This window comes from Desmodus rotundus, chromosome 9 (genome assembly GCF_022682495.2).
Source record: "Desmodus rotundus isolate HL8 chromosome 9, HLdesRot8A.1, whole genome shotgun sequence".
NCBI classification, from domain to species: domain Eukaryota; kingdom Metazoa; phylum Chordata; class Mammalia; order Chiroptera; family Phyllostomidae; genus Desmodus; species Desmodus rotundus.
In genome coordinates this window covers 51,660,434-51,787,082 of record NC_071395.1, presented here as the reverse complement: position 1 = coordinate 51,787,082, position 126,649 = coordinate 51,660,434, and the positions used below count along the sequence as shown (strand labels likewise).

At 45.8% G+C, this 126,649-nt stretch overlaps 4 protein-coding genes and 1 pseudogene across 10 annotated transcripts in view; 2 read left to right on the top strand and 3 right to left on the bottom strand.

Annotated features, from left to right (window-relative positions):
- Window positions 1-8,573: 8,573 nt before the first annotated feature.
- On the bottom strand, window positions 8,574-92,328 carry PIWIL2 (piwi like RNA-mediated gene silencing 2). 4 transcript variants are annotated; one of them, XM_071219233.1, is made up of 25 exons: window positions 90,964-92,328; window positions 90,613-90,685; window positions 87,181-89,750; window positions 62,155-62,394; window positions 60,913-61,000; window positions 60,633-60,771; window positions 59,693-59,899; window positions 58,956-59,066; window positions 56,219-56,336; window positions 55,389-55,513; window positions 54,504-54,584; window positions 54,077-54,190; window positions 42,772-42,960; window positions 42,095-42,179; window positions 41,334-41,423; window positions 37,761-37,901; window positions 36,611-36,724; window positions 35,243-35,431; window positions 33,089-33,190; window positions 32,441-32,557; window positions 31,835-31,923; window positions 30,760-30,865; window positions 12,011-12,264; window positions 11,047-11,154; window positions 8,574-10,425 (listed from the first exon to the last, which is right to left on the bottom strand). In XM_071219233.1, exons 4-25 carry the CDS (start codon window positions 62,344-62,346, stop codon window positions 10,269-10,271), a joined length of 2,916 nt encoding a protein of 971 aa, XP_071075334.1. In that variant the 5' UTR covers window positions 62,347-62,394; window positions 87,181-89,750; window positions 90,613-90,685; window positions 90,964-92,328; the 3' UTR covers window positions 8,574-10,268. The 4 variants fall into 4 exon arrangements, with proteins under 4 accessions (XP_071075334.1, XP_071075335.1, XP_053766402.1 ...); XM_071219234.1 differs by having other exon boundaries at window positions 87,181-89,211; XM_053910427.1 differs by having other exon boundaries at window positions 87,181-90,807.
- Window positions 77,397-78,276, top strand: LOC112305011 (heterogeneous nuclear ribonucleoproteins C1/C2-like; annotated as a pseudogene).
- A 166-nt stretch (window positions 92,329-92,494) lies between the features above and the next one.
- Window positions 92,495-97,689, bottom strand: POLR3D (RNA polymerase III subunit D). Of its 2 annotated transcripts, none has more exons than XM_024560979.3 (9): window positions 97,561-97,689; window positions 97,159-97,328; window positions 95,968-96,011; window positions 95,241-95,392; window positions 94,954-95,078; window positions 94,354-94,522; window positions 93,725-93,990; window positions 93,123-93,275; window positions 92,495-92,951 (listed from the first exon to the last, which is right to left on the bottom strand). In XM_024560979.3, the coding sequence occupies exons 2-9, from the start codon at window positions 97,321-97,323 to the stop codon at window positions 92,829-92,831; spliced, it is 1,197 nt and encodes a 398-aa protein (XP_024416747.2). In that variant the 5' UTR covers window positions 97,324-97,328; window positions 97,561-97,689; the 3' UTR covers window positions 92,495-92,828. The 2 variants fall into 2 exon arrangements, with proteins under 2 accessions (XP_024416747.2, XP_024416748.1); XM_024560980.3 differs by having other exon boundaries at window positions 93,189-93,275.
- An 8,262-nt stretch (window positions 97,690-105,951) lies between these two features.
- Window positions 105,952-117,038, top strand: PHYHIP (phytanoyl-CoA 2-hydroxylase interacting protein). Of its 2 annotated transcripts, XM_045195829.3 has the most exons (6): window positions 105,952-106,543; window positions 109,180-109,325; window positions 109,980-110,173; window positions 111,309-111,483; window positions 113,226-113,343; window positions 114,932-117,038. In XM_045195829.3, the coding sequence occupies exons 3-6, from the start codon at window positions 110,009-110,011 to the stop codon at window positions 115,464-115,466; spliced, it is 993 nt and encodes a 330-aa protein (XP_045051764.1). In that variant the 5' UTR covers window positions 105,952-106,543; window positions 109,180-109,325; window positions 109,980-110,008; the 3' UTR covers window positions 115,467-117,038. The 2 variants fall into 2 exon arrangements, with proteins under 2 accessions (XP_045051764.1, XP_024416592.1); XM_024560824.4 differs by lacking the exon at window positions 109,180-109,325 and having other exon boundaries at window positions 105,955-106,543.
- A 5,021-nt stretch (window positions 117,039-122,059) lies between these two features.
- The window catches only part of BMP1 (bone morphogenetic protein 1), a 39,208-nt gene continuing 34,618 nt past the window's right edge, over window positions 122,060-126,649 (bottom strand). For both annotated transcript variants that reach the window (XM_053911140.2, XM_053911142.1), the window contains 3 exons: window positions 126,300-126,513; window positions 124,584-124,834; window positions 122,060-122,770 (listed from right to left, as the gene is read on the bottom strand). In XM_053911140.2, the coding sequence (XP_053767115.1) occupies window positions 122,636-122,770; window positions 124,584-124,834; window positions 126,300-126,513 (600 nt within the window). In that variant the 3' untranslated portion in view covers window positions 122,060-122,635. The remainder of the gene's footprint in view (window positions 122,771-124,583; window positions 124,835-126,299; window positions 126,514-126,649) is intronic.

Genomic DNA, 126,649 nt, shown 5'->3' with positions numbered 1-126,649 from the left:
CTGCTGCTCACCTGCCATGCATGTGTCTATTTTAACACATCTGATTAATATAAAAAGCCTCTCCCCCCTCCCCAACCCAATTCTGAAATACACCCTAGAAGGGGACGCACCCAGACGATGTTTCTTCTGTATTTTGCCACCCGCCAAAAGAACAAAAACTTCCTGCTCACGTGCCAAATAAACCATATTAACACTTTTCGAACTCCATGTTACACCACTGCCTCAAATGATCAGGCTCTTGAAGGAGACAGATTCTTAACCCAAAACTGAGAAAAGTTCGTTTTTGTGTGAGGGCTGTCTTAGGAATCTCCTCTACTTGGGAGAGTCCTGTTGCGATAGCTATCAGGCCTTGGAAATGCTAATTTCTTGGGAAAATAAGCCACCCATTAAACTCTCATTGTTCTGTTCTGCTGGACATCAGTATTATTTCCTCTACAGCTAAGGCAGCTGCCAACTGGGTCTAGGGGACCAAAACGAAGGGCCTATGGGCAGAGCTGTCGCTAGTTAAAACCTGTGGCCATGTTCTAGCTCAGTGACTGGTGCCGGGCTGGCCCTGGGTCTGCATTTGCAAGGGAACGGGCACCACAACCCACTCTGCAGATTCCAGGGAGAAACTGCCCGCGATGGCCAGACTCATGGAAAGGAAAGCAGACAATCTCTGGAGCAGGTGACAGGAAGAATCTAGGGCTGGATGGCAGCTTGCCCTACAGGGCTGGGTAGAGAGGGGAAAAGAATGCACTGTAGCAAAGCCAGAACTGGCAGGTTGTTTCTGCCACTCTTGAAGATACTACTAGCTGGGCCCTGGGTTTTTCTTAGTCTATTACCCTCACCCGGCAATTACAGTGCTCCAGGTGGGTTAGGGATGGGTGATGTTACTCTCATTTTCAAGTGATTTCAAAATAATATTACCTCTTGCAAGATTTCCTTCAGAGCCCTGTCACCTTTATAATAACCCTTTACATTTGTGTTTCGTGGTTAAACATGGAGCATTTTTCAGACTTTATGTCTGTCATCTGTTGGGGATTCCTAATCCCATCTCCAATGGGGCTGTCAGAATTGGTCCAGTCTTTACCACTCCTTCCTGTCCCTCAAGTTCCGGGAAAAGGAATGAGAAACTCACCAGAGATTAAGTAAAACAAGCATACTTCCAACACCCAGGGCTCTGAAAAGTATGAAGGCCAAAAGACACATTACAAAGGGCATGAAAACTGAGGTCCCAAAGCAACCCGATGGCACTCCCAGGTCGGGTGACAAATGCTCCATGGAGGGGAGTAAGGCACCTGTCAGAGCGATGGCGGAAGAGGCGGGACAAGACACCCACCACAGGACCTATCACAGGGCTCTTGTGTGTTTGCAGCCAGAGGAAGGGTACAGCTGCCAAAGTCCACCAAAGCTGATAAGCTATCAGTAACCCATTAGGGGAATATAATTAATTATTAACACAGCTTGAAATCAAAAGGTTTTAACTCTCCATACCCACCCCTGAGCAAAATTCCGTAGGTTTACTCCAAGACTATCCTTGTTGCTGAGGAGTTAGTACTTGTTTTTTCACACCTAGTACCCAGATGGGGGTCCTAATTCTATCTGTTTCTCTAATATGCCCCCTTTCCCTCTTATTACCCCATTTCCACTTGTCAAAATTCTAACTCTTCAACACCACCTCCCTTCAGAAAATTTCTTGATTTTTCCAAAGTATTATTTGGCCTGCCCTTTCAAATTTTTTACTGCAACCCACATTTAAAAATATTTTACGCTGTAACTCCAGTACAAATAGCAAACAAAAATCTTATAAAATTTCCTTAGTATGTGCAATATACTGATATTTTATATTCTATTTCAATTTTTTAAAAAGTGGTAACTCACTAAATTGATTTCATGACCCATTACTCGGTCATGATCCACATTATTGAAAAATTTTATATGGTTTATGCATTTTCCCCCCAAAATGATTTCATTTCTATCCCTAGCCTACTTATTAGACCTTAATCTGTCTCAATCACCAAACATTTGTGTATACCTGCATCCCCTAACATAACATCTTGCACATAACAGATTCTCAATCAATATTTGTTGAATGAATGAATAGGCCAGCTCACTGAGTTAGACATTAGGCAATGTTTAAGACAACAAAAACACAACTCTGACATTTTCAGGACTGCTACTTCCCTCTGGTAAGACACCACAGCTACCTGACAAAGGACATGCAGACAGGTTTCCTGTAGCTGAGGGGAGTGGACGGTCCTTGGGAAAGGAACCAGAGAAATGAGTCCCCCAGCCCTGAGTGTGTGCACGGTGGGACTGGGGACCCAGAACATTAAGCACTTCTGCAGTGGGTTATCGGCAAGGTAGGCAACTTGATCTGCAGGGGCTAGGGTAGAGCCACTCTGCAGCTATGAGGCCAGCTTGAGAGGGACTAAAGAGAGAAACCAACGACCAACCAGGTTTCTATGATACTTTAAAGGAGAAAAATGACTTTTCTGTGTTTTGGCATGACTTAACTAATTTAAGAGGATAAGAAGAAATGTGAAGGTTCTAGTTTACCCGAAATCACGTCAGAGGCCCGGCACCCACTCTCTGACAGCCAAAAGAGAACACCTCTAGAGGCCTGTCACTTCTGTTGTCATCTGACGGTTTTGGCAGGAAAAAGATAATTGGCAAGAGTAACGCTTGGTTCAGTAGCAAGTTACCTCTAGAAATGAGTTCATTTCATTTAAGATACCTAAATTGTTGCTATTTAATTGTTCACATAATTCCCATATACCCTTCTTCTTTCTAGATCAGTAGTCCTCTTTCATTCCTGGTTTTAGTAATTTGAGTGTTCTTCCTCCCATGGTGAATCTAGCTGCAGGCTTGCCCATTTGGCCCTCTTTCCAAAGAACCAACTTTTGATGTTGTTGATTTTTCTCTATTTCATTAATTTCTGCTCTGATCTTTATTTTAAAATATCATTACTTTCGTCCTCACCTTTGAATGACTGTTACACTGGAAACAGAATTCCAACTTGATATTGTAGTAAGTTCTTATTCTTTTCATTCTTAAGCAACTATTGGTGATGACGATAGCCTGCTGTTGAATACTTTTCTTTGTAAGCAATCTTTTCCGCATGTGCTTGTTTTTTAACTCTGTCGTTGGTGTTCTAGAGTTTCATTCCAGCAGACCTAGGCGTGAATGTCCTTTCATCCTCAATGAGTTTCTTCAGGTAGAAGATTCATATTTGTCTCTGTCTTCCATATTGTGTGGCTCATTCTTCCTATTTTAACTTGAAGAACTCCTATTAGAGAAATGCTGGACCTTCTTACTCTCTCCTCTCTCTACTCTTCCATCGTTCCCATGGATACCTCTCTGTGCTGCAATCCAAATGACTGAGCAATTGTTTGTACAGGGTTCAGGGTGCTCACCAGTCCTGGCCAGTCTTCGTGGTAATTTTTCAGCTTGTGGTCCTTGCACGTGCTAGTATACAAGTTCAGACTACATACACCTGTATGTAGCCGAGGCTTGGGGATTTTTCGTGAATGCCTTTTCACCTTTGAGTTTCCTTGCTGCAACCCCTGGATGGTTGGCAGGGACTCTCTACCCCCTTCCAGGTTCCAGCTCTCTTCATGTGCGTTTCACTCTAGCAATCATGCACCTTACAGGGATTGAGGCCGCATCTTCTATCCTTATCTGTAATGAAAAACCTGAGTGCCACACTTTATCCATAGCCCCGGGGGCTGGGTTGTTATCATCCATTTCCATCTGGCTGCCTGCTTTTATACCTTGATATGTTCCTTCCTGCCTACTTTCTTCCTTTCCTTCTTTTCCTTATTCCATTTACCCCCAATTCAGCTACTTAACAAAGCAGCTTTTTTTTTTCTATTTTGGCAAACATCTGTCAGTAGGGTCTGTTCATTATGCCATGTTGCCAGAAGTCTCCTTATTTACTCATTTAAATTTTTTCTTTTTTAAATTTTATTTATTGTGCTGTTACAGTTGTCCTAATTTTCCCCTTTTCTTCCCTCCACCCAGCACCCCCTCTCCCTTAGGCAATTCTCCCCATAGTTCATGTCTATGGGTCATGTGTGTAAGTTCTTTGGCTACTCCATTTCCTATAATGTGCTCTACATCACCATGGTATTCTGTAACGATCAATTTGTACTTTTTAAAAATTTACTTTTAACCTTTTTCCACATATTTTAATTGTTGAAGTACAGTTTATTTGTACTTCTTAATGCCCTCATCTCTTCACCCTTTCCCCGACACCCCCCACACATCTGCCAACCATCAGTCACTCTCCGTATCCATGATTCTCTCTTCTTGTTTGCTTAGTTTTTTGGATTCAATTATTGATAGATTTGTGTTCATTGCCATTTTATTGTTCATAGTTTTGATCTTTTTTCTTAAATAAGTCCCTTTAACATTTCATATAATAATGCATTGGTGGTGATGAACCCCTTTAGCTTTTTCTTGTCTGGAAAGCACTTTACCTGCCCTTCGATTCTAAATGATAGCTTTGCTGGGTCGAGCCATCTTGGCTGTAAATCCCTGCTTTTCATGACTTGGAATACTTCCTGCCAATCCCTTCTAGCCTGAAAAATTTCTTTTGAGAAATCAGCTGACAGTCTTATGCAAACTCCCTTAGAGGTAACTAACTGCTTTTCTCTTGAGGCTTTTAAGATTCTCTTTAACTTTGGCATTTTAATTATAATGTGGCTTGGAGTGGGCCTCTTTGCATCCATCTTGGTTGGGACTCGCTGTGCTTCCTGGACTTACATGTCTATCTCCTTCACCAAATTAGGGAAGTTTTCTTTTTCAAATAGATTTCCAATTTCTTGCTCTTTCTCATCTCTTCCTGATACCCCTATGATGTGAATGTTGGACCTCTTGAAGTTGTCCCAGGGGCTGCTTATACTATCCTCATTTTGGGGGGGATTCTTTTCTCTCCTTGTTCTGATTGGTTGTTCTTTGCTTCCTTATGTTCCATATCATTGATTTCATTCTCGGCTTCATCCACTCCACTGTTGTTTCCCTGTCAATTGCTCTTTATTTCAATTAGTGTATCCTTTGATTCTGCTTGGATCTTTTTTATGCTATTGAGACCCTCATTTAGTTCCTTGAGCATCCTTATAACCAGTGTTTTGACTCTGCATCTGACAGATTGCTTATCTCCATTTCATTTAGCTCTTTCTCTGGAGCTTTGATCTGTTCTTTCATTTGGGCCATGTTTCTTTGTCTTCTCATTCTGGCAGCCTCCCTGTGTTTGTTTCTATGTATTAGGTAGAGCTGCTTTGATTCTGGGTCTTGGTAGTGTGGCCTAATGTAGTAGGTGTGCCGTAGGGTTCAGTGGCACAGCCTCCCCTTTCACCCAACCTGGGTACTCGAGGTGCGCCCTTTATGTGGGCCGAGTACACCCTCTTCTTGTAGTTGAGCCTTGATTGCTATTGGCAGATGAATAGGAGGAAATTACGCAGTCAGTCAGCTGCAAGGATTGGCTGTGATCACTTATCACCAATCTCTGCCCTTCATGGAGGATCAGCTGTGCAGGGGCAGGGTGGTAGTGCTTGGACGTGGTCTATAGCTGTCCAATGGGTGTGCTGGCCCTGGGGTTTCCCGGTGGTGCAGGCCAAGGTCAGCCTCCACCTATGTTTTGCCCAGGGCCACCCTGCCTGAGCTATAAAGCAATCTAAAATGGCTGCTACTTGAGCTGCCTTGGAGATTTCCAGGTGAAGCCACGTTGTGACTCTACGATGGCTGCTGCTAGTGCTGGGCCTTGGACTCACAGAGGCAAGCTGTTGCTTGTTTGATAGGATTTAGGAAGATGTGAACTGGGGCCAAGACCAGCCATTCATATGGAAAAGCAGCTTGGGTGGGCCCATAAATTGGGTGGGGCAGCCTCTCTGGGGATCTGCAAGGTGAGTCAAACAGTGTTAGCCAGGTTGATAAGTCAAGATACGGCACCAGCTCGCCAGCTCTGCGGGGAAGGGTTTAAGAAAAGAGACATCTGCGAGCCTCTGCTTGCTTTGATGCCAAGCAGTTCAGCTTCTCCCTGTGTGCCACTGTGCCTGTCAAGCTGCTACCCCAGTGCTGGGGCTTAGAGGAATTGAGTCTGAATAGGCGAGTCCATGTGTGGGTTCTTTGAGGACCTGCTTGGGGCTCCAGAAGTTTCTTCCACCAACACGACCCTGTTGGTTTTTGCAGCCAGAAGTTGTGGGGATTTATCTTCCTGGCACTGGGACCCTGGGCTGGAAGGCCTACTGTGGGGCTGGGACTCCTCACTCCTGAGTTATCCCCCCTGATTTTTATCCACCACAAATGGGTGAGGGACCAGCCCATTCCATGTCTGCAGCCCTCCTACCAATCTGGATGGATGTGGTTTCTTTAATTCCATAGTTGTCAGACTTCCGTGCAACTTGATTTCTGATGGTCTGAGGGATGGTTGTTCTGTATTTTAGTTGTAATTTTGATGTGGCTGTGCTAAGAGGCTCCGTGTCTGCCTATGCCACCATCTTAACCAGAACTCTCTGTATTTTATTGTTTTTAAAGCAGTTTTAGGTTCACAGAAAAACTACATAGAAAGTAGAGATTTCCCATACACAGCCAGCCTCCCCCACTATCAACAACCCCCACCCAAGTGGTGTATTTGTTACAATTGTTGAAACACCATTGACATAGCATAATCACCCAATGTCCATAGTTTACATCAGGGTTTATGCTTAGTGTGTCACATTCTATGGCTTTGGGCAAATGTATGACAGGTATCCACTACTGGATCATACAGAATAGTTCCTTGCCCTAAAAATCCTCTGTGCCCTGCCGACCCTCTTCTCTTAACCCCTTTTTACCATCTCCACAGTTTTTGCCTTTTCCAGAACGTCATATAGTTGAAACCATACAGCACGTAACCTTTTCAGATTGGCTTCTTTCCCTTAGTAATATGCAATTAAGTTTCCTCCAGGTATTTTCGTGGCTTGCTAGCTCATTTCTTTTCAGCACTGAATATTTCATTGTCTGGATATACCAGTTTATTTTTCCATTCACCTACTGAAGGGCATCTTGGTTGCTCCCAAGTTTTGGCAATTATGAATAAAGCTGCTATAAACATTCATATGCAGGATTTTGTGTGGATGTAAGTTTTCAACTCATTCAAACAAAATTACAAGGATTGTGACCACTGGATCATAAGGCAAGAGTATGTTTAGTTGTAAGAAGCTGCCAAACTGTTCTTCAAAGTGGCTGTACCATTTTGCACTCCCGCCAGCAACGAGTTCCTGTTGCTCCACATCCTCACCAGCATTTGACATTGTCAGTGTTTGGACTTTGGCTATTCTGCGTGTAGTAGTATCTCATTTTAATTTGTAATTCTCTAATGACATATGATGATGTTGAGCATCTTTTCATGTATTTACTTGCCAACTGTGTATCTTCTTTGGTGTGAGATGTGTAGTTGGCAAAAAGGTCTGTCCGTTCAGGTCTTTTGCCCAGTTGTTAATCGGGTTGCTTTCCTGAGTGTTAAGAGTTCTTTGTATATTTTGGATAAGAATCCTTTATCAGATCTATCTTTTGCAAATATTTTCTCCCAGTCTTTGGCTTGTCTTTTCAGTGTCTTGATTTTCCTCATTTTTTTTAAAAAGAAAGAAAAATAAGTCCAAACAGGAAAAGTCACTAAGAAACTCAGATAGAGAGCCAGAGGGAGAGAGAGAGAGTCTTCTCCAATAATCCCAAATCACTGAGAAATTTCAGACACAAATTTTAACATTTTTAGTATAAACAGCTAGTCATTTGGAAAATGTCTTTTTTACACCATTCCACAAAATGCTGCCCAAGTTAAAAGGGCCCTTTGGCACTGTATAAAAATTAGGTCCTTTCTGGTGTGAGTTCAAAAGCACTGCATCATTTAAGAATGGAAGAAAGGGGTGTAGTAATGCAGCAAGCAACCAGGGTGCTTTGGGAAGGTACCGTGAAATACGTGCAAAACAGGGCAAGCATTAGAAAAAAGGGAGGGAAACTGGCTCTCACGTAAACTAGTAGAAATTGTCTCAGGAGAAAAAGAGGTTCAAAAAACATGACAAAACACACAGATACAAACAAGTGTTTCATTTGTTCCCTAAGTCAGACTGCTAGTGTCTTCTCTAAAAATCTTACTATCCTGGTCACAATGAAATCACTTGGCTACTAGTATTAGAGCTCCACCTTTATTACTTGCATGCCAAGTAATAAATTAATAATTCTAGCAAATGTTGTGGCTCTCTGAAGGAAAAAAAAACACCATCGATGAATTGACAACATTATTTCAAACACAACTACACATTTATACAAATTTGTTTTTATTTCCTACCTGGTGACCCAACCATTTTGCATTAGACTGAAAAACAGCCCTGACTGGTGTATCTCAGTGGGTTGAGCATTGTCCTGCAAGCCAAAAGGTCACCAGTTCAATTCCCAGTCAGAGCACATGCCTGGGTTGCGGGCCAGGTTCCAGGTTGGAGGCATGCGAGAGGCAACTGATCAATGTTTCTCACTCTCTCTCTCCCTCTAAAAATACATAAATAAAATATTTTTTAAAAAAAGACTGAAAAGCAAAGCAAGAAAACCACAAATAAAAAGTGAAGAAATTTTTGTATTATATTGAAGTATTTTTTATTATGTAAGAGAAAAATGAGTATTAAGAAATCCAACTTCCAAAGAGCAACTCCAAATGCTTCCAAAGAGAAAACTGACAGAGACCAATCTGTTTGATCTGATGGTTTTAAAATTCCAGGTCTTCCCCTGGCCTCATGTCCCCCACTCCAAACAAGACCAGGGTGCACTTGAGGGCCAGCAACACCCAGAGCTCCTCAACTGCGGCTGAGCTCTGCGACAAACTGACAGTTTGCTTGGTTTTCTTCTGAGGAGTTTTAAGTCGAAGTTTCTCTTCTTACACACTGTCATATAAAATGGGAATTTCTAACTTATCCCCTCCTGCCATCACACCACAAATTAAGTAAGTAAAAATTTGAAAAGGTTAAATAAAATTGGCTTTTAAAACCCAGTTAAAGCACAGTAAGAATGAAGTAACCCTGAAGGGACTGAAAGATTTTAAAACAGGGAAAATAAACACAAAAACCAGTGCTTCCCCCAAACGCTGAAACCCACAGGCACAGTGTCAACTTTCTCAACTAAAATGTCTGCACTTTGGCAGAAGTGTCATGCTTTCCAAAGCCAACTTCAACAAATCATAACCTGGATTCAGAAAATTTCCTAACAAAATGAGCCAACATCCAGGAAAGGTTATTGAGAGTTAGGAAAATGAATGATTCAATTTACAAACATATAGCAACAGAAAAGAAAGCCACACAACTGGGAGAAAGGTGCAAGAAAAGCTCACACCCCATCATAAACCTTCCTCACAGTTTAATTTCACCTGTTCTGATTCTTAATTTGAAAACTGAAATTTATGGCCTCCGCCGGGTAGCTCGGTTGGTTGGAGCACTGTCCCGATGCACCAAGGTTGCAGGTTCAACCCCCCCATCAGGGCACATACAGGAATCAACCAATGAATGCATGAATAAGTGAATCCAGTCAATGTTTCTCTCTCTCTCAAATAAAATTAAAAAATTAAAAACTGCAAAAATAAAAATCAGTTACAAAGAGCAAAGGTGCAGGGGGCAGAGGAAGAAATCGCCATGGTCTACTATGAAATAACTGAAATATACAGGAAAACATTACCTGGCCTCTTGAAGGAGAGACCTGAATAGCCTTTCAAGGCCTGCTCAGGTTACAGGTGCCACACACCCAATCCCCACAGATCAGTTCAGCAAGGGCCTGATTATACCACCAGCTGGTTTTCCTAGTGCCTTCACACCTGCCAGCAACAGCAGTATCTTGAAAAACTTTGCCTCATAGGCCTTGTTATTACTTTTCCAGTTGCCCAAATAAAGTAACTCTCTGCTTTAAGAAACTTGGCAGTGACTTCATTATCACTTCTGGTGCCAGAAACAGGACCTGCTTGCTCAGTGAGCGGAGCTAGGCCTAACTGCTGCTTCTGCAGGCTTCTACAGCTCCCGTTGGCTCTGCAGGTCCAGTAGCACTATCACCCCCATTTACTTTACAAAGGCAACCAGGCAATTTCCAGCTGATACTTAGAATGGAACTTGCTTTTTGGTGATACCAGGTTTAAAATAGAAAAAAAACAGGCAAAAAAGTATCTTATCCTACTAGGTTGGAGAAAGGGAAAACATCAACATGAAAACCCCTGGATCCTGCTGAGCTCAGAAGTCTAATCCCTCTAATCAGCCCATATCCGGGTGGCCCAGTCACAGGAAGAACAGGTTCTCGCACAGCTGGATGGCTGGCTCGTGATGCAAGATCTGTCCTGACAGGAAAGCCAGTTTGTGGGCATACTTGCAAGGAGCTGGAACTCTGATGGTGCCAGGCCAATTCCAGTACATGTGGCACAGTTTGAAAGTCAACCTGCAGGCCAAGAAGAAAATATGATCCTTATTACATCCCACCCTCATTCTGGGACGTGGTCCTTGTACTTATGGGTGTGGACTTTCCAGAAACTGGGGCACCAAGGAATACAAGATGTACCTTTTATTAATTTATTTTTTAAATGATGCAATTTTGGGAATCGTTATTTTTTAAGTGCAATTGTTTCTATTTCCACCATTTGTGAGTCTGGAAGACATGAGTAAATTCCCTCACTTTAGGTGCCCCCTGTTTTTATATCAAAAAAAGACAAATTATTTTTTTTGCTTCAAGAGGCTGCAGAAGGGTTAGTATCCCAGCAAATTATTTATATAGTCTGAGCTTAAGGGCTTTGGATCCCAGAGTAGGCTGGACCTCATAATCATCAAGAGCACTTTTAAAAATATAAATGCCTCAGACTGCTCAGGGGTGAAGCTTGGACATCAGTACATTTTTTTAAGCTCTTCCAGTAAATTTAATGTACAACAGGATTACCACCGACAACATTATTATGAGAGACAGTCAAGTGAAGAAAGTCAAGGGGTAACTACTACTGGGGGTGGGCAGTGACTCTGCCACAGCTAACTGGTCAGAGTGAGAAGGAGGGAAAACTGGTCAGCTCACCTCTGCATGTGATCAGGGCTCAGGTTCGCAGTGTTCAGAACACACACGTAGTGTGTAGGAATGCCACAGCCCTGACGTACATGGTGGGCAAGGAGGTAGAAGTCCACCCTGGAAAGGAGAAAGGACAAAGCAATGATGTGGAAAAGACCTTGGATATCATTGCAGCTCCTTCACCTAAGGCTCAGAGAGGTCAAATAACTGGCTCAAGAACACACAGGGACCAAACCATAATTAGAACTCAGGTCTACTGACTCAATGGGCTATTCAAGAATCATGGTAGAAAACTTCCATATCTGTCTGTAGAATGTTAAGCACAGATCTTAAGAATGTATGCTCAATATTTTACACCTAAGAGGTATAAAAACTTTTGTTTTTTTCTAATAGTTTTTAAAGCTTTATTTATTTATTCATTTATTTATTGAAAGAGGGGAAGGGAGGGAGAAAGAGAGGGAGAGAAAAATCAATGTGTGATTGCCTCTCACACGTGTCTGAACTGGAGACCAAACCTACAACCCAGGCATGTGCCCTGACTGGGAATCGAATTGGTGACCTTTTGCTTTGCAGGACAATGCCCAACCAACTGAGCCACACTAGTCAGGGCTAAAGCTTTATATGCTTTTTTAAGATTGAACCATCTTTTCAATTACAGTTTACATTCAGCATTATTTTGTATCAGTTTCAGGTGCACAGCACTGTGGTCAGACAATCATGTACTTTATAAAGTATTCCCCACTAGAAATAGTATTTCCAGTACCCACCTGGCACTATACATAGTTATTACAATATTACTGACTATATTTCCTATGCTGTACTTGACGTCCCCATTAAATCTTTATTTTTTAACAGTAAAATCTCTGAGGATTCCATTTCACATCTCTCCAGGCAACCTGCCCATGGCGATACCCAGGGAATGAATAACTTCTGCAACCTGCTCCTGCTAAAATGTCATGTCTTGTCTACTTACCAGTCACAGCTGGTGATGGTATGATCTACCACAGTCCCAGGGGAGGGAGTTGCAAAGTGCTCAGTAGCAGCCAGGTACAGATTGGTGCTGATTTTCTTCTGAACTACAAATACCACCATCTTGGGCTGGTAATTCTCAAAAGCTTCAAAACACGTCTGTAGCTGAGGAATCTCATAGTTCGCAACTGTCCTCAGCTGGCCGTCAGACACTCCATCGCGGTACACCACAATCTTCTCTGGGAGACAGTGGTTCACCTGAAATGACACCTCCTGAGGTGAGAGTGGAGGCCCAAGGCTAGCACCCATGGGCAGTGAGCGGCTTGCTCTGGGCAGCCTGGAGATGCGCAGAGGAGTGTCAGAGGGCAGGGGAAAGCTCTGGTCCTTCCTACACTTCCTCAGGGCAGTAAAACAGGCCTGGTACAGCAAAGGCATCAATAAAATACAAAAGCCAAATAAGCAAGTTGTTAGTCACATGATATGGCTCATCCTCAGTGTGAATAAAATTAGAAGGAAGGTAGGAAAATGATGAGCTGAATCAATCTCCTACTTGGATTTAACACTAATTACCATGTAGGCCAAGAACAAGGTGAGCTGTTAGAGAACTTCTAACGCAGACCACACTTCCCACAGATCCAACATCCTCACATTTTTAGGTATCAGCAACATCCAAAGTTGCTCACAAGCGAAAGGGTACTTTGCTAAATATCATCCTATAATCAAGTATAATGTGAAACAGTTTTACTATAACTAAGTAATTAATAGTCATGGTAAACTGTCCATGGGTTCAAATCACATTAAATGTTCTCATCGTGTTTGACTCCAGCAGTTCAAGAGAACAGGCTGTTCCACGTTACACTAGGAGTTCTCAGAAAAGTGCTTTCGTTTAATTCAGTTAGTAAGTTTGATTGTAAGTGTGGTTCCTCTAGGTTTTCGTTCACAGTTCCACTCAAAAACCCAAATTATCACTGAATTAAAGATGCACATGTTATATACTAACTATAGGTTACTCTGCATGAAAATTTAAGTTTTGTTTCAAAGAATCCTTTTTAAAAATAATCAGCCAGAACCTTTTTGGAGCCTAAGTTCAGATTTCAAATATTTTATGAATGTCCCTTTTTTCCGAGCCACTCAAGTACAACATTTGCAAACATGCAATTCATCTTCACGTTCCAAGACTGGAACTACTGCCCCGGTCTGCAGCACATTTTTTGTGTTGTTTTGGCCATCTAGGTCTATTCCACCTTTTGGGGAAAAGGCTTTGGTTTCCTCCTGCCTCCAATGAGAGTCTAGCAGGACTACTAATCAAGCTGCCTCCCCCTAAGGAAACCCAGGCTTTCTCAACCTCAGCACTGCTGACATGTGGGGCCGGTTAGTTCTTTGTTATTGGGGGCTGATGCAATAGGGCATTTAGCAGTGTTCCTAGCCTCTACCCACCAGATGCCAGTCAGTAGCAGTCTCCCCGTTATAACCCAAAATATCTCCAGATAGTGCCCACTGGGAGGACAAAACTGCCCCAGCTGGGAAACACTGCACTAACCTAAGGACACAGAAGTGACTCAAGCCGTGCCAACAGACCGCTTCTCCCTCGCCCTGAATCTTGAGCAGAGAATAAAAGTCACTTCGAGTTTGGTCTCTGTGGCAGTGCCTCTTTATCAGGTGTCTGCTTCTGGCAACCTGGCTCCCATCCATTGCCCAGCTAGATGCTCAACCTTCTCACCAGCCCTCTGAGACTCTCCAGGACCTTACCAGTGAATTCCCATTATGTGAAAGCACATTTCTGTGGCTCCCCAGAAGCTCCTAACTGGTGCGCTATGTTAACAGGTGGCTACCACAGACACTTAGATCTGGAAGAAGCCCTGACATCACAGAGGAGGAGACAGACAGGAAGGACACAGGATCTGGAGCCAGGAGAGCCGGACTGACTCCGACTCTCTTGCTTTTCAGCTACGACCTTGAAGACTCAGTTTCCTCAGTTGAAAAATGGAGATAAATGACTACCTTACCTTCTTTTGGGGGTTGTTAAGAGGGATAAAGTAAAAAGTAAAAGTAAAATAAATATATGCAGGGTGGGGCAAAAGCAGGTTTACAGTTGTCCATGTGGAAAACAATACAATAACTAGTAAATAAATAAATAATAAACAAGAACAAACTCCGTGTTTTTGTGTACTCACAACTGAAACCTGCCTTTGCCCTCCCTGTATATATGTAAGTATATATATTCAAAGCTGTACACACAAGTTGAGAATGAGCGAGATCAAGGAAATACAGATATTCCTAAGCACAGACAAGGGACAAAACAAGGTTAATGGAGTGAAAAAATAGAATCAAATTCATTTCAAGTATTTACTGATATCAACTCTCTCTTTAAAATTTGCTAACCGACCACTGAGTGCAAAACACTATACTTTGCCCTATGTAAGCTTCCAGGAGACGTGAAAGACAGGACTGCTGTTATCAAGGAGCTTAAAACCTATTGATAGTCAACAATGGTAAGTTTTCTAGCCATCTGGTCCATTCTCCTCATTTCATAAATGATAAAATTATGTTCTAAGGAGGGTCAGGATATACGACAAATCACAATATGGACACACAGATGTTAAATGCACTGTATGTTATTAAACCAGTACACAAAACAGTAAATCACTGAGTGCCTTAAAGGCAGGAGTGTGCTTGTTGGGCTTGGCACCCTTAGAGCTGACGGCAAGGGTCAAGCAGAAAACAAGTATCTGCTGGAAGTCAGAGATGGTCTCTGGTGGGTGGCTCCATTCATTCACAGCAGACACGCTTAACACGCAGTAATTATGAGCCACTGTTCCAGTCTTATAAAATTAGAAAATTACTTCAGTACCATCCAAATATTCATGGAACTCAAATTAGAACCAGGAGACAGACACCTGAAGCAAATGCCTTCAATACACTCTAAGTAACATAATTAAGGTTTAAGTAAAAATGCTGTGAGAACAGAGAAATATGAGACATTTGTTCTCTGCAGGGAGAAGTAAATATTACACCTCAGGAAAAGGAATGATGAAGGAATTAGCAGTCAACTCAGCCAGCAAGGAAGGATGAAAGGTCCCAGGTAGAGCATGAGCAGAGGCCTACATTGTGGCTGGACAAGGGTTAAGTAAATGACGGAGGTGCAACCTGTGTGTCAGTCCCAAATTTAGAAGATTACTCTGGCAATGATCAACAAAACAGACTGAAGATGGTTAAGAATGCATGAATGAATGATCACCTCCAGTTCAGGATATCAAAAGATACAGAAAACCTCCATTTCCAGGGTAACACCAGAAAATCCAAAACAATATAAAAAGCACACATTTGGGACTGTCAAAGACCAGCAGATACAAAGGCCTTGATGGCCACATGTCCAAAGAGGGGAGCCTTCACAGGTGAGCAGTGAATTTCTGAAGCTTTCAAGGGACAAATGCCAGGTGTGAGTGTGGGCAGCAGGAAGAGAAGGCCTGAGGTCTGGGAAAGTTCACCAGGTCAATAAGAGGCCGGACAGAAAGGACTCTGGGGACACAGCTGAGTAGGAGGCTGCAGGAACCTGTCTGCCCACCTAGACAACAAGTACACTGACAGAATCTGTCTGGTGTAACTATTCTGGAACTCTGGAGTCTGTCTGTTGAAGGTTTGAGACTTCCAAGGGAAGACACAGAGGATAAACTGCAGTTAGTATCTGCAATTAGCACAGTGGCAGCCCCCCATCCCCTACCGTCAGCCACACTGCCGGACCCTGTCTTACCAATATCAGGACCTGTGCTCCAATTGTTGACTGCTGCATCAGATCCCAGAAGAGCAGACAAAGAGGCTGCCACCCCTGGCTGCTGCACTTCCCTGCCAGCTGCAGGGACTTCCAGGGGATTTCACAGATAGAGGCCACTCCTCCCTGCCCTCATTCATTCGGTCCTTTTCCTCTCTTAGGGGTCAGACATTGAAGACTAGGACATTACAAACCAATTGCATCTATGGGAGAAAACTGAAGAGTGACCACACGTACTTGGGGAAAGGTTCCGAAGGGACCCGGGAAGATCTCACACACACACGCTGCTGGCTGAGCCCCAGCACAGACACGCTAGAGCAATTTTTTAAAAACCCAGCAAACACTGGGAAAGGCCAGTCTGATTTCCAGAGTTACCACATTAAATATCCAGTTTTCAACAAAAAGTCACAAGGCATTAAAAAATAGGGAAGTATGGCCCATTCAAAGGAAAAATTAAATCGACAGATATTGTTACTGAAAAAGATCTGATGGCAGGTATATTAGCCAAAGATTTGAAGACAACTATCTTAAAGACGCTAAAAGAACTGAAAACCCTCTCTGTAGAGAACCAAGACGGCGGCACAGGTAGACACACTGCGCCTCCTCGCACAACCAGAACTGACAGAAAATCGAATAGCAAGGAAGACTGACACCAAGTAGATAAAAAAGAAACATACATCCAGACCGGTAGGAGGGGTGGAGATGGGAACCGGGGTGGAGAGGACTCGCGTGGCCGTGGCGGGACTGAGACTGGCAGAGTATGGGACGAATGGGGTGGGCAGTCTGACCACTAGCAGACCCTGCGGCCCCACATTTGCGCACAGATAATCCAAGAGGGCGGGACTCAGAGTGGTGGAGAATGGGGCAGGCAGAGCGGCGGGGTAGTACCCCGCAGCCCCATACTCGCGCACAGATAGACCAGGAGGAACGGCGGGGAGTGAAGCAGACCACGCAACCCAGGGCTCCATTGCGGGGAAATAAAGCCTCAGACCTCTGACTGAAAGCACCCGTGGGGGTTGGGGCGGCAGCAGGAGAGACTCCCAGCCTCCAGGGAGAGGCCCCTGGAGAGACCCACAGGGGCCTAGAGCGTGCACAAGCCCACCCACTCGGGAACCAGCACCAGAGGGGCCCAGTTTGATTGTGAGTAGCGGAGGGAGTGACTGGCTTCCAGTGGAGAGTGGAGCGGGCGCCATTGCTCCCTCTCGGCCCCTCCCCCACGTACAGCGTTACAGGGCAGCAACCAGCGTTACCCCGCCCCTGTGAACACCTAAGGCTCCGCCCCTTTAAGTAACAGACGCGCCAAGACAAAACAGACAAAAAAAATGGCCCAAATGACAGAACACTTCAAAGCTCCAGAAAAAATACAACTAAGCGTGGAAGAGATAGCCAACCTATCAGATACACAGTTCAAAACACAGGTTATTAAGATGCTCACAGAATTGGTTGAATTTGTTCGAAAACTAGATGAAAAAATGAAGCCTATGCTAAGAGAAACAAAGGAAAATGTACAGGGAACCAATAGTGACAGGAAGGAAACTGGGACTCAAATCAACGGTGTGGACCAGAAGGAAGAAAGAAACATCCCACCAGAAAAGAATGAAGAAACAAGAATTCAGAAAAATGAGGAGAGGTTTAGGAACCTCCAGGACATCTTGAAACGTTCCAACATTCGAATTATAGGGGTGCCAGAAGGAGAAGATGAAGAACAAAAAATTGAAAACTTATTTGAACAAATAATGAAGAACTTCCCCAGTCTGGCAAAGGAAATAGACTTCCAGGAAGTCCAGGAAGCTCAGAGAGTCCCAAAGAAGCTGGACCCAGGGAAGAACACACCAAGGCACATCATAATTACATTACCCAAGATGAAACAGAAGGAGAGAATCTTAGAAGCAGCAAGAGAAAAGGACACAGTTACCTACAAAGGGGTTCCCATAAGACTGTCAGCTGATTTCTCCAAAGAGACCTTGCAGGCAAGGAGGGACTGGCAAGAGGTATTCCAAGTCATGAAAGGCAAGGACCTACATCCAAGATTGCTCTATCCAGCAAAGCTATTATTTAGAATGGAAGGGCAGATAAAGTGCTTCTCAGATAAGGTCAAGTTAAAGAAGTTCATCATCACCAAGCCATTGTTGTATGAAATGTTAAAGGGACTTATCTAAGAAGAAGAAGATAGAAAATATGAACAGTAAAAATGACAGCAAACTCACAGTTATTAACAACTATACCTAAAACAAAAACAGAAGAAAACTAAGCAAACGACTAGAACAGGAACAGAACCACAGAAATGGAGATCACATGGAGGGTTATCAATAGGGGAGTGGGAGGGGGAGATGGGGGGAAAGGTACAGAGAATAAATAGCATAAATGATAGGTGGAAAATAGACAGGGGGAGGGTAAGAATAGTGTAGGAAATGTAGAAGCCAAAGAACTTATAAGTATGACCCATGGACATGAACTATAGGGGGGGAATGTGGGAGGGAGGGGGAGGGCAGTATGGAGTGGAGTGAAGGGGTGGAAATGGGACAACTGTAATAGCATAATCAATAAATATATCAAAAAAAACATGAACAACTTATAAAATCAGTATGATTGCAACAATGGCTTGTAACTCTACTTTGTGCTTTTTACTTCATTTAAAAGACTGCAAATTTAAAGAAAAAACTGTTAGTTTAAAACCTAGTATATTACTGTAACTTATGATTTTTATATAACTTAAGGGACAGATAGATTTAAAAGAATTATTAGTTTATATATTGAGACATGTGATACATAAAGATGTAATTTTGTGACATAACAACTGAAAGGAGTAGAATTTTTATATTTTTATTGAAGTTAAGCTGCTATAAAGTCAAATTAGAGTGTTACAACTTTAGGATGTTAAATGAAATCCACATAATAACCACAAAGAAAACAGCTATTGAACATACACAAAAGGAAATGAGAAAGGAATTTAACCAGTAAATTACAAAAAAATCAACTGAACACAAAAATAGTAATGTAGTAAATGAGGGACAAAAATCTATAAAGCATATAGAAAACCAACAGCAAAATGACAGAAGTCCCTCCTTATCAGCAATTGCTTTAAATGTAAATAAATTAAACACTGTGACCAAAAGACAGAGATTGGCAGAATAAATAAAAACACAGGATCTAATTGCCCTGGCCAAGTGGCTCAGTTGGTTGGAGCATTGGTCCATACACCAAGGTTGCAGGTTCGATCCCTGGTCAGGGCGCATGCGGGAAGCAACTAATGATTGCCATTTCTCTCTTACATTGATGTTTCTCTCTCTCTCTCTCTCCCTCTCTAAAAATCAATAAACATATCCTCGGGTGAGGATTTAAAAAATTAAATTGAAAAAAACAACACAGGCTCAGTTAGAGACAAACTGATTGAACATGAAAGAATGGAAAAAGATATTCCATTAAATAGTTACAGAAAGAGACCAGGGTTGGCTATACTAATATTGGACAAAATAGACTTTAAATAAAAAAGGTTAAAAATACTTTAAATAAAAAAAGGTTGTAAGAGACAAAAAGGGTCATTATACATTAATAAAAGGCTCAATAGTACAAGAATATACAATTATTACACAGCTAATGACAGACCATCAAAATATATAAAACAAAAACTCACAGAATTGAAGGGAGAATCATCGGGGAAATGTAAATCAAAACTAAAATAAGATACCATCTTATACCTACTTAGGGTGGCTAATAATGGGGGGATAAAAACAGAAAACAAGGATGTGGAGAAATTGAAACCCTATAAAATGGTACAGCCACTATAAAAAAACATATGGCAGCCCCTTAGAAAATCAAAACTAGGCTAATCATACGATCACGCAATTCCACTTCGGGACTCATACCCTAAAATCTGAGGTCTTGAAAAGATGCAGGTACACCCATGTTCACAGCAGTATTATTCAGAAGAGCTACAACATGGAAGCAACCCAAATGTCCACTGACAGATGAATGGATAAGCAAGATGTGCTATATACATACAATAAATTATTCAGCCTTAAAAGGGGAGGAAATTCTGTTACAGCTGTTAACGTGGAAGAACTTTGAGAATATTATGTTAAGTGAAATAAGCCAGTCACAAAAAGACAAATGCTGTATGATTCCATTTCTATGAGCTACGTAGAATGGTGGAAGTCATGGAGACAGAAAGAAAAATGGTGGTTGCCAGGCGCTGAGGGGAGGAGAGAATGGGGATTTGGTATTTGCACCAAATCTTGCTTTTTCATACACTGGATAAGCTCATTTGACCTATCTTCAAATTCACTCATTATTTCTTCTACCGAATCAAATTTCTGTAAAGCCCCTCTCGTGAAATTTTCATTTATTATATTTCACAATTCCAGGAATTTTTTATACAATTCTTTTGAAAGTTTTTTAAAACCATCTTTACTGATACGTAATTCATATACCATACAATAAGCCGATTTAAAGTGCAAAATCCAATGTTTTTTAGTATATTCACTGACACGTACAACCAAACCACAATCTATTTTATAACTTTTCAATCACCTCATAAAGAAACTCCATATTCGTCAGCCATTACCTCCCTACTCACCCTCCCAACTTCTCCCTACCTTAGCCTCAAGCAACCATAATGTACTTTCTTTCCTCTGTATTTCCGTTATGAATATCTGTTATAAATGAAATCACATACATGATCTTTTGTGACTGGATTCTTTCTGTTAGTGGAACGTTTTCAAGGCTAGAGTATTGTTTGCTATTTGTTTCACGTGTTCTACATTCTTTTTTCTTCCTTGAAATTTTTTTTATTACTATTTTCTCTTCCTCATTGTATAGTTGTATACTCTTTTAGTACTCTTATACTGGCTACCCTAGAAATTACAACACAAAACTTTAGTGTATCAAAGTGTAATATAAATTGGTACTTCCACTTTTACTCAACAATTCAAGGAACTAAAAGCACTGAAATTTCAATGTAGTCCCATTTGTTTTTTCTGTTTCCTTGCCCCAGAAGATAAATCAGAAAAAAATATTACTAACGGAAATGTCGTAAGATTTTACTTATGGTTTTGAGTTTTACATTTAAGTCTTTAACCCATTTAAAGTTTATTCTTGTATATGGTGTAAGAAGGTAGCCTAATTTCATTTACTGCATATAATGTGTCCAATTTTCCCAACACCATTTATTGAATCGACTTCTTTATCGCACTGTCCTTGCCACCTTTGTCATGTATTAATGGACTATATGGGTGTGGGTTTATTTCTGGGCTCTCTATTCCGTTGCACTGACCCACATGTCTGTTTTAATACCATACCCTGCTGTGTTGATTATTAGTCTTGTAGTAGAGTTTGATATCAGGTAGCATGACACAACTTTGTTCTTCTTTCTCTAGATTGCTGTGGCTATTTGGGGCCTTTTGTGGTTCCATATAAATTTTTGGATTATTTGTTGTAGTTCTGTGAAAATGCCATTATTTTCATAGGAAATGTGGTGAATCTATAGATTGCTTTGGGTAGTATGGACATTTTAATGATGCTAATTCTCCCTATAGTTGAGCACAGTATATATATTACCATTTATCTGTTACCTTCTTCAGTTTCTTTCTTCAGTGTCTTGTAATTTTCTAAGACACTAAGGAGGTCTTTTATCTCCTTGGTTAAATTTATTCCTAGGTATTTTTTGATGCAATTGTAAATGAAACTGCTTTGTTAGTTTCCCTTTCTGACAGTTCATTATTGCTATATAAAAATGCAAATGATTTCTGTATACTTTTTTGTATCCTGCTACATTACTGAATCCATTGATCAGTTCTAGTAGTTTTCTGGTGGAATCCTTAGGGTTCTCTATCTACAGTATCATGTCATCTTCAAATAATGGCAATTTTACTTCTTCCTTTCCATTTTGGATGCCTATTATTTCTTCTTTTTGCCTGACTGCTGCGGCTAGGACTTCTGGTACTCTGTTGAATAAAAGAGGTGAAAGTGGACATTCCTGTCTTGTTCCTGGTATTAAGGGAGACCCTTTTAGTTTTTCCCAGTTGAGTATGATGTTAGCTGTGGGTTTGTCACATACAGCCTTTACTATGTTGAGGTATGTTCCCTCTGATCCTAATTTGCTGAGTTTTTTAAAAATCACAAATGGGTGTCAGGTTTTGTCAAATGCTTTTTATGCATCTATTGATATGGTAATATGATTTTTATCCTTTCTTTTATTTATATGGTGTATCATGTTAATTAATTTATTGTACCAACCTTGCATCCCAGGAATAAATCCAAGTTGGTCATGGTGCATGATCTTTTTAAAGTATTGCTGAATTCAGTTTACAAATATTTGTTGATGACTTTTACTATGTTCATCAGAGATATTGGTCTATCATTTTTTTGAGGTGTCTTTATCTGGTTTTGAAATTAGGATAATGCTGGCCTCATAAAATGCGCTTCGCATTTATTTTCCTTACACACTTCGTAGCTATTATTTTATTATCTTGCTTACACTGCTTCCTTTGACAAGTTAGCTATTATTCCATCTTTTGGTCCTTTGATAGGAAACTCTTTTATTTTCCTTTGATATGTATGTCTTTACTTTCACCTGTTTTATATAAGTGTATTTCTTAAGTTTACTTTTATTTTTAATACATCCTATTTGGGATTTGTTAATTTTTTGTATCTGTGCCTTATATCTTCTATCACTTTTGGAATATTCTTTACTATGGTCTTTTCAGATGTTTCCTCTTATACCCTCTCTAACCTCCCTATGGGATGCTTATTATGCATATATTATGTTTTAACTTCACATTCTCCTGTCTGTTGCCCTGTTATATTTTCTAACCTTCCATATCTCAGTGCTTCAGTCTGATTTTTTTCTTTTCTTTTTTAAATTTTATTTATTTTTAGAGAAGAGAAGGGAAGGAGGCAGAGAGGGAGAGAAACATCAATGTGTGGTTGCCTCTCATATGCCCCCTACTGGGAATCTGGCCTGCAACCCAGGCATGTGCCCTAGACTGGGAATGGAACTGGCAACCCTTTGGTTCACAGGCAGGCCTCAATCCACTAAGCCACAGCAGCCAGGGCTCAGTGTGATTTTCTGATCTATTTTTCAGTTGGCTTATTATTTCAATTAAGTCTAAACTATTGTTACCCATGTTTTAATGCACGGAGTCGTGTTTCCCCAAAATTTGTATGTTGAAGTCCTAACCCCTAGTTCCTTTGAATGTGACTGTATTTAGAGATGAAGTCTTTAAAGAAGTTATTAAGCCCTGACTTGAGTGGGTCAGTTGGTTGGGTGCCACTCTGCAAAGCAAAAGGTCGCTGGTTCAACTTCCAGTTAGGACACATGCCTGGGTTTTGGGCTGGTTCCCAGTTGGGCCGTGTGTGAGCGGCAACTGACAGATGTTTCTCTCACACATCAGTGTTTCTCTCCCTCTCCCTCCCTTCTCTCTAAAAGAAATGAATAAAATCTTAAAAAATATTAATAAAGAAGTTGCTAAGTTTAAATGAGGTCATTGGGATGGGCCCTAACTAAACACAGCAAGAGGAGATCAGGACACAGATACACAAGGGGTGAAGACCATGTACCAGAGAGAGAATACAGTACCTACAAGACAAGGACAAAGACCACTAGAGTATACAAACCTACCAGCACCCTGATCTTGGACCTCCATCCTCTAAAACTGTGAGCAGGTGTTTGTCCTTTAAGCCACCCAACTATGGTATGTTGTTATGGAAGCTCTAGCAACCTAATATACCCATCCATTGAGTGTTCAAATTTGTCTAGCATTATTTTCTGTTCTAGAAATTCCAATTGCTTTAATAGTTTCCAATTATTTACTAAAATTCCTAATGTTATCTTTTATCTGTTTGAACATATTCGGTGCACCTATTTTTAAATGTGTCTGATTGCTCAATTAATTGAGTCTTCTGTGGATCAGGATCAATTATTTGTTGTTTTTCTTGGTCTTAGTGTCTTCATTTTTTCTCCATGTGTTATTAGTTATTATCCATTGATTGCCAGACATTGTAGAAACAGTTTGATGCCTAGGATAATGTTAATCTTCCTTCAGAGGGTTTAATTGATTCTGGCAAGTGAGCAGTGAAATTAACAGCTCACCTAAATCCACACTTAAGGACTGATAAATCATAGTTGGTCTACCAATAGTTTTTCATTACTCCTGGTTTTTAGTTCTTTAGATTCACAGCCCAAAGTGGGGAGTGTGCTCAGGACCACCACTGATTTGGGGTCCCTGGTCTCTAAAAACTTTCAAACATCCTGCAAATTCTTTCAACATTTCAGCTGCCTCTTCCAGAATTAGCCTATCTCTAATATGCTAATGTCTAAGCTTCCTGTCATTTTGTATCTTGGCTTTCTTATTCTTTTTTGCTTTATTACTCTTCAATTAAACTTCATATTATCTATCACATAATACATTATATATGTATATATACAAATTTATGTATACATGTATATGTACATATCTATACTTATGTATATACACATATACATGTGTACACATATGTATGTTTAATGAATTTCTTTTTAAATATTGCACGTCAAACATAGCATTTATGATACTGTTAACAGAAATAATGTAGGGCCTAGAATGGTGTTTTTCATACAGAGAAGATTTAAGTTTACTTGTTCCCAGTGTCTGGAGTTGTAGCACTATGAAAAACTTGGGAACACTAGCACTCTGTTATCATATCTGATTTCATGGATTGAAATACTTCTAAGATAAGCTGTAGTTTTTATGTACCTCTCAATCACCCTTAGACCGAAGACGAAGCACTCCTCAGAGAATACTTCTTGAATATAAAAGGACCTCCAAAAATCTGTTCCTCCATTTAAGCAATAAGTACACTGCAAAACTGGTCAAAATCAACTTCTTTGTAACTACTGATAATAACCAAAAGCTCACAACAATGTGAAGAGCATTTATACAATAAAAAGGACTGAATCTCAGTAAGAACAACGATTTTGTTGTGTTTTAACTTGCTCTATGCACACTCCCCTTTTTCTGAAGTAGCTGTTGTACCTGCAGCTTCACTACCATGTTAATGTAGACGTAATCTACCAGTCCCTACAGAGGGCGGAACAAGTTCCAGACATTTTAAAGAATTCTCTGTGCAGCCATTAGCTGGTTACTACGCTAAAAAGGGGGAGGTTTTAGTGGCTATGCACACTTCAGACTACAGAGATCACAGAATCAGGCCAAGAAACTCATCAAACAAGCAACAGTAACAGCAATCCTTGTGTGTGGAGACACAATTTGCAGAGTTGCCATGTTATATTAAAAATATCTACTCTTCAATTAAAATCTGAGACACACCAACAAATAAAGTATGGTCCATACACATGAAAAAAAAAAAGTAGACGATAAAAACTGTCCTATATGTTGGTTTTACTAGACAAGTACTTTAAACCAACTAGTGCAAATACTATCCAAAGAACTAAAGAAAACCACATCTAAAGACCTTAAGGAAAGTATGAGAAGTGTCTCACCAAATAAAGACTATCAATAAAGAGATAGAAATGATAAACAATCAAACAGAAATTGTGGTGTTGAACAGTATAATAACTACAATGAAAAATTCACTAGAAAGGCTTAACAACAGTGCATTTGATCAGGCAGAAGAAATAATTGCAAACTATTGGATAGGTCAATTGAGTTTACCCGGTGTGAGAATAGAAAGGAAAAAAAGAAGGAATAATAAATAAGTGCAGCCTCTGAGACCTGTGAGACACCATCAAGCACACAACATAACAGGAGTCTCAGTAGGAGAGAAAAGGGGGCAAAAGAAATATTTGCACACATGGTAGACTAACAATTTCCAAATCTTAAGAAAAAGTTAACTGCACATCCAAGAAGCCTAAGGAGCACAAAGTAGCATAACTCAAACTTGATCTGAAATATCAGCTCTTCCCTGGGTATCCAGTTTAATGGCCAATCCTGCAGATTTTCAACTTTCCAGCCTCCATAAATGTTAGCCAGGTCCTTAAAATAAATCTCTTTATGCACATATAATACCCTATTGCTTCTGTTTCTCTGGAACAACCATAATACAGAATTAGAACAAAGGAAGAGAGAGACAGACTACAACTATATAGGGACAGAATTTTTTTATATTACTGAAATTAAGTTGGTATTAATCTGAACAAGACTCTTATAAATTTACTAGTCATCAGAAAAAGTATGTGATAAAATCCAACACACTTTTAATATAAAACACTCATCAAATTAGGAATTAGAAGTAAACAGGATAAAGGAAGTTCATGGAAAACACACAGTTAATATACTCAATGGTGAAATCCTTGAAACTGTCCCCTAAAATCAGGAAAAAGACAAGAATGTCTGTTTTCATCACTACTATTCAAACTTGTACTGGAAATTCCAGCCCAAGCAACTAAGCAAAAAGAATTAAGAAAAGAAATAAAAGGCATCAAAATTGTAAAGAAAGAAGTATAACTACCTCTATATGTAAATAATATGATTGTATTATCCCAAAGAATTTTCAAATCCCAAAGATTTTTTTAAAGGGTAATAAATTCAGAAAGCTGTAGGGTTAAAGGTTAACATGTTAAAACAAGTTCTATTCCTATATAACTGTAATGAACAATCTAAAAGTGATATTAATAAAATCATTTCATTTATAATTACAATTGCATCCAAGAGAATAAAATAGCTAGAAATAAATTTTTACCAAGGTGGTAAAATACTTTTACATGGAAACTACCTATAAAGCACTGCTGAAAAATTAAGGTAGAGCTAAATAAACGGAAAGATACCTCAGGGCCATATATTGCCAAGACTGAGTATTATGAAGATGGCAATATTTGCAAAACTATCTACACACTCGATGCAAATCTTATCAAAATTCCATGGCTTTTTTTGCAGAAATGGAAATGCCTATACTCAAATTCATATGGAATTCTAAGTGGCCCTAAATAGCTAAAACAGTATCAAAAAAGAAAGCTGGAAGATTCACACTTCCCAATTTCAAAATTAACTAAAAAGAAAAAGTAACCAAAACAGCATTGTACTGACATAAGGATGGACACAAGACCAGTGGAATAGAATTTAGAGTTCAGAAATAAATTCATACAGGGGGGTACACCATCATGGTGGTGGAAGGAAGCTTGATGTAGGGTGAACACAGAGTACAGTACACAGATGATGTGTTGCAGAACATTGCAGCCGAAACCTATGTAATTTTATTAACCAACGTCACTCCAATGAATTCAATTAAAAAAAAATAAAAAGAAATCCAAACACCTACGGCCAATTGATTTTTAACAAGAATGCCAATACCTTATCACGAAAAAAGAATACAGTCTCTTCAGCAAGAGCTTCTGAGACAAGCAGATAACCACGTACAAAAGAATACAGTTGGACCTCTACCTCACTTCACATGAAGTGTACCTCAGAAGGGATCAAGGACCTAAATGTAAAAGCGAAAGATGTGAAACTGTTAGAAGAAAACACAGGAGTAAATCTCAGATTTGGCAACAGATTCCTAGACACCAAAAGCATAGGAACAAAGTAAGAAAAAAATGAAATGGATATTGTCAAAATTTAAAACTTTTGTGCATCAAATAACATTATTGAGAAAGTGAAGACACCCTACAGAAAAGGCAAAAATATTTGCAAATCTTGTACCAAACAAGGGTCCCATATCCAGAATGTTTTTTAAAAAACCATCTTATAACTCAACAACAAAAAGACAAATAGCTCAATTAAAAAGCAGGGAAAAGATTTGAAAAGACTTTTCCAAAGAGAATACAGAAATGGACGATAAACATATAAACATCACTGGTCATTAAGGAAATGAAAGTTAGTTTAAAAATGAAAAACAAAAAGTGTTACCGAGCACATGGCTCTTAGGAATGTAAAATGGTGCGGCCACTGTAGAAAAGTCTGGCAGTTTCTCAAAAAGTTAAACACAGAATACCGTGTACGGCCCATCAATTTTACTCCTAGGTATATACCCGGAAGAACTGAAAATAGGTACTCTAACAAATACGCAGATAAGCATCTGCGCAGCAGCATTATTCACAACAGTCAACAGGTAGGAACAGTTAAAATGTCCATCAATGATGAATGGATAAACAAACTGTGAAATACACATACAAGGGAATACTCTTCACCCATAAAAAGTAACAAAGTGCTGATATATACAACTTAGATGAACCTTAAAAACATGCTCAGCGAAAGAAGCCAAAAATGGAAGTTCATATATTTTATGATTATTTCTATATAATATATCCCAAATTGGCAAATTCATAGAAACAGAAAGCAAAGCAGATGCTACCAGGAAGTGGGGGGAAAGGTGAATGGGGACTAATTACCCCATCCCAGGACCAGAAAGTGGTTGGAACCAGCAAGCAACTCTCCTGATGTGCTTGCCTGAGGTGGCACCTGGGTCCATGAATGAGTGGATACAATGTGGAAGTGGGCTGAATCTAGACATATTTCTCCTGCACCCTCTGACATGCAAAATACCAGTAAGAACTGCTGTGTGTGCCCAGAAGAGAAACAGAGAATGCAGACAGCGTTCTCCGGGGCAGACTCCAGAGAAAAAGCCCTGCACGGAGCTGGCAAATTGCACTGACCCTGGTGGCTCCAGCGGGCAACAAACAGCTCCTGGGAAAAACAGACACCTCTTCTGGGTTGGGCTTTGCATACCTGCTGGTAGATGCCACTGTTCAAAATACTAAAAAGGACTACAATACAAGATATTTCACCAGTTTAGCTCACCAAGTCACATTTCTTCAGACCTAAGGACACACTTTCATTTTCAGTGTAACAGTTTGACAGAGAATTAGGATGGGCTACTGAAACACTCCATCTCAAACAGAGGGGAGAAAGAAAGGTGTAAGGGCTGGCTATCACCCTTTTTCATGTGTGTAGTCACACTCCACGTGAGTGGGGGCAAGGAAACATCCCACCAGACAGATTCCTCCCCCCTCTATAGGACCCAGGGAAGGAGCTGGGGTGGGGAAGATGCAGGTATCACCACATTTTTCTTTGCTTTCCCCCACAGGAGTGTGACACTCTTTTTCCTACCTGATACAGTGGTTCTTGGATCAGGGAAGCAACTGCAGGTGCCAAAAGCTGGGCGTGTACTCACCTGCCAGAGCATCTGTGGCCAAGCCCCACAAACTGGGTGGCTTGCACAACAGAAATGTACTGTGTCTCAGGGCTAGAGGCAAGAAGTCCAAAATCAAGGCAGGGCTGTTTCCTTCTAAGGCCTATGAGCGTCTTTTCCATGACTTCCTCCTCGCTCCTGGTCGCCTCAGGTATTCCTTTGTGGTCTCCTTGTGTCTTCACATTGCTTTTCCTCTACGTGTGTGTGTGTGTGTGTGTGTCCCCATCTCCTCTCTTCATAAGGACACAGTCACACTGGATTAGGGCCCACTCTAATGACCTCATCTTAACTGGATCACCTGCAAAGGCCCTATTTCCAATAAGGTTACATTCAAGAGTAGGGCTTCAACATCTTTTTGGGGTAGGGGCACAATTCAACCCATAGCCCATAATCTCTAAACCATAAGCTTGAATTATACTTTTACATCTTTATGTTAGAGTTCCTGAGGGCCTGACAGGGTAAACAAACTCTGCTTTCACGCTCTCTGGCAAAACTGAGGTTCACTGGCTCCCCCAAATGTTCGGCATATTCATAACAACATTAGTCAACAAACAGAATGCAATGAAAGGGACACTGCATGACCTTCCAGGCTAAGGTATAAAAGGCAACATGATTTGCACCTGCTCTCTGTCTCCTGCAACATGCAACACTCATGCACTGAACCCAGACACCATGCTGTGAGGACACCCAAGTGAGCAGATGTGGCAAGGCCACATGGAGAGGAACTGGAGTCCACTGTGCCCCGTCCAACTTCCTGTGAACACCACAGATGCTCACTGCATGTAAGTTTTAGAGTAATTTGTTACACAGCATCAATAACCAAAGTGTGCTCAAGTAAATTATAGCCCAGAGGGAAAGATACATAATGATACAAGAAATTCATTTAAGGCAGGATGAGCTAATCATTATACAGAATATAAACTAAGGGCCTTGGGAGAGGAACATAAAAATATGTCTCACAAAGGGCCGGGTTGGGGGAGTGAAGGGAAAGGCTTCACACAAGTAACTTTGGAGCATGGGCCTAAAAGACAGAACTTTGAAGGAAAGCAGTAAGGACAAGAAAAAGGAAGGTGTGGTAGAACTTGGTAGCAAAGTAACATATCACAGGGACCTCCTTAGAGACAAAATTCAACTTTTCCCCTACATAATCTACAATCAATCCTGAAACAGTATCAAACTATTTGAAGGACACCATAAAACACAGTTACTCTAAAAGAAACAAGGGAGAGTTCTAGAGACTGAGTTTAATCACACGAAATTATTAAGTTTCTTGCTGGTTAATCTCCATGCAAAGGGCTAACTCTGACCCTAAGAAGTGAAAGTTACTCACCAGTGCTTGCTTTGATGTACCGGCCAAGACAAAGCCTAGTATTCTGCTTGTTCATTTTTCCAGACCCAGTATCAGCTTAATGACAGCAATTCTCTGTGGTTAGCATTCCTTTGAGTTCTGCGGCTGATTTATAGGGAGGCATTTGTCTTGAACCCAAATGAAAAGAGCCAGCGCCTAATGACAGCCATAAAGCTGGGTAAATCCATAAACTGCTTTAATTGCTGAAATGTACCCCCAGTCTTCCTGATAAGGGCATGAAGACTATGTCTGCAGGCATCAGGCTGACGACCTGGGAAATAATCACTATTTACCAAACCAAATGAAAGCATTCAGCTCTGTAGGCTGCTCTGTACAAGCAGCAGCCTGAGAACAGCCCTGTCAAGCGTCCTGCTCCCCAACAACCAACCCTTTGGTTTGCTTAAGAGACTCACCTTTAAGGTGGGATCCCTCCCACCAAATCAGACTTCCTCTGGAGTGCTCAGGTACGCAGTCCTTTGAACCCTCCAAACTTCAGGATTCCCATTCTCCTCACCTCATAAAACTTTTTTAAGGAGCCCACCAGGCACAGCTTCAGGCTGTCCACAATCTCTTGATGCGGCATCTGGAATACCACTCGTGAAAACCACTTTGTGAGGGTGCTGGGGTGGAGGCAGTAAGGAGAGAGAAAGAGGAAAGCATGAACACACACTCACAGAGAAGGCCCACAGCCTGAATGGCAGTACACATGGGCATCTCTAAGCCCCAGTCCAACAACAGGTAGCAAATTATTTATGTTACATGTGAAGCCACTTACATGTGAAGCCACTTACATGTGAAGCCACGTGTAACACATACCAGTGTGTGTGTGTGTGCGCGTGTGTGCGCACCATACACAGAATGTAAAAATACAGGCATAGTTGTGGATACTTGCCGCAAAACTGCTGCCAGCTGAAAAAAATGGACAGTGTAGAGATCCACCAATAGAGGACTACTTAAGTAAGCAGTGCTGTGGCATACAGTAAACTCCATACAAGAGTTAAAGACAATTGGTTGAGAATTATTTGTATTAAGATGGAAAAATGTCCAAAACATACAGTTTAAGTACAAAAATCAAGCTGAAGAACAGTATACAAAGTACTATGCCACTTGTACATACGTATACACAGCAGCTGTGTGTGCCAGTATATGCATAAAAGAGAATCTGAAAGTATGTATACAACAAACCTTAGGTAGTGGTTAACACAAAATGAACCATACAAAGCTCACTTTTAAATTTCAACAGATATTTGCATGGGCATGCCTTAACTTTACAGTCAAAACAAATAAAGACCCCTTCACTTCTAGGGGGAAAAAACACCACTGACAAGACACAGCCCCCATTCTGAAGGAGACTACATGGCAGCCAAGGAACAGACTTACACATGTGACGAGTCTGGTAAAGAGACTGTGTCAGCTAATAATGCAGGAAGACAGAGGAGGAAGGAATTGAGTATACTTCCATGTGTCGGGTAAAAGAAAGTATACTTTTACTATAATATGAAATGCTCAAAAACATTTGCTGTATTTATGAGAAGATTAGCTATCAAGACGAGGTAACCAAACAAAGTGGCACAGTGCAAGGTGCTTACAGGTTGATGCTTGCCACGAAGCCGACTACGGAGCGCATGCCCCTGCTGGGGTCATGGTAGACATCCATCCCGATCACCATTAACTGTTTCTGAGTTAGGAAACAAAAAATGAATGAAAAAAAATCTTTAATTATTATCTGAACCCCCAAGTAACATATGAAAGTAAGTTCTGGGAAAGGCACACAACACAAAGTCAGAGACGTGGACCAGGGACCAGCACCCTGTTTCTGTAAGGACTAGAGGTAACTAAACCTCTGAGGCTGTGTGGGCCTCATGTCTCCGCAGGAACTGCTCAGTCCACCACGGCAGCACGAAAGCAGCTACAACAGTCCTCTAAGGAGTTCGGTATCTTCCAATAAAACTGCATTTAAGGACACTGACCACTGAACTTCATGTAATTTTAATCTGTCAAAAAATATTAGCTTTATTTTTGTTTCACCATTTAAAAAATGCAAAAACCATTCTTAGCTCATGGGCCACACGAAAACAGGCAATGAGCTCCACTGAGACTACTAAGCACTGAAAGTAGGGCTAACCCCACAAGGAAAACAGGCAGGATTCTCTGGAGAGCTGACTTGAATGAAGATGTATCTCAGCATCACTCACCAGAGGAATATCCACTCCCCAGAGCTCACCGCCCAATTTACAGTTAATCTGAAGTAAAATTTTCTGTGCCACACTCCGAAGCTTGGTGGGCTGACCAATGGTTCGGGCATTGATGACCTATAACACAGGGACCAAAAGGTATAGGGAAAGAAGACACTGTCAACCTCTCAGACAATGTAAACAATTCAAAGTATATACTCTATTTGTTTAAGAAACTCCAGTTAATACACTTTGCATTAGTAGTTCTAATTCTAGGATTTCTAGGCACACACACACAACACAAACACAAACCAAAATTGAAAAAAACAAGCAAAAACCTTCAAAAGATCTCATGCAGACTAAAAATTTTTTCAACCTTCAGAGGAAAACAGCTTTCCCCTCTTTGAGTGAAGCCTGTACTCTCAGAACCCAGTAATGGGAAACCACTTGGAGACTCAACCTCGGAACACGCTAAAGTACTCATCTGGGAACCCGAAGGCAGCCATCTGCTTCTCCGGGTTACTCTACTAAGGGGAAGGTTTTTAGGAGGATCTACACATGCTGGCTTCTAACAGTTACTTCAGTCTTTTTGCACACAAATACCCACTCTTTTCCAAGCGCCGAGGGAGGCCGGTTTCCGCCTGCACCTCCTGCACGGCTCCCACTCACCTGCGAAGGCACTGGAGCCTGCACACAGCACAGCTTCTTAATGGCTCCATAGAGGTCGTCACGTGTGCCCATGATGATGCACACAACCATCTGAATCTTCCCCTTGAGGAGATAAAAGTATACACAAGTCAGGCTTGGGAACGCTGACAGGGCTCCAGGCAGAGGCAGTTTGAGAGTCTGCAAAGCCAAGGCACCTTTAACGTAGAGAGAGAACTAAAACCGAGGTGGTGGACATTCTAATACAGAAAAGGATCCTTGAACTGAATGTTGGTTCCAGGGCTTCTTTGCACATATACGTAATATGTTACCAAAAATCACTGAGAGCTGAGTATCTCAAATGAGTATCTCATTTATTTATTTATTAGGAAACAAGATGTCTGGAAAAGGACCAGACTTGAAAATATGCAAAGGTTACTTATTATATGCTGCTTTCAATTCCCTGCAATGTTTTTACCACTCTCTTTAGTAAACTAAGCATCTTATTATACCCATATCACAGAACTTTGAGGACACATGGAATTCAATACCTCAAGAAATAATTCAGGGCCAAATGAAGATGAAAATAAAGCTACTGCCAAATCCGTAGGTAGCGCTCCTTCTCTCTGGTTAGAAGAGAGATGATAATGCCAGCAGCACATCCCGTTATCAGCACCCTCCACCCCTCACTGCTTCAGAGATCCAGTACTAAAAATACAGAATCTTTCAAGTCTGAATAAATAAAAGTAGCAGTCCGGTGAAATAGGTTGGTCAAAATGGCTATAAGAGGTAAGTCAATACTAGTCTACTAGAAATCAAATCACTGTTAGATAAAGACTTCTCAGAGGACGTTCCAGCAATCACATCAAAGAACTTCCGAAGTCACGTAGAACACAGGCTGCACACGGGGAGCCTATTACGGGCTGGATCTAACAAACAGATGTGGTCTTCAGTCCCTACAATGACTCGTAAGGGTTTTTTTTATTGTTAGCACTTTAACATAGGGAAGTGCACACATATGTGAATCTAGGTTTTTGGCTTCTATTGGAAAAAAAATAGACAAATTAAAAATCAATTTGACAATGCTGGGCTTTTATCTGTAGTCATGGGGTTTACTCTTTTTAGTTCATCATAGTCCCTCCCAGCCCACTCCACTCATCTGTGTTATTGATCTGGCTCCAGTAGACATCTGAGTTTGTGACCCCTAACAAAGAGAATAATAAAACAGAACGCTGTAAAGATTATAGAGCGACAGCAATACCAAAATGAGTTGAATCTGGTACACATTATGAATGAAATTCCTATCAACACTGCCTGAAAATGCCGGCAGTACACTCAGGAAGAGAACACGAGTGATCTAAACTGGGTTGTTCCTATGGATGCAGAGCAGACTTTATCAATGACCAGGCTCAGCTGCAGGGGCTGGGGGTGGGGGGTTGTTGCACAGCAGAGTACAGCAGGCATGGAAGTCGGGAGGAACTACAAAGAGAAAGAAAACAGGAGTGTGCCGCTATAGATGGATACACCGAGTGCTGGGTCAAACACAGAAAGCTAGGATACCAAGTTAATCTAATTCTAGTACTGATCCCAGAAGAACTGATCTTCAATTCAAGGACTAATTACCTCCAAAAACTTTCCTCTGCTTTGTTTCCTCCTTAATCTTCTTCCTCTGTTTCACTTACACACAAGTAAGAGCTACAGGCCTGAACTACTCAAGTTGGGAGGACTATGACCTGCTCAGCTCCAGTGATCCTGATCGGCCATCAGCACTGAGCTGATGGGCCACCTGCCAAGTTCATCACTAGAGCAATTTGAATCTAGAGCCAGACCAAACTGGAACAGCTCAGTACTGAATCGTGCAAGACGGCACCCAGCCAAAGAAGTTGCTTTCTGAGCACGAAATGTCCTATATAGATAAACTAAAGTGAAGTCAGCTATTCCGAGCCACTTACGTGACGAACAGAACCCTAGCATGAGAGTGCCAACATAAAACGAGAGAAGCAAAATTAACTGACAGACATAAAGACTATTTTAGTCAGTATTTCACATGCACATGAGTAAGACACAGGTTTCTGAACAGCATCACAGCAGACTGATAACCACGGTGTATTTAAAATCAAGTATTCAAAGTATTTTAGAACAGACATCCTATAAATCTACTCAAATTAAATTGATTACCTCTGCTCTCAGCATGGATTGAATGGTTCTGACATAGGTCTCGGTTCGATCATCCTTTAGTTCAACCCAGGCTGGCGGACTCATGCGCATGCCAATGGGGCCAGCTATCTTCTCTAACATGTTAACCAGTTCTCGGGCCTGGTCCATTGCTCTCTTTGGGTAAAAGAGTGCCCAGAAATGCATGGGGACCTAGGAACAACCACAGGCTATTTTTAGTACCTCCCATAAAACTCACACCCCAGAGATGTTACTAGAAAATAAATTGCTTTTCACTCTCTTGGCTTGAGTTCTGCCTTATCTACATCCGATTAAACACTGATGTGTCTGGTAAGTCAATCAGGGTATGGAATACTACACAGCAATGAGAATGGAAGCTCTACAACCATACCTAACAATACGAGTAAAACTCACTAACACAAGGTTGCAGAAATAAGGCTGGACATACAGGAATGTTTACTGTATGGTTTCGAGTACGAAAACAATTGAAACAACACATGCTCTCCTCTTGGGAGCACACCTGAGCCTCCCTCCTCCACCTCTTCCTCCCCCTGGCTCATTGTCTCTGCCCTTCTCTCCTCTAAGCTCCAAGGGCTCTTCTTTTGCTCCTGTAACTTGTTTCCTGAGCCCACACAGCCCAGCAGGCTCACTTCACCTACCTCTGCAACTTTCTAAACAAACTCTCTTTCAATGTGGGGGGAAAAAAAAAAAAAACAGCTGAAGCAAATCTATGCTGTCAGAAGTCAGGGTGGTGGCTACCTGGGGTGTGTGTGAGGATGAGAGGTAGGTAGGAACTAGGAGCGTGAACAGGCACTCCTGGGGCTCTGGTGAAGTTCTGTTTCTTAACCCTTTGTTTTGAATACACAGGTCTATTTAACTTGTGAAAATGCATCAAGCTATACACTTAAAGGTACAATTTTTTTTCTTTAAATAAAAAGTTTAGAAACAGATGTGTGTATTTTACATGTGGCCATAAGGACCAGGTTAGCTGAAAACATTTAAAAATAATTACACACCATTTTGTTCTTTGGTTCTCTTGATAGGCAACTGTTTTAATTTTGCTTGTTTCATGAATAAAAACACCTCCCAGAATCCCCCAGGCAGAAAGAGGGGGTAGAGAAAGGAAGAGTGGGTGGTAGGCTGGCTCTACATGCATTACCAAAGCAATTTATTTTCTTTTCCTAAGTCCATGGGCTTACCTCTAACAACTCATCACCTTATTTTCTTTGAGGGACCCTGTTTAGTAGATAATTAAGGATGGGAATTCAGTTGAACTTTCTATCAAAATGAAGACACTAAATCTTCCTCCTTCCTATTTTCCATCATTTCAGGAATACTGGTCCTCTCTCCACTACCCTGAAAATCACTTACAGTCAAGATGGAAAGGTCTCTGGTTACTTCCTTAGTCCAGTTTACTTCCTGAGATGTGATAAATGAAGTAGTTCTTAAGTTAATTCTTTCCATTGGCAGAACACGTCCTTCAATCTAAACAGAAAGAAAGCACCTATGATCCGAACCATCTGCAAACACTATATAGAAAACTGCCGACACCGTTCTCTCTGGGGACGCTCAGCTCCACAACACAGACTGTCCTGTAATTGCCAACACGTCTCCCAAGAAAGGGAATAGAAAATGCTGTCTTTTTAGAAGCAGAGAATGCATGCGAAACAACTATAATTTCAAGGTGAACAGGAACATAATCTTTAAATATACTTTAAGGGAAAAATTGAAAGTAGAAAATTAAAGGTAAAATTTCTTAATGCTGAACATAAACTACTATTCTACTTTATACAAAGGAAAAGCTGGAAGGAAAAAGCATAAACATAATGAAAGAACAAATTAACATTGAGAATAACAAATCAGTTAGACCTAAATGTCCCAAAACAGGACAACAATTAGGTTGATGATATATCAATATAATGGCCTATTTTTGAAATCTTTAAAATCACTTCCTAACTATAATCCTGTTTTTGCAAAAAAAAAAAAAAAGAATGATAAGGTATGCACCATAGAAAACTAAGTAAGTCCATAGTCAGCAGTGATTATCTCTGGGGAAGTAATTATGGAGAATTTTTACTTTCCATAACTTCTACTATTCAGTTCTTTAAAAAAAACATTAACGCACTTTATCTATAATCAAAAAAATTTTAATGGTTTTCTGAACATTATAAAAGTCTATTTAACACAATGAATAATGATATATTAGCAAAAGTGTAAAGAATCAGACTCATGTTTATGAAAGTAATTTGGGCTGGAAAACTGAAAATGTGGTAACATTTAAGTCAATAACCCTTTTGCTACCTAATTGACTGGAAATTAACAGTTAGGATTCCTGGGAAATACAGAGGAAGAATCTGTAAATAGTAGACAAATTAAGTCCAAGAAATTCAAGTATTATGACTAGGACCAAAAAAAAGGAAAAAAATAAAGAACTCTAAAATAAAGAGAAGATAGGAAGCTACCACTGAGTCTCACAAAGCTCGAATTGCTGGTTCCTATCCCATCACATCTTCTGGGTTACCTTATGTACATCATTCTGCAGATAGAGTCCCCAACGTGTTAGTTCACTGTTGGCTGTCTCATTCTTTGAAATTTTCTGTATCAAGCATTCCAAAGCACTATGGTGCTGTTTGGGGCTCAGGTTGATGTGCTGGGTCAAATCCTAAATACAATTAAAATGAAGATAATTAGTTTTAAGTACTACTTTCTTCGGCACGAGGTTAAATAAACCCCAATGAGTCTTAAGTGTTTTCTTTTTTCTAAATATATTTTATTGATTATACTACTACAGTTGTCCCTTTTCCCCCTTTGCCTCCCTCTGCCTGATACCCCCCTTCCACTCCACAATCCCCGCCTTAGTCCATGGGTCATACATATAAGTTCTTTGACTATTTCATTTCTTATACAGTGCTTAACATTACCCTATTTTGTACCTACCAATTTGTACTTAATCCCTGTACCTTCTCCCCATTCTCCCCCTTGCCCCTCCCAGCTAGTAACCCTCCAAATGATCTTCATACTATGACTGTTTCTGTTCTGCTTGATTAGTTTGCTTTTTAGATTCAGCTGTTGATAGTTGAGAATTTATTGCCATTTTAATGTTCATAGTTTTGAATTTCATTTTCTTAGGTAAGTCCCTTTAACATTTCATATAGTAATGGCTTGGTGATGATGAACTCCTTTAGTTTTACCTTGTCTGTGAAACACTTTATCTGCCCTTCCATTCTAAATGATAGCTTTGCTGGATAGAGTAATCTTGAATGTAGGTCATTGCTTTTCATCACTTTGAATACTTCTTGCCAGTCCCTTCTAGCCTACAGTTTCTTTTGAAAAATCAGCTGATAGTCTCATGGGAACTCCTTTATAGGTAACTCTCTGCTTTTCTCTTGCTGCTTTTAAGATTCTCCCTTCAACCTTTGACATTTTAATTATGATGTGTCTTGTCTTGGTGTGGTTGTCTTTGGGTCCAACTTATTTGGGACTCTCCTGCTTTCCTGCAGTTGCACGTCTATTTCCTTCACCAAATTATGGACGTTTTCTTTCATTAGTTTTTCAAATAAGTTTTCAATTTCTTGCTCTTCCTCTTCTCCTTCTGGCGCCCCTATGATTCGGATGTTGGATGTTTGAAGATGTCCCAGAGGCTCCTTAGTCTATCCTCATTTTTTGAATTCTTTTTTCCTTCTTGCTGTTCTGATTAAATGCTTTTTTCTTCCTTGTGCTACAAATGTTTGTTTGATTCTTGGCTTCATCCCCTCCACTGTTGGTTTCCTGTAGATTTTTCTTTATTTCACTTACTGTAATGTTCATTTCTGCCTGAGTCATTTTCTATGCTGTTGCTGTACCCAATGAGTTCTTTCAGCATCCTGATCACCAGTTTTGAACTCTGTATCTGACAGATTGCTTATCTCCATTTTGTTTAGTTCTTTCTGGAGTTTTGTTCTATTCTTTCATTTGGGCCATATTTCCTTGTCTCCTCAATTTGGCAGCCTCCCTGTGTTTGTTTCTGTGTATTAGGTACAGGCGCTCCAACTCCCCGTCTTAGTGGCGTGGCCTATTATAGAAAAGTGCACCTGTAAGTTTTATGGGGCAGGGCCTTAGGTAATTGCCAGGGTGGGGCAACCCATGTCCCTGCTCTGTGGCTCTACGTGGAGGAAGGCTCACAGAGGGGATGATGCTGCTTGCTGCCTGGCCTCTGGATTTTTGCCTGGGAAGAAGCTATCCCCCAGTGCTCAACCTGTTGCCAGTCACTTCAATTTCTCACCAGTATGCCACTGGTGCCTTTCCGGCTATTGCTCTGGTGCTGAATCCCAGAAGGGTTGGGTCTGCGTAAGTCCTAGGACCCTCGCAGGCCCTTCAGGGGAATCTGCCCATTCTCCTGAGAATGGTGCAGTTTCTTACGCTCTCCCAACCCCCACTGGTTTTTATAGCCAGAAGTTATGGGAACTTATCTTCCTGGCGCTGGAAACCTGGGCTGGGGGTCTGGTCTGGGGCTGAGATCCCTCACTCCTGAGGCATCCCTCCCAATTTTTATCCATCGTGTGTGAATGTGGGACCACCCGTCCCACATCTCCGTGCCTTGTGTCTCCGCCCCTCCTACCTGTCTGAATGAGTGTGGCTTCTTTAAATCCTTGATTGTTGGACTTCCATACAGCTCGATTTTCTAACAAATCTGGGTGATACTTGTTTTATAGTCTAGTTGTAATTTTTGCTGTTCATTGTGTGAGGAGATGAAGCGTGTTTACCTACACCTCCATCTTGACCAGAAGCTTCAATATTTTCATAAGAAACCTTCCCATTGAAATCTACAGAAATTTTCAAATATCTCTAAGGACTTTAATAAACAGCTCTTGGTAATGTTAATAAGGTATAAGATTAAAATTTTAATCATGAAAGAATTTTAAATGTTATTTCTTTCTCCCTCATGACATCTAAGTCTTACCTCTTTTTCAATGCCATGTTCTGAATTTAAAATTCCTAAAAGATTATATGAAACAAGAGCAAAGGGGGTATGATTTTACCTATTTAATATTTGGGAAACATAACAGAATGGAAAACCACATCCAGCCTTATATTTTATGCCATACTGCAGCAGCCACTTAATGTCACTTTTTTTGTCCAGAGATTAGCCAATGACAGTTGCTTTCTAAATATTTATTGCTGAGTAAATATCTAAGAAGTGTGCAACAAGTATGTGCAAAGATTCTGAATCAAATTATGTGGATTCTGTATTTATCTATTTATTCTTCTGGGACTAACAAATCATATAGCTGTTATTCCCCGAGAGGCAGTCCAGGTAAGTCTACAAAGCTATACAGATAGCTCTGTGGTCATAAAGTCATTAGGCAACTGGGAGTTTTAAGGAAGGACCCCTGACCCGCAGATTAAAAGCAGAAGTATCAGAAGGTATACATGAAAGAAACCTCTTACAGGAATTTTAAGTGTCGTCATGTCCAGCCCTTTATGATGTTACTAACAATCCTGTGTGGCATCTGAGACCAGCACAGTCCAAGGATCAGATGGACAAGGGCTGGAGGAATGAGGCAGCAGTGGGTCTCGTGCATGGAGCGCGCCAGCAGCCACAGACAACGTGCAGGTGAAGCACTCAGCATCTGGACTCATCTGCTCCTCAGCTATTTCCTACAGAAACTGAGCCTAAAACTTCCAGCATACCTCAGGCCCCACAAGATTAAACTTCTGTCCTTTTACCTCATCCTCTGACTTGCTCACTTTCTCCTACATCATCTCCTCCATCCATTCAAATAAACTGGATTTATAGAAATGTTCAAAAAATTCAGTGCTCTCAAAGAATCTCATTTATGACCAAATGACCAGTTTACAGTCATCCACTGGATTGGTAATGGAGAGTTATGTTTCCTTTTACCTTATAATCCAGTCACACGACTGTTCTAACAACCTTCAAAAAGAAGCTCAAATTGGCTTTTTCAGTGTGTGGGAAGGGTCGTGGACCGTGTTTACAGGAAGGAAAACTGGAGCTTGGGGGAATGGACCTCCCCAGGTAGAGATGTATGCCTGGCACAGGTTTAGCTCAATCCACTGTTGAAACGGCCTCCTGCTCAAAGCAGGTGTTTCTCACCTTCATGGCCCTGTAGTCCTTCTTCATCTTCTCGGGGATCCCAGTCATGAAGGAGAGCTCGGGCAGCAGCAGGATTTCACCTTTTAGCAGCTTTGAAGAGAGATCGGAGAAGGGAAAGTAAGGCAGTAAAGGAGGATCCTGTTCCCCTGCCCTGTATAGGACATGCCATGCCCAGGGCTGGCCCAGCAAGGCTATCACTGGCAAACCAAGGAACATAAAACCCTGGAGGGCAGCAAATCACTGCAGGTATTTTACCATTTCTTCTCAGTCACAACACTTATAGCGGTTGTATTAGGTAAAGGGGAAAATACTGAAATTGTCAAAAGAAGAGAAAGAACTAGAAAAAAAATTCTGTCCCTCTTGAGCCTCCAGACAAGCTAAGACAACACAGCCTATCAGGATGGTGCATCTACCTTATCTTAGCCTGTCAGTCTATAGCATTCACACTTAAGACAAAAGAGTCAGGTGTCAAAGTATTTACCCCCCAGCCCTCTTAAAATGGCTAAAACTTCCCTAATGAACCCAGTGTTTTGATCTTCTTTAGCAGAAAATTTTTGTGATTCCTTAATCTAACTCACTCACGTGACCATTTAGCTCATTATGGAGACCCCAAAAGCAAACCCTACAGAGGTGGCACCTCTGGCTAGAAAACACAGACAAAACTCTGCAACAGCCTTCTCCAGCCACACCGTAATCATTGCTGCTTGGCTCCCAAGGGTGTGAAGAATGCCAAGAGCAGCTGATGGATTCCCCCAACTCACCGTCCCTTGGCTATTTTGTCTCTCACTGGGTCTGTGGATCAGCAGTGGCTGGTCCTCTTCCTTAATTGTGATCCCATAGTTTTTGCTACAGTAAGATAAAAGCAGGAAAAAATTTCAGAATCAACATCACTATCACTACACTCATAGCAACATAGTCTGAGTCTTTTAACCAGGTCTGAGGCACAAATTTTCATAATACCCTTGTCAAGGGCCATCTTAAACTCATCACAGCATATCTGTAATTGGAAAAGGGTTCAAATTACTGCTGCAATTAAATAGAGGAGGAACAGGCTAATGGTCAAGGAAAGAATTTGTTTAAAACTGCATCAAGCTAAAGGGCTTCGGCAACTAGAAGGGCAAAATGAGAGTCGAATGATTAATGACTTGCATTTAATCTCTCCAACCAGACTTCTAACCAAACCAGCAAAGGAAATACAATTCAAAAGTCCTGAGAATAATTCATGAATTAACTTCCAAAAGTACTAAAAGTAATGAAACTGTACAGGTGGCATATTGAAGTCCAATCTCACAAAGACGTTCATTCATTCTCAGGCACACTGCCAATCCAATTATTTTAAGTGTCCCATTTTATGCCTCCATAGAACGCAGTTATCTTGACACCAAATGGTAGTCTGTGTCCTCCCCCCACCCAACACCAAGCCACTTCTTCTCTCCACCTGTAGTATTCCAAGAATGTGATCTCCTTCCCATCAGACAAGGTGAAGGTATCTTTTGGAGTCTTATTCCAATCCACATCATCAATACGGTAGGTCCGATTGTTGTACCGGGTTATAACAATATTGCCAACCAGAAGCTTGGTGCACTCATCCTGGAAGTTTTCTTTGTCCTGCTGATAAATGGCATGCCTTGGGAAAGAGACAAAAGACTTGTGGATCACATTTGCCTACACAGAGCTGTATGAAAGGGATGGGGAATGCAAATAAGTACTTCACGGGTACACTCACAGCTATAAGCACCAAAAGGCTCCACCTTTTCCACCCCTTTTCTTTTTAACATTACAAAAAAAACTCAACAAAAATACTGAAAGGATTAAAAATCAAATTAAAAACAGCAACTACAAATTAATAAAAATCACTGTATTCCTTAAAATAAGGTACTTCAGTCATCAAAATGATCATTATTTTGTATCATCATTATTAGGGTATAGTCTACAGAGGGACAATAAAAGGCTCCTTAGACTACACCTGTCCCTCCCAGCTGAAGGAAGACACTACAGTACTCATCAGAAGGGCAGCACTGGTGAAGATGCTAAAGATGCGGAGATGAAAAGACAAATGTACCCTTGCGGTAACCTCTCTAATGGTGCCATAAACAAAGCAACACAGGAAACTTGCAAAAGCATGTCTGAATATGCCCAGGAGTCAGGCAAAGTTTACAGAGGCAGCTGATACCTGAAGAAGCAATGTGCCAGGCAGAGGCCCCGGGGCAGAGGAATGAGTGACACTCCAGGCAGAGGTGGTGGTATGCAGGGGACAATTAGGGACCTGGGACTGGGGAGGGCAAGTAGGTGAAAGAGGGACAGAGGATGCTAAGTGCAGGTTACAGACACATAGGTTTCAAGTGTGAACCGCCTTGTAAGTTAAGGAGCAGAATCTGGACTCTTCTCTGTGGGCCAGGGTCACCAGGGAATGAATATTCCTCAGGAACACGAGTCCCCTGAGAGGTCATGAGGGGGTGAAGTAGGTCCCACAATCAAAAACACTGAATCCCTTTTGCATATTTTACAAACACTTTTTTGAAATTCACAACATATTATTACCAGATCAGGCTGCTAAAAGAAACATTTAGTTTCATTTACCTCCAGTGAAAAACTCTTTTATTTTCTATTTCTTATTCTGAAATAATTACAAAATCAAAAGAAGTTGCAAAATTTGAACATAGATCTCATTATGGAACTGATACTAGTACAATCTTGTTAACTGGACAGACCTTATTTAGTTTAGTTTCTTTTCTAAATATTTCATTTATTTATTTTTAGAGAAAGTGGAAGGGAGGGAGAAAGAGAGGGAGAGAAATATCTATGCATGAGAGAAACATCAGCTGGTTGCCTCTCGCACACCCTTAACCGGGGACCTGGCCCACACACAGGCTTGGGCCCTGACCAGGAATCAAACCAGTGACGTTTCAGTTTGTGGGATGATGCCCAACTCACTGAGCCCCACCAGTCAGGGCCCTTTTCAGTTATTACCACTTTGTTTTGCATACACTGATTTCCAAGTGTGCAGTCCCATGCAATTTTATCTCATTTGTAAGTTTGTGTAGCTCCTACCGCAATCAGTCACAGAACTGCTCCATATCACCATAAAGCAGCTATTTCACGCTACTCCATCACAGTCATGCTCCTTCCCCTTCCCTAACCTGTGTTCCCTCTGTATAGTTTTGTCATTCTGAGATTGCTATATGAGTAGATCATCATCACATAACCTTTGAGAGTGACGCTGTTCACTAAGCATAAGGACCACGAGACCCATCCAGGGTGTTATACGTATCAATAGCTTATTTGTTTTTATGCTGAGGAGAATTCCATTGAATGGAGGTACCAGAGTTTGTTTAACCATTTGCCTGCTCAAAGACATTTTGGTTGTTTCCATGTTTTTGCTATTACAAATAAAGCTGCTATGAACATTTGTGTCTCAGTTTTTGTGTGAATCTAAATGTTCATTTCTCTGGGGAAAATACCAAAAATGTGACTGCAAGGGTCCTATGATTAAATGCATGCTTCATTTTATATGAAACTGCCAAAAAATCCTCTGGAGTAGCAGAACCATTTTACATTCCCACTCACAGTGTATGAGGGACAGTTTCCCTACATTCTTCCCATTATTGTAACATAAGATGTTACAATATTTTCACTATAGCTTATTTTACTCTAAAGGTGTGCACTGACATCTCACTATAGTTATAAGTAGCATTTCCCTAATGGCTAATGACATTGAGTATTTTTCATGTACTTATTTGTCTTCTAAAACATTCTTTGGTAAAATACCTATTGCCCATTTTCTCACTGGACTGATATTTTCTTTCATCTTTACCATAATTTTGCTTAAAGTGTTACATGTTCATTATAAAATAAAAATAAAAACACAACTATAAAACAGAAATTAAACATGGTTTGCAAACCAGTCTTCATAGAGACCTACTTTCCTTCCCTCAGCTTTCCTCAAGTTTGTGAATACTAATAATTTCCAAAAGGGAGTGTGTAATCAATCATAAACACTGTTTTACAACTTGTTTTTAACTTAACAACATCATTTGGACAGTCTTTCACGTTAATACAAATCCTGAGTTTCTTAGAACAAATAACTACTTTCAAACAAGTCATTTTTGATCCCAAAGAACTACAGTACGCCAGTACTGGTGTTGATTTATGAAGACAATCTGGGGCAGGAAGAACCTATGAACATACCAATGTAATAATGATCGTAAGGAATTGAAAATGTAGGTGTAATAATGACATTATGATCATGTTTTTAAATGGAAGTCAATTTAGCAGATGCAAACTGACATATTTGTGAAAGAAACATGATGTCTGGGATTTGCTTCAAATAACTGTTCAGAGGAGGAAAATAGTAGGAGACGAAAGGAAACAAGGTTGTCCACGAAGTGGTAATTGCTGAATCCATAAAATGGGAATGACAGGGTTTATTATACTATTCACTCTACTTTTGTAAATGCTTAAAATTTTTCACAATGAAACACTTTTAGAAGTCAAGAAATATAATTAAAATATAAGTACTAGAATACCGTCAAAAAAGGGAAAAGTAAAAAAACAACACTAGGCTTTCTAATTCTAGAAAAGAAAACAGTGTATATTATAACTGTAATTAGTGTTTTCATTGATATTCAAGAGGTTATTGAATCTATAAAAAGATAGTGATTTGAGAGCAACAGAGACTGCTTTAAGGAAAAAGAAAGCATGACCGCCAACTTTTAGAAGTCCTAGAAAAGGTAATGGAGGCAGCAAATCTCAGTCTGGAAATCAAATTTATAAATTAAAGAAAAACATGGGTTTATGAAATTTTTTAGTATTTTGAGAAAATGACAGAGATGAGTATGATAAAGAATACCTAGATGTAGAAGACAAGTCCAAGAGAGAAAAGATATGTATAAAATAACTTATGGAAGAGAAATAATCAAAGAAATAAAAAGTAACTAAGCTGAAGGGTTGGATCATGAACAGGCTCAAGAAACAGCTGAAAAATGACCTGGATCTAGAAAGTTCTGAGAACACCGCATTTCAAATATCAAAGGAGATGATGAGTGAAGAGTTTCTTTTGGGGTGATAAAAATGGTCTGGAATTAGAAAGTGGCCTTATTTAGCTTTCACCATTTTTTACACACAATGATTTGTGCACATACTACAAGCCAGTGAATTAAGCACTTAAAAATGGTACATTTTATGGCGTATTAACTATATCTCAGACAGACTTATAAACAACTCTTGTGGCAGTATGAAGATATTAGCAGTTTTTTTCTATAAAAATGAAGCGTGAAACTCGACAAAACTGTAAAAACCACCATTTTAGGATACTGGAAATCAACCCAAGGTAGACAACAAACTGAGAAGCATTTACTTTTTAACAACTGCTGAAGTTTCTTGTGAGAACAGAAGTAGTGTGTAACCTCCCTGCCGGCGGTGGACCCCACTGAACCCATCCCACCACTCTCGTCACTGAGAAAGGTACCTTTGCCTGCCACAGTGGGACAATACAACCTGAGGGCGGAGGCCGCAATGCATGGCAAGCCAGGTACAAATGGCTATGGGGAAAAAACCAAAGTTTGGCTACTCTAACGCAGTCCAGGTTGGGGCAAACTGCAGACTGGCTGGAAATTTGGCAGAATCTAGACAATGAAGACACAGAAGGGCTTATGATAAGCTCACCGCACATCCCTGGCTGACTGGGAAACTTAACATATACTCAGGAAAAAGTCTAGAGAGATGTGACAACTACCTGTGAGTGTATTAACTTTGTTGTTAGAATCTGTAGAGTTCTACAGATTCATCAGCAGAGGATGGAAGCCTTATGGGCTCAACCCGTAAGGTACAACTTCACTTCAGCCAAAATCACTGTGTGAACCAGTAAGCTATACAAAAGTGTAGCCCCAAGGAAGGGAGGTTAAACTAAAAAGATAAGGATAGAAAAATTAAGCAGAAACATCAGCAACTACACACCTCAGAGGATAAAGAGCCCACGGTTTAAGTATGGACAAATCAAAATTTTTTAAAACTCAGAAAAATAAAACAAAATCCAGATTTGCTACAGTATATTATCTGATATGTTTAGTTTTTAATTACATACTATTAGATATGCAAGGAAACAGGAAGTGTGACCAATAATCAGGAGAAATAAAGTCAAATAAAACTTATCCTGAAGGGCTCAGATATTAGACTTTGCACACAAAGCAGCAATTACAAATAAGTTCAAATAACTAAAGGAAAATAAGATGACAGTGAGTCAACAAATATGGAATCTCGATAAAGTAATAGAAACTAAAAAGCAAGAGACAGAAAATGTAGAATTTGAAAGCACAATAATCAAAATGAAAAACTGCTATGATGAGCTCACCAGCAGAATTAAAATGGCAAAATAAATAATCACAGACATAAAAATAAATCAATAATCAACAGAGAATATCCAATCTAAAGGACAGAAAAAGATTCAAGACAACTGAAGTCTCAAAATCCTGTGAGACAATACAGAGCCCTAAAGCATGTAGTAAGAGGCCCAGAAGGAGAGTAAGAAACAAAAACAATACTAAAAGGCACAGTGGTTTACAACTTCCCAAATTTGATGAGAAACATTAACCTACAGATCCAAGAACCTCAGTAAATACCACCTTTGCTACACACAATGAGAGCCACACCTAGACACATCGTGGGCAAACTGCCAAAATCCAAAGCCAAAGTGAACATCCTGACAGCAGTAAGAGAAAAATGATGTACTATATACAGGAGAAGCAACATGACTAACAACCTACTTCTCATCAGAAACAACTGAGGCCAGAAGGGCTGTATAATGACATGTTCAAAGTGTAGAAAAAAATAAATGTCAAGCAAAAAAATCTATATCCAGTCACAAAGGACCACATACTGTATATTTCATTTACATGAAATGTCTAGAGCAGGTTACTCTAGAGAGACAGAAAGTAGGTTAGTGGTTCTCCAGAGCTGGGAAGGGGCATGGGAACAATACAAAATATGTTCTCCAACCACATTAGATTAAGACTAGAAACCAGAAACAAAAACAGGAAATCTCCCAATATTTGGAAATTAAATAGCATACTCAGTAATCTAAAGAAAGCACAAGGGAAATAAAAGCGAAACTAGTATACCAAAAAATCAGGGGCTGTAACTAATGCAGTGGTCAGAGAGAAATTTATAACTCAAAATTATATGAGAAAGAGCCCTGGCTGGTGTGGCTCGGTAGACTGAGCACTGGCCTGAGAACCAAAAGGTAGTTTCTGACTGGGTTTGAACCCCCAGTCAGGGCACATGCCTGGGATGCAGGCCAGGTCCCCAGCTGGGGGCGTGTGATGGGCAGCCAACTGATATATCTCTCACACACTGATGTCTCTTTCCCTCTCTTCCCCTCTCTCTAAAGGTAAATAAAATCTTTTAAAAAATAAAATAAAATAAAGTTATACGAGAGAAATAAAAATAACCCACACATTCACGACAAAGGTGTCAAGGTAAATCAGTATGAAAGGCATAGTTTTGTGATCACTGGATATTCATATACAACACAACAAACCTAGACCATTACCTACTATCTTCCACCAAAGGTAACTCAACTGAATCGCAAACCTAAATGTAAGAGTGAAAACCATAAACCTAAAATAAAACATAGAAAATCTTGTGATCTTGAGTTAGGCAATAATTTCTTAAATATGACACCAAAACATAATCCATGAGAGAAAAAAACTGATAAATTAGACTTCATCAAAGTAAAAATGTCCGCTCCTTTTCATTAATAGAAATGAAAAGACAAGTCACAGTCTGGGATAAAATATTTGCAAATCATGTATCTTTAAGGATTTGTATTTCTTTTTTTTTTTTTTAATCTTCACCCAAGGATATGTTTATTGACTTGAGTGTAAGGGGCATAAACTAGTAGGATGATACTATGTCGATTATGTATCAATTTTTTTTTTTAAAGTGACATCCTATCACTTCTGCCATATTCACTAGAAACAAGTCAACAGAGTCAGCCCACACTCAAGGGGATTACAGAAGGGCCAAGGGTATAAACACTGGGAAACCACATCTAGACACATTGTAGTAAAACTTCTGAAAACTGAAGACAAATTAAAAAAAAGGAATTAATACCTTTAAAAGACTCCAGTCATGCTGGTAGTTAGTTGATTTGTGATAGAAACACTGTGTGCCAAAAGATAACGGGGTATCTTCAAAGTGCTTTGAAGAAAATAACTGCCAAACCTAGAATTCTCAGTTTAAGGCAAGAAATAAAACACATTTTCACTGGGTTGGCAAAAAAGCTTGTTTGGTTTTTTTCCATAAGATGTTTCTAGTAGTGCTTAGTTGTCTTTAACTTCCTTCAGAACAATTTTGTTAGACTGTATTATGACAGCTGTGATATCAGTGTGCATCTTTTTAAAAACTTATCAAAATAGGTGAGTTTTTGTGTAGCCATTTTAATATTGAAGATGAAAGAAAATACACATTTTCAGCATATTATGCTTTACCATTTCAAGAAAGGTACAAATGCAACTGAGCCCTGGCTGATGTGGCTCAGTGGACTGAGTGTAGCCTGCAAACCAAAGGTTTGCCGGTTGGATTCCTGGTCGGGGCACAAACCTAGGTTGCAGGCCAGGTCCCCAGTGTGGGGGCATATGAGAAACAACCACACATTCATTGATGTTTCTCTCCCTGTCTTTCTCCCTCCCTTCCCCTCTCTCTAAAAAATAAATAAATAAAATATATTTTTTTAATGCAACTGAAACGCAGAAAAAGATTCGTTCAGTATATGGAAGAGATGCTGTGACTGATCAAATGTTTCAGAAGTGGCTTCCTCACTGGATGATGCTCTGCGGTTGGTCGGCTAGACCAGCTGAAGTTGACAGCGATCAAATCAAGACATTAACTGAGAACAATTAATGTTCTACCATGCAGGAGATAGCCAACGTGCTCAAAATACCCAAATCAATAAAGTTACTGGTGAAAATGAAAAATGTCTTTTATTTCACTGAAAAAACCATATGGACTTTTTGGCTAACCCAATATTTTTAAATAAACAAGAAGTGAGAGAATATGTCACCAGCAGATTCTACAGTAAAGGAAATACTACAGAGAGTTCTTCAGGCAAAGGAAAAATAATCAATTTCCAAGCAATGTGAAAAAAATGAAGAATACATAAAATTTCAGAAGACCAAAGTAAAGAGAAGCTCCCAAAGCTTCCAAGGGGATGTGGGGGTAGGAACCTACGAAGATTCTGGAATCAGAAATCAGAACGGCTTTAGATTTCTTTCAGCAGCAAATGAGAAAGCAAAACAACAATGGAATAAAAATGCAATAGCATTTTTGGGAAGTTCAGCAAAAAGATTCTAAAATTAATCTGGGAAATGACTGTGAAAATAGTTATAGAAAAGATAAAGGAAGATAAATATATGAATAAGGAGGAAGGGATTGTGTTACCAATATTAAAGTAAATTACTAAATTACAATAATAAATTGTTCAAAGTGTAATACCCATACACTATTTAACAGGTAAAGTTGGGGAAAAATATGGGAAAAGAAAAAGAAGGGATGAAGCAATATCAAAAGCAAGTTTTGAGTTTTCCCAAAAGGTATAAATAAGGTTAAAAAGACAGAATGATGTAGGAAGTGGCTGCTTACTCACCTGGAGGATGAAGTGGGAAAACCCAGAAATAAGATGCATTCAAATAGAGCATTACTATGAGAACACCCAAAGAGTTAAATTAAAATAAGGAAACAACAGTTTCATTGTGAAAGAATATGTAAATGTAAATAAAGATTATTTTTTTAAAAAGGGGTACTGGAGAAATGTTTTAAAAATTCTGAGGGAAAATTGTCTCCAACCTAGAATTTTATGCCCAAATTAAGGTAAAATAAAAGACATTTCACACATGTAAGACTTCAAAAACATTTCCTGCAATGTAGCCTTCCCCCAAACAAGCAAGTAAACCCAGAAAAAAGTAGTCACGGATCCCGAAGGCAGATCTGCTGGAGGAGGGAAGGGAGCCCTCACTGCAACCTGGAGGAGCCCCAGGGCGCCGGCTGTCCAGCTGGCCTTGCGAGCAGCCAGACCGAACCAAAGCCAGTAAGGCTTTCACAGACTCCAAGATTTCTAAGATGATACTGAATGTTGTGGGGATGGGTCACTACATGCATTATTGAGAATCAATAGCAACATATAAAACTTAACCTTATTTGGCAAACCTTGGTCGACTCACTATTCTTTGAGAAATATGTGAACCATCCCTGGGCCGTTCCTGATACGGACAAAACCTGCTGCATGTCTGAGGATGGAGCATTTCTGACCTCCAGAAAAATCATTGCTCTTTCGTGGTTTCCAGTGGTTCGCAAGAACAGAAAGGGCACAGGGGAAGAGAGGTGCAAAACCCCAAGCCTGTAACAGTAGTAAGGGCACCAGGGAGGACTCAGACAGGAGAACCCCACACCTGCCCCGTGGTCAGGCTCTCCGTGCCCGAGTGCTCGGACACTGCAACTGAACTGAGGACCAGTGTCGCAAACACGCCAGGGTTCGTGTGTGGAACGTAATGGGGCGAGGCCTGACCCAGGACTTCTGGAACTCACTAAACATTCCCCCCAGTCAATGCCAATTAAATGCCAATGACTTTTTCTTATTTTCACTAAATTACTCAACAGATCACACAAAACAGTATGTGGGTGGCATTCACTATGAAAATTCTGAAAATGGAATTCCTTCACAAATATTAAAACCTAATAAATTAAAATAATTAAAACAGCATCACATTGGTTTTAACCAGTGAATCAAAATGAAGTATTCAGAAATAATTCCAAATATTTTAGAACATGACAAAGGTAGTAATTTAAATCTAAAAAAATTTTTTTTCAATAAATGATCTAATAGCACTAAGACAATCACAGTGATCCCACCAAGATAAATTCCAGAAGATTAACACTGGAAAATGTAAAACATAAAATAACTAGACCTTTCTAGGCAGAAAGGTGAAGGCAGAAAACATAAATAAATGGTGATATTCTTGAACACTCACTACATTCTAGGAATAAACGAGGGCTGGGTGTGCCATGTGAGAGAAGAAATACAGCCCCCAGTGATCAAGAAGAGATAGCATAAATCATTACAAATTCCCCCCAAAAGTTTGAGCCACCCTCAACCTCTGTCACACCTGGCATCAGTGAGGAAATTGGCTGAACACTGCTTTCAAAATATATCCAGAAGGCACTTCTCAGCACCTCGCCTGATGCCTCCCTCATTCCCCAAGAGGATTACAGCAGCCTCCTGGGTGGTCTCCCCACTTCTTCCCAACCAATGAATTTACTGTCCTTATACTCAAGTCACACCACTTCCCTCCTTGCTACAAGGCCTGCATCTGACTCTGGGAAAAAGCTAAAACCCTTACACTAGCCCCACAGAGCTCTCTGTCCTCCATCCGCTCCATCCTTCCATACTCCGACCTGGCTCTGGTCCAGCCACATGGCTTCCCTGCCTTTTCTGGAATGAGCCAGGCATACTTCCGTTTTAAGGCCTTTACCCCTGCTGTCCCTCTGCCAAAGTCCCTTTCGCCCATACAGTCTCCTGGCTAACTCTCACTTCCGGGAAGAGTTGGCTCAAATGAACTTGATCACTCTACTTAAACTACAGCTCTCCACTCCCACCCCAGAGCCCACCTCTCCTGCTCCTCACCTTCCCCACCCGGTGTCAGCCTTGTTCTTTCTCCTGTAGCTCTCCTCACTTCTAGTGTACGAAACAGCTGACTCACCATGCTTATTACTTATCGTTTTTTCTGACCTGACTACAACGTAAACTCCACAAGGGGTCTTTGTTTTGTTAACAGGTATGTCTCGAGACTCTGGTATACAACCAAAGTTGAGTAAAAGAGTGAATAAATTTATCAGATAAGCAAAGATTTATAAACCTAGTAACACCCAGTTGTACACAGCTGGTGGAAAAATGAAGTGAATAAATAAAATAAACTTCCAGAGGGTAATTTGTCAATATATTTTAAACATCTTGTTATATTAAAGATGTAAAGTCTTTAAAATGTTCAGCCTTTTTAAAAACTGATTTGTGAGAAGAGAGAGACATCAATTTGTTGTTCCACTTCTGACGCATTTATTGGTTGATTCTTGTATGTGCCCTCACGGGAACAGAACCTGCAACCTTGGTGCATCAGGACAACACTCTAACCAACTGAGCTACCCAGCCAGGGCATCAAATGTTTGGCCTTTTCATTTAGTAATTCAGTTGGTTAAAGCATCATCCCAATACACCAAGGTTGCGGGTTTGATTCCCCATCATGGTACATACAAGAACCAACTAATGAATGCATATATAACTGGAACAACAAATTGGTATCTCTCCCCCCTTCCTCTAAAAATCAATGAATAAATATTTTAAAAAGTAATTCCATTTCTAAGTACATAGCCTAATAAATGAATCACAGATGCAGTTCACGTAGCCATGACAAATAATACATATCTATACTTACTATAGTAAGTATTTGTTACAGTAACACATTTAAACAAAAACTTAGGGTGTATTTGTATTAAGCCAAGTCTTCTTAACCAAGAACACAACTCCCCCTCTAACTTGGCAGGACTTCGGCAATGGCGCACTTCCATTCAGCATTCTTCATCTGTTCTACGACTAAAACCCGAAGAGAAGAATGGCTATTCTGTATTTATTACCAGCTATTACTGAGCTTTTCAGAAACTTATTAACTTGTTAAAGGTAGATCCCACCATTCACTCACATGACGTTCAGCACAGAATCATTGCGAATGACCTTATGGGAGACATCGGCTAGCAGGAAGAGACCACCATCTGTCCTCCGGATGCTAGCTGCATAGCCCGGCCAGATCTGCAATCTGGAGAGACAGGTGGGCTTTACCTTAGGGTTTTAAAAGAATCACAGACACTTCCATGCCCTCATCTGAAACAATGTGTGGAGCAGATACTGCCCTTCCCTAGTTAACGATAAGAAAGCACCAGGAAACAAACTCAATTAAATCAACATCATTGGGAACTTACCAAAATACTAAACTACAGAAGAGATTTAGCTGATAAATTGTATTCGCTATCCTAAAATGCTGCTGAGATTTTTGTCCTAAAGATGGTGATTTCAATGAAAAATTTCTTTCCAGAACATTCTAAAGTGAGGAAGAGGAACACGCCACTGACCTGTGTTGCTGCAGTACCATAGCGCTTGTCGGGTCATAGAAGTTCCTCCCCACAAGCTTCATATCTAAAAGTTTCATTACCCTGAAATAAAGAGCAAGAATGGGTTTCCTAGCAGAAGAATAAAAAAAATGAGGCTCCATTAACTTCTAGCGCCATTTCCTCTGGAAGCCTGAAGAGTCAGAACATTGGCGCCCTCAGCACACACGAAATGTAGCTTTCACAATGAGAACACTCTTGACAAAAGAATGCAAAAAGCTGCCCCGGCATCTACCTCGGGGTGCACACAACTAATTGCAGCTTTTCCTATTCACTAGGTAACCAAGAACTGAGTTGATCTCCCAGGCTCAATTTATATTATTTTAACCAAAAGTCTCTCAAGAGTCAGCTTCTCAATTTGTGGCTATGAGTCTGGCAGAGGAAGTTACGTTTGTTCCTGACAGCTCAGCTTACTAGACAGACATTAGATTTTGTATTTCATAAAAAAAAAGGTTTGTTTGGGGGTAAAAAACATTAAGAAAATTAGGCAGTCTAAAAAAATTTAAAAGTTAAGACCTGTCTGTATCTGGAACAAATTCTTCCAGCAAAAAGGTTTACACACTACCTTTTCAAGTAGTCCCACCACTAACACCACTATACATGCACTTTAAACACCTGTTTTTAAAGTTCCTCAACCCATCCCCCATCCAACTACCTCAAACCGCTTTCACATACCCAAATCTGGTCACTTGAGATAACTTTTGAGTAACTTAGCCTGAGTAACATCCAATTATTTATTAAATGTTTCCAAACGCATCTATATACACACTATAGTACAGTAGCACCTAAGCTTCTTAAAGAGCATTGTGACAGACTGAGGTAGGAGAAGTAAGACAGCTGTTTTCTCACCGACGAAAAACAACATTGTAGAAGGGAATGCACAAGTCAGAACAGGGCTCCAGGATCTTGGTCAACTGAATCTTAACGCTGATCTCAGCACCATCGGTTTTCCTTTGACTTTTTAACTCAAGAACCTAACAAATAAGTATATGCAAGTAAGAAGAAATGACAAAACTACCAAGCCCTAATCCAATCCAACTGTGTCTCATAAAACATTAAAATATTTTAAATGTTTTCTACTTTCCCCTCACTTTGCTGCTCACACTGGACAAAATCACAGCATGACAACCAGGACTTAAGCCTGGATTTGGTGATGCCCTGGCTGGTGTGGCTCAATAGACTGAGTGCCAGCCTGCCAACCAAAGGGTCTCCAGTTCGATTCCCAGTCACGGCATATGCCCGGGGTGCGGACTGAGTCCCCAGTAGGGGGCACATGAGAGGCAACCACATACTAATGTTTCTCCCTCTCTTTCTCCCTTCCTTCCCCCTCTAAAAATAAACAAATAAACAAACAAACATTTTTTAGAATACTGGATTTGGTGAGAGATACCCAATGGAGAACTAGCAGAAGATCCCTTTAAATTTGATATCGTAAACCATTCTTTACCACTGAGGTCAAAGGATTCCAACCACTCCTCTTACGCAAGAAGGGAATTCTTAAAAGAACTCAAATGTAAAGTTTCTCAGTTTGTTGTTTCTTTGTCATGGAGAAGTCTGACTTCCCTCTAAGAACAGCAAAGTGCAACTCAAATGTTCAGGAAGTTAATGATTTCCTATCACTCAAAGCACCAGAACACCCTTAGGTTTCATTGGAAAGTACATTTTCTGTTTGGTCTCACTTGTTGAAGCTTAACAGGCAGATAGAGAATGGATCCATCAAAAGCAGTGACGTTTCCAGTGACAGCTTGATGGTCCTTCAACATGCCAAACCTCATGCTTTTGCACTCCACATTGGGGCTAGAAGATAATAAAGAGGATTTTATTTCAATTTCACTCAAACAGCAGTCTTAACCACAGGTTTGTTAGAAAAGCAGTCTCTGTAACTACTGCTCCACCTAGTGGTCATATTAAAAATTCAAACACTGACTAAAAAACAACTTTGACCCAAGGATACTTGCTCACAAAAAATAAAAACCACCCATGATTTCCACCCCCAAAGACAAATGCTAGAACATTCTCCCAGAGTTTAGAACACAGGGTCAGAAAGCTTCTTCTGTAAAGGGCCAGGCAGTGCACAGTTTAGGCTTTGCTGGCCATACGGTCTCTGTTGCAACCACTCAACTCCGCTGACAGCACAGCAGCACCAGAGACAGTATGTAAACCAACGAGTATGGCTACGTCCCCGCAGAACTTTATGATGGGATTTTCCCTGACCATTTTCACTCATGGAAATTTCAACTTTTTATTGATTCGTTACCACCAATCTTACAGTTTTGAAAACCCCTAGTAGCTACTTTGTACCATGACTGTCCCATTACAACATAGTACCACAAAACCTCGTCCTACAACTGCAAAGTTTAAACAAATCCAAGGCTAAAAAGGGTCATGCGTGTTCAAGAAAATGAGTAAGGATTTAAAAAACCAAGTGGTAATCCAATGTAGCTGTCCCCCAAACCAAACACTTACATTTTAACATTGTATTTCGAACTGCTTCTTCAGAAAAATTCATACACCTGCATGTATATGAACACAGTATCCAAAGATGTCTTTCCAGACCCCTTTCCTGTGGTACAAGCAAGCTACAGGATGACCCGGCCACTGTGACACATCCTCTCAGAACTCTCTCAGGGGCCGGGCATCCTCTGCACATGGCAGCTTCAAAGGTCCAGATGTACGGTCTCGAAATTTATAGAACCCATGTCTTCCCTGGTCAAGGCAGAGACCTATGAAGACTCTCACACCCTTTTCTGTTTCATTAACACTTATCAATCCATTTCCAGGTGAGAGTTCTTCCCTCTTGTTAATGCTCAACTTCCCTTATGTTCCAGAACAGGCCATTCCAATACCTTCCACTCCCCAAGGTTCAATTTCACCCACTCTTCTAAATCCTTCTCTTCACCTGCCATGTGTGCTCAGCTCTGCTTTCTTACCGCACAGAAACCTTCAAGCAACCCTGCTACACTCTTTGTTGTACCACTTCTCATTCCTCTTACACACTTTTTAAGTAGCCAATTCACTAGTTATTCCTATGCTCTCCTTTGTTCTTTTAGCCTCATTTTGTCTCCGTAACTCTACAAAGTACTAGAAGATCCCCAACGGTGCTCTTGGAAGCAAATTCTGTAACATTTTTTTCCTGTGACCAAAGTTAACCACCTCCTCCCCATTTAAATGGGCCCTTCCTTTGGTCTTTATAACTGTCTTCAGGGTTTCCCCCCCAGCTTTCCTTCTTCTCTTTCACTCCACTTCTTCCTCATGTACCAATTAGTAGCTGTCCTCCAAAAATTCAGTCTTTTGCCCTGGCCGGGTGGCTCAATTGGTTGGAGCATTGTCCCGTACACCAAAAGACTGCAGGTTCAATCCCTGGTCAGGGCACATACCAAGGCTGTGGATTCAATCCCTCGTTGAGGTGACTATGGGAGGCAACCAATCAATGTTTCTCCTTTCTCACATCAATGTCTCTCTCCCTTCCTCTGTCTCTAAAATCAGTGATATTTTTTTTTAAATTCACTCTTCTATCTTCCTAGTTTCTCCAGATATTGCAAAACACTCATTTATTTTCACACTTCCAGCTAATGACTCTCCTAGTATTTTAAGAGAGAACACAAACTAATATGAATTCTTAATTTTTAAAAAGTAATGGTCAACCCTAAAGTTACCGATATAACAGTAAAGTTATTTTCTCTGATTTTCTCACCGTCCAATTTAACCCTACATTGTCCATGGAGAGCTATCAAATACTGATGTGGAACTCATGTAGGGAGAACCCAGGCTTCGTGAGACATGCATCTTACATGGCTGGGGGAACATGCATCTTACACCGTCCCTCCCTTAAACAGAGGGACTCTGTTTAAGAATACAATATTCCAGATACAAAATAAGTTAAAAGGTCATGGAATGGGGTCTATTGAAGTATAAGGCCCTGAACTTAAGCTTCATTACCTTCATAGTAAATCACCTCTAATCTCATCATAAAACTGCACCTATTACGTTAAAATCTGAATTGGTAATATAACTACATTATAAAAATTATTTATTTTTTGAAAGATTTTACTTATTTTCAGAGAGGGGAAGGGAGGCAGATACAGAGACAGAGAAACATCAATGTGTGGTTGCCTCTCACACTCTCCCTAGTGGGGACCTGGCCCATAACCCAGGCATGTGCCCTGACTGGGAATTAAACTGGCAACCCTTTGGTTGGCAGGCCGGCACTCAATCCACTGAGCCATACCAGCCAGGGCCAAAAAAAAAATTTTTTTAATGTTAAACTTATTGCAAGGATCCTCATATATGCATTATTTTGGGGGTAGGGGAGAAGTTCATCAGGAATCATACAAAAAAAATTTAGTAATTCCAGGTGAAAGATTTCATTACTGCTCTCCAAGAAGGGAACAATACAGAGAAAAAAGCTGTGAATACCTGAAAGTCACATGATATTGATAAACTGCTTCATTATGACACTGTATTTTGATAAGGTTCAATCCCAAAGGTTGAGGTTTTCCTTTTGATCCTTGCTTCACAAAAAGCTCTCTGGAAAATAAAAAACAAAAGCACCCACACATACCAAAAACAAACAAACAAAACAACCCATACCACAAACACACAAACAGATAAGTAATATTCTACACTTTGCTTACAGATACACGAAGCAAGAACTGAAGCACACAAAAGCCCAGTTTGAAGGCTAGTAGATAACTGGCTAGTAGCTGGCAGACAGAGGGCTAGTAGCAATCTCTAAAGAAGCAAGGTCACCCTATTTGTCCAAGTAGTATCACTAGAATAAACTAGGCCAGCTAACTAAGAACACAAGAATTATATACAGAAAAATGAAGTGCGTGATATTTTTCCTAAGTGATTTCCTTATCTTCACCATGACAAAGAACTGTCTACAGGGGAACAAGGAAGGAAATGGGAAGTCACAAGTCCACTCTCTGGTACATACTGTCTGTGTATCACTAATCCTATTTCCCTTCAGCAGGGATTGCCCCACCTGTTGGTCCTTCTCCCCATGAATGAAAAAACAGAGCCAACAACCTTGCAGCACCCACCACCCATGGAGGACTTCAGACACAACAGAAACAACATTTATAACACTGTGAAAAACCCTGCCGCCCCCACTTCACTCCCAAGCAGAGACAGCTGAGTACCTGGCTTACTTTTTTTGGTGTCCTGCAGTCCCCAGTGGAAGGCGATCCAGAGAGTGTAGCGAGGACAGGGGCAGCACTGGCAGTGATGGCTGCCGGGCAGGACCGCAAGAAGGCACGCTGACAGCACCAGGCGCCTTGTACACGCCTCTGCCTATGCCACCTGCTGCTCTTCCCAATGGCAACGCAGGCATGTCCAAACTCCCTCTTCCAAGCATTCTGAAAAGTTGAAAAGAAGCAAATCGGGACCTTCTGAATCATGCTTCTACCTCTGTCCCACCTAAAGTCCACATTCTCTTCCTGGGGGAGTCAGCAAGAGGGATGAAAGCCTTGGGATTCTCTCCAAGACCAATACGCCAACTTGACTCAGTCACCAACTGCTACTAATACTGTCTGTCAGGGCCAAACTTTCATTGCAGAATCGAGGTGGGAGTTTGACTCCCTTAGATTAAAGAACCACTGCAACAGGTTAACTTCTTCAGAGGTCACATGAAGTTGTGAAGTACCCAGTGGAGAACTATCTTTTTGCCATTTTCCAATGACCACCTGAATCAGTAGCTGCAGACTACTCTTGGAAAGTATTCATTGTTTAATATAAAACCATGCAGTTTGTGAGATAATATAACCTTTTCATTTAATTTTTTTATATAAAAACAATTTTTTTAGTCCTCACCCAAGGATTTATCGACTTTAGAGAGAGAGAAAGGGGGAGAGAGAGAGAGAAACATCTATCAGTTGCCTCCTGAATGAGACCCCACCAGGGATAGAACCCATAACCCAGGCACATGCCCGAACTGGGAATCAAATCTGCAGTGCCTTGGTGTACGGGACAATGCTCCAACCAACCAAGCCACTTGGCCAGGGCAATACAACCTTTTTAAGGTCACCCTTTGGACTTACAGAGATACTTCATCTGAATTTGACAATTTCCTGAGAAGGAACCTTTACCCACCTATTCCAACCAATGGAAGCCTCTGCCATCTTGCTATCCCCAGCTGCCAACACTGACGGGTCCAGAAAAGCAGGACGGGGTTCTTCTTTTTCCTTGTGCACCACACTGACAGACAAGCCTCGGCCTAAAATGCCTCTGCCTGAACGGAAGGATCAAACCCCAGCTATGACTGTGAGTTGAATATGTTGTATAGTTATTTTTCTGAAGATAAACTGTATGAATTTAAGAATAAAGCGATCATACATACTACCACATTTTCTCAAGTTAGTTTTCCACATACCTAAAGAAGGCACTGCCTGTTTCACAGGGGTCTGGGACTCTGTTTCAAGGCCTAGTCCTTGGAACATGGAGACCAAACCCACGGATTCCTATGGAAAGTCAAAGAATAAAGTCATTCCAAGATACAGTTTAAAGCCCCAGAAACACCGATAGTTTTCTTAAAGTTTTGGCAAATAATAAAAGTCATCTTTAAATTCTATAAATGTTACAATAAAGAATAAAAATCTCATTAAAATGTTTAAATACTTAGTTTTTAAAAAAGCATGTAGTAACTATGTCAATATTAGGTTTTTAAGCATAAATAGCTAAAGTCCATGATTTGATATATAGTGTAACAGAATTAACTTTTATATTTTTCTGGTTTATTTCCAGTATACCCAAGGTGGACCAGTACACTCAGGAGGAAATGAGTATATTGGTTAATAAATTTTCAAAAAAGCTGGATCATTTCAAGGTATACGGGGTTATTTTTAACACCCACCAACAAAACTTCCTACTGCTTTCCTGCAGCAGTCTTAAGGTTTACTGCCGTTACACTAGTTCAGACTGCCGCACGGACCCCAGCAAATCATCCAAGCAACAATACAAGATTACTGTCATCAAATTTTCTTTTTACGGAACATTATATTTGACACTGTCAACTCTATTTAAAATTGTCATAACTGTGTTCTCCTATATTTGCTAACTCTTTATTCTTTGAGATTTATTAATTATAGGCAAATACCACCTTAAAATTTCTGTATAATTAGGAGATTAAGAATGCACATACAAGCAGTAGCAATAGCTGAAGATCTTCTTTTTTTTTTTAAAGATTTAGGCAAAGAGCCTTCTAAAAAAAAATTCTTAACAATTACTACCTCAGAGGCAGGAGTGGCTGCTAATACTGCAAAGCTAAATCCAGGGTAAAAATCTAAACACTCGGGAAGAGCAAAAGGATGTATCTTTAAACCTATCCTTTATATATTTATATGTATATGTGTATTTATATAAGCTAGAGGACTAAGGCATTTACCCAAATCCATTTGGCATTCATCATGAAGCACTTTTTCTAGACTCACAACTAGAATTTGAAATATATGCTCAGAAGATGCAACTACTTGTTAAACGGGGGAAAAAACCCAAACAAACCAACCCACCCTCATTTTCACATATAGGCCTTCCCAGTTTTGTAAGCACTTTGAGATCCATTACTTTCTCCGATGATAAACTACATGCTGCTACTATGTGTCTGCCATGGCCTTACCCTTTGCACAAGCCCGCTCTGTGAGCTTGGCTCCTCCGGTTTTCCAAACAGGCAGCCTCTGCCTACAGGTCTTGCTCTGCCCATAGTGGAGGCCAAAGGTTTAGGAGCTTGTGGCCAAGAGCCGGGCATCCGTACACACTCAAATGGGTGCCCAGGCGAAGGGCCCCTGAAGGGTGGTCGGACAGGATCCATTGCAAGGCTGTAGAGAACACGTGTGTCGATCCTGTTCTGGTTAATTACCTGCCAGCATTTTACAAAGATTAAAGATTCCCAATCGTTTTCCTTTTCCTTCAAGACAGACTCACAATGTATTAAACACAGACTTACTTTTGGTCAGACCAGTGATACAACCTATATCATGTTCACATCAAAACTTTCTATTTAGCCCAGAAAATTCTAAACACTCCCCATTAGCAATCCCTTAGAGGCTAAGTCCTCCTTGAATTTTCCTGTTTCCTACCCAAACAACCCCTTGGAGAGCTCAGTCCCATATGTTAACTACCCGTTTTAGACAGAAGTACAGTTTATGTGTGAGCGTAAGAAAATTAATAGTTAACACAGACATACTGTAATGTCAACAAATACTTATGGGTTTGCTTTGTTTTTGGCCTTTTTCCTTTACCAGAGAGCTAATTTTTGCCAGCTTATTATCACATTACATTATTCCACCTCCTTTTTGATCTCCTTAGTAGCTTCTCTGCATCTGGTCCCATTCCTTCCTATTAAACTTTTCAAACTCCACTAAACTGAGGTCTCCAGGGTACAGACCCTTTCTGCTTTGAGCCTACAATACCTGCTGAATGTCAGGGAGATTTAACACTTTTCTCACCGAGGTAACAGAATGAGGCTCTTCCCACCTCCCAAATATCAGGTGCACTCTTCAAAATCACTATATAACCTACAGATTTCAGGAATCCTTCTTAAAGAGTCTTCCTTCTTTGTCCTGACCCACCCCTGATCCCGAAGGAACCTTTCTTAACTGAAAACAAAAGCTTCTTCGTAGCTTTTGCAAACCTGTGCTATGTGTTAGCTACGGAGAAATCGGATCACGCACGTAGACAAGACCGACACACAATTCTTAAGCCAATACGATAGGTGGAGGGTCCGGGATCTGACTCACAGATTTTTAACTCAGCTACTCTTTTACACTAAAAAAACAGGATATGTCTCCCTTTCTCGAAGACTCTCCCCTTTAATTTCTTAAACTCCTTTTCAGTTAGTCTGGCCTTTCGGCTCACACCTTCCAGCACCACCTGTGTAATCCAGAACAATCAGTTCTGGGACACACTGAGAAGCGCTATAACACCTACCTATTAAGGATTTCTGGAATCTTCCTCTTTCCCCACTCCCCCCCCCCCACCCTGTCACCATGATAACAGAGGTTGGTGCCCCGTCCAGAAGGCCCTTCTTTGATTAGCGAGCACTGTAAGGTCGAAAAAGGAAAGGTCCCAGGCGAGGCCTACCTTCCCGCCTCCAGGTGCGAGCTCCTGGCTGTGCCATTAGGTCCCGGGCCTAGGCGGAAGGGAGCCCCCGCCCCATCCCCAAAGGCCAATTCTACCCGCCTTCCACCTCAGGGCAAAGCACCATCCCCCAAACCCGAGGTCCTGCCCACCGCGGTCCAAGTAACACGTGAGAACACTCAAACACCGCGAGAGTCCCCTCCCTCCTCAGCGGCCGCCTTCAGACCTCCTGGAGGTCTGAGGTCCTGCGTCCGCCCCCACACGCAGCCTCAAATAAGCACTTCCTGCTCCCAGCCCGCTGGGAGTGCGAGGCCCCTCACGCCTCTGGGGGGAAGGTCGGGTCCGCCGTGGGCGTGCAGGGCCACCACGCCACCACAAGCTACAGCCGAAGCCCACTGGCCTTGTACCGGCACTACCTCGGCCTCCTTGGCCTTTCCGCACCCGCACAGAGATCACTCACCAAGGCCCGAGCCCTCGCCTGGCTCTGCAGGGCTCAGAAGTACCCTGCACTCAAAGCAGCCGCCACACCCAAGGACCCACATGCTAAGACCCGAATTTCCGGTCCCCTTGCAGGCCTCAGCACAGAGCCCATTGGCCAAATACGTGCCGCTCACAAGATCCAGCCATCTCATTGGCTCGCCTGCAAAAAGAGCCTCTCCCTTTCTAGCATCCTCACTCTACTGGGGGTCTGTACCAAAAGGGTGCTAGAAATGGGGGTTCACAAGTTAGGAGTGAACCAAAGCATTGAACTGTGTCACATTTTAAAGATCCTGACTCCCTTTCGGTGGGCAACTCCCGTAAACAGATTAAGCTCACTCACTCATGTTGAAATTGACTTGCCCCATTTTTTCCAGTTAGAGGATACAAGGATATAGGTGGTGGATAAAAAAGAGTAACCTTGGGTTACAAACACCTAATGCGTGAACTCCGCGCCTCAATTTATTTATATATAAAATAGGAATAAAGCATCCATTCATAGGATTGTATGGAAATGTACGTACATTCATGAGATGATGTGTGTAAAATACTTAGCACAAGGAGTAGATTGCCTGCAATAAATGTTGCCTGTCCTTATTTATTGATTTCTAAATCTGTGAGCCAAGAAGAGTTTTCTTCAAGTTATATAAATTGGTGTTTAATTCTGATATTATTGAATATTTTTACCCGAAGAAATAAAGATTTCTCCCCATCTCCCAACCATTTTGGCAAATAATTGCACCGCTCTCCAAACCCCGTTTGTCTGAGGTGGTTGGAGTCAAGCTTCAGAGATCCTGGCTTACGCTGTAGAGACGTAGAGACGTGCAAATGCTCTGCATGGTGTACAGCAGAAGCCTTTTCCAAGCCTCAGCTATCTCATCCCTTGTTTTAATGCGTTCAGCCAAGGACTCTCCTCTCCTTCCCAAATCACAATAGAGTTTGAAAATTATTGGAGCAGGAGGATTTTCAAAGCAGGAATCTATTAGCAGAATACCTCTGTCACTTTTTGTAGATGTTATTCGTTTAACGCTATGTCATAATAGTGTAAGTCCTACTGCACAACTTTGTTATAATAACATATAGGCAGAATTATTCTGTTGTTCATGCAAACACTTAATAGCAAGTACACTCAAAAACAGTTATATAAACTGTTCTGTAACCTTGATAAAGCCCCAGCTCCCTGTGGTTCTAAGTACTCTTACCAAACCTTTCATAAAAGATTCATTCCGTACTTGGGAAGTAATATTTTAGGGGCAGGATTTAATAGATCTTCACAATAGCAATCCTCAAATAATTTTACGAAGCCATCGGTTTTGTCCTCTAAACCAGAGCACCATTACAAAGGGCATATATGCATTGCGGTCCCTAGGTTTCTACATCCTGTCATGAAGGAGTAGGTGACCTCTGCACAGTATTTGTTGCCAATTGGTACACCACACATACTGTTTATTTAACCAAAGGAAAACCTATACAGTCTCAGCGTTGATTGGAGATAAAGCTGTTCAAAGCTCTCTAAAGAGTGGACACCTACTTAGAACCTCAACAGCTAATCAACCTCTCCTGGAGTTTGTATTCCTCATCAGGGCACTTCCACTGTTATTTTACCATCACTAGGATATCGATTAAGAACAACACACACATATTGTGCTGTTAAAGTATTTCAAATTAAATTGTAGATGATATTTTCATAACATGAAATTCTGTCCACCTGATCCTGCCAGGCTTGAAAACTCAGGATGAAGATGGTCCTATAGCTACATGCAGTTTGGGTTTCCCAGGTACTCGTGACTTCAAACACTCTGGCCCTTGGTCCCCATAAGTACTTCCATTCTGACCATATATTTTGACTCTGTTGTTGTTGTCATTCAGAAAACACAGTCACCAGGGCCACAGAAAGATTAAGGAAGAATATCACACCTGTTTGGCTTAGAAATTACAGGGAGGATTTAATTGAAAGTGGACCTATGTCTATAGTGCCTCTGGATTCCAGGCAGAGGTAAATTCTGATCCTTCCAGGAGAAATACACCCTCAACCTGGCTCCCAAAGCTACCACATTAAAAAATGTCAGTTAATATGAGCTCACAAGAAAAATCAAAACATACATTAAGTTCAATAAGAAAAAGACAGCCCTGGCTGATGTGGCTCAGTGGATTGAGCTCCAGCCTGTGAACCAAAGGGTCACCAGTTTGATTCCCAGTCAGGGCACATGCCTGGGTTGCTGGCCAAGTCAGGTCCCCAGTAGGGGGTGAGTGAGAGGCAACTGCATATTGATGTTTCTCTCCCTCTTCCTCCCTCCCTTCCCCTCTGTCTAAAATAAATAAATAATTTTTTTTAAAGAAAGAAAAAGACAAACAACCCAATTAAAAAAGTGGGCAGTGGATATGAACTTATTTTTCATAAAAGAAAAGATACAAATCACTATTAACTACATGAAAATGTGCCCAACACCATTAACAGTTAGGGAAATGCAAATGAAGACCACAGTGAGATCTCTCTTCACACCCACTAGAGTGGCTGTAAGATGACAGACAGTAACTGTGATGGTTAAATGTATACACCACCAGGACTGGGCCTTGGGATGCCCAGATATTTGAACAGAAACTGTTCTGAGTGTTTCTTGGAGGGTGTTTCTGGATGAAATTAACACTTGAATCTGGAGACCAGTGAAGCAGATTCCCCTCCTCAGTGTGGGTGGGCCTCATCCAATCAATTGCAGGCTTGAATAGAACAAAAAGGCTGATCCTCTCTGGAATAAGAGGGAATTCCTCCTATCTGACTGCCTTAGAACTGGAAAATTAGGGGTTTTTTTTTACTGGAACACACTAAAGCACTGACTCGCCCTGGCCCTTGAGCTTGCCAGCCTTTAGAGAAACACCACCACCAGCTCTCCTGTTCTCTGACCTGCTCACTTGGACTGAAACTGCACCATGACTCTCCCGAGGCCCCAGTTTGTCAGCTCATTCTGCAGATCTTAGGACTAGTCAGCCTCCATAACCACCTGAGCCAATTCTTTACATATCATGTGGGGGTCCAGAACGAGTCACTCCAAGATGTGTCTCTGTGGCATGCAGATTGTTTTGAGCTAAAGGCAACTTTTGTTGCAGGCTCAAGAAAAACTTCTGCCCCTCACTTAACTAATTACCTGAAAGAACTGGAATCAGGGGGCTTGCCCATAATGGGAGATCATCAGAGACAACCTCTTTTGACCTATCTATAGGGCAGGGCAAACTTCTCTTTACCAAATGTCTGTTCTTCTTGTCAACCTGTGATGACCCTTTGAAGCCCCCCAGGTGCATCTCCTCATCCCTAGCTCAAGATGTCTTATATACCTCAAGCCCCTTTCTATCTCTGAACCTCTCATTCAGGTGGGGTCTCTGACTCTCTTCTGTATGTGGGGGTCCCCCTACATACACACATACTAATTTGGTTATCTTCTCTTTCTAATCTGTTTCATGTCTGTATGTGATTATTAGACCAACCAGACAGGAGAACCTTGAGAGCAGAGGAAAGTTTGTTATTCCCCTACAATCCTAATGGTTACGTTTTTCTGGAGAACCCCGACCAATATAGTTTGATACTGTGAAGTGGGGCACTGATGTCGCAAATACATAAAAACATGGAAGTGGCTTTGGAATGGTCGATAGGGATAGACTGGAAGAGTTTTTAGATGCCTGCTAAAAACAGCCTAGATTGCCTGCAGGGACTGTTGGTAGGAATATGGCCATTAACAGTATTTCTGGTGAGAGCTCGGCCGTAAGTGAGGAACATGCCATCGGAAACTGGAGGAAAGGTGATACCTGTTGTAAGTGGCAAAGGACCTAACTGAATTGTGTTCTGTCTGGTGTTTTGTGAAACATAGAACTCACAAGCCACAAACTTGGATATTGAGCTGAGGAGATTTCTAATCAAAGTATTGAAGGTGTTGACCTGGCTTCTCCTTACTGCTTCTCATAAAATGCAAGAGGAGAGAGAGAAATGGAAAGGAAGATTAAGGAAACAGAAAGCAGAACTTGAAGATTTGGGAAGTCCTCAGCCTGTCCATGTTGGAAGAACAAGAAAGTTTGTTCTGGAGAGAACACCAAGCGTGTGGCTAAACAATCACTCCATTAAGAGATTATCCATGATTAGCCGTGGAGTTAACCAGCCCCCTCTGCAGAAGCTAGGAGCCGGGATGGGATTGTACTGGCAGAAACACTGCCATTTTGGGCCAAAGGGACAGATGCTGGCTGAAGTAAAGGAAGGTTTTCTAAAGGGAGGATTTGGGACTTCTGGGACTCTACAGGACAGGACAATAGAGCTATTCATCATGTTTTACCCTTTAAGAAAAAGGGAGAATCACCCCTAAGGTGCCTCAGAGATTCGCAGGGCTACCACAGGTCCAGGAGCAAAGCTGGTTTCTCCTCACAGGTTCACAGCTGCGGTGCAACATTGCCTCAAGATGGTGCATAGCTCAGCTCTCACCCACACCTGATTTTGTTACCTAGATGAGACTTTCGCCTTGGAATTCATGACAGAATGGGTTAAAGCTTTGGGGGTAAATGTATTTTGATGTGGAAAGGACACAAATTTGAGGGGATCAGAAGGCAGAATGCTATGGACTGAATTGCGTGCCCCCCAAATTCATCTGTTGAAGCCTAACCCCCAACGTGGCTGTATTTGGAGACAGGGCCTATCAGGCATTAATTAAAGTTAAATAAGGTCATAAAGGTAGGACTCTATTCCAAAAGGACTGATGTCTTTATAAGAGGAACAGACACTAGAGATCTCTCTCTCTCTCCATGGGAACAAAGAGGAAAGGCCATGTGAGGACACAGCAAGAAGGTGGCTGTCTATGAGCCAGGAGGAGAGCCCTCACCAGAAATCGAATTCACTAGCACCGTGGTCATGGACTTCTATCCTCAGAAACTGTAAAATGAATAAATGTCTGTTACTTTAGCTGCCCCATTTGTGATTTTTGGTATGGCAGCAATAGCTGACAAATACAATAATAACCATCAGCAAGGATGTTGCAGTGGAAGTCCCTGAAATTGAACTTTTGATTGCTGAGGCACACAGTTCAAAGAGATCCATCCTGAATAAACATATTGTCAGCTACACAACTAGATAAAGAACTAGGCTGCCCCACCTATGAAGTCCCCCTTTTAGAAATCCCTGGGCAACCTAGATAACTGATTTTTTTTTTTTTTTTAGATAACTGATCTCTTGAATGCTCCGGCTTTTCCCTTCCCGGACCCTAATTCCTGCTCTTATGTTTTAAATTTGCCAATAAAGAGCGAACCTGTGAAACCCTAGGCCCCCCACCCTCCACCCTAATAAAGGCAGAGCCCCAGGTCTTCACTCCCTTCCCCTGTCCTCCAGGACTTGTGAGTCATAAACCCTGCTTTTTCCAAGTGCCCTGGTGGTTGTTGCTGAGGTGCATCTTGCCACTGCAGCAGGAACCACAAGGGCAGGGCCAACTACAACTTTGGCTCTGATCAGGGAACTGTCTGTGGGGACTGGCCACGAGACAGGCTGAGACTGATATGAAACAGATGTGGCAAAATCTGGAATCCTAATACATGGCTGCTGGGAATGTAAAATGGCGCAACCACTTTGGGAAACATTTGGCAGTTTCTCAAAAAGTTAAGCCAAAAATTATTGTAGGAATAAAAACTTCCACTTCATGATGATTACTTAAGAGAAATGAAAACATACATTACCACAAAATTTGCATGCAAGTGTTCATATCAGCATTATGGATTGGAGTCAACACCCAAAAGCAACCTAAATGTCCATCAGCTGGTGCGTGGATAACAAAATGTGGTATACTCACACAGTGGACAGATTCAGCAATAAAAGGGAACAGACTACTATGCTATGCTATAGAATGAAGCCACGCACAAGGGACCATATGTTGCATGATTCCATTTATATGAAAAGCTTGCAAGAGACAAATGTACAGAGACAGGATGAAGAATAGTGGTTGCCTGGGGCTGGGAGTGAGAATGAAGAGGACCTGTTAATGGGCCTGAGGGATTTTATTAGGGGGATGAAAATGCTTTAAAACTGGTTTATGGTGATGTCTGTACCATTCATTAAATTTACCCCAAATTATTGAATTGTACACTTGAATACAGTAAATTTTATGATATGTAAAATATAGCTTAATAAATCTATTTTTAAAACTCACATTAAGAAACAGACACTACGGTGAACAGGACCAGACCCACAGAGATCCCAGAAAAGAGTCACTGGACACAGAATATATACACATTTTTAACATGTTTTAAGAAATAAAAGTGGCAATTAAACCATGAGTAAAGAACAAAGGCTGTCAATTTATTAGGCAGATTGAAAAAGATAGAAGTTCTAAAAATGAGCAGTATAAAAATTGAAATTAACTATTCAGAGGAAATTTAAAGCCTTGGAAAATTATACACGTAATTTAAAGGAGACATGAATTAGAAGACAAATCTGAAGGAATTGCCCAGAATGTAGCACAGAGAGACAAGGAGATAGAAAATACTAAAGTGACCGAGAGACATGGAGAGCACAGTTGTGACAGAAAATCCAACAGAGTTTGAGAAGGAGATAATATGGAGAAAAGAGGAAGACAATACTTAAAGAGTTAATGGCTGAGAATTTTTCAGAATTGATGAAAGATACAATACTTTAGAATCAGGAAGTCCAGTCAAAACACAAAAATGAAGAAAAATGACCCCAGGAGGAAAGTCTGAGATGAAAAAAAGAAATCATAGGTAAAGGAGTTGATTGAATGAAGTGATAATAATAGGGTCTAACAGGTGGTGGCGTAGCCTGGACTTCTCAGAAAGCAGAGCCCCACACGCAGGTTTCATCGTGTCAGGGTTTTACAGGGGAGTGTGATCCCAGAGAACAGGAGTGAGGGTGGGAGGAATGATGTAGGGAGGGAGACAGAGCTCATTCAAGGATGTGTCCGTCACCGTCACCGAGGGGAATGACTGCGCGAAGGCTGGGGAAGTGGAGGTGAGATCCGGAGGGGCTGGCAGGTGTTTTGAGGAAGGGGGAGGAGCTGGGACTGACCCCTGCTGTCTCCAGTAGACTCCTAGTTGAGATTAAAGACAGTGGTGATCAAATCAATACCAGCGCCACCTGGCAGGGGAAGGCCGACTCAGCAGTCGAGTCAGTTTAAAGGGCTTGCAACAATTGGAGAGAACCAGAAGCTTCAGGGCAGTTCTGACAGACCAAGATCATTAACTTCCTTTGCTTCCTCCTGCCCCCCAGGGGACTGAAGTGGTCCCTCCCTAAGTCATTATTCTTCCTCCACTGTGTCCCATTCCAGTAACTATAAATCTACCATTTGTCACACCCAGACCTGTTGTCCATAAGAATCAGGTACAACAGAAAAAAGGGTATTTTTATAAAATTTAACTCATTGTGCTCCTAGTGTCCCAGTAATTTTTTTCATAGTAACTCAGGACAAAAGAAATACCTAAGGGTTCCATTTATTAAGTTGTCAAGTCCAAATACCTTAATACATATTTATGTTCTCACAACTTTGTGGCCATTTCATAAATGATACATGTAAATTCAAAGAAAAGATAATACTTTTATTTAACCCAGTCGTGTGTCCTAATAACCGGGAATCAACCAGCGACCTTCCATTTTGCGGGATGATGCCCAGACAACTGAGCCACGCTGCCCAGGGCTTTGATTCTATGTTTAAGTCATCACAGTCATTTGCTGAGGGGATGTCCTGGGTGTTGTACAACTTCTCAAACCTCGGATTAAGATTGGACACTGCCATCCCCATTTCCTGGTACTCATACAGTACTTGCTTTTTATCACAGCAACCGCAGAAAACCCTACTACGCAGAGGCAGACCATTATTAAAAGGATAACAATCTAATGTTGAAACCATGATCTACTTTGTACTTATAGTCCACACAGCGTTCTACAGATGCTGAGTATCATTGTGTTTCCCTCAAACATTTAAGATAGTCTGTGGTACTTACTCTATGGCCTGGCTGCTGCAGCACCCTGGGGCGCCTCGGGACATAATTCCAGAACTGTGGGTCCAACAGAATTGTTATTCAGTTTGGGGGACAAGATTCTTGGGGGGAAATTCAAAATCAGATTGTCATGCTTGATATTACTTAATAATGTGATGTTAACAAATTGTGTAAAGAGTTAATACTTTTAAAAAACTGAGTCAGCACTAAGTTTGAATCCCGGAGGCTCCCGTTTTGCTGGACAGCCGCCAGAAGAGAAACAACCAGGCCTGCTGGGCGCCATTAGGACAAAGAAAGAACCATCGTGCCTACAAGGGAATCCCAAACCCTCAGAACAGGTCTATAGAACATCCCGCCTTTTCATCTTGATGAGTCCCGATGGTAAGGTTAGGAAGAAATGATCGCTTTCTAAGAGTGGTCATATCTAGTGAGCACACTGCCTTACTAACACCGGTGGACCAGGGGCAGGCAATAGAGGGAGGGTCAGAAACTGTTTTAAAGTGACTTTTGAAAAGGCAGTTAGTTCAGTGCTCAACAAAACAGTTGCCTGTGGGTGGTGGGCAGTGAGGAAGGTCCATCAAATACCTCGAGTGGCTTGAGCCCACTGTGATCAAAGACCTATCATTGTCAGACCGCAAATGCCCAGAAATATAACGAAGGTTAGTTTAAAGGGCTACAGCGGTCTGGCCAGGGTCAGTGGATCGGACTGAGAGGGCAGCACTGTACACTGGACAAGTCAACTGTGGTGAGCCACCGCCAGCAGTCCCAGGAGGGGTCAGTTTCCCGGACTCACCTGCCTCTCCCTGTGCTGTGGGCCTCCCTCACTGAGGCACTCTGCAGAGTCCCAGGCCTGGCATGCAGTCAGAGCTGGTGCACCTGAAGCACAGAGACCTTTACTTGGTGCCCACCCGACGGCAGTGGGAGTGCTGTGTGTCTGGTTCAATGGCAGGCCTGGGCAGTGCAGGCCAATCCACAGCTTGATTCCAGTGGTCGGTCTCATCAGAGAATGGACCCTTACCATGGGCACCTACATGGTGACTCAGGTGGTTCCACCGACAGCCACGATTTGTTTCCATGGTTTGTGGCCCCGAAGAGGGAAGTCTATAGTTTAATCTGCCAGTCTGTAGTTTTCCGAAAGGCCAAACAGCCAGGCCATTGTCAACAGCCCAAGAGTCAGTAAAAATACGACAAGATTCACAGGCCTGCTGGCTGGAGCTGTGAGGACGGTTTTGAGTTCTGCCTCCTGAGAGGAGCGACCACATCTGTTTTCCATTCCACACAGCTGGCACTGACACTGAATGGCCACAGAAGCCCCGTAGAAGACATGGGTTCACCAGACCATCAGTGAACCAGGCCTGGGCTTCCGGAGGACCTCTGTGGACTGAAAGGCCCATCGAGCCAGTGGCTTGCCTTAGGCTGTGGAGTGGAGGATGACGTTTCCCCTAAAAGGCTAGCTGCCCCTTTTCACGCGAAGCTGAAAATGCCGGCTGGCTCAGGCCAGGTACAGACTCACATTTCCACAGGTGAGGCATGTTGGGTTCTCCCCCCATCATTATTTGTTGAGTCCAAGTTTACCTATCCCCCAAATATCAGTCACAAGGCATCTTTCTAGGGGTGTGTGTTTTAACACTCTTGGGTGTTCAGTTCTGACAGACCAATAGCAAGCTGAAAGCCACTTTTTAAAAGAGGTGTATCTCTTAGCCATGTCAGGGAGGCAATAACCCCCTCGAGGGCTCTGGTCAGGAAAATGATCAATCAGAAGGAATTTTTCCTCAAAGAGGTCACAGGCTGCAGGGTCCCACAGACAGCAGCACTTCTCTACAAACACCAATTCCTGCTGGTGTAATCCTTCAGACATTTCTGAGCATTCACAGTACACTCACGGAAAACACCAGGATCAACTACACACTCAGCAACAAAAGCCACAAGGACAGCACATGAAATTGGCCCAAAGCCCTGCCCACTAGGTTGGTGTGTTGCAGCCTGTCAAGGCCAGACAGGTTCATAGCATTTGGGCAGGTGGAAACATATTCACGGAGCTGTGGGGATGCTTGACATGCCTTTATTCACAGGTGGGCGAGCCATGCACACTGCAAGCTGCATGTCCCTGCGTGTCACACTGCATGTCACCTGTCCCTCTCCCTCCCTGCACGGGGAGCTCCTAACTCCCTAATATACTAAATACAGAGAAAGCCAGCAGGGAGTCAGAATACATTGTGTAATACAGAGAGATTCTGCGCATGTGAGCCCACTCAAGGCTATGAGAACACAGCTTATCTTAGTTCCCCAGATATCTGGGTGAGGAAGCCAGACTGCCTCCATTTACCCTACAGTTGGTGAGATCCTTTCTTCTCTCTGAAAATGGCAAGGACAGCCTTCCCTGGGGAGGAAGCCAGCACACTCCAAAGTCCTTTTTTCACTTGCTCAGAAATGCGGTTAACAAATCTTGTCACACAAAACGACACGCAATAGTCGTTCCTTTATTCTTTCAACAAACATTTATTTGGGGCCTATTACATGAAAGGAACTATTTTAAGTTTTGGGGATATGGTAATGAACAAAACAGTCTACTCTCACATAGCTTATGTGAGACAAAAAAGGAAATAAAATTAAATCAGATGGTGATAAGTGCAATGGAGAAAAAGAAATCAGGAATGGGGCATAAGGAGTGTCAGGGATGGGACATTACTAACTTATGTAGGGTGGACAGGGAAAGCCTCAGAGACCTAATGGGAGTAAGGAAACCAGACAGGACGGTGATGTATGTAGGGACTTCTGGTCAAGATGGCGGTGTAGGCAGACATGGCTTGCCTCTGCTCAACTACATCAAATTTACAAGTAAAATATAGAAAAATCAGCACTCAGAACCATCAGAAATCATATTGAATGGAAGCCTGACAACTACGGAGTTAAAGAAACCACATCCATCCAGAGTGGTAGCAGGGATGTTGACATGCAACGGGCTGGTTCCTCACCCACGACAGGTGGATAAAAAATTCCAGAGGGATATCTCTGGAGTGAGGAGTCCCAGCCCCACACCAGGTCCCTCAGCCTAGGGTTCCAGTGCCAGGAAGATAAGTCTCCACAACTTCTGGCTTCAAAAACCAGCAAGAATTGAGTCAGTTGTAAAAACTTTTGGAGCCCAAGCAGGTCCTCTTAAAGAGCCCACACACGGGCTCCCCTCACTCCAGCTGAACACCAGCACCACAGTAGCAGCTTGAAAGATACAAGTGGCATGCAGGGAGAAACTGAAGTGTCTGGCATCAAGGCAAACAGAGGCCATTGTCCCTTTTTTAAAACCTCCCCCCACACAGCCACAGAGCTAGCAAGCTGGAGCCATATCTGAGACTCCAGCAACCTGGCTAACACTGTTTGACCCACCTTGGAGATCCCCAGAGACTCCACTCCACCCAATTTACAGGGCCACCCAAGATGCTTTTCCATATGAATGGCTGGTCTTGGTTAGGCTGCACAATTTCCTAAACCCTATCAAACAAGCAACACCTTGCCTCTCAGCCCCAGGCCAGGCAATAGCAGCAGCCAGCCTAGATGCACAGATTAGCTTAACGGGGGAATCTCCAGTCCCAGCACAGGTAGCATCCTTCTCAGATTGCTTTAAGACTCAGGCAGGGTGTCCCAGGGCAAAACACAGGTGCGGGCTGACCTTGGCCTGTACTACCCTGGAAACCCCAGGGCCAGTGCACCTATGTGGATAGCTACAGACCACCACATCCAAGTACCACCACCCCACTCCTGCACAGCTGATCCTCCACAGAGGGTGAAGTTGGTGGTAAGTGGTCACAGCCAATCCTTGCAGCTGACTGGCCTGGGTAAATCCCTCCTATTTTGTCAACAACAACCAAGGCTCAACTACAAAAGGATAGTATACTAAGCCTCTCTTAGTACCTTGAGTACCTAGCTTGGGTGATAGGGGAGGCTGTGCCACTGGACCCTACAGGACACCTGCTACATTAGGCCACACTAATAAGACATGGAGTCAAAGCAGCTCCACCTAATATATAGAAACAAACTCAGCGAGGCTGCCAAAACGAGTAGACAAAGAAACGTGGCCCAAATGAAAGAACAGATCAAAACTCCAGAAAAAGAGCTAAACAAAATGGAGACAAGCAATCTATCAGATGCAGAGTTCGAAACACTGCTTACAAGGATGATCAAGGAACTCAGTGACGACCTCAATAAAGGTTGCATAAAAAAAAAAAATCTGGTCAGAAACAAAGGATACACTAATTGAAATAAAGAACAATTTATAGGGAAACAAGAGTAGAATGGATGAAGCTGAGAATCAAATCAATGATTTGGAACATAAGGAAGCAAAAAACAACCAATCAGAACAACAGGAAGAAAAAGGAATCCAAAAAAAAAATGAGGGTAGTAAAAGCAGCCTCTGGGACAACTAAGAAGTCCAACATTCGCATCATAGGGGTGCCAGAAGGAGAAGAGAAAGAGCAAGAAATTGGAAATCTATCTGAAAAAATAATGAAAGAAAACTTCTCTAATTTGGTGAAGGAAATAGACATGCAAATCCAGGAAGCACAAGAGTCCCAAACAAGATGGATGTAAAGAGGCCCACTCCAAGACACATCATAATTAAAATGCCAAAGGTTAAAGATAAAGAGGGAATCGTAAAAGCAGCAAGAGGAAAGCAGTTAGTTACAGGGGAGTCTGCATAAGACTGTCAGCTGATTTCTCAAAAGAAACTTTGCAGTCTAGAAGGGACTGGCAAGAAATATTCAAAGTCATGAAAAGCAGGGACCTACAACCAAGGTTGCTCTACCCAGCAAAGCTATCATTTAGAATCGAAGGGCAGATAAAGAGCTTCCCACACAAGAAAACACTAAAAGAGTTCATCATCATGAAACCATTATTATATGAAATGTTAAAGGGACTTATTTAAGAAAAAAAGATCAAAACTATGAACAACCAAATGTCAAAAACATATCCTGTCAACAACTGAATATAAAAAACAAACTAGCAGACAAGAACAGAGACAGAATCATGGATACGGAGAGCATTTTGATGGTTGCCAGGCAGGAGGGGGTTGTGGGGGAATGGGTGAAGAGGTGAGGGGACTAAGAAATACAAATAGGGACCATTTGGTGAAGAGACAAAGGCCAAACAGTTGTGGCCACCTTTCTGACCTTGATCAGCAATCATCTACTCTACATAGAACCCAGGAATGGAGATTCAGAATCGAATATCTTCTCCCTTCTCCCTCCAGGCTACAAATCATTTGAAATATGTAAGTTAGTGGAACTTTGCTTGAGTGAGATCTTTTTGATCTTCAGCTACATTTCAGGTTTGTGAGGAACCTTATCATCAAAGACAATGGCCAGCAATGTTACCAACAAGACAGATCCTTGCTCCATGAACTCCCATGTATTCATTGGGAATCTCAACACTCCTTTGGTCAAGAAATCTGATGTGGAGGCTGTCTTCTCAAAATATGGCAAAACTGTGGGTTGTTCCATTCATAGGGCTTTGCCTTTGTTCAATATGTTAACGAGAAAAATGCCTGGGCCGCGGTGGCAGGAGAGGTTGGCAGAATGATTGCTGGCCGGGTTTGGGACATTCATCTGGCTGTAGAACCAAAAGTGAACTGAGGAAACGCAGGTGTGAAACGATCTGCAGTGGAGATGTGTGGCTCCTCTTCTGACTTGGACCATGGCTTTCAACAGGATTATGACAAGAGGACATAATTTTTATTATGACAGCACGTGTTCCTCCTCCCCCTCCTATGCTCTGGCTGTAGTGCCCTCGAAACGCCAGCGCGGATCAGGAAACACCTCACGAAGGGGCAAAAGTGGCTTCAATTCTGAGAGTGGAGAGCAAGGATCTCCTTCCAAGTCTGGAAAGTTGAAAGGAGGCGATCTTCAGGCCTTTAAGAAGGAATTGACCCAGATAAAACAAAGAGTGGATTCTCCACTTTTCCAGTGGAAAGCCTGGAAAAAATTGAAAAGGAACAGAGCAAACAAGGAGAGGTGAAGGATGATAAGTCAGAAGAGGAGCAGAGCAGCAGCTCCCTGAAAAAAGATGAGACTGATGTAAAGATGGAGTCTGAGGGAGGGGGCACAGATGACTCTGCTGAGCAGGGGGACCTACTGCATGATGATGATAATGAAGATGGGGGGATGGCCAGCTGGAGGTGACCAAGGATGATGAAAAAGAGGCCGAGGAAGGAGAGGATGACTCTTAAGCACATAGTGGGGTTTAGAATTCTTGTCCCATTGTCTCTTCACCTAGGCGCTCCTCTAAGATCAAAATTTTCACCCGATCCTCTCCCCCAGCTCCGTCAGCATGTGCTCACTGTCCTCCCCACCTGTTCCGCCCGTGTTCATTAACTCATACAGCCCTGCACCTAGTCCCACTTTCACTTCCTTTGATGCTCTTAATAGTTAAGTCTTACCCTGTAATTTGTGCTTTTAATTTTGATACCTCTTTAGGACTTACCAATAAAAAGGGTGTGTGGTTTTTATTAAAAAAAAACAACAACAAAGAAATACAAATAGGCCCTGGCTGGTGTGGCTCGGTGAACTGAGCACTGGCCTATGAACCAAAAGGTTCGATTCCCAGTCAGGGCACATGCCTGGGTCGCAGGCCAGGTCCCCAGTTGTAGTGTGCGAGTGGCAACAGATCGATCTCTTGCACACTGATGTTTCTCTCCCTCTCTTTCTCCCTCTCTTCCTCTCCCTCTAAAACTAAATAAATAAAATCTATAAAAATATAAAATAAAACAGGATATGTAAGAAGGCAAAATACATTTTAAAAAAAGAAGTACAAATAGGTAGTTACAGGATAGTCTTTGGGATGTGAAGTATAGTATAGGATATGGAGAAGCCAAAGAACGTATACACATGACCCATGGACATGAACAATGGTGGGGGGATTGCCTGAGGGAGTGGGGGTGCTGGGTGGAGGTGGGGAAAGGGGAAAATCAGGACAACTCTAATAGCATAATCAATAAAATATAATTTTAAAAAAAGACATGAAGGTGTCTGTGGGTAACGGGTTCTAGGGAGGGAGAAAATAATGTGGAAACCCTGAAGCTGGACCTGCCGCTCTTACAAAGTAGCCAGACTTGTGTGGCTGACGCGGGCTGACCGGGAGAACAGGACATGAGGTCACGGTGGTCAGGGAGGATCCCACGAGGTCTTGTAGATTGAACAGACGTGGCTTTTACTCTGAATGAGATGGGACGTGACAGGATATGGCACATTTTCCAAGATCTCTCTGGCTGCCCAGACTGGTGGGATGGGGGTGGGAGAGGGTGCAGAAGTAGACCCATCAAATAAGATGCAAAATCCCACAAGAGAGGATGTTAGTTTGGTCAAGAGCCATAAAGCTGGAAGCAGTAAGAAGCAATAACATTCTGGTTGGATTTTTCTAATTGTTATTTTGGAAAATGGAACCAAATACCATTATCCCAGCTTTAAAAAAAAATAACAGTAATTATTCAATGGTATCAAATATCTAGTCAATATACAAATATTCCTGATTGCCTCATGATTTTTTTTTACGTTGCCTAAGATAAGCAATGGCTGGATATTCAAGTAGTGAGAACAGATTTTATTCAGTGACTACTGACAGTAGGGAAAAGAAATAAGCCCCATTCTGATTTGCAAAGAGGTGACTGGGGATTTTAAAGGGAGAATGGGCGGGAGGGGGAGGGGACGGAGCTGGGAGAGGAGACTGCTGAGGGTTGGTCACTGTAACTGTGACCAGGCCAGCAGCATCTGCTAGCTGGAAATGACGGCAGTTAGGGTTCTATCCTCCCAGACACTGGGAGACAGAAGTCCTTGTTCCCTGATGACAGCATTTCAAGCGAACGGTCTTCAGTTCCTTGAGACACACACTCTGGAGTTATAGGTTATTCATATACATCTCAAAGGGACAGAGGAAGGATTCACAATTATAAGCCCTTTTAAGCAAAAGCTCTAATCCAGGGAGGTTACGGCCTTAGTGAAGTGTTAGCTAGAACAAAACGCAAAAATTTTTGACAGCCCTGATCTTTTCTAAACAAGAACTCAAAAGGGACTGGGATGTCCTAGGGACAGGCCTTAAGCTGCCAGAAACCACATTAAAGCCTGGTGTAGACTCAGTGCAGCGCTTCGGATGCAGTCTCCAAGCTGAGTTTCCTGCAGTTCTCAGAATCAGTATCTAAATAATGTCCCTACATTGCCACTGAGTGATATTATCTCATAAATGTGTAATCTATGGCTTCCTCTCTTATTCTTCCCCTTTTTTCCCCTTAAAATTTGTTCCAGGAAGAAACTGCCACTTGCCCTGTCAACACAGTCAGGATTTTGCTGATTGGACTCACATGGGTTATTTTGGGCCCTGTATTTCCCAAAATTGGTGGTTAGAGTTGGGTGGCTTACTAGACATCCAGGAGGGGATGGGAGAGTAGGCAGGTGGATGGCAGGCCAGGACACAGAAGAAGGGTCCAGGCTGAGACGATAAATCGGGAGTCACAGACGGAGTTGAAAGCAGACTCTGGATGAGCTCACTGAGGAAATGAGAGTGAAGGACAAGGGCAACATTCTGAGGCCTGAGCCCTGGGCACACCCATGTTTAGAGGGGGGGGCCACGGGAGGTACCAGGAAAGGAGACTAGGAGCACCTCCAGCAGGACAATGAACCTTTGGGACAGTGAGCCCAGAGCCAAGGAAAGAAGGTATCTGAGGAAGGGAGGAGTGATCACCTGTGTCAAATGGCACCGTGGGTGCAGTAAAATGAGGACTGCAAAGTCACTGTTCAGTTTGGTAAAGGCCTCACCAGTGACCTGCTGGGTGGAGTGGAGAAAGGCCGACAGGAATGAGTTCAGGGGAGGAAGGAGGACAGAAAGTGGGGACAGGTAAAGACAACCCTTTCAAAAAGTTGCGCTGCAAGGAGGAGCAGAGAAAAGTGGTAACTAGGGGCCAATGAGAACTTGAAGGGAAATTGGTGGTGTTCAAAGTGGGTCCATGGGAGCCTACTTGTATCCCGTGAGGCTGATCTAATGGAGGGAAACTGGAGTGTGCCTGTGTGTGCGCACACAAGTGCTAACACTTGTGCAGGGGAGTGCTGAGCAGTACCCTTGAGTAGGTAAGAGGGGTGGGAATCTAGCGCCCAGTGAAGGGCCTGGTCTCGGAGGAGCACACTTCACCCTCAGTGACAGGAGGAAGGCTGTGCCCCTGACAGTGATGCAACAGACAGCGAGATGCTGCAGGGGGAACACGATGTTCTCTCCATTGTCCCTGTTCCCTTAACACACACCAAGCAGGGTCCACAGTGACAGTGAGAGGGGGGAGGTGCTGGGGGGCCAGGAACTTAGGAAAAGCTGTCAGGAAGTGCTCTCTGGGCAGTGGGGAGTAAATGGACAAGGACAATTACAGTCGATTATTGGTCTTAAGGTGAGACCACTCCACTTGGTTGTGGGTATTTCTCCAGCCAAGTCGAAGCCCTCAGGGCAGATGCTGAGTCAGCAGAGATGCAGACTTACTCAAAAGTGGGGTTTTGTCAGATGAGTAACACAGGCCGGGCAAGGCCACTGAGAATGAGTGCCAGGAAGTGGTTGCAGCTGCCTGTGTGTCTACCCTGCAGTCCAGGGTGTGCTTATGTAAATGAGGCACATTGGAGCTCTTCTCTGTCACAGTTGGGACCAGTGGTTGTTCAGTTATTCTTAAAGTAAGTCAGAGCTGCCATACTACCCACACTGTGCCTCCTTAGGTTTTTAAAAGAAAAAAATAAAATCTATCTGTCAAAGTCACTTATTTTGGGGCTCTATTTCCTATAGCTGAACCTAATCTTAACTAATTAATCTTAACTACTCAGCATCTTTTTATTCAATGCATTTATAGTTTAAAAACAACATGGTGATGATCCCTTTGCCCTTATAGGTGCAAGAGCAGCACCCTGTCGATGAGCATGTGAACTGGGGCGAGCGGTCTGGAGGTAAAGATGTCACAGGGTTTGATTCAGCAAAGCCTTTTTTAAAAAACATATTTTATTTACTTACTTTTAGAGAGAGGGGCGGGGAGTGAGAAAGAGAGGAAGAGGAACATTGGAGAGATACATCAACAGGTTGCCTCTCGCACACCCCCAGCTGGGGACCTGGCCCACAACCTGGGCCTGTGCCCTGACTGGGAATCTAACCAGCAGCCTTTTGAGGATGCTGGCTGGTGCTCCATCCACTGAGACACACCAGCCAGAGTGAGCAAAACCATTTTTAATGAAGAATTCTAAGGTAATAATTGAGGATACTGGCAACAATTTAACAATAACAGTGTTTATCACATAACTTTTTTAATTAGTGAAAAAGTGGGAGAACCAAAGTGTGCTGACATTGGTGACTGCGGGTGAAACCGGAGTCCACCAGTGGGTTCCAGTAGAGCCGTCACCGCTGTGTGGTACGGCACAAGAGCCGTTCCCAGAACTGTCTACGGTTACCTCGTTCTGGAGAAAGTTTTAGAGCTGCACTGAGCGTACAGTCAGTGTTAGGCACTGAGTGTGTTTTCTGTGGAATATCCTGTTTTGAGGAAATGAACCAATGAGAACTTTGTTTTGGCAGCATATATAGTCACAGAAAGCTTTACATTCAAATTTGACTTTGGGTGGTGGGCACACAATGCAATATAAATTTTTTTTTTTTTTTTTTTTGTATTTTAGCCAACCATGGGGAGTGTGGTTGATCCACAGTCTTTCCTGCCTCTTTATTAAGTGCCAGCCTGGATTATGGGGGCTAGGAAGGAAATACTACATTTCCCAGAATCTCTTGTGCTAGGCCTCTGCATGCCACCTTGGTTCCACCCACTGAGATTTAAAGGTGAATGTGCAGGTGCTCTCTCTACCACTCAGATTGTTTTCTGCTGCCAAAGCTGTGGAGGCAGCTTGATTCTTGTCTCTCTCTCTATTCCCTGCCCCATGTCTGGTCTATCAACAGACCAAGCTGGCTCTTCTTTTGAAATAAGTATCTAGCATCCAAGCACTTCCCAGCACCTCCACTGTTACCACACTGGTCCACACCACTGCCATCTGTTGCCTGGGAGACTGGCAGCCTCCAAATTGGTGCCTCTGCTTCTACCCTTGCCTCAACACAGCAGCTAAGTGCGCCTTTAAAATTTAATTAACACTCATTACAACTAACCATATCACTTAGGATAGCCAAAGTCCTACAATGGATTAAGAGCCCTTCATGACCTGGATGCCAACCCCACACCTTCCTCTACTGTTCTCCCATCATTGCTCCTGCTCCCGACAGCCAACTTGCCAGTCTTGATTCTAGCTGTCCCCACTCCCATGTGATTCTGCTGGTTCCATTTCTCAAATGACGGTTTCTCAACAAGGCAAACCCTACTCAGAGACATGCCCCACTACCACACACAGACTCTCTTTACCCTTAAAGAAAAACCCAAGCACGTGTCATCTCCCAAATACTATGTAACTTACTTAATGCTTATTGTCTGTCTCCCTTACTAGAATTCAGCTCCACCAGGACAGAGACGGTTTTGTTTTGTCACTGAGGTACCCTAACTTCGCACTGTGGCTAGTACACAGTAGGCACACATTCGGTGTGGGGTTTATTCTTTAGGTGTACCAGGGTCTGACTTTTAGTTCTGTGGTTCTGCAGAGGCAGCTGAGCCTGTGGGGACTTCCTAATCCCTGGACTGTAGCAATTCAGAGTGTTCTGGAACTTACTCTGTCCTGACCCCCGCTTCCTGATGCAGGTAGGGATGCAGCTCCCCTGGTGGGCCAGTTCCCTGGCATTCAGATTCCTGGAGGGCAACCTATCACTTACTCCTCCAGCTTCCCAATCAGTCCACAAATCCTCATTGTCCTGCATTCACCTTTTCTGCTTAGAATACCTAGAATTATTCTATATTTCCACTCAGCACTGAAAAATACACAAGTAAGGTTGTGGGGTCAATGATGATCAAGACTGCACTTTTTTTTTTCTGACTGGCTGGGTCTTACATGTAAATGTGCCAGGTAGAAGGAAGCCCAGCCCCTGCTGCAGCTATTGGGGAGGTGGACCAGTGACCAATCCAGTGAAGGGAACAGAGGAAATGCTTCAGAAGAGCTGAGTCAGAAGCTGGCCACACAGGGCTTACTAGAGTTGGCATTCTATCCCCAGTTCTTCAGCTGACACCTCTGGGTCCCTACCTCACTTCAGTCCCTACCCTCCATCAGAACATGGGCAGCTGACACAGCCCAAGAGGAAATGTCAGCATCACATCTGTCACTAGCTACTGCCAACCTAAGAAGGAGAATGCCCAACTGTGAGAGCTTCCTGCACTGGGCTGGGAGGGGGACACAGGATCCACTTCTGTGCACTATACTAAGAAATAAACTTTTTTTCCTTTAAAGATCCAAGTGTTGAGTGATCGATTCAATTGGACCAGGAGACCCAGGAGACTCTCCAGACTCATGGATTCACAATTATAAGCACTTTTAATTTTTCCTTTTTTTTTTTTTTTAAGAGAGAGAGAGAGAGGAGAAGGGAGGGAGAAAGGGAGGAAGAGAAACATCGATATGTGAGAGAAACAACATCTATTGGTTGCCTCTGGGGTGCCCCCAGTCGGGGTCTTGGCCCACAACCCAGGTATATGCCCTGACTAGGAATCAACCTGTGACCTTTCAGCTTGCAGCCCGCCTTCAATCCACCAGCCAGGGTGCACTTTTAAATCAATCAATCAATCAATCAATCAATCAATGTTCTAAGAAAGAAAGATCAGGAGTCTATGTCAGGTGTTAGCTGGAACAAACAGCAGTTTCTTTGACAGTTCTGATATTTTTCAAACAGAAACTCAGAAGAGACTGGGTTGTCCCAGGGACATGGCCTCAAGCTGCCAGAAGCCGCGTTACAGCCTGGTGTAGACTCAGTGCAGGGCTTCGGATGCAGTCTCCAAGCTGAGTTTCCTGCAGTTCTCAGAATCAGTACCTAATAACGTCCCTACATTGCCATTGAATGCCATTAGGTCTTAAATGTCTTAAAATCTATGGCTTCCTCCTTCATTCTTCCCCCTTTACCCCTTACAGTTTGTTCCTGGAAGACACTAAGTCACTTGTCCTGTTGACACAGGCAGGATTTTGCTGACTGGACTCACATGGGTTATTTTGGGCCCTGTATTTCCCAAAATTGGTAGTTAGGGTTGAGCTGCTTACTAGACATCCAGGAGGGGACAGGAGAGTAGGCAGGTGGACATCAGGCTTGGTGACAATTGGTTGTTTCCAAGAAATTGGTTGTGTTCAAGATGGATCCATGGGAACCTACTTGTATCCCATGAGGCTGATCTAATGGAGGGAAACTGGAGTGTGCCTGTGTGTGCGTGCACGCGTGCTAACACTTGTGCAGGGGGTGCTGAGCAGTATCCTTGAGTAGGTAAGAGGGGTGGGAATCTAGCGCCCAGTGAAGGGCCTGGTCTCGGAGGAGCACACTTCACCCTCAGTGACAGGAGGAAGGCTGTGCCCCCGACAGTGATGCAACAGACAGCGAGATGCCGCAGGGGGAACATGATGTTCTCTCCATTGCCCCTGTTTCCTTAACACACAGCAAGCAGGGTCCGCAGTGACAGTGAGAGGGGGGAGGTGCTGGGGGGCCAGGGACTTAGGAAAAGCTGTCAGAAGTGCTCTCTGGCACTCTCCCTCTGGGGAGCATGCCTGTGCCTTTCAGCTTCCCCCCTCCCCCCACCCCAGGCATTTCCTTTGCCTTCCCCTCCTAAGCTCCAAGGGTCCTCCTTTTGCTTCTGTACTTGTTTCCTGAGCCCACACAGCCCTGCCGGCTCGCTTCTCCTACCTCTGCAACTTTCAAAATAAACTTTTTCTTCTGAGCGCTTGGCCCTGAATTCTTTCTTTGCCAAACTCAAGAACCAAAGTCCACTTTACCCACCAATACCACCAGCAACAAGAAAAGAAAAACACCAAAAAGTCCCGCAGGTTTTGACAAAGCGTTCCCTGACAAAATGTGACTGCCACTTAGGATAAAACTGTAAAGTAGAAGTCAAGTAAGTCCCCCACAAGGTGCCTGGGAACTAAGTGAAACCTCTTCACTGGAAGCCAAGGAGGGTCAGAAGGGACCAGCTCAGAGAGCAGACCTGACCCGGCAGGGTCTTGGACTATGCATGTCTTTCAAATGGCAACTGCTACAATTTCCTCTGGAATTATCCAATGCTAGCCCTGGGATACCTGTAACATTTCTGTTCTCTGCCTGCAATTCTGAAATTGCTTTGAGATTGAGAAGTTGAAGGACCTGTCCTAGAAGCCTCCCAAGCATAGCACCCAGGATAAAAAGATCCTAAAACCTTCCAAAGAGAAGAAACAGATCACAAAATACTAGAAATGGAAGCAATTACCTTCTCAACAGTAACACTGGAAGCTAGAAAATGGTGGGACAAAAACTTCAAACATCTGAGGTAGAATGATTTTAGACTAGGAATTCTATACCCAGCCAAACTACTGATCAAGTATGCCTTGTCATTCATACAAAGGCGGTTTTAGATATTTTAAACAACTCACTTGCCAAATATGCTTCTTAGGAAATACTGAAAAGTGTGGAAAGAGGGAGCAAATGAAAAAACGGGGAGAGGAAATGGGAACTAGGAAATAGAGGACTCAACACAAAAGACTCGGAGGGACTCTTCCAGTCAGGGTCAAGGGCAGTCCAGCACAACAGTCCTGAGCGGCGCGGGCGTCTGAGGGCTCCAGGGGAGCCGTGCACTGGAGGGACTGCCTCACTGAGAGGGACCGGGTTAAAAGGAACTCGGTAGTTTTGGTGGATGCCTCGAGAAATTTTGCATTGCCTACATAGAAAACTAAGCAAATTTCTTTAAGTGAGGAAATGTTTAACACAATGGGGACTACGTTTTACAAGAAAAATGTAATCATATATAAATATGGCTTGGCTATGAACATATTAGTTTAATCAAAATAACAATCACTGAATGTTGGATTTAACCAGAAAAGAGAGGGGCTGAAGTACTCTGGGCAACAGGGAGTAAATGGACAAGGAAAATGTAGTAGATTATTGGTCTTAAGGTGAGACCACTCCACTTGGTTGTGGGTATTTCTCCAGCCAAGTCGAAGCCCTCAGGGCAGATGCTGAGTCAGCAGAGATGCAGACTTACTCAAAAGTGGGGTTTTGTCAGATGAGTAACACAGGCCAGGCAAGGCCACTGAGAATGAGTGCCAGGAAGTGGTTGCAGCTGCCTGTGTGTCTACCCTGCAGTCCAGGGTGTGCTTATGTAAATGAGGCACATTGGAGCTCTTCTCTGTCACAGTTGGGACCAGTGGTTGTTCAGTTATTCTTTTGTTTTCTTAAGATTTATCTATTTTTAGAGAGAGGGGAAGGCAGGGAGAGAGGGAGAGAAACATCAATGAGTGTTTGCGTCTCATGTGCTCGCCACTGGGGTCCTAGCCAGCAACCCAGGCATGTACCCTGAATGGGAATCGAACCAGTGACCCTTTGGTTCACAGGCCAGCACTCAATCCACTGAGCCACACCAGCCAGGGCTGGTCAGTTACTCTTAAACACATATGACAGAGGCTGCTGGGTGGTCCTGTGTCTGCTCTTAATTTCTTCCATGATGAGCCCTGACTTTTAGGAGGGTACTTGCTCATTCAGGATAAAGATAAGGGTTGACTATATCCCTGCTCTCTGGACCATGGTATGTAACCATAAATATATGGGACAGCTCCCAGGAACCTACCTGAAAGGAGGTATGAGACACCCCCCGTTATTTGGAGGATACAAAACTTCTACTCATCTGGCTGCCTGGGGTGAAGCACAATGACTGGAGCTCTGGTCCCCCAGTAGCAACATGAGGATCTGGGCCACAGCCTAGACGCCAGGGGCAGGTTAAGCTGACAGGAGCCGGAGACCCCTGGGGCTTGGTGGAGCAGAGCTGCCATACGAGCTCATACTGTGACTCTTTAGGTTTTCACAAGAGAAAATAAAATGCTATCTGTTAAAGTCACTTATTTTGGGGTTCTATTTCCCATAGCTGAACCTAATCTTAAATGGTATTTTGGAGAAAAATTTTTAACAAAAAAAACTATCTATTTTAAGTATCTTCTTTTAATCAATCACTTATAAATAGTTGTGCACCCACCGGTCTTTTGGTGTAGGGACAAGTCCTTTCCTCTGAGGGCGGCCCCATGGATCAGCACTCCGCGGAAACCACACACGCCCATGGCGCACTGCTAAGAGCACCAGTTTGGGGTTCTCCAGAAGTAGAATGAGGAGCAATCTGAATGCAGAATTGCCCTGGATGTTTACGATTTCCCCATCTTTACATTTATCTCGCCTAAACTTAATGCCACAGTGGTTTTGAGCGACTCACCTTTATTAAGTCTTTCCAAAGCACTTACCTTAGTTTCCATAGAAATAAGAACTTTCTTTTAGCACTTGGTTTATCTATCAACTTACATATTCAATTAAAATAGGTATTTATCTAATTTGCATCAAAAACACTTTCTTTCAGCCCTCATATCTATTTCATACAATGTTTCATTGAACTATGCAATTACCATCATGAATACAACCGGGAAATGCAAGCCTGGGAAAAACACAGCTGGCTTTGGAAAGCACGCACCCCAACTGCAGGAGCAGAGCGCTCCTCTCACGTCAGCCACTCTGACGTCTGATGGAGGGGAGAGAACGGCAGTTATCTCTTCAGAGGGGTCAGCGAGTACAGGTCAGGCCTCCTACTCAGCATCTTTTTATTCAATGCATTTATAGTTTAAAAACAACATGGTGACGATCCCTTTGCCCTGATAGGTGCAAGAGCAACTCTTACACCCTGTCGATGAGCATGTGAAGTGGGGCAAGCGGTCTGGAGGTAAAGATGTCACAGGGTTTGACTCAGCAAAGCCTTTTTTAAGGAAGAATCCTAAGGTAATAATTGAGGATACTGGCAACAATTTAACAGTTAGAGTGTTTATCACATAACTTTTTAAGCGGTGAAAAAAAAAGGGAGAATCGAAGTGTCCTGACATTGGTGACTGCAGGTGAAACCGGTGCGTCCGCAGGTGGGTTCCAGTAGAGCCGTCACCGCTGTGTTGTACGGCAGGAGAGCCGTTCCCAGAACTGTCTACGGTTGCCCCGCCCCGGGGGAACGTTTGAGGTCGAGCGGCTCAGTTGGACCTCGTGGGTAGGTCTGTGAGGATTAGAGGACACAGTCCCCTTCAGCTCGCTCACAAGTATCTGAAATGCAGATGCTCCTTAACACGGGAGCACTACTGCTGTTTTGGGGTGAGATAAGGCGTGATAAAACTATTATTCATAATATACAGTTTTGGAGTCTGAAAGAATGTGCACTACATGTTAAATCTTGTTTTATAGAATAAAAGGTGATTGAACGTTCCAAAAAAATTCTATCTAGATACACTTTGTTTTACTGCAGTGACAGTAGTTTTTGAACATCACAGCAGCTCTCATGGCCTGTCCGTCATTCCTGCTTCTTCCAGACAAACAAAATCCTGTGTCAGGCAGCAAGATGCCCAGTGACAGGGGAGAAAGCTGGTCCACCCGTCCTTCTTTGCCCGTGCCCTAAGGGTGGGTAGGCAGCCCAGCTCTGTCAGGGAGATACAGGGGCAAGTCCCTTTGGGCTTCTGAAGACTATTCCTCTCCGACAGGAGCACGATGAGAAAGTTCCTTTACTGCCTTTTACTTTGTTTCCTGCTGTGGCTTTGCGCACTGTCATTGGAAGAAATAATGCTGGGCCGTAGCAGCCACTTTACAACACTGAGGACAGCAGAACAAATGGATCCGAGAAAATCTGTATTTTTTAAAATCCTAACCTGAGGACATTTTTCTCATTGCTTCTAGAGAAGGGAAGGGGCTGGGTAGAGAAACATTGATTGGTCGACCCCACTCCCCCACCGCCCCACCCCACATGCGCCCCAACTGGGGATCCAACATGCAAACCAGGTATGTGCCCTGACTGAGAATCGAACCTGCAACATGTTGGTGAATGGGACAATGCTCCAGCCAACCAAAACACGCCAGACAGGGCAGATCCAAGAAAATCTTGGTGAGGACTTGGCTACTAACCCATTTTTTGCAACCACCTCCCTGAAGACTTCTTGCTACATGGGGTAATTAAGCAGCTTGTGTCCCTGCCAGTCTAGTTTCCTGTTACTCGTGCAGACCACATCCTGACAGGAGCATTTTTCTGTCTGGCACCAAATAAATGCTTTAAGCCCACTCTAATTTAAAAGCAACCCTATCAAAAAAGCTGCTGTTATCTCAATTTTGTGGAAAGTAAATAAAACTGAGCTTAGGGAAGTGATTTTCTCCAAAGTGACTGGTGGAGCTGGAGTCAAGCCCAATCCTGACGCTAAAGCCCACATCTGTCACTTAACCACGTCACTAAGAAATGATCAAGCCTATAGTTCCCCCTTTCGGCGTCTGAAGAAAATGCACATGTCGATGCGGGAAGTAATACTACATTTGCATCCACACGTGAATGTAGCTTTGGGATTTTACTCCCGTTATTTGCACTAATTTGTTGGTAGAAATGTATGTTTCAGAGGCTCAGCCAAGAAAGCAGACTTGCCTTGGCCTTCTTCCACACTTTTACTGATGACATCCGACGTGTGTATCAGGGGACAGACACAGGTCATGTGGACCTGAAATGGTGCAATGGTGAGCGTGAAAGTGGTACATGCTCCTGCTCAGCTTTCTGGGAAAAGTCAAAGAACTGAAGACTGAAAAACACCAAACGTCTAATGAGGTGGGGCCTTGGTTTAGCCTAAAAAACAGAAGAGTATTTTTGAACCACAGAAACAGGAGAGAGGGATACAAGGAAGACCTACTGGCAGAGCATTAGCTATTTAAAAGAAGAAAGCATCCAAGACCAGAGAACAAAAGCAGTGGGCTCCTCATAGCTCAGCCTTAGACCGAATACCTGTTTGCAAGGAACCTCCGCTCCAGCCCTCTGCAGACAGGAGCCCAGACCACCACACCGCAGTGCTCCTGCGAGCTCTTGGCTACAGAAGGGGCAGTGACTGTTGAATCTCCTCACAGCGGGCTAGGCAGCTGAAGGGGCTCTATGTAGGAAAAGCCTCAGCCATGACCGAAGATGACACTAACGGCAGGCATAACCATTCAAAATCCGAGGTTACCTGCAAGGCAGGAGGATGATTGTTATCGTGGCCCACCTGTTCCCCAGGCGATCTGCCAGGCTCACAGCAAGGGGAGCTGCAACATCAGCACCTAATAACCAGACGCTGCTGCAGGCTTTCCCTAACCTCTAAGATGCCCCCCACCCTGCCCTGCTGAACCAGGGAAAAACCCTGCCCTGTGGACAATGGGCGAGGGCGGAGGAGGACCAAGTGTGGTGACCTGGTGAGAAGAACAAGAGCACAGACCATGCACTAAAAGGCCAGCATGGCCATGGGGACTGGGATCCAAGCCAAGTGGGTGAGCCTGGGGGTGCTAGGGCAAGAGACAAAGGTGTGCCTCTCAGGTTTAAAGCTTTTGAAGGGGGAGGTCATGCCAAATGTCAGAGGCCATTATTTAATACACCTCTGACTTCTGTCTTATGAAGGGTTGCTCTCCAGCAGTATTTGACTTAGGGTAGTGATAACTCCCTAAGAAAATGATTAATTGCTCTTTTGAGAAATATTTCAATGGAAGCTAGAGAGTGCTACTACTTATTGCAGAGGTGCGGGCAGGGGCAACAAGTCCTGGGACCACTGTGTCACCCGAAGGCATGCATAGGGTGCTGAGAGGAGTCTCTGACTTCATTTGGTAGAACCTACCCATAGCCAGCACCCCACAGCAATGCACAGCAAGCACTCGGCTAAGAATGCTCAGGAGGGAAAGGGCACAGAAGGGCCCTGCACCTTCAGTCTCAGGCCTGGGCACAAGCAACTTGGAGTAAGAATGCATGGACAAAAACGCTCTGTTCACTTCTTCCAACAGATTCTCAGAATCTCTATTTTGTTTGAAAACAGACTCAGGCAAAAGGAAGGGAAACTAACATTTATTGAGCGACTACTGTGTATGTCTGGCCTTGTGCAAGGAGTTTTCATCTACAACATTCCATGTAATCCTCACACCAACCTCATGAGGTAGGTATTATCCTCATTTTAGTTGGATGAAGCATACAAGCCTCAGAAAGGTTAGGTAGTTTGTCCAAGGTCACACAGCTAGTTACTGATAGAGCTGGGCCCGAGTGTGGAGTCTTAGACATGAAGACTCCCTGCTTGCTCTCTGCCCTTTGCCACTGCCCTCGGGAGAAGGGAGAAGGGAGAAGGGAGAAGGGAGGAGGGAGGAGGGAGGAGGGAGGAGGGAGGAGGGAGGAGGGAGGAGGGAGGAGGGAGGGGGGAGGGGGGAGGAGGGAGGAGGGAGGGGGGAGGGGGGAGGGGGGAGGGGGGAGGGGGGAGGGGGGAGGGGGGAGGGGGGAGGGGGGAGGGGGGAGGGGGGAGGGGGGAGGGGGGAGGGGGGAGGGGGAGCAGCAGTCCTTCCACCACTTCCCACTGAGGGAAGAAGCCTATCCTCTTCCACAGACCATCCCCCTCCCGGGGGGAAGATGCAGTCAGTTGAAGAGATAAGACATAAATATAAAAATAAATAGAAGGGACAAGTCCCCCAGCAGCAAGGACATGCAGTATCCACACTGTGGGAAAAACTGGGACAATGGATGCCAAAGACTGGAGTGAGTGGGTGGGCTGAACAGGCCCTTCCTGGGTGGCAGATTTTACAGCAAAACGTCTGGAGCACGCAGCAGCCTTGGGCACGGCCATCAGCATCCTCCATCTGCTCTTCTTACCGGTGTTTGTGATCCAAGAGGGATTCAAAATCGGGGGAACATACAAGTTTGTGCTTTATGTGTCCCAGGACTGTCATCTCCCCCGTCCTACTGTCTCCAAGGCCCACGGACACCAGCTCCTGCCAATCCACAGAGAAGGCAATGAGAACCAAAACCGCCACACAGCCCACCAACCAGTCCTGATTTTAATGTGATAATCCCCAAAACACTTCTCCTTCATTCAGCACTGATTATTCAACAAACCTCAACCTCTTAAAGGAGCCTCTGCCCTTGACCTTACAGGCTCTCACCTGCAGGAAAGAGCAGGCGGTCCCCATCGTTACATCCAGAGTCACCTTGCCCAGGAGCAGCTGTACCTTTCCTGACTTGCGGATCAGCAGCTTGCCAACCTGCCCCTCTGTCAGGTCAGCCAGGGTACAAGCATTCTCTGCCAGCTTGGCCTCCTGGGAAGAGTCAAGGGGTAGAAAGGGGGTAAGGAGTTGTTTCCCCATGCTTCATGAATGAACCCTTTCCCAAAGGGATCAGTGGCAAAGGCTACCATGAGCTCCCCAAAGAGGGCCTTTCCCTAGGGCTGCGTGCCAGTGGTTAAAAAACAAAACCCACAGCAAACCAGTAAACAAATGGACAAGATATTAATAACTGCTGACACTGGGTGATGGCACATGAGGGTTTATGTTCTCTCATTTGTGTATGTTCCAGTATTTTACTGTAGAAAGTAGACACGCATATAATCAAGGCTAAAGCACAAAGCCCCGAGCCCTTTATGGGAAGAAAGAACAAACACCTATTATTCTTGCAATTCAGCTTGGGTGACACACCCTACAGGTCTCTGCTTCCCTTCCTGATCGAGCCCCCTACCCCATAATTCCACACAACTCATTCCTGAGCATACCCGGTCTTTCTCCTGCTTCACAACCAGCATCTGTCCATCCTCACTCTGCACCTCTGTCTTTACAGGCTTGACGTCCTGAGTTGGCGGCTGGCCCGGGAGCGTGTCTGGCAGCTGCAGGAACAGCAGCTCATCCTCCTGCGTGAGGCTGAGCTCCCTGAGCAGCTCTGCCACAGATATGTCCTTCGGGAGGCTCGGGATCTTTCTGGCTGCTCTGGGAGGAGCCTTCATCTTGGCCTCCTCCTCCTCATCTCGTGGCTCCTCTTTCACTGCCCAAGATAACACAAACGGAAGGGCTATTAAGTGGCCACCCTCTATGTCACCTCATTGCACCCATCCCTTCACTCCCAACTGCTCCACTGTCACTCAGCCAGGAAGCTGGAGGGAAACACGGGCTGCACAGAGGAGTTGTGTGACCTATCTAATGAGGGGTATCTGTGCCTAGGCCCACCAGTACCTGTCGCCATGAACCTTCTGAGAGTTCGACTTTAGCATCTTTGTTCAGGCCATGTATTTTACAGCTGGAACGGGAGGGGACCTGCTTACCAGCAGTAACCCAGGTGGCATGTAGGGGGGAGTGGGGGGTGGGAAGCCACAGATAAGGAAGTGAGGTATTAACTGACACAGAGTACCTTTCACAACAGGCACATCCACCTCCATGTCCTCTTCCTTGGAGCCAGCCAGCCAAGGTTTAACATCTGGTTCTTCATTTTCCTCCTTGAACAGCCACCCGGAGTGAGCTAGAGGCAGCTGCACAGGCATGTTTCGAGTGTCGTTCCTCAACCCAGGGTCATCGATGAACTGCCAAGGAAGTCAACGGTTCACACAGCCTGGCCAGCATACACACACACTCGGACTGCAGTCCACCTCAGCCCACTCCTTTATTATTATTTTTAATCCTCACCCAAAGATAGGTTCATTGATTTTAGAGAGAGGGGAGGAGGGAGAAAGGAGGAGAGCTGGGGGAGGGCGGGAAACATCGATCAGCTGCCTTCCATACATGCTATACATGCCCCCGACTGGGGATCAAACCTGCAACCTTTTGGTATACGGGGCGACGCCCCAACTGAGCCACTCAGCCAGGGCCACTTTAGCCCTTTGCTAACTGAAGATTCCTGCTGTTCACCAGGCTTCCAGGACATCAGAGAGCAATTCTTCCCCCAACCCTGGCTCCCTTGGGCCCTTTCCACAGCCATATAAGAGGCCCACCCCCCAAGCCTGCGGGTACCTACATCATCCTTCTCCAGCATGCGCAGGATCTGTTTTGTTTCTTCATCTGTCTCTCTCTTCTCTTTTTTGATGTTGATGATATGAGAAGGCCCCACGTCCGACACATCCACTGTCTTATCCCAGTTCCCTGCAGGAAATCACCCCAATCACCAGGGGTAAGGAAGAGGACAACAGCAAGGAAAACGAAACTAGGAGCAGGGTCTACCCACTGCCCTTGCCCTTCTCTCTCAGGCAGTCTGAAGTGAAATCCACTGAGCCCTTCCTCCCGGAGCCCCAGCAGCTTCTGTACCCTTTTTCTTCATCATTTCAGCTGGGCCCTGCTCAAAGATGGAATGGGACTGGATCACTTCTGGGCGACCCCGGCCCCGCCCATGCCCCTCTCTCTGTCGGTCTCTGTCCCTTTCTCGCTTCTCCTTCTTGATGGTTACTTCTTCCTTGGGCCTGGAAAAGAGAACGGACCAAGGGAAACTACTCACTTACCCTGCCTCCCACAGCTCTCCACTCCACCTGAGCCAATAACTATTGCACATCAGGAGAAACAGAGCCTGATCCTATGTCTACCACCTTTTGCACTCCATCTATGGGCAGTCCTTCCAGTCTGTTTTGCTTTACCTTCTTGTCTGAGAGTCTACATTGGAACTATGACTCTAATGTTGAATTCTACAGACTGCCCCGAAATGTTTTTTTTTTTTTTTAATTGACTGAAGACAGGAAGACTGTAATGTAAATGAACTTAAGGGAAAATGTGATACATCTTTGTCTAAACTATTGAGTCTCAACTCTGGCTGCAAAAGGCAATCACTCTGTTTCATTGAAAACAAGTTACATCACAATTTCTGGGAAGGACTCCCAGGCAACAGTATTTTTTTAAAACTTGCATATTACAATCAGCTGGGAGTGAAAAGAACTAAATACACAAATTTAAATCTCCGAGCCCCATACCTAGTTATTTCCCAAAAGGCCCAAATGCAGAGCAAGTAAATAAGGGGCGAGTATTCACAACGCCAGCTACTCACTCTTCTTTGATCTTCCGACTGATGATATTTGGGGTGAAGGTTTTCTGAAATGAAATACAGGAGTCACTGATTTGGTAAATTCTCATCCCAAAGCACAGAGGAAGAGAAAAAAACCCTATGGGAATCTTCTATGGACCAAGACGGCCGTGCCACTCTTTCGCACATTCCACGCTGCCGTCAGAAATTTATACAGATAGGCAGGTACTTGAAAAGGAGGAACTGGCAGGCAAGTCATGGTGGCAGCAGAGTTACACATACAAAGGGACACCAAAAACCATTTCAAGAGCAGCCTCAGTTTCTGCCCTCTGAAAGGAGAACCCTCAGGCCTTCTAAAAGCAAAGGAATTTAGCTAATCTCACCTCTTTTCTTTTCCTTGGTCGGGTAACATAGGGAAAGAACTCAAGTAGAAAAGACAGAGATCAGCCAGGACTCACAAACAGATGACAGGTTAGACTGTCACCAGAACTTACCTAGGCAATAAAGTCTTAAAAAAAAAAAGGTGGCTCGTGCCCACCCAGGGACGCTCCACTTTGCTCTGGCTGGTGTGGCTCAGTGGACTGAGTGCCCGCCTGCGAACCAAAGGGTCACTGGCCCTGATTCCCAATCAGGGCACATGCCAAGGTGGCAGGTCAGGTCCCCAGTAAGGGGCGCATAAGAGGCAACCACACACTGATGTTTCTCTCCCTAACTAAATAAAACATTTTTTTAAAAAATGGCTGCTTTATGCTTGTCATCACCCTCTCTCCCCACTTTAAGGGTTACTCTTCACAAGTACAGTCATAAACAGAATAAGACACAGAGCCTCTAATGGCATGCCTAGAATCCGTTCCACTCTAGACCAGAAGAGTGCACAATGGGATCACTGACAAACTGGGAACTCTAAAACTGACGGCAGCGTTTATGCCTGCGTGACTTTCATAGGTTTCTGAATGCTGTCCAAACACAGAAAGTTAATAAACACTGCTCAAGTTGATTTTGAACTAATTAGAATCCTCTGCCCTTCAGCCATCTCACAGAACCATGTCAACAGCTTGCATTCATCATCTAGACTTCAAGGTAGGACGGGCTCCCCAGAATGTGCAGGCAGAAGTCTGGGGACTAGACCCGTGAGATGCACCACCAAGCCTGGTGTACGTGAGGATTTAACATCGACTGAACCCCAGCAGCCTGTAATTCCAGGTAGTCGGGTACCTTCTTGACTCCGCCGAGGGTGAGGTCCCTGGAGCGTATGGAGGGAAGGCGGCCGGGGGTGAGGGGAGGCGCCGGCCGCCGACCGATAAGTCCCCGGGCCCCGGAGAGGAGGGTTCGGGGCCCTCCTGGGGCGCTGGGCTCGCCGGCAGCATTGCCTTCCGACATATTGCCTGGGAGAGAAGAGGGAAGGGGCAACAAAGTCAATCCGGGAGACGGCACGCGGACCCGAGGCAGAACCCCACCCACCTGGCCGCCCGCCCCCCAGCAGTGCGTCTCTTCGCGCGGAGTCTCAGCTCCTCCCCGCCCACGTGGCGACTCCCAGGACCACCCAAGCCGAGGCCCTTGGAGAGCCCTCTCCCTAGATCCCCGCCAGGCACAAGGCAGGCGCGCGCCCCAACGTACCCCGACTCCACACAACCCGGGTCGCAACTTCAGCTCCGGCACCGCCCGTAGCGCGCCCAGGGTCTCGGCGTGGGGCGGAAGTCTGCGTGGCGGGGCCTAGGTGCCGCCATCTTGCCGCCCGGCGGAAATGAGGTCGGTGGGCGGGGCGGGCCACACTATTTATCCGGCGGCTCCTCACTCGCCTCCGCCTTCTCTTCCCGGTTCTTCCCGGAGTCGGGAAAAGCTGGGTTGAGAGGGCGAAAAAGGAAGAGGGGTCTGGTCGTGGTTACGCCTCAGGGGTCTTGGGCCTGAGCAGGGGGCGTGTAGGCGTCCAGCTCAGGCTTGGGGGCCTCGGCGGCCGCCATCACACAATGTGAGCGTTCTCCACGGAGGAGCCGTGGGGCACTGGGGTCGCGACTCGCCATGGGGAGAGGGGCACCCGGCAGAAAGCGGGACCCGGACCTACAGTCGGGGAGCTCTGGGCGACTGCGAGCTCGGTGATGACCTTGGAATGGTCGCTGCACGGCTGAGCATCGGCCTCACCCTCGCTCGGGGGTCCCTTCCAGGGATTCTAGGTGGGGTCCTGGGGTGACGCTGTGGGGGCAGCGCTGGAGCGTCTGCAACGGACCAAGCGAGTACTTAGTGGTACCCGCGCTGGGCTCAGGACTGCGGGTCCTTAGGTGGGCTCTTGGTCCAAGCCTGGAACTTGAAAAACGAAGTTTACTGGAAGGGACGAATTTAAAGAACTTTTATTGTGACTCCGACATTTGTAACTTAAGAAAAAATACCCTTTACTGTCCCCGTCCCCGCCCCCCCCCCATACACCATGTGAAAACCATGTAACAACATTAGGGAAAGTTTGAGGGAAGGAAAAAATTTCTGCTAGAATTCCACATGGAATACTATTAAAACTTTTGTAATATATTCCAGTCTTAACAAAGCTGCCGTATTGTACTACAATTTTGAATCCTCCCTTTTCAAATAACATTTCTTTGTTGCAGTACCAAAAGATTGGGTAATTCTCAGGTGGCTATGTCATGATCTGCCTATTTTCCTGTTTGGACACTTAGAGTGTTTCTTTTCCCTGTTGGAAGTAAAGCCGTAGTGAACATCTGGTGCACTTGACTTTTTTTCTTCTTTTGGATTATATCCCTAGGATAAGTTTCCAGACTTGTGATAACTGGCCAAAAGAAGATGTACTTTTTTCTTCAGTAATTTTTTAAATCTCACCTGAGCATATGTTTATTGATTTTAGAAAAAGAGGGAAGGGGAGGGAGGGAAACATCAGTTGGTTGCTTCCATTCGTGCCCTCACCAGGGATCAAACCCTTAACCTTTTGATGTGAGGGATGTTGCTCCAACTGAGTCACCCAGCCAGGGCTGAACACGCACATTTTATATCTCTTTGTCCATGTTGCTAAATTACTTTCAAAAAGGGTCGTGTTCATATGCATCATCACTAAGAATGTACATGTATATAGTATATAAGAATATGTATGTTTTTCCACATCCTTTTGAGTAGTGCTCTTAAAATTTTTGACAGTTTAATAATATATTGATATTTTATGGTTTCTAACCAGACTTTTTTCAACTTCTTCTCTTACTGGTCTTATGGTAACCACAGCTAACTGAAAACCCTTCCCACCCCCTGCAGAACTACAAACAAGGGGCCTTTCGCTTCTGACTGGAGCTCTAGATGAAATTGCTTTGATTTCATTCTCTGGGGTTTGAGGTCCACCAACCTTTTAGCAGCTCCTCGTTTTTTGTTTTGTTTTTCTTTGTAGAAAATTTGGAAAATTTGCCCTGGCTGGTGTGGTTCAGTGGATTGAGTGCTGGCCTGTGAATCCAAAGGTCGCAGGTTGGATTTCCAGTCAGGGCACATGCCTGGGTTGCAGGCCAGGTCCCCAGCTGAAGGCATTCGAGAGGCAATCGATCAATGTATCTCTCGCACATCAATGTTTCTCTCCTTCCCATCCCCTCTCTCTAAAAATAAAATAATAAAGTCATTTTTAAAAAAAGAAAATTTGGAAAAATTTTAAAAGCACCCAGAAAATTAAAATCACTTACTATTATCCCATCAACTGTTCTGTATACTTGAAGTTGTTTTTCTATGCATGTAGAAAATTGAGGTATTTTTTAAATTGAGGTATTTTGCATATAGTTCTACATACAATCTTTTTTCTCTTAATATACTGTAAACATTTTATGAGTTATTAAATATGCTTCTAAATTATGATTTTTACCACCTTTCTTCCTGCAATGCTTATTGGTTCCCCCAGCATTTTTCACCCTAAAAAGGATAAGAGGAGAGTAGACTTAAACCAAGTATTCCACCTTTAATATTTGGGGAGTTACTTCCTGATAATGATTATTATAATTTCTCTTTGAGAAGATTCTTCAGCCCTGGCTGGTGTGGCTCTGTGGATTGAGCACTGGCCTGCGAACCAAAGGGTCACCAGTCTGATTCCCAGTCAGGCAGGGCAAATGTCTGGGTTGCTGGGCAGGTCCCCAGTAGGGGGCGCACCAGAGGCAACCACATCTTGATGTTTCCCTCTCTTTCTCCCCCTCCTCTGTCTAAAAATAAAATAAATCTTTAAAATTTTTTCTTTTTAAAAAGAAAATTCTTCAACCTTTCCTCTCATTAGGCTAATATATTTTCAGCACCATTCTGCTTTTTTCTTTACTTGTTCCAACACCTCCCTTTTCGTTTTCTTCCAAAGAGTGTTCATTTGTTTATCTACCTCAAAAGAAACTTGTAAATCATTACTAGTTGAACCCCATATAATCAAATCTATGATTCTAAAAGATCTCAATTTATTCACATTTTATTGCATTTTCTTTTTACATATTTTATAACAATCTCATTTTTTTTCCTGACGACTTAATGAAACTAAGAAACTTTTGAGAATAAATACAGTTTTCTGGGTCTAAGTGCAGGTTTTCAGAAGGTATAAAAAGTTTCTGTCAAAAACCTGTTCCTGTGGATTCCTGATGGGCGTTGCAAATACTAAATGAATAAGGAACTGTTTTGAATACATATCAGTAGAGTAAGAGGAATGTGTGGTATGAGGATGCTATCCAAGTTCAAGCTCTAACATGTTCTCTATGAGTAATTTGTCCTAATTTGTTGCCATCATTTTGCAAGCCATTTATTTACAGGTGCCGCCTCATCTCCTTGAGCTCTAAATATTGGAGAGCTCTAGGGTCCAGTCTTCAGAACTCTTCCCTTTTTTCTCCCTTCTTTACTCCCTAGGTGATGGTTCGGTTTCTCAGCTTCAAACCTTGTCTTCAAACCTTATCTCAGTCTGGGCCTCTCAGAACTCCACAGATGTGTATCCCTGCCCGTCCCACACCTCTACTTGGATGGCTGTTCTCATCCAAACTTTTGATCTTCCTCCTCGAACTACTCAAAGGTTCCCTATCTCAGTACGTGGCAACTCCATTCCTCTAGTAGTTCAAGTCGAAAATCATGCAGTTATTCTTGACTCCCTCTTTCTCTCATGTGATACATCTGTCTGCTCTTTCATATATACCCAGAATCTTACCACTTCTCGCCACCTTCACTGGCATCCCACCTCAGCCCAGGATACCCTCATTTTTTTGCTGTGATTATTCTCATAGCGTCCTAAGTGGCCTCCCTGCTTCCCCAGGTGCCCCCCCCTCAGTCTAATCCCAACACAGCATAATTAACGGGTCAAATCTTTGCTCTAAACCTCCCAGTAGGTTCCCATTTCAGAGTGAGAACCAGAGGCCGTGGACTGGCCTACACAGTCCTGCATCATCTGTCCATCCACCACGTTCTCTCTCCTCAGCTCCTACCATGCTTCCCTCGCCAGTGTGGCTGCTCCAGCCACACTGGTCCCTTTGCTGTTTCTGGAGCGATCTGACATGCTTCCACTTCAGGGCCTCTGTACCTGCTGCCTGGAGCACTCTTCCCCCACGTAATTCTGCACGGCACCCTCACTCCCCCCAGTCAGGTTTGTTTTTTTTTTAATCCTCACCCAAGGACATGCATATTGATTTTTAAAGAGAGAGGAAGGAAGGGAGGGAGAGAAACATTGGTTGTCTTTTGTATGTGCCCTAACCAGGGACCGAACCTGCAACCCAGGCATGTGCCCTGACTAGGAATCGAACCCATGACCTTTCAACGACAATCCAACCAACTGAGCCACACCAGTCAGGGCCAGTCAGGTGTGTGTGTGTGTGTCCCAAAGTCACCTTTTCAACGTGACCTCTCTGATGGGCTCTGTTTAAGACTGTAAACTCTCACTTCCCCCACAATATTCCTTATCCCTATTTACTGACTTATTTTTCTCTTTAGCACTTATCATCACCTAATAGAGGGTATTTAATTTGTCTTTCTTTCCCTCACCAGAAGGTAAGCCCCAGAAGAGCACCGATCTTTCTCCTGCCCCCACTACAGTGTCCTCATTGTCTGACACAGTGCTGGAAGCACCCAATAAACTCTGTTGAATGAGCGAATTCCAGTTTGTCATGAGACCAAGTCTTAGACCTGGATGTGTATTAGAAGAAGGGCGGCTTGTTTCCAGGTGGATTGCATCCCTAATTTAAGTTTGGCACCATGGATGGAAAAGCCATCTCTGTGTTGTGTTTTCATATGTCTTCCCCATAGGTTCTTCTGTATGCAGCTCTCTGAAGAGGGTAAGTGTGGCAAATACTGTGTGAGTGGGGGGAAGCCCTTCCAACATGGCAGTGGTTTGTGTATTCAGTATGTGCGTCTTGTCCCTGGCATCCTGCCACGCAGTGCCCAGTGGTATTGTTTCTCTATTATGCTGTCCCACTTCAGGTTTAACTTAGCGACTCTCCTGGTACTATGCTTTTATCATGTTAGTCCTTCCGCTTTTCACCTGTGTTTCTTTCTTCATTATTTTTTGTCTTCTCTCCTTGACATTTCTTTTGTCCTTCCAAAATTTCACTAGTGTCTCTTCTATAGTTTACCAGAGACTTTAAGAATGCTTCAGAATCTTTCCATGTCTTAAAACCATTAAATGTTTCCATTTTAAAAAGCTAAAAAACGTATTATATTCTTTAGTTGAGTGAATACTCAGAAACGTGTCTAGTTTTTAGAATTACTTTAATGCTGGTTAGTAAGTTCGAAATAGGTGACTGCTGAGGGCTGTAGGGTGTCTACACATAATTTCAAAAAAATCAGTAAGCACTGAGAAATTCATACAGTTCTTGTAACAGTCACTGCCCACTCCTGTCAGTGTGGACACAAGTAAGTGAACAAGCGGTGTCGCTGGGCAGTCTGGCGCGCATGCATCCGTTGGCCCTGCGGTCGCCGCGCTAAGCTCAACATGAGGAAGTGCACGCACACATTTTGCGTCTATAATGTGCATAAGCGACGGGAAGACTGGATTTTTCCCACTGACAGGCTCATCTCTATTACATCAGACTCTGTGTTTGCTCTGTGCTCTTCTACCATGAAGAACCAGCCTTTGTGCTCACACCTGAATTTAAATCTAATTTTACTTCTTTAAAAAAAAGATTTTATTTATTCTTAGAGAGAAGGGAAGGGAGGGAGACAGAGAGGAAGAGAAACATCAATGTGTGAGAGAAACATCAGTTGGTTGCCTCTCGCACACACCCCAACCAAGGACCTGGCCCGCAACCCAGGCATATGCACTGACTGGGAATCAAACCAGTGACCTTTCAGTTTGCAGGACGCTGCCCAACGCAGTCGGGGTTCCCATTTTACTTCTTATGGACTGAGTCTCACCATCTGGCCCACCATCAGCCTTTTTAAAGTAGGGTTGATGGCTCCCCTCTCAGGGTTGTGAGAACTGCGTGCCCTGCACTGTGTTTTGGTATTTGATAAATGCTTTTGTTATTATCATCATCATAGCTTGGCTAAAATACTTAATATGGAAACTTCTGAGCATGCACAAAAACGGAGAAAATAGCTCTTCAAATCTTAAAGTACCAGCTTCCACAGTCATCCGCTCCTGCCGACCTTGTGTCCTCCATCCTCTTACCTGCTCCCCCTCAGATTATTTTGAAACAAATTGCAGATACCATGCTATTCATCCACAAATAATATAATATGTAATATAAATAACATAATCTGAAGGAAATTCTTTTAAAACAACCATAAAATATCATCAGAGTTAATAATTTCAAAACATTATCAAATATCCAGTTAGTATTCAAATTTCCCAATTGTCATGTAGTGTAATTTGTTTTTCCTTTGGTAACAATTTGTTTAAATCAGTATTCAAATATGGTCCATACCCTTTAATACTTTACTGGAAATATAATTAAGGCACAGGAAGAGGTTTTGCTGTAAGAATGTTCATTGCAGTGCTATTTAGAATGGAGGAAAAGTAAGGTAGCACTCACAGAAGAGCAGGGAATTGGCTCCCCGAAAAAGGGTGCCTGGCCTGACAGTAGAACACGTACAGCGATTGCAAACAGTACTGTAGAGAGACTATGCAATGAACAGAAAAGGGATTGGTAGCTGAGAACAGCAGGTTATGAAACAGTATTGCTACTTTCCATTTTTGTTATGAAGTATGTATCTCATTTGCCTGAGTAGTAAGGACATGAGCGACTTTAATTTTCTCTTAAGCTTAGTATTAAATACGCAGTCTACAGCAATCACGTACTGGGCAATAAAAAGTCACTAAAGGTAAAAATGCAGCAGCGGCGCCTCTTGGCAGCTCTAGGTCTGGCTTCATGTGGAGCGAGTTCTGTTTGGCACGCTCGGCTTTCTTCCTGCCATGTGTTTCCTCATGTGATCTGCTGAGAACCCTCTGGGGCAAGAAGAGGCAGAAACCCTGGGAGGGCTGCGCCTTCACCTGAGGCCGGCACGCAGCTCTACAAAAGCACCTTCAGACGGCTATTGTTCACTGCTCGGGACCCATGACCTCATGTGCTCTCCACATGCCATCCTGCCGGGGTAGGAGGCAGGGACCTGTTGGGACTAGCCTGCCTTTCCCAGAGGGGGAAACTGAGGCGCAGAGAACTTGACCTTTTCCTCACACAAGATATCAGCGTAGTCATAAGGACAGAGTTTGGCCCAGCTATCTGGTGCCGGCCATCACCGGGAGATTGTCTGGCATCTCTGCGGAGGTTCAGCATCTCCGTGTAGGTCTGGCCGAGGGAGGGCTGAACCTGCCTCTGCGTGACACACCACAGCGCATTCTGTGGTTCGGGATCTGACCAAACCTGCTCTGGTTCTCCACACCCGTTTAGGGTGGGATTGGCTTCGGCTTATCTCTGCTTTTGGTGAACTGTTCACTCTCTGTCCACTGTCACCACCTCCAACCTGCTGCTGATGTCTGCAGCCCCCAAGTCCCTCTCGCTGGGTGTCCCTTACGCTCAGCTCATGCTTCCTGTGGCTCTCTGAGGTCCTCACCAGGGCCCGCCTGCATAGTCTGTTGTCTCCTGACTGCGGTCCGGCACCAAGCCCTCCCCGCCCACCACCCTCCTGCCTGGCCTCCACAGTCTCTACCTGGCTTGGCCCCACCTGTGCCCCGGAGCTGGTCCTGACTCCTCCATCTCAGAAGTCTTGTCTGTACCCTGCAATTTAGTCGTCTACTTCTTGTTTCCCAATCGTGTCTCTCAATGTTCATCTTTTCTCTCCTAGGAGACTGTGGGCTCCTCGCTGGCAGACGCTGTCAATAGGATGGCACTGATAGCAGCGCTGCGAGGTGGCGGGCATTCCTTGTGCTCCAGGCCCAGAGCTGAGTTGGCCACGTGCTCGTCTCAGTCAGTGATGACAATAAACCTGTGTTATGATTCCATTTGACAGATGAAGACACTGAAGCCCTGAGAGGTTGAGTACCTAGTCTGAGGTACTGTATCTTAACTGTATCTGTCTGCAGAGCCCATGCTTCTCCACCCTGCATGTACTCCCTGTGGTTGCTTGGTTCAGATTTCCTTGAGTGTTCTGCTCGGCGCCATCCACAGGGTCCTCATTTCTTGGTAGTAAAAAAAGCCTCCCGCAGATAAGACAGCAGACAGTGCAGTCTCTTCCCAGCCAGTGTGTTCAGGGCTGGGCTCCTCTGAGTCCAGATGGTCAGCTAGAATGCTACCACTCCAAGTTCTGTGCGTGCCATACACCCCCACTTCTGTGCCTCTGCACACCCTTCACAGCCCTGAAACTTCTCTCTGTTGTCCTTTTCCCCTGGGGACACCTAAGCAGCCAGAGGGTTTGCCCTGGACCACCAGGGTTCCTGGGGCTTCTGTGTGCTATGTCTTGATGGAGTTGGTAAGAAAAGGGAGCACCTGAGGGTAAGAGCCCAGACCAAGACAGACACCACCTCCCCACCCCACCCCATACACATGCCAGCTCCCAGACCTGGTCTGGATCCTGCCCCTTCACAGCCAACCCCTTCCCCCAATCAGAATCTTTGCTTCAGGTTCCTAAGCCTTAGGGCTAAGCCCCACCCCTCTCCCAGCATCCTAAAGTTTGGGGGCTGCATTCAACTGAGAGATTTCCAAGTAGACGTGTTGGAGGGACTTCTGCCGAGGGCTCATGTTCCGGAAAACCTGGGAAAGGGTGCAGCCACCGCCGCTGTCTCGGAAGACATCCACGTAGCTCCCTTGGAGACCTTCTGCCCTTTCCTCCTCCCACCAGCCCAAGCGAACAGGGACCAGGCTTGCTTATCGTCACCTGACGCTGGGCAGCCACTGATCCCATTGGTGGAGCCAGACTGGGTCTGGCTCTCCAGTTCCTTCTCGCCTTCTCTGCCTCTCTCTCCTCCAGACCGCTTTGATTCTGCTCTTGCCTCTCCTTGCGCTCGGCTGGGAACGTCGCCTCTCCCTGAGCGGCAGCACGCTGCGGAGCAGGCAGGGGCTGCCTGTGGGGCATGGAAGCAGCCTCCTTGGCAGCTGTGAAAGGAGCGAGAGGAGCCAGCGAGCGCTGCTGCCTGTGACCCAGGCGTCCCGGCTGCTGCCCCCAGCCCCGGGAGCCCATCAACACACAGCTCTCTCCCTTCCCTCCCCTCCAGGTCTTCCTCTGCAGAGCCTGGTGGAGCCAGGTGAGTTGCCCTTCCTCCCTAGAGCGTCCTGCTGTCAATCCTGAAAGGGACCCCGCTGGCCAGGGGCTAGGAGCTGGGAGCCCCCGGGGTCCTGCCACTGCCTGTGGTGCCTGCCTGGACTGCCAGGGCCAACGACCTTGTCCCCTTTTCCCTCGGGGACTTTGGCCAAGGGGTTAACAGCTGGATCTGGTCCCCGGGGCACCACAGTCAGTCACCCCATGACAATTCTGCTGCAGTCAGCAATGCCAATGGGGACAGTGGGGTGGGGGGCAGCTTTTCCTTTGGCGTGTGATGTCTCTTCTGGATGGGCATGGGCAAAGGGTGTCGTATCAGCGTGTACACCGCGTATGCATGCTTGTGAGAAGACTGGAGGTTCGCTTGCGTAGATAGTTCTGTCTGCATGCACTCATGTTCAAGCGTGGGTTTTGACTGCTCTGTGGCATGTCTGGGAACATATGTTTCTTGTACATGTGAAGCACACATGTTGGGGATCACTTATCTGAGTAGCCTCTTGGTACACGTTGGTGGGGACAGTGTGAAGCAATGTATTTATGGGGTGGACATATCCCTTGTCATGTGTGTGGGAGTGCATGCTGATGGAGGGTTTCTATGTGGCAGGTGCGACTCAGAGCAGAAAGGGGTAGGTAGGTGGAGAGCGTGGGCAGAGCTGTAGAGGCATGCAAACCTGTTGGCATGTGAAGGCTCGGGGCTGGCAGAGCACCGCCAGAGACACACACGTTTCCAAAGCCTGTGTCTTTGAGCCTAGAGAAGACTGGAGAGTGAATATCAGAATATGGACAGAGGCTGATATGCATGTGAGTGTACATGGGTGTGCAAGCAGGCGTGTGGTTGTGCGCCTTGTGTGGGGGTGGCACACGTGCATGTTGGTGCCCATGGCTTTCCTTTCCCCCAAACTGTGGCTTTGTGAGAAGGTGTGCCTGCATGTGTGTGTGAGCCTGTGGACATAAACATGTGTGGCTCTGTGTAGAGGTGGCAGCTAGTGGAGGGAAAACTGTGGGACAACCTAAGAATGTGGAGGCCGGCGGAGGGTCCCTAAGTGCACAGGGGAGTGTTTGGGAGTGAGAATGTCTGAGGAGGCGTGTGCAGCCTGTGTGTGGCCACACTTGGTGTGTGCGTGTGTGTGTTCGCATGTGTGCGCCTGCCTGCATGTGGGTGTGTGAATGCCGGTCTCAGGGTGGATTCGCTCAGGAGTCTGGGTGTTTCTCAGGTGCTGTCTCAACCTGCCTCTCACACCCTGCCCTTCCTGGGTCATCTGGGCTTGGAGAGCTGGGGTTCATGCCCACCCTTGGTCCACCCCGCCTTTACTGCTCTCCCAGCATCCCTCATGGCCACTCTCCCAGTCTCACATGGGGAGTAGTCTCAGCTTTCCTAGAGCTGTAGAGGGGAAAGGGTGGCCCAGGTCCTGGACACCTCCCCAGTGAGCACAGCTGCGCTGCCTCTAGGAGACTGAGGAGTCCTGGGCCGGGGGAGGCGCCCCCACCCTTGGGGTAGGTGTGGGCTGCATCCCATGTGGGTGGGAGGAAGCCCCTGAGGCCCTGCCCAGGGCGGGAGTGTGTCTGTGTTAGTATGTGGGGGTGAGTGTGTGAGTGTGTGTGTGCCTGTGTGGGCACACAGGTGTCTGTCTCCCTGGGGAGCTCCTCACTGGGACCTCAGAGGTGGCAGCTCCCCACTGCTCCACACCTGTCCCCATGAATTACAAATTGGTGTATAATATAGTTGTCTACTGACACCCTGTCCCGTTCTGTTTTATTTTGTGGTGTATCTAGTAGCACCCCCGTGCTTATTTACCGTAAGATTCATGAAGCCACCGGCATCTGGCCGAACCTCACAACAGGCAGCCATACGCTTTAGGGTGGAAAGCTAAGATATAACAAAGGTTCAGGTAACACTTCATGACAGGTAAGGGCCATCGCCCGTATCCTTTGCTCTGTGCCTGCCACCCAGGCAACCCACAGGTTAATTTAGAGGTGCCAGGCTCCAGAACAGCCTTAATTGACAGGGAAGTGTGGGTTGGAGCTTCTGGAAGCTATAAATAGAAGTACCTGCTTTCGAAGGCACAGGGTACCCTCACCCTTAGTGTCTGGGCGAGGAGCAGAAGAGGGAAGGAGGAGAAAAGGAGCCGACACTCCAGAAATTTGAGGCATGCTAAAACGGGGCTTGAGGAAGAACAGGGGGGCGTGAGCTCTGCCAGGTACTGAGCAGATGCCCGGGAGAACATCCAGCCTACACTCACGCTCTTGCCCCAGAGAGGGTCCCTCCCCTCCTCTCCCCCGTCCCCCACCCCACCCCACCTCGTCTGGAGCTCCAGTGAGCCAGGCCAGAGTGAGGGCCGAGTTAGCCTCGCTACCAGGTGACAGTGCTGGCAGCACTCACACCTGGGAGGGCAGCCAGGGGGAGAGGTGATCGGGCAGCTGGGAGGAAATGCCATTGCTTGAGGGAAAAGGACCAAGAAGGAAAAATAAATAGTGGTGAAACCATGTGCACCCATGTACACACATGGCACACATGTGACTCATCACACACACACACACACACACGAGAACCAGCCTCAGCCTAACGATAAAGGGGCCGAGTGCTCCGGAGTCAGACAGACCTGAGTTCAAATCGTTTTCCAGCTGTAGGACCTTTGACACCTTAGTGCTCCCACCTCAGCTACCGCATCTATAAAACGGGGTAAGAACAGTACCCGCCTACTGTGAGCTCACATGAGATGACGTTTGTGAAACGATCGCACTTGGTCAGCCTGCAACAGCTGTCAGAGGTAAAACCAATTGTTTGAAAGAGTCCAGTGACAGGATGTGCTGGAAGGGAAAGAATAACAGTGGGAAAGTCATGGGTGGGAGAAGGGCTGTGGCTTGTGCTGCTGGTCCCCCACCATTGGCTCTGTGGCACTTGCCCTCCCAGCCCTGCTGAGTCACCCCAGCGAGGAGGGAGGCCTGACCCCAGAGCCCTGGCACCCTGGCCTCTTGGCTGCTGGTGTCCTCCTCTTGCCTGCACCCTCACACCCATCTCCTCGGTGGGTGCTTCCTGTCTCTCCTACGCCTCACACCGTTCTCTCTACCCCCACTCCCTTCTCTTTTCACGCCTACTGGCTGAGGGCCCCCTCCTCGGCTCCATCTGCTGCAAATCTGTCCCGCCTGGCGTCTGCAGTGTTCCCACTGCCTCTGCCACCTGTCAGGTGCCGTCTGCTCTGCAGACCCCTCCTAGAAAAGCCAAGAGCCCCTTGGGGGGGCCCCCATCCTACCTCCATTCCCATTCCCCCAGTCTTCCCTGTGCAATCTTCCCATCAGATTTGATGTGGGCAGGTACAATCAATGGCTCCTCAACGTTCTACCTCACAAGGGATGTTGGGAGCAAGACGTTCCAGAAAACTCCATCGTGGGGAGGGGAGTGCTCATTCTCCCTCTCCCCTTAGTCCCCACAGGAGCCAAACTGAAGGGAAGCATGGAGCTGCTGTCCACGCCCCACAGTATTGAGGTGAACAACATCACTTGCGACTCCTTCCGCATCTCCTGGGCCATGGAGAACAGTGACCTGGAGAGGGTCACCCATTACTTCATCGACCTTAACAAGAAAGAGAATAAGAACTCCAACAAGTTCAAGCACCGGGTGAGTGAGGGGGCCCCCAAGCAGTCTTCCCCACCGCTGCTCTTGAAGGAGGCAGGAGAGCGCGCACCAGGAGGTGACAGTGTGGTGTTGGAGAGGCCTGGCTCCAAACCAGGCTCCTCTCACTGTGTGATCTGGCTGACGTTACTCAACCTCTCTGAGCAGGGAGTCATAATAATGTCAGCCCCGGTAGGCTTGTCAGAGGCTTCTGTGGGGTAATGTTTGTGTGGTGTTTGGCTCGGGCCCAGCACACGACGAATGCCGTTATCATGACTAGGGTGTCGGAGGGGCGGGAAAACCCGGGGCAGGGGTGTGACAGCACACCTGGGGACGGCTTATTGACTGGGTGGGTGATGTGGGCTATGGGCAGGGGTGGAGCACGTTGCTGGGTCCTCCAAGCCCCTGTGGTCCTCCCTGCCGCCTGGCCCTCTGGCCTGTTTGCTGGGTTTAGAAAATGAATGTGAGAGAGTCCCCTGCTGGCTGGGGTGTCCTTTCCCTGGGTTAAAGCTGGTGTGGGGGCGGGTGGGAGGAAGGCTCCCATCTTCCAAGCTGGCAGAAAGGCAGAGGGAAGAGTGAGGGGGGAAAGAAGCTGGTTCCCACGACGACGCGCCATGTGGGTTACTCACCCTCTCTCTCTTTGGAACTGGCTCCCCTGATCTGGGTGTCTTTTGGCAGGCCAGTTGCCACGGTGACGTGAATGTTCAACACCACCCCCTTAACCTCCTCCCAAAAGAATAAGGCATATTTTCCCTTCCTCCCTGGCTTCTCAGCATTGGCCGTTGCCGTGGAGACGGCACTGCAGTGAGCAGAGCTCTCGAAGTCTCCCTCAAAAACGGAGGTCTCACTGCCCTCAACTTGGTGGGCCTCCACCCCAGTGGCCTTTCTCTTCAGTTCCCAAGAGAATGGGCGTCAGGGCGTTGAGAGGGGTGGAGGCTGGGGGTGTCTGGTGGCCTTGCTGATGGCCACTGCTTGCTCCTGTGGGAAAATGGCGGCCAGGACACCGCGCTCAGCACCACTGAGACTCTGGCCCCCGCAGGAGGTGCAGGGCCACCTGGACAGTGGGGCCTGTGGGAATGCCAAGATTGGGTGTGACCCCCCAATGTGACTCCTGGCTATTGGTCTGCACCCCATGTCTCAGGATGTCCCCACCAAGCTTGTGGCCAAGGCCGTGCCGCTGCCCATGACGGTGAGAGGCCACTGGTTCCTGAGCCCCCGCACGGAGTACAGTGTGGCGGTGCAGACGGCCGTGAAGCAGAGTGACGGGGAGTACCTGGTGTCCGGCTGGAGCGAGACGGTCGAATTCTGCACCGGGGGTGAGGCCCTGCCGCCCTGCTGCTTGTGTGCCTCTGGTTTACTTGTGGTCGGGAGGGGGCTCCGCCCTAACACGGCAGACACCGTGGGCCTGCAGCAGGCCTAGGCCGCCCTCCCGGGAGACGCAGGTCCACGAGACCTGCCCTGCCCCCCAAAGCCTGCAGACTGGTGACAACACCACTTCCATGACGGGACGGAGTCACTTTTCTGGCCTGGGGCAAGCATGTTTTTTGAATTATGGTAGAATACGCATAACGTAAAAGTTACCATCAGCCATTTTCAAGCGTACAGTTCAGTGGTATTAAGTACACTCACGCTGGCATGGAACTTACCTCCCCAAACTGGAGCTCCACACCCACTCAGCAGCAGCTCTGCCTCCCCTCACTCCAGCCCCTGGCAGCCGCTGCTCCACGTTCCACCTCTGTAAATGTGACCACTCCTGGTACCTTGTGTGAGGGAGATCACGCAGAAGCTGTTCCTCTGTGACTGGCTTACTCACTTAGCCACGCGTCCTCAAGGCTCGTCCACGTTGTAGCATGTGTCAGCACTCCCTCCTTCCTCGAGGGAGTGATAGCACGTCACGTGGCCAGACCGCAGTTTGTGTATCCATCATGGTCAAAGGACGGCTCGTGGAGCAACCACATTCTGCTTGTCCTGAGCCTCCCGTTAGCCTGGAAATGCTCCTTATTCAGTGGCCCCACAAACTCTCAGAGAACTCAGCCTGGAAACTCCAGCGTGAGCAAACAGAACACCAGGCTCCCACGTGCTTGTCACTGATGATCCCCATCCCCGCTATAGGCCATTCTTTTAGTGTCCATGGTGAGAACTGTCCTAGATACCCCTCTGTCACGAGGGAGGGGCAGGGGACATTCTTAGCCCTGGGCCTCCCAGACTGCTGGCTCCACCCTCGGCCAAGGTCTGTGCCCTTTGCTGTGTTCTTGACCTGTTGTTTTCTTTTGAGTGGCGCATTTTCTTAGCTCAGCCGCACACACCACCCTCTGAAGGTGCTCCCTCTCCCTGTGAGGAAAGCCTCTGAGTTTACCCCAGAACTCCACGTGCAGTGGGAATTTACTTCCAATGGGAGAGCTGGGGATGGCTGCATTCCAGTCCACATTCCTCTGGCCAAGTCCAGCATCCTGGCCGGGGCCATATCAGCATGGAGGAAAGGGCACCTTTTTCTAATCTGTGCAAAGGCGCTGCCTAGACTAGCAGCAGCCCTGCCCTAGCCTCTGGCCCCTGCCCTGGGGAGGGTCAGATTTCACTACCCTGTTTCCAGGCTTCTCTGCTTTTCCTGGGATGCTGGAGTGCAGTCATCGCCCCAGATCTGGTCTGCCCAAACACTCACCTCAGTTAGAGAGCTGAGCCCCTGCCTGTGATGACAGCCGGTGTCCCTGAGGGTGGTGTGGGCAGCCTCCAACCCAGTGGACTTGAAGGCTCTCCCTGAAGGGCCTCAACATCTCCCCCTCCCAGTCCTTCTTATTTAGATGAGGACAGCCTTGGATCACAGCCCTAGGGACCAGGCACGACTGTGTAACTAGGCAGCCCTGCCCTTGTTGGAGCCTCTGGCATGGAGGGCGCAGGGGTGATGAGGACAGAGAGCATCCAGGTGGCCCATTCCCATGTGGTCCAAGGTGCTGTGGATGTTTGGTGTCCCCTGCAACTCTGAGCGCAGAGGTGGGCATGGGAGGGGGAAGGGGCTGTGATCCCTGCCAAGCCCTTGGCTCACCAACCTGCTCTCTTGCAGATTATGCCAAGGAGCACCTGGCGCAGCTGCAGGAGAAGGCCGAGCAGATCGCAGGGCGCATGCTGCGCTTCTCTGTCTTCTACCGCAACCACCACAAGGAGTACTTCCAGCACGCCAGGTGCACGCAGCCCTGCGTGGCCCGCCAGGCCCCGTCTGCCTCCCCCAGCTCTGCCTCAGCTGCCCAGGCTGTTTGAGGTCGCCCCGACCTCCTGCCACAGGCTGGCTTGGGAATGGGTTCCAGGGAAGGAGAGGGCTCTCTGCATGGGGCTGCCTGGGGCTCCTGGGTTGAGCGAGGTCCCCATGGGATGCTCCCTGGAGGAGTTCCAATCACTGGTTCTAAGTCAGCAGGCCGGCCTTCTCTCCAGTTCAGGGCCTGGGTCCCAAGGGGAGAGGGGAGGGGGCACAGACTATGAATGGATTCTGAGCATGAAGGGTGTGGTCTTCACACCGTCTGCTGGGGAGCCTAGAGGCTCTAGGGTGAACCTCAGGCAGCCCTTAGGAGGTGCTGAGGGGTCGCTGAAGAACCCTGAGAATGCAGCTTGGTGGACCTCACCGCTATCATCTAACCTGAGCAGCTCCAGTTTTATTGCCTATGGCCCACCTATGTGTAATTTCCTTGGGAAGAAAGAGAGGGGCTCCACACCCAAAAATTCTTGATCCCTTCGCTGATGTCATTCAGCACCCTCAGCCAACACATTGGGAGCCTGAGACCCAGAGGGCCAGTAAGTCACTAGTCACTCAGGACAGCCAGGACCAAGGAGGTGGGAGGCTGGATCAGGGGCTGCCCATCCCCCCATGACTGCTGACTCTGCTCCAAGTCCACGACCTTCTAAGGCTGGGCCAGGGCAAGCCACCGTCAGCACTGTCTTTATCATTGTATCACTTGGACCCTACCCCAGGGCAGTGGGGGTCTGGGGGGTCTTTGGCATTTGCACTAAAGAAAAGAGGCAGTGAGCTAAGTGCTGAGAGCACCAGCCCAGGTTGGGCTCTTCTGTCAGAGAGCAGGAAAGACACAGGGAGCACGCATGTGTGCCGGCTGCAGAGAAGGATAAAGGCAGGGCTCCCCTCGGAAACCTCAGAGTCTGTTGGAGGACAGTACTGACAGATGGGGTGTGGTAGGTGTGTGTGACCACTGAGTAGACTTCAGTGTCCTGCACGTAGTAGGCAGCCAAAAGTTTGTTGCATGCCAGGGCCTGATGTTCCCGGAAGGTTTTAGAGGGGAAGGGACACCGATGCTGGGCCTTGAAGGGTGAAGAGGAGTTTGCCAGGCCAGGTGCTGAAAGGTGGGAAGGGCGGTCCAGGCAGAGGGCAGAGCACTGCAAATGCAGAGGCAGGAAAGAGTTGGGGTGGGGTTCCTGTGTGCCTGGAAGGTGGCACCTGCGGGTGTGGGGGTGGTAAGAGGTGGAGCCAGAAAGACCAGATTGTGATGCCTTGCTTGTCACTCAAGCTCCATCAGAGCATTTTGTGCTGGGGAACAGCAGGTTCAGACCTCTCCTGGCTGAAAGAGTGGGCTGGACCAGCCTATCTCCAGGGCCCTCCCTGCTCTTGCATTCTGGAATGTACTATTTGTGACGGGTGGAGGCGGTGGCTGGTGGGAGAGCTGGGAGCTGGGCTGGCTCCCTTCTCACCACATGTGGCATCCAAGCCTCACCCCAGCTAACCAGTGGCATTTTCTTTTCCTTTTGGCACTGTCCCGGGGTGGGTAGGACCCACTGCGGGAACATGCTGCAGCCCTACCTGAAGGACAACAGTGGCAGCCACGGCTCCCCAACCAGTGGCATGCTCCACGGAGTCTTCTTCAGCTGCAACACGGAGTTCAACACAGGCCAGCCCCCACAGGACTCCCCCTACGGCCGCTGGCGCTTCCAGATCCCCGCCCAGCGCCTTTTCAACCCCAGCACCAACCTCTACTTTGCGGACTTCTACTGTATGTACACAGCCTACCACTACGCCATCCTGGTGCTGGCCCCCAAGGGCTCTCTGGGGGACCGCTTCTGCCGAGACCGCTTGCCCCTTCTGGACATTGCCTGCAACAAGTTCCTGACCTGCAGCGTGGAGGATGGGGAGCTGGTCTTCCGTCACGCCCAGGACCTGATCCTGGAAATCATCTACACCGAGCCCGTCGACCTGTCCCTGGGCACCCTGGGGGAGATCAGTGGCCACCAGCTCATGAGCTTGTCCACTGCCGACGCCAAGAAAGACCCCAGTTGCAAGACCTGCAACATCAGTGTGGGCCGCTAGGGACTCCAGGGGAGCTGGGGGTCTAGGGAGAAATGACCGGCAGAAGGGTGATGGGTGACATAAGTTCAGGGAGCTGGCCTTCTCTCCCCTGCCCGCTGCCCCCTCCGTGCCATCCGTTTCCCCCTCCCCAACCCCTTGGCATTAAAGGCAACAGAGGGTGGTCCGTCCCCTTGGTAGGCATGGCCCACCCAGGCCTGGTAAGGCTCTTAGCTTCAGTAGGTTGGTGGGAGGTTGGACTTCTGGAGACTTCCCCTTCCCTCTGGCTTCCCTGTCCTGCTATTTCCTGCTTCATCCCAGGCTCTCATCTGAAGGAGGCTGGCTGCACCCTCTAGGCTCTCCCGGGGAAGCCTCTCCAGGCCACAGCCCACCTGCAGGTTGCCTGCCTCCCTGGGGGACCCAGAGAGCTGTGGGGTGCTCTTCCTTAGCCCACCCACCCCACTCAGGACCACCACAGGCGGCCCCTCCCTGCTCAGCTGGGCCTGGGGGCTTCCCACTCCAGACCTGGCCCTTTCCCTCTATAAATAGTCTCCTGCACTGCTGTGGCTGCCTGCCCCACAGCATCTCCTCCTGCCTGGGGAGAGCTGTCCCCCCTTCTCACCTCCACTCTAGAAAGGGGCCCTCTTCTTCCTCTTGGCTTTGGGGCATCCAGGCTGTTGGAGTTTTCCCTTTGTTCCGAAGACAATACAGACCCCAGAGGACCTTCTCCCTTGCTCAGAGCACCGAGGTCTGGTATGGCAGCCACTGGGGTCGAGGAGGGGGAAAGAGACCCCTGAGACCCAGAGGAACCCTTTCCTCAGCTGGGAGTGGGCTGCTGCCCGCCCTGAGGGGACCTGATGTGGAACGAGATCTGAGGGCTTTCTCGAACAGCCTGGCACGCCCTGGCTGTGCAGTTTGCTCACTCTCTCTGCCTCAGGGCTGGGACTGCCCTGTGCCTGTGAGTGATCTGGACTGTGGTTTCCCTGCCACCCCACCTGCCGTCCCCGCCCACTGGCACTGTCTGCACTCCCTGTGGAGCCTACGGAGGGAGCGTCCCTTCCCTGGGAGCTCCTGTCGGAGACCTCGCTGGGCCTAACAGTGTTTTTACCTACTTCCTACTTTTGTATGGGTCACCAGGGTGGAGAGGGCAGGCCTCCTGAGACAAGCAGACCAGGTGGGGTGACGAAGAGAGGTATCGATGGAGGCAGCTAGCTGTCTGGGGATGATGGGGGTGATGTCAGGTGGAGGAGAACAGCCTCTGCAGTGACAGCCGGATTTCTGTGATGAGGACAGAAGGGGCCGGCAGGCCAACAAGGCCATATCTCGGTAAGGGGCAGGTGGGACAGCTGGTCGCCTCTTCTGTAGCCACAGGGAGTAGTGTGATCAGCTGTCTCTGGGCGTGGATCAGGTCTGGGGCCCTGGGAGATGCATGGAGAAGGAGAGGACATGGGCCCTCAGGCCCTTCCCCCCTCTGCTGGCAGCATTGCTGTGGGGGTGGCCTGCTGCCCTCCCCTGGCCCCATGTCTGCCCCTGGCTGGGGCACGCCTGCCTGCGCTGTGCTTGCGATGTGTACCAATAAACCACCACAGCCTGAGAGCCTCGCCTCTCCTTGGGCTCTGGGAATGCGGGTAGGCCAGTCAGACACATGGGGATGCCCCCAGCCGGGCCACCGGGAATTGTGTCCAAGTCTTGCTGTGAGATTCGGGGATCAGGAAGCAGAGCCAAAAGAGACTTTGGAGGTCATTTGGAGCCACCCTGCACTTTGCAGGGAAACTGGGGGCTCTTAGGAGAGAATCTGGAGTGATCTGGAGGTGTAACCAAGGTCCCCAGGCCCCTCCTTTGGAGCTTTTCTCACTGCAGTGTCAGACCCAGAGGCCCCTGTCCCCTCCCCAGCAGGGTGCCTCTAGCAGGTCTGAGTCACCTCTGTGGCTATTATTATGGACTTATTAAAATGATCTTCTGTTGGGGTGGAAAAGCTCCAGAAAAATCAGAGTCACCTCCCTGACACCGCCTGGCTCAGGGCCAACGAATATGTGTCCCCAAGAGCTGGGGCACAGCCTCCCAGGGCTAGGGAAGAGAGCTGAAGGGCAAAGACCACTTCCTGAGGGCCTACTATGTGCCAGGCATCGCAGCAGGTGCTTTCACACATCGTCTCCTTCAGTCTTCACAATGGCTCTGTGCTGTGGTCACGTGTAACAGATGAAGAAACAGAGGCAGGCACAAAGGAGAGGAAAGGCTTGCCCATGTCTTACAGTCCGTAGGCGACTGTGGCCAGGATCTGAATCAGGAGCTGGCATTATCCTGTTTCACTGCCCTGTGTCCCCCAGTGTGTGCCAGGCCCACCTGACACTGTAAGACATGCGCAGGGCGGGTCTCAGACACAGGGACCCTCTGGAGGGTCTCTGGCTGACCAAGGCCCTTCCTAGCTCCTGAAAAACACCAGGGGGCGCTGTGGAGTCGCGAATGCCCAAGAGGCTTATTTAAAGGGGTTTGGACAGCAGCTGGAGTCCAGAATTCCCGGGACAGGGAGTGACCACCAGGGTATGGCTTTTCACCTCCAAGCTGGACTCCTGCCTTCTGCCACCAGCTGAGGGCTGTTCAGGGTCTTCCAGAGGGGAAGCTTCAGTCCTCCTTCTGTGGATCCTTCTGGATTTCTTAGGAGGAGAGGTTGGCTCCCAGGGCCCTCCTAGTGGGAGATGAAGGCAGCCAGCTGAGGCAGGGCAGACAAGGCTGGGGGCTGCGCGTACAGGCCTCCTCCAGACAGCTGGCTGCGCCTTCCTCACTGCAGATGGCCGCTCTCTGGCACATGCCTGCGCTGGGCTGCTCAGGGCACCCAGCAGACCAAGCTGGGTCAGGGCATCAGGTGGAGTCTGCTGTAGGGCTCCTTCTGGCCCATGTTCCTCTGGTGGAAGGAGAGAGGTCCACGTGGGAACACACATGTGCACGCACGCTCTCACACAACCTCCTTGGGCTGGAGTTAGAAGATGGCCTCAGTAGCCACAGAGCTGAAAGGTGAGGGAAACCTCAGGCTGTGGTTGCCACTGTACAGAGCGGGCCCCCGAGTTAGTCCTGCTCTAGTGTGGGTAGAGAGGGAAGATGAGGCGGCGGCCACCCAGGGGCACCCCTGAGTTGCAGGTGGGTGTTCTGTTATACCGGCAGAGACACGTAGACACAGCCAACACACACATGTAACCACATATACTAATGTGCCAACACACGCACACTCTGTCTCCTCTGCACAGGCACTCACTTCCCTGCCCATTTCTCTCCTCCTGGGCCAGCATCCTTCTTTGAATCCTGGATGGCTGACAGCCCCCACCCTATAGTGGGAGGAGAGGGGCCCAGTCTGAGAACCCTCGCAGTTTCATCTGGCTTCAGTATGTGTCTGTTCTCCATGTTGGGAAAACAGGTGGCTGGGGTCCCAAGGAAAGGGACAAGAAGGGACAAGGAGGGACCTTTCCCCAAAATGGAGGGAGGCCTTCAGGAAGCTGAGCTGAGGTGATTGGCCATAAAATGGCTTGGCCACAGCATCTGGAGGAGATTAGAACCAGATGTTCCCGGGACAGGGAAGGGGGAAGGTGTAGGGCTGGGAGGGGGCTGGAGCAGGAGAAGCGGGCTGGCCCACCAGAGCTGGGTAAGGGGGTCTTTCGGAGCTCTGGGGAAAACATCTGGCCACCCTCTGCCCCACTCCCTGTCAGGCACTACTATTTTTGCAAACTGGAGCAGCAAATCTTCACAGATTCTAGAGTCAGCCCTGTGTGCAGGGACAGTTAAGCACAGGGTGTGACTTGGGAGGTACCCAGAAAGGCTACCAGCCCAGCCAGAAATCCGCCCCCTGCTCTGCAAGCCCCTCCCTGCTGTGGGTTAGGCATTGTCCTTTCTGGCAGCAGTTCTCTGCTAAGCTCCTGACGCCTGACTGCAAACTTGGGTGCCCAGAAGTTGCCTTTTGCCATATGCAGAGAGCAGTCCAGGAGCTGGGAAGTGGTCCGGCAGAGGAAAGGAAGAGGAGGCCCATTCATGGAGAGCCTCCTGTTTGCCTGCACTGGGACAGGTCTCTTCAAAGGGCACCTCACCCTTCATGGAAACCCTGGGAGCTGTCATTACCCTATGCCTAGAGAAAGAACCTGAGGTTCAGAGTGGTGAAATGACTCGCTCTGGGGCACATGCCGCCAAATGGTAGAGCTTGTTTGCACTCAGACTTGCTGGGGGGAAGGGAGGGAATCAGAGAAGAAAGAGTGAGGAGCAGTGCACGGCGCTGACTTTCCTTCTTTTGCAGTGGAGCCAACAGCCGACCCTGCAAGCCACTACAGCTGCTGAGGATCCCGACAGTTTCAGTAGCCTGGCCAGCCTTCTGGCCGCCTGGAGACTGGATGCTGGCTTTTCTCCTTGCCTGTGGCAGGAAGGGCTGCTGGGCAGAGGCACCAGGCTTGGGGAACAGAGGCCCAGGGAGGGGCAGCTGGCCAGCGCCACAGGGCCAAGTGTGGTAGAGCCAGGTTCTCCGGCTGCCAGGCTGGTGCTGTCATGCGGTCCTCAGTGGCGCTTAGAGAGGTACTCCCAGGGGGAGGAGACGGAATCTCCAGGGGGAGTGGTTATCTGAACCTGGTTACATGGGTTGGGGGCACAGTCTAGGGCAGGCCCATTCTAGCTCTTCCGCCACTGGCTGTGCACTGAGGATCCAGGGAAACCCAGGGTGGCCTCCAGCGCTTGAAGACAGTGGAGGATCGAGGGTGCAAGGGTGCCTTTCTCTGACAAGGAACCACCTGAGATGATGGGCAGCTGCACTGGGGTTGGTCTACTGTAGAACCTGAAGCAGCCAGGAGGTGAGGGTAGGCTGGGCCCTGAGAACACACTAGAAGTTTTGGAATATGGATCAGTGGCCTGTAGCCAGCTTCTAAGCAGTCTCCACCACTTGGTGGCACCTCTGTGGATGGGCCCAGGGAAGACTGGGAGAGCCGGCTAACACTGGTCACTGAATCAGTACAGGGGTCCCAGCCTATGGTGGTGATGGCCTCGGGACAGGTGTCCAGGGTGGCTGCCTGGGCTGGTCCTGAGCTGCCTCCAGCTGCGGCGTTTATTCACAGAGGCCCTGTTCCAGGTGGAGAGGCAGCTACTCTCTGTGGGCGTAAGTCCCACAGTCTAGATGGGGCTATGGCTCTGGTTCCTTCTGGACATGTGGCTCATGGACTGGGAATGTGGCCCTCTGGGCTTCAGAGGAGCCTGGAGGGCTGGTGAAGTGAGCCGGGACCACTGACCACAGATATGCCGTGGGGAGCGACCCCAAGTTGGTTGGCACAGTGCCTGGGTCAGATGCCCAGGTGGCTCCGAGAGTTTGGGGTCCTTGCCATTCTGCTGAAGGCACTCCAGACTGTCCCGAGCACCCCAGTCAGAGGAGCTGAAGGCATGGAGGGGTGGCCATGACATCACTGCCTGTGACCTTACTGGAACAATACGCGGTAACCCCCGCAGTCACTGCCCACTGCCTCGCAGGCTTCAAGGCCTCACCTGTGGTCAGGACTAGAAGGCAGGCGCCGGGACCGTGGGAGGGGGCTTTGCACGCAACTCAGACAGTAGCACTGTGTCTGGTTTCCACCACTGCTTTCTGCTTAAAGGGCCACAGGGCGTGCATTGTGACACACTGCTTCCTGGGGGTGGGTCCCCCCACAGAGTCCCGACAACCTCTAGCATAACACCTGCTCAGCTACAGGGAGGAGCTGGGGTCAGTAAAGCACTACAGTCCCCCCGAAGGCTCCCAGGGGCCTTGGGGCTTGGAGCAGGCCGCTGGTCTCGCTGGACTCTACGAGTGGCCAGCACAGGTATAAGAACCTGGGTCCTCCCTCAACTTCCTTTCTTTGTGAGACCCATGTAGAGGAAAGGCAGAGGGAGGCTCCTTTGCAGGGAAGGACCAGGAATGTGGTTTCTCTCTTCCTGGCCTTGGGGAGACAAGCCTGAGCCTCCCTGCTGGCTGGGAGGGAGGAGGCAATGGCAGGATGGGGAGGCCAGACAAGACGCAACCTTGGGTCGCCTTGGGAGAGGGGGCCAGAGCTGGAATGTTTGTTCAGCGTCTGGCTCTTGTCTCCATGACAAGAGAAGGACCCATAGGGGCCAGCTCTCAGTGCCTGACCTTCAGGAAGGCAGGCACCGGGGCCAGCTAGCAGGTCTGCTCTGGTTGATGCCAGTTTTCTGGCCCTGGTGTGGTCCCCTACCTGGACACCCTCATGGCCCACCCACCCCTTCCTTACATACAGACACAGGAAACCCAGGTGGATACCGGCTGGACAGACACGCACCTATCCCCTTTTACACACCTCCTCCCTCCCCACCAAAGGGCCTCTCACAGAATGGCCCATCCGTCCCTTTCAGGGGGAGGGCTGTGCAATGCATGCGTGCAGTTCCCCTGGGCCTGCCTGAGGGCTGAGTGTGTGAGGCAGCTGTTTGTGTGTGCCCGAGTGTGAAATCACACCCTCGGGGGTCTTGAAACAGAAGGGAGGAAGGGCAGCCAGTGAGCCAGGTGTCCTGGCGATGGGCCACTCCAGACACGGCGAGCCTGCACATTTGTAATGAAACACCCCGCCCCTCCCACCACGTCCCAGACAGCCTCTGGCACAGGACACTGGCTGTAACACTTTCGGTTTATTGGCTGGGATGCCCTGCAGTGGCTGACCAGCCACTGGGCCTGAGAGAAGCCCTGTCTCCTTCCCCACCCCTCCCTGTCACCTCACCACTGTGGCTCCTGTGGGACATGTACGGAAAGTCATGCCCCAGGAAACAGTGGGAAGGGGGGAGGTTAGAATAAAACCAAATGAGGCTGGGGAAGGGCTGGAACATGTATATTACAATGAAGATACGCACCAGCCATACACAATCCAGTGCGTAGCGATGGGCAGGAAAGGCGGGAGGGTCCCGCGGACAGGCCCTCTCCCCACCGGCCGGCCCCCACGGAGGAATGGCCACTTCAAGTGTCTCAGTGAAAGCTCTGGCTCCCTGGCCCTGGCCCCTCGCTCTGGAGGGGGCGAAGGAGGAAGGGCCTGGGAAAGTGGCTCATGACGGAGTCCAAGCCCCCACCTCCAGAGGACAGCCTCACCTGGACCATCAGGGGCGGGGGCAGGGTGCGGCCACCTGCCCGCCCCCACTGTCCAGTCCAGGTGACTGAGGGCAGCAAGCCTCGTGTCCCCGCCGACGTGCAAGGGCAGAGGTCACTTCCTGCTGTGCAGTGTGTCCTGGAACTTGGTGCTGGTGTAACGCAGGTGGAAGCCTTTTTTGGTGATGGTGTCGTCAGAGTGGAATCTCACCAGGACAGAGTCTCCCGCTGAGTACACCTCCTCCGGGGGCTGGCAGGGAAAGGGGGCGCGAGAGCCTGAGGACAGGCGCCAGAGCTGTCGCCTTCCCTCCCTGGGGTCCCCTGTTCTGAGGAGGGTGAGCGACTCCAACTTTCACCAGGTACCCTGACCCCCTGAAGCAGGAGGAAGACTCCTCTGGCAGGTGTTTAACGGGGCGCCCAGAGGAGGGGAGAAAGGAGCAGAGCAGCTTAAGTCCCGAGAAAAACTTCCATTCTCAACCCAGCTCTTCTAACTGCCTAGTCAGTCAGTTGTGAGGCTTTGGCAAGTTCTGCCTTTCTGGACCTTGCTTCCCTCCAGGGCAAGCAGAACCAAAGGCTGTCCGCTCTCCAGGCCTAGGGCTGGGGGAGTGGCCGTGACTGGATGGCTGTGAAGGTTCTGTGAGGAAGCAGGTTCTCTGAGTGGCTGCGTTCTAGCCATCCCAGCCGTCTCTCTCGTCTCTCAGAGAGGACAGCGGGTCCCCCAGACCTGGACTCTGCCTTCCCCCACTTCTGGCCGCAGTCAACTTCAGGAGATGCCCCTTCCCAGGCTCCTGCAAGCCCTTCCTCACCTCTGGGCACAGGCCCTTGGAGTGAGAGCCACCCATAAAGTGCCAGCACACAGATGCCCTGGCCAAGGTGTGGAAGGGTCATTTCTGAGAACGCTGGGGACATGTCCAGCAAGCATGCCAGGAAGCCCTGACGGGACTGGGTTCCTTTCCTAGGGCCCTTTCTGGCAGTCTCAGGGAGAAGACACCTGGGGCACCAGAATGTGCCAGATCAAGGGAGTTCCCAAGGTCAAAGTAGGGAGGGACATGCCAGTTTGGTATACAGGGGGCTCCAGAGCCACTGAGCAGGGAAGGCAAGGGGCCACATGCCACACTCCCCCTGCCTCCCCACCTCTCACCCTGCCCGGCCCTTGCTGTTCAACAGGCTGAAGCTCTGCTCCTCAGGGGAGACTGGCCAAGTGCTGGGTCCAGCAGCTGCTGCCGCTCTGGGCACCTCCACCCTGCCTGGGGTGCCCAGGCTGCCGGGAGCATGGCCATCAGGGGGGTGGGGACTGGGAGGCAATGCCAGGAGGGACATCTGGGTAAGCGCACACGAGTGTGAACACGAGTGCAAAAGAGTGTGTGTCTGTGTGGGGGGGTGGGGAGGGGAAGACAGCATTCTCTGAAGGAGGACAAGATTTAAAATAGAAATGAAAAAAAGGAGAAGCTACATGAAGCTCCTCTAACTGGGAGAAAAACAGATCCACCTCCGAGGTATTCCTGCGGCCTTAGATAAAACCTGATCAGGCCCTCCTCTGAAAGGCCCGGGAGCCCAGCTCGGGGCCTGCTTTGACAGCCTGGGGGCCACTGGCCTCTCACGGAGGGGAGAAGCTGGCCGTGGAGGGATGAGGGTGTTTTTCAGGTCAGCCAGAACAGTTGGGTAGCACAGCTCGGCTTAGGCACTGGTCCCTGGCTGTGGCCCCAGCCCCCCTCAGACCAGTGAGCTGCGCTGGGGTCGGGCCTGGGGCCGGAGAGTGGGGCGGGGACAGAAGGCATGCCATCCTCCTCCCGGATGCAAGCTTCCCTGCAGGCCCGACCTAATGGGTGCTGGGCAGGCCTGAGCCAGGGAAGGGCTCACTCCAGAGGCTACAGGAACCTCTGTTTTGCTTGAAAAGGACGGGTTTTCCTGGGTGCAGGTGGCCCAGGGCAGGGCAGGCCTCCGTGAGCAGCCATTCAGGCATACGCTGCCACCCACCACACCAGCACCCCGTGCCTGCAGAGGCACTGGGCTGGCACTGGGTCACCGGATCGGGCAAAGGGTGAGGGGACTGGGGGCCTCACCCCTGAGCCACAGTAGCGCCCCAGCCTGGGGGCCGTGCTGTCGTAGCCATCGAAGAGCTCCATGTAGTCGTAGCCACAGTCAGTCTCCTCTTCCACCTCGAAGGTCTGGAATACCAGCTCCACACCATAGCCTTCCTCCGCCACGATGACCCACTCGCAGTCCACCCCCCCGGGGTAGTTGTTGTCACCAAACTGGGCGTGGGAGTAAAGGTCCTTGGACTTCACCTCGGCTCGAACTTGGCCTCCGCACTCTGTGGGGACAAGATGGGCCATCATTGTCTGAGCGAGGCCTCCGGCAGGCGCTGTGCCTCACCACGCTGGCCTTACTGGCTGGCTGCAGGCCCTGGGAGAGGCCGCGTGGCTGGTGAGGGCTGGGTTTGTGCCTGGCCCAGGACTTGGTCCAGAACACATGCGAGGCGGCTGGGCCTCTGGATAGAGGCCCAGGGAGGCTGGGATGCACGGGGCGGGGCAGCCCCCCCCCCCCCCCAGCAGAAGCTTGGAGGAGGGCATGCTTGTTGAAAGGGGACGTTGCTAATTTGCTCCAGTTGATGGCTATCATGGAAGAATGTGGGCCCTGCACTGCCAGAGATTCCATTCTTGAGAGCAGATGTACATCTAGACTTTGTGTGAAGACTCCTGATTTTTAATTGTTGGCTCACATTTTTTTAAAAGCACGGTGTGGGCCAAACACAGGAGGCCTGAGGGCCAGATGGAGTTCTGGGCCTCCAGCCTGTGGCCCTTGGCCCTGTGCAGGGCAGGATGTATACCTGGGACTCACCCTGCCCTGGAGGGGTGGAGATGGGGGTGGGGCCTGGGCAGGGACTGAGGGGAAAGGGAAGAAAGTGAGGAGGGGAGGCTGTAAACACATCAACTCAAGAGTCCCCAGCAGACCCACGAGGAGCCTGCGGGGTCTTCATCTGACACCCTGGGTCTGGCCTAGCCGTCCAGGCCTCCCAGGACTGGCCTTTCTCTGCAGCCAGATGTTCACGGCTGGCCTCACACATCCAGTGCTCTGGCCAGACTGAGTGATTTGCTAGTACCTGTCACACTCAGAACTGTCCTGGGGTTGCTGCTGTGCGGGCTCCTGCCCCTGCTGGAACGACCCCACCAGTCACACCGAGCTAGGCCCTTATGGAGTTTTGTCTCCTGCTGTAATTATTTCTGCACGTCCTCTCTCTCTCCTGCCCTGTGTGTTTCCAGGGTGAGCAGGGCGAAGGGCTCAGGCCTGAGGCAGAGCCATTTGCACTGGCAGCCTTCTTGCACGGAGCCCAGTAAATGGTTGTTGAATGAATGAGCAAATGAACACTGAGTGAGCCATTCGAGGGCTGAGGTGTTCATCTGCTTGGTACATCTTGTGATCCGCACTTAGAATGCTGCCTAATATGTGTTACATGTCAGTAAACAGGCATCAAATGAACAAAGAGTGAGTTTTGGGGACACAGTCAAGTGACCTGGCAGTGGGAGCTCTGGGGATTCCCTACCCCTGTCACCACGGACCTGCCCTCACTCGCCCAGGAGGCTCCCCCTCCTCGTCCTGGGCCCAGCCCTCAGCACACACTGTCTCTCCAGCCAGGCCTCAGGATCGTCCCTCTGTGCCTTCCCAAGCTCTCTGTAGCCCCGACCCATGCCCGGCCTGCCTTGGAGACCAGAATCAGCAGATGCCCCCAGAACAAACGCTGGCATAAGGGCCCGGCACCTGAGGGCAGGGGGCCTCACCTGTGGAGTGGGAGGCCTGGAAGCCCTTCCTCTGGACGGAGTTGTCGGAGTAGAAGCGCAGGAACATGCGGCTGCCCGAGGCCACGACTGGCTCCGGCTTCTTGCTCCCGCAGAAGCGGCCCAGAACCGGGGCCTTGGCATCTCGCCCGTCATACACCTCCAGGTGGTCATAGGCGCACTCAGGCTGGGCCTCGATGTCCATCTCCAGGAAGGTCTGTGGGGCACGGGGGAGGAGAGTGAGCTAGGAATGTGGCAGCGGGCCAGTGGGAGGGGGCAGCAGGCGGCCCCAAACCCAGGCCTCCTGACCCCAGCTCACAGACTCTGGGGGCAGTGGCCATGGCTGTCAGATG

Bases quoted from the DNA above. Each gene is read 5' to 3' on its own strand.
- POLR3D (XM_024560979.3), bottom strand. From the start codon at position 97,323: ATGTCGGAAGGCAATGCTGCCGGCGAGCCCAGCGCCCCAGGAGGGCCC. The intron at 95,079-95,240 runs GTACAGAAGCTG...GATTTCCTGCAG, and splicing joins TGAAATGATGAAGAAAAAGG to GGAACTGGGATAAGACAGTG. The intron at 93,276-93,724 runs GTATGCTCAGGA...GACTCTTCCCAG, and splicing joins TGAAGCAGGAGAAAGACCGG to GAGGCCAAGCTGGCAGAGAA.
- PIWIL2 (XM_053910427.1), bottom strand. From the start codon at position 62,346: ATGGATCCTGTCCGACCACCCTTCAGGGGCCCTTCGCCTGGGCACCCA. The intron at 56,337-58,955 runs GTATTCACAGCT...ATTATCTTCTAG, and splicing joins CAATATCATGTGACTTTCAG to CCCCAATGTGGAGTGCAAAA. The intron at 36,725-37,760 runs GTAACCCAGAAG...CTTTCTGTTTAG, and splicing joins TGCAGAATGATGTACATAAG to ATTGAAGGACGTGTTCTGCC.
- PHYHIP (XM_045195829.3), top strand. From the start codon at position 110,009: ATGGAGCTGCTGTCCACGCCCCACAGTATTGAGGTGAACAACATCACT. The intron at 111,484-113,225 runs GTGAGGCCCTGC...GCTCTCTTGCAG, and splicing joins GGTCGAATTCTGCACCGGGG to ATTATGCCAAGGAGCACCTG. The intron at 113,344-114,931 runs GTGCACGCAGCC...CGGGGTGGGTAG, and splicing joins GAGTACTTCCAGCACGCCAG to GACCCACTGCGGGAACATGC.